This window comes from Pempheris klunzingeri, chromosome 4, assembly GCF_042242105.1.
Source record: "Pempheris klunzingeri isolate RE-2024b chromosome 4, fPemKlu1.hap1, whole genome shotgun sequence".
Classification (NCBI taxonomy): Eukaryota; Metazoa; Chordata; class Actinopteri; order Acropomatiformes; family Pempheridae; genus Pempheris; species Pempheris klunzingeri.
This window is the reverse complement of record NC_092015.1, coordinates 3,289,891-3,414,459: the sequence shown is the minus strand read 5'-3', so window position 1 is coordinate 3,414,459 and position 124,569 is coordinate 3,289,891. Positions and strand designations below refer to the sequence as shown.

The following is a 124,569-nucleotide window of genomic DNA, read 5'->3' as shown; positions in this document are numbered from 1 at the left end:
CAGATCTCCAAATACAAACTGGATACAGTGTCGTTATTCTGCCGTTACAACTTCCACCAGAGCAGGCTTAAAGTGTGTGTGTGTGTGTGTGTGTGTGTGTGTGTGTGTGGTGATAATGGAGGATGCATATTTTACACACACAAACACACACACACACACACATAGAGAAAGAAATAAGAAGAAAAAGGTCACAAACAACATCAAACTGTGTTGAATGATGTTAATGGATGTTTGTTTCTGTGCAGAACGATCTTAACTTGATCTTTTAAACTTTTTGGGCTGTTTTTTTTTTTTAACTCAACACTGTTTGTTTCCTGGGCGAAGGTCAGAGGTCAGAGGTGACTTATTAAGTTTAGGCAGGTGGAAACTGTGGTCACAGCTTTTGGTTAATCACTGTTTCTTCGTCTGGCAGTTTTTAAACAGCACACAGTCCTGATGCTTCTACAGCCACATGAATACCACCTCCTTCCATTTCTCTAGTTTGTAACCCTCTTCTTCACCTTCACTAATCTAATAAAGGCTCAACAGTGAAACATTAAAGTAGATGTGCGTCTTGAAATCAGGCTCAAATGAGTTCAGAAATCAAACAAAATCGGATGTTGAAATGAACTTAAATGTGAGATTTTTATTGTTTTGTACATTGATTTTCTGAACTAAAAACCATCTGGTCACTTCTCTGAAAAGTTCGGTTAATAATTTTTCCTTCTGTGACACACGAACATACAAGCAAAGACACAAGATCTCTGCACACCTGCTTCTTCTTTAGCCTCTCAGTTCAGGAGCAGATCGTTCTTTCTTACACCTCTTGTGTTTTTCTAGTGCCTGAGAAACTCTGGATGCCACATCTGCATACGAAGAAGCCCGAAATGTCCCATCGAGTCCCTTTAAAACAGCTCGTGTGGTCAAGTTCTAATCACATATTAACCTCTCACAGACCTTCCTCTGTCCCTCTAAGTCATATTCTTCACACCTGCTGTCTTTAGCAAATATACGATCTCCTTGGATTTGATTTCGTCTGAACTTTTTTAACTTTAGACCCACTCGGAGCACCGACACTGACTTTGGAGGGTTTTTCATGCTGCCTGAATGTTAATATTCTGACTTTCATGCAGTCAGCAGCACTTTTGCACTCACGCACAACAAATGTGGACACTTGCAATCCTGGACCACCTGCAGATGTGGCCTGAGACACTGGATCAGGGGGCATCGGGGTCTCAGGTAACCATCTGACACCTCAACACAAACACTTGCCTGCAAAATACTCAGATTAAGCTGCACAACCTATTTGGAGAAACTCAAACGAAACGTGTTTAACAGTTTAAATCATTTTCTCAGACATCGTGATGAGGCATTCATTTAGCCTTAAAACCAAGACTGAGCTCATTGGAGATGCATCTCCGAAGACATGCTGTTGCTACGACAACAAAGGCGAGTATATGGGCTGCAACAACACCCTCACAGCGTGAGGAACCCGGAGCTTCGTCTGGCGCTCCAAGGGTATAACCTTGGCTGGAAGTTGCTCTGCTATTTATAGGACGCTCTGTCAGACAGGTAACTCTATAACTGGCAAAAAAAATAAATGCAACAGCTGATAAAAATAGTGCCGGTTTGCAGCATTGTGAGCTTTAAACTGGCATCGAGCCATCACACGTGTGAGACAGCAGTCAGTAGTGTGTCACGGCCCAAAATAAGAAGCACAGAACGTCTCTCTCTGGTTGTTTACATGTGGACAGATTATCGGTGAGGAATGAGGCATCGAGAACTGGCTCTGAATCCAAACCAGCTCCTAATCTATAACTATTCATTATTAAACGTGCAAATTTTTTATTATTCTGCTTATCGATTCCTGGAAACCACATTTGGACCCTCCGTTGCATAGTGTTGTAAACGTGGTCTTCTGGTGGCCAACAAACAAAATGGCCGCCACAAGAGTGCACTCAAAAATGTGTCTTAACATCAGAAAAGCCAGGAGAAGCAGTGAAATGTCGTCACTGCATTAAAATGGATTATTGCAGGACATCTGTGGCCTCGCTCCGTTGGCGGCTTTTTTCCCAAATTGGAATACAAACGGAGCCAATCAGGGCTTCGTAGGGGGATTTAAGATGGCGGCGTCCTCTTCCTGTGCCAGAGTCAGAAAATAGAGAGAGAGAAAGAGCTCAGTAAGCCTGGATGAGACTGAGCTCCCTTTTAACTAAATGCTAACATGCTGATGTTTAGTATTTAGTCCAGATGGGAATAGCATCAGTGTTTTGGGGTATTTGATCATAAACGTATTCTTACATCAATACTTGAATGCCTGAATCAGTATTTCAGATGCTGAGATGGAAGTTACCACGTTTAATTGTTGTAGGCTGAAGAAAAGCAAAGTCAAAGCTAGATCACATGCGATCTGCACATTTTAAATCCAAACTATGTGGATTTAAACACACAAACGCTGCCCTCCCACCAGCGGGGGCATCTGTCGATAACTCTGCCCCATTTCATGGTAGCAGGACGGAGCCAGTGCTGAATCATAGCGCTAACCCCCCCGAGGATGCATCTGAAGGGCGAGGCCTCTCTTTCCTCCTACTAGCTGTTGTTATTTCTTTGATTTTCTTCCATGTTCACCTGCGTTAATGATCTTATTTGCTGCCATTTCCCCCCCACAGTCAAAAAACCAAACAAATAGCAGCATGAATGGTGATATTGAATACTTACTTAATACCAATCTGCACCCAAGTGTCGTGATAGTACTGAACCGGGAGACGAGCGTATCATCCCATAGCCTAAAGTATTCATTGATCCATCCTCTGGTAACCACGAATGTCTGTGCAGAGCAACAAATCAGTGGCAGTTCATCCAGTCTGGACCAAAGACAGACAGACAGACACACAGACACACACACAGACAGACAGACAGACAGACATTTCCTTGCCGTTGGCATGGCTAACAACTCTTAAACTGGCAGAGATGTGAAAACAAACAGCTGTTCCTGCAGCAGAATAACAGACATCAGCTGACGTCAGACTGAACACTGGAGTTCAAAAACAAAATGGAGATTCAGGAGTCTAGGACTGGAGGAAGTCTGACGTGATCAGGCGTTTCATGCTGTTTAATATATGTGAATATACGAATGCAGAGTCATAGTGATAATCTGTCAAAGTCAAAAGTGCAGACAGTCAACTTGTGCACGGGGAGGGAGGATAGTTTGTCTTTTCTTTATTTTACCTTTTAACCAAAAATAATCACAAAATACCTTTTGGCAGGTTTATCGCAGGCGGCCCAGACCTGCTAAAAATACAGGTTGTTTTTTTTTTGCTTGCAGCACATTTTCTTGTCTTTTCTTACTCTTAACAATACGTCAGGAATCTGAACAAAGATTCAATGAGCACCGGAATCGATAAGCAGAATCAAAATCGTAAAGGGAATAGATCCAAATCTCGACGGAAAGTGTACACCTGTTAAATCCTCTGTACCAAAAACACCCAGCGGACGGAGGTCGGATCAAACAAGACAATAACACTCCTCGTGTCACTCATGGCAGCTCAGGATGCACTGTGGATTTATTGTATGTGCAAATTCTTGCAAGAGGCAATTCAGGTGCAACAGGAATGGAGTCCAAGACACAGTATATATGATGCTACACCATAAGGGGATCGTGTGTGTGTGTGTGTGTGTGTGTGTGTGTGTGTGTGTGTGAGAGCTGTTTTACATCCGGAATGTGCAGAATGAGTGTGTGTGTGTGTGTGTGTGTGTGTGTGTTTGTGAGCAATTTATTCATTAAGTTGCTGTTTGTCTGCGCGTGACGTTCAGCAGAATTAGTATCACTCGGACCCTTGAACTCAGCGCCCCGTCCCCCCCCACACACCCCCCCACCACCCCCGGGTCATTCTCTCGGAAAAAAGTCACACTGGACCCGAAATGCTCCCGCCCGCCTCCGTGGGCGGATTAAACCCAGCTCACTGTCAGGGACAAACCAGAGAAACTCTATCACACGAAATAAAAACACACTGACATCTTCAAGTTCCCTAAAACAGCAGACATTCAGTTTTTAACTGTGGTTAATATGTACAATAGAAGGATCTTCATATATTAATATTCTTCATCTCTCCTGTTTTTTCTTCGCTTCCTTGCTGTCATGTAATTACTTCCATACACGTTTGTCCTTTTTGTATTTATAGTATTTTCAGTATTTACATTATAAATTACTACACAGTCTTGTGATAAAATAAATAACTTAAATACAATGGCCGTGGCTTTTGCAGTGTCTTTTGCATCGAGGGGGGAGGGGAGGGGATGGGGACGGGAGGATCGGATGGAGGAGGGGGCTGAAGGACGAATGGAGTCTGAGTCTGGCCTGCCGTTCGCTCCCGGCTGCTTCAGGGTTGCAGACGGACAGGATAAACAATCTCTGTTTGTGTGATGCAGTCCTTCTGCAGAGAGTCACGGAGGGGTGAGGCAGGCAGAGGGCCCGAGCACTGGGAGTAAACTTTACTCCCACACTGGCTCCAGCGGGGAAACTCTTCCTGAGTACAGTGGAGCTCTGACCTGCTGCTGAACACCACGATAACAACAGACCTCTACAATGAGCGTGTGAAAAGAAACAAGGGCTTCCCTCTAAATCTAAAGTCACATCGTGGTCCCCGTGTTTTTGGGCTGGATGTTATCACCTGATGTATAAAAAATATCACAGAGGAAAAGCAGAATCTGTGGAACTAAATTATAGAAAGAAGGAAACTGAAGAGCAGAATGTTTGTGAAAGTAGTCTAAGCAGAGCTGAAGGATAACTAGCCGATATGTTAGCTAGAGTCTTTGCTATATTCAAGCATTCGTGGTTCCCAAGATTGTCAGCATACTTAGTAACTGTGAGTCTATCTGAAGACGTCATGAATTGAGTTTCATGCTCGATGCTGCTCATGATTCAGGAAGCGTTTCCCGCCTAACTGGCCACCGTGAGAGTAAAATCAGGCGGGTGGAGGGTTCGGGTCGTGGCGAGCACAGAGAGTAATACTGAGGGTATAATACTGCAGTGGTGGGTGGGGAACGCTCTCTCTGGTTGTTGGCCCCTAGTTTGACACGCCTGAGGATGGGCGGAGAGGGTGCTGGACAGAGAGAGGACGACGGAGAACGAGGGAGGAGATGGAGGGAGGGATGAGTGCAAAGCTTCTCCTCCAGCTATACCACCGTGCCGCTCGGGGAGTTCCCGTTCTGTGCTGTCAGGTTCTGAGCGGAGAGACAAAAACAGAAGGCAAAGTTAGACACCAGGGACAATCACAGCGATGAAAAAACCCCTATGCTCCACTTTTAAGTGCAGGAAGATAAAAGGCCATTGTTGCAGAGGAGAAGAGGTGAAATCCTCTCGAGCTGTTGCATCAGTTCTTTAGCTTTTGAAGATGTTTAGTCTGAAATATCCAAAAGGTAAAAACATCTACTCAAAGCAAACTGTTGGCTGACCTGCGAGGAAAAACAACCTGTCTGCAGGATATCGCTGATTTTTAATAACTGTTCCATAATAAATGATCTGAGTTAAAGAAAACCACACAGGAGGAAAGTGGAACAACCAAATTCATTATTGAAATTCTTTCCTTCATTTTAAGGAACTAAAAAGGAGACATTCAGATCTAAGAGGAGATCTCTGCAGTGTAAAAATAGTTTACACACCAAACTACTGAACATATAACAGCTGCACTCCTCATCTCTGGTCTTTTCTTCATCATGTTTTAACTTCATCAAATCAGCAGAAATGCTTTCGTCAAAAATGTTTCAAGACATTTAACGAGTCACAGACTTTCCTTGTAAAACTCATTTGGGGCTCTGAGGCATTTTTCAGCTATTTACTGACATTTAATTGCAAATTCTAAATCTATAATATCAACTAATCTTAGAATCAGCATAATTAATCTTTAATCGTATTGATGTATCCTATAATCCAGTGTTTTCCTAATGGCAGACTTGGCTGCCGACATACCGCCTTCCCCGGCCGTGCCCAGGTGCAGATGAGGCCCTCTTGGCAGGCTGTGATGATGCAGTCGTCCATGAACACCAGGACCGTCAACCTCTCGTGTGCGATCTTCTTGCACACCAGCGGCTCCAGCAGCGGCACCTCATGCATGCGTGGGCACAGCGTGGTGCCCAGGACCTTGGCGGCGTCCAGCCGGTTGCTCCTTGGCGCCACGTTGATCTTGTCGTTGCTTTTGCTGATGTTGCCCAGGCTGTGGTACCTCTTGTGCTCCTTCTCCACCCCACTGCTGCAACCGGACTTGTCCGACTTGCGCTCCTGGAGCGACAGCGTGGCGAAGCGGCCGATGCTGAACGGGGTGGTGTTCCCTCCGCTGCTGCTCCCTCCCCCTCCACCGCCGCCCCCGCTGCCCTCCGAGGTGCCCTGGCCCTTGGAGGCGTTTGCCACAGCGGGGTGGGGCAAAGAGTTGGAGCGAGAGAGGGAGCGAGGAAGCGGTAGGGGGAGCGTTGGTGGGTTGGAGGTGCCGGTGTTAGTGTTAGGCGGGTGATGGTGCCCCTCAACCCCTCCTCCACTTCCACCCACACCTGAGGTGCTGTTGATCACGCTGCCAGAGTTGGACAACGAGGGTCCAAAAGTGTTAGTAAAGGCGCGTGACAGTGGCAGGCGTGGGTATAACACGTCGTCTGTCAAGTCCCACAGACAGAACTGGGTGTCCTGCCCCACCGAGCCGAACCGGTACGTGACCGACGCCGAACCGCCGCCTTTAGAGCTGTGCCGGGAAAGACGCGACAACGTGCTGCTCGTTCGGACTCGGCCGAAGTGCATGGAGTTATTTGGTGCCCCCTGGTGGAGGTCCTCCTCGCTGCCGCTGAGCTCCATCGGCTCTTCATCTTCCAGGGAAGTCGTGAAGGGGTCAAAGGCCACCACATTGACCCAGGACTTGTGGCCGTGACCTCTGGCAACCACACGGCTTTCTGCAAATGACCAAACGGTAACTAGGTCATCCTCTCCACCTGTTGCAAGATACTTTCCATCTGGGCTCCACGACACGCACAGCAGCCCGCCAAAGTAGCTCTTCATCACCCCCTGCAGCTCCATCGAGTCAAAGTGGAAGACGCGCAGGCAGCCGTCCTGGCCCACGCACGCCACATGAACGCCATCTGGGGAGAAGGCGAACTCGTTGAGGCCCCCCTCACCCACGGCCCATCGTAACAACGGGTTGCGCGGCGTCTTGGTTTTGCAGGCGTAGACTGCGAAGCCTTCGCCCTGCCGCAGCAGAGAATACTGTGGGGCCGTGGTGCCACACGGGTGGTCCACGTTGTAGAGGTAGAGGTGGCCGCTGGCGTGGGAGGCCAGGAACAGGTTGTCCGACTTGGGAAGCCATTTTAGACACGTCACCTTGGATTTGTCTATCAACCTCTGGGAAACAGCAAGGAGGTGGATGGAGGAAAGATGAGGAAGTGGAAGGAAGGAGGATGGGAGAGATTTTTTGAGATAAAGAGGAGATGGAATGAAAAGAGAGAGTTAAAACAAAGATATTACAAATTTCAACGCTTTTATGGGGTCACTGCTTGCAAAATAGAGTATAAACTATTGAGAGACACACGCAGGAAGGAAGCATGGGAAGGGAGAGAGAGAGAGAGAGATCTGTAGGGATCAGGAAACATGCTGCAGCAGAGACAATGAAGAGACAGACTGAAACCAACCGAGAGAGAAAACAAGGGGGTGGAAGATGAGGACAGAAAAAGATTTAGAGAAGCAAATCCCAGGGAGGCGAACAGGCTCAGGAGACACGCATACACAAAGTCTGCATGCAGCGGAGCACACATACACCCTCCATCTGAGTGTAATCGTGAATCCCATTTAAGAGAAAGAGGCAGTTCAGGAGAGACGCAGTAAAAGAGGGTGAAAACGACAAAGCATGCTAGAAGCTCAGCGTCTGAAGATCGAGTCTGAATTTCTAGACAATATCACAACATCCAAACTACCTCTGGGGTATTGTAGCAGGTTTTAGTCACAACAACACACAGAGCTGCAACTTCTGCAAATATACATACGCAGAAAAATATAGTACCTCCTCATTGAAGAGTTTACTCGTTTCCTTCTTGATGGGGTCGAGATACTGGACCTGTCCGGCGGAGAAGCCTACGATGAGAGCAACACTCTCCGCGGTGGCCGAGTACTGGTTGAAGTCGTGACATGTCGGCTGAGTCCCCTTGTAGATTCTCTTGTCTATGGGCTTACTGAGATCCACAGCCTGCAGACGCACAGATCGGAGAAAGAGGAACATGATGCACAAGCCACAAACGTCACGGAGAAGTTTCACTTTAAGGGCTGTCGCTTGTCCCGCCGGATTCATTTGACACGCTAAAGTGATTTAGTAAAATTACAAACATCTGCTGACGGAGTATCTCACCTCTCTGGGCTCATTTATTATCTGGTGAAATGTTGTTCTTACTTGTTGTCAAGCGTAGATGACAAAAAGTCACACTGAGATATCCTCATGGCAGCTACAGCACAGTTTAATTGAATAACATTCTTCATCTATCCAAGAGATCAATGGTTAACATCAGGTCTCAGTGTCTTTCTGAAGCTGCTGTCTGCGCTGACATTCAACAACCATTCTGTGAGAAATCCATCAAATTAGATTCAGAGACGCTGATGTTTCTTTCCATCAAGAAGGACCAGACAGCAACATGGCTGCAGGGGGATTTCTAGACTGGAAACACTCTCGCTCATGATATTGGTCGACTCACTGACAGCACACGGAAAGGTCTCACTGATCTCTCAGGGTTTACTGAAGTCATTCTGGATTACGCTGCAGTTTTTGCTGGCGAAAATTAAATTGGCAATACACGGCTGGGAGGGATCACGATCGACCATGACACTACAAATGAGAAAAGCTCATCTACTGACAAAAAAAACACTGTCCGGTGTTTCGTTAGTGATTTTCTTTAGGGACAGAAAGAAGAAATGCATTCTGGGGAATGTAGGAAGTCACAGAGTAAACACAGATTAGGAATTTGCTGATCTCTATAAACAGAAGTGCAATTTAGCTTCATATTAGTTTGCTTTATATTTATCTGCAGATTGGCACATATCTTCACCAAAACACTGCCGCTTGCCCCCCCGAAGGGTTCTGAGATTGGTGATTTGCAGATCATCAATGTCTAGATCTCGTCTTTAAAAGCAGACTGCATGAATGAAGTGACAGCTTCATGCTCAGGACCTCTTTCACACTGACACTGTTGCAACAACAGTTCTATGTAATGTGAAAGCATTTTCAAACTAACTCAGCCACATTCAGGAATAATACAGACCTGCATCCTCTGACTAGTTTAAATAAAGTTGTACCATCATGAAGGTAATTTACAATACTTCAAATATAACTAACACTGAAAGGCATTAAGTGTGATCACTTAGCAGATGGGGAACAGATCAGGTGCAGCCAGTCAACATCACACACAGCTTCTTTATCATTTCATCAGTGCAGGCTGAATCTTTAGGGTCACAGAAATCCTCAGGACACGATGCTGCTTTATACATCAACACACACGAGGGCGTCTCATCACTGTTCAGTATCGGCTCATGTAGTTTAGGTATCTGAGTCGTGATGAGGAGAGGAAGAATCGGATCGTTGCATCCATTGATTGTAAATAAATGTGCCAGAGGGTGAATTTTACCTCTGATTTCACAGTTAAACCACTTGCTGCGTTGGCAGCAGTGAAGTCCGAGAGCAAACTTTAAAAACAAACATCTCCTCCTACGGTTCCTCTGACATAAGGAAGATTGTAAACCCCTGAATATTGAGGACGTGGGGTTTATCTTACTACGGGATTCTGCATGAAAGCACACACAGACTGCAAGACACACATCTTCAGCCTGTTGTACATCTTTTGCCGTTTGCATGTGATTCCCTGCAGAAACAATGTGAATCGATGAGTGCTGCATTAGCCAAATTAGCCATCTGCACACATCTGCATCAGGCAAGAAGACACCTTCCGGTGGAGTAATTTCATTATGACCCACAAAAGAGAAAATGATTCATCTAAAAAGGTGCGACTGACAGCGCGTGGTGAAGGAGAAGCCTTGGCATTTTAAAACGCAGGGTTTTTTTTTTCCCCTCATTGATCCATGTCAGGTTAGAGGAGGAGAGGCTTTTTACATCTGTCCTCCAGTTCCTCCTAAATGGGTTATTAGCATTCCTCATTAGGGAGGAAGTGGTGCAGTTTGCTGCGAGCAATTTCACCTCTCTAAAAAAAAAAAAAACCCCTGGGTGAACACTAGCAGGGCTGAGAAGTAGTTCTGTGAGGATCCACGCTCATGTTACTCCTGAGAGATCATTGTTGGAGCTTGAAATCACTGGCAGCAGTCCACTTCAGGGATCTTTACACATGATTCTGACTTTTAATATCGATGCATCATCTCCTCTGTGAGTGTAGGTGCTGCAGGCTGAAGGCTTTCACTGTTAAAACCAACAGTGTTTTGTCTTTGTGAACCATCTGCTGGGAACTGAGTCACCTTGCAACATCCCTCTTCATCACGAGTGCGTCTGCAGCAACTCCACACTCAAACTGTGCGATGTGAGCAGCAGCAGAGGCTCATTTCAGCATGCAGACTGCAGCAGGGACACCGAGCAGCCTCCAGCTCACGGGAGGTGAATGGAGGAGAGCTGTCACGGGCTGTAGTAACACTGTCGCCCCTCCTGTCGCGTCCACCGGCCGCCTGCATGATGCACCATCCACTCCCTGCTCGCTCCATTTTGCATTGCATAACAAACAGAGATGAAGTGTGTGCACGCTCTGTGCAGCCGAACATGACGAAATAGGAGCTAACAGCATCAAATTAGCAGTGCAGTTTAGCATGCTAAGCTAATCCTGACCATCCAGTCTGTCATTCTGGCCGAGAGAGAAATGGGGAGGGAGGAGGAGGAGGAGGAGGAGGAAGAGGGGGGAGCAGGCTCACCTTCTTGATGTTGGTGTACGTGTAGAAATACAGCTCCCTGCCGATGTTGAAGCACACCCGCTCCGACTCCTCGCCCGGGTCTTCGGGCTGCAGCTTGACCATGGAGACCCGGACCGGCGGCAGGAAGCCCGCCGGAGAGGAGTTGGCTGCGGCATTGGAAGAGGAGGAGGCGGCGGCGGCAGCGGCGGCGGCGGCAGCCCCGGGCCCCTGCAGTAGCCCGACCCCTCCGCCTGGTATCGGACCGGGTCCACCCCCTGGGCCCAGCGTGGCTCCGGAGGTCGGACCCCGCGGCAGCCCGCCCCGCTGCTGCGAGTCCGAGAGGGTGAGCAGCTTGTAGAAGCCCTCTCTGGTCCGGAACTGGGATTTAATCTCATTGATATCCTTCAGAGCGCCGCCATCTCCGGCCATTTTTAGTACAAACAAGCCGCACAGGAAACTGAGATTTTGACCTGGAAATAATAAAGCTACAATAAAAAAAAAAGTACTAGAATAGAAATGGGAGAGGCGAAGGCGCGCAGCAGCAGCAGCCGAGCTCAGCTAGGCCGACCAGCACACCCGGGCTGCTGCAGAGCATTTTACACCAGTGCCGGCGACCACACCACTGCTGCCTGGTAAATAAACCCCGAGAGAAAGCCCTTCTGAGCCGGTGTAAGCATCATCCTCAGCCGGGTCCCTGCCTCCGCTCATCCAGCGTGCGTAAAGTACGTGCGATGATGCGTCTGCTGCTGCTGCTGCTGCTGCTGCTGCTGGTCCGTCCTGGCACTGCGCACTCCCACTCATGTGTCTGGGGGTAAAGAGAGGGCATCCGGGCCAGGACAGCCTGCCTGGTTCACCCCCCATTTCACCTCCCAGCAGACAGAGATGGTGGAATAACTCAGGTGTCCTTTTATGGAAATATATTTAGTGCTTCATCTGTCAATTCTTAAATATCAAACAGAATGGAAGAAGCACTAAAATAAAAAAAGTGTAGTGGTTTGAAATCAGCTGCAGATATTTTTAGGTTTCCCCAAACACCTTCATGCACATCACGCCGACTTACATTAATTTCTTTATCAAATGCTTTGTTTTACATTCAGCAGTTCAACGTGAGCGAGACAGATTTCTGCAGATCAAATACAATCTGTGCCGGCACTAATCTCCTTCTGTACTTTTCTGCTGAGGCGAAAGAGGAATGAAGTGAAAACAATTCCCTGCTGTAGAGCTACTTTGAAATATAATACACCATCTTGTGCACACACACACACACACACACACACACACCACCTAACCTTTGCCCTCCAAGATCAAAACAGTTCACCTCAACTTGTGTGTATGAACTTTATTACAGTGTAACAGCAGTGAGAGATGTGTATGTTCAATCCAACTCTTGACACACTAACTGAAAACACACAGCAGGAGCAGCTCCAGTCCTCGATGCTTGCATGCGGCATGTCGGGGAAGCCGCACATTTCAGTCCCTGCAGGCAGAAGAAAGCAGATGCTCCCCTTTAGCGTCAGAGGAGGACCTTCCTTCACTGTTCAGTTAGGGTTTCCCCAGCTGTCTGGACTCTGGAGATCGTTCTGGATCTCACAAACCGAGCTGAAATGAGCATAAATAAGAGCAGACTCCCCCAGACTGAGGGATGAAGCCTTCAACGAGTCAGTCTCCTCTCCTCCCTTTAGAAAATAAGACAAGTGTGGCCGTGACACGTCCAGGCCGGTCAGAGTTAATGATGTGCAGATGAAAGTTTTCAGGGTGGAGGCCTTCACATAGAAGTGGAGCTTCCCGTGACGAGCAGGGTCACGGCAGCATGACGTAGTTCTCGGCGATTTCCAGGACGTAAAGGTTGGACAGCCCCGACTGGTCCTCGATCTGACGCGTCTCCAAGACGACCATCCTGCAGTGAGAAGGTCAGGGCCGTCAGAGGAGGTGAAGAGCAGATAAAGTGGAGTTTAAAGCTGCATGAACCTCCATGAAAGCCCCACTGAGGGAGACATTCATGGGGCCTGGTGGCAGAAAGTTATTTAGGAGTTATTTTTAGTTCCAATTTCACTTTGGATCATCGTGTCCAGAAGGTACCTCAGTCCTGTTTTTTTTAACTTCACGTGATTTCAAACATCACATTATTTCATATCATTTTCTGGCTTAGAGAAAGTTTTATAAACTGCTCACTAAAGTTAGGGATATTCGACTTTCAGGTGAAATATAAGGAAAATGTAAAAAGTGAATGCTACAGTGATATTATATCATGAAAGTAGGGCCTTTAAGTAGAAGCATGCACTGGTGATTTCTTCATCTTAAACAATGTATTTGAAGAAAATCTAACAACAGTGGTGGGTATACCACAACAAAACATGTTCAGTGTCTCAATAAATTGGGACGTGGCCAAAGGACGTCCACTCCTCTCCTTTCTGTGACTCTTCCAGTCTCTGTATCACTGTTCCAACCTCCTGATGACACTCTGTGACCCTCTAAGCTCAGTGAACACCTCCGTCTGAGGACTTCCTGTTTGAAGCCTCCAGTGTTGAGGTGCTGCTGATCAACTGTTAGGTGTCGTCTTGGTCTCATGATGTCAGAATGTGAACAGCAGGATGAGGAGGACTGTTTAAATACCAATTCTAACTGAAGCAGGAAATGTATTGGTGGATTCATGGATCAAACCTGTTGTGAATGTTGCTGTTAAGCTTCTTGTTAGAGAACAGCAGCTGGTGCAGAAAGTACTGAAACACTGAACAGTTGGACATGTGCATTCAAAGGTTTAGAGAAGGTCACATTAAGTTCACCTGGAAAGGTTAGAATGCATTTTAGGTTCATCCTGAAATTTCACCTGAAAACTGAATATCCCTAACTTTTAGTGAGGAGTGTATGCATTTGTTTTTGGAATAATGAATCACTATACAAACTGCTGCAGCCTGCAGACTTTAAGGTTTTAGTCATTACTTTTAAAGCACCACATGGTGCCTGTCTCCCTGCGCGCTCTCCCAGGTCTCACAAGAAAAGAAAATCTTCCTGTAACCTCAGTGATTTCCTTTAAAATCACTTTTAAAGACTTAATTTACTGTTTTTATTGTTTGTGTATTATTTTGTATAATGTTATTATTACAGATGTACAGGGTCGACCAGAAGTGCTTCTCTTCAGTATCAAACAGACACAAAACAGTAAAATGTGATCCTCTGACTTTTCACGTATCCCCGTCATCAGGTGGGATTATACTTTGGTTTGGGCTTCCTGTTAGCAACCCCACATCAGCATCACCGTACCTGTCTGACTGCACCAGTCTGTAGATCTTCCTGGGGTCGGTGGTTTCCTCCAGCACCTCAGTGAAACCCTGTCCTCTCCTCTGCCAGCCGTGACGCCACACTGCCAGCAGCGTGTCATCGAAATACACTGGACAGACAGACAGAGAGACAGAGAGTGAGTCAGTGAGCTCTAATCATCCACAGTATTACCCACCCCTGGTTGGCCGCCGGACGCTCTCACCTATAGACTCAACATCATGAGTGAAGGTCTCGTGTGGCAGCGGCCTGCTGCTCTTCAGCTCCCCTTCCAGACCGACCACGTGAACGGACTCTGTGGACGACGCAGAGGCATCAGACGTCAGCGTGGAAATGAGGAAGTGCACCAAATGTGGACATCCCATCATCACTTTATGGCTCTATTACCCATAACACTCATGTGTGGTGATTATTTCTAACTCTAGCATTTTGGAACACACATTTATATATTGTGAGATATTGTGTTATCTTAATGGCTGGTGTGTATAAGAAGTAGATTGCCTCGTCCTACGAGCTACAGCGGCTGTGATGTGATCAACTTTTCCAGCAGAATACGTCCAGTAAAAGGCTCAAGTTGTCTGACAACGTTATGGAAAGGATCTCTACAGAGACAGACCTGTCACATCGTGTCACAAAACAGCCTGTAGATTGATCAATTTAAAAAATACCAGACTCCACTGACAAAAAGCAGTAATTACAAAAAAAAACACAGTTAAAACTGGTGCAGGTCTTATGCTGCCTCAATCAATCAGTCTGTTTGTACTAATCTGTGACTTTGGTGTTTTAAAGAGGTGTTTTGGATCTGAACTAACATGTTAAAACATAAAGTCACAGCAACTAGACGAGCGACTCCCCAGACGATTACATTACAACCACTGATGAACCTGTGTGGAGTCTGTTTGTGGCTGCAGGCTGAGGTCATTTTCAGGCCGTAGTTGGAGTTGAAGTTGTGCGTTAGAAAGCGTGATAATACACAGATATTTGTGTTGTGTGCATCTCTGCAAAGAACCTGTATTCTGAATGGTTTAATATTAATGAAAGATGTTAAAGAGAACTATTAACCAGTTAATAAAGTGACTTACTTTCTATGAGGACGAGCAGCGAGCTACTATCCAACTGGTTTACTTGAACTACATCTGGGCAAGGTTTCTCTGTAAGAACACACACACACACATACGACAATACAGTGCAGAGAGTTTAGATCATGGTGTTGTGTTTGCAGCTACTTTCTACTCTAAAGTCTTAATAATGGAGGTAAAGTGCAGCATGAGCCCACCCAGGCCAGAGTTGGTGAACCAGGACGTGTTGGAGTTGAGGTTGATGTATTCTACAGTGACGGGCAGGTTGTGGCTGGACCCCCGCGAGACACTGATGCACACCAGCGGGTACTCCTGCTGGGGCACCACCACCATCTCAAACACCCGCACTGGGTTGGGCAGGGGGAAGTCAAAATGCTGCGAGCGAGAGAGAAGAAAGGTGTAAGTCAGGAGTTTAATCTCCTTTTAAAAGTCTTTGGGTATTTAACTGTGGCTTTTCATCGCTCACAGGTCGGCAAACAAAGCACACAGGTTAAGAGTTTTGTTCAAGGACAATTAAACGTGCAACCCTTCAGCTACAGTGCTGAATATAACGGAGATCCTCACAGCCCTAATAGTTTTATGGTCAAAGGTCTAAAGCTAACTCATAACTTTAATAGTGATCATAAAATGTTTTATTTCCCCGCCAGCGGCCATTTTATTAGCTTCTGTTGGTGTTAACAGGCAGACAAAGATACGCTCGTACACACTGTGCTTCATCTCCTCTTGCACATATTTTGGTTGTATTGTCATAATGAATATCTTATTTAACATTCATGGGTTTTCCCTCATCGCATCACACGGCTCATTGTGCTCCCTTTTTTAAAAAAAAAAAAAAAAATACAACCATCAGTGCAAGATGCAGCAAAATATGAGAAGTTCAAAGGAAGAGCTGCAACTTTGATACGCTCACACATAAAAAGCCTTTTACGAGACGGGAGAGTACACAGAACATTTTCATGTCATGGACCTTCAAAAGAAGCCTGATGCTGGGCTGCACAGTGACACTGATGACAAATAAATACATCTCAGAGAAAATCCTGGCCTGGATGCTGTGTTCACTTTAGCAGAAAATCTGAGTTACTTTTGGAGGATGATAAGCCAGGATGTGTGAACCTGCATGGCTGCACCTGTTTTACATGGAAATGGATGATACTAGAAATATTCTTACATGTAGAAGACACAACTTTTGCCGCTAAAGAAGTTTTGATTCGTAGCAACACTTCCTTACTAACCTCCTTCAGACTGAAACAACAGAGAACAGAATGTTTTTTTCAAAATGAATCCAATGTTTTACCTTAATGAGCATGAACTTGTGCATGGGCTCGTACCACTGCAGCAGCACCACACTGGACTCCAGACCACAGCACAGGAACACACAGCCTCGCTGCAGGTTACCTGCTGCAGGAGACAGAAGACAGGTTTTACAGGCTGGTTCTGTCTCAGGAAACAACCAACTCTGTAAAACTGTCTGCTGGACAGGATTCTTTTGTTTTAAACATTTAAAGGGAAGCAGAGATGAAAAGAAATCTCAGCTATCCGACTACGGCTGGACGCTCACACTCACACTAATGCAGTGCTGGGAATTAACGCACTGATCTCTAACATCTAATAAAAGACAGATAAACTATCAAACACAGGATCTCACCAACTGAGCAGGTCTTGCAGCCTTTGGTATCAGGTATTTTACACGTCACTGCATATTTCCTGAAGACAAAATAGAGAATGTAGTTTTTAAGTGGCACGAGAGAACATTTTTAAATCAAACAACAGAGAGACGCAGGAGCTGAAATACACACAGAGTCCAGCGTTACCTTGGTAACAGTCTGTGAGTCGGCAAGGCAACCATCCTCTGGTCTTTCCGAGCCTGTTCGTACAACTCCTTCAGCGAATGGGAGTGAAGCTGCGACGATTTACCTGCAAACACGAAAAAAATCAGACGCGCTTTGAAAGTTAATTTCATCTAACCAGCTCAGCCTGTTGGCAGACGCACACACACACACACACACACACACACACACACACACACACACACACACACACACAGACTCTAACAGGGTTTTAAATGTGCAGAAAACATGCAAACGTGCTCTGAAGCAAACACTGAACCATCACTTGTGTGTCAGTTAGCTCGCTGGCCTGCTGACTGTCAGACACCGTGAATACTACGATGGACAAAGAGACATTAATGTGATAAATAAGTGTTTGTATCCAGATTCTGACCATGACTGAACTGATTTCTGCCACCTAGAAGTGCTTATTTTGCATAGTAAAGCTAACACATTGATGTAAAAAGAGAGAGAGGGAACATTTAAAGGATTAATTAAAGCTTTATCAGTCTCTTAATCTAACTACTGCTACAAATGCAGCAGGGAGAGATTCCGAAATCCTTTGAGCTGTTAATTAAAACATGTCTGCTGCTTCGTTAGCAGATCCTCAATACGTTCTTTAAACTTAATATTCCAGTGAGACTTCCGAGGGTCTTATCAAGGAGCTCCCACAGAACAGAGCCACACACATTCACATTTTTACTTTACACTCTTTAATGTACCTGACACAGACATGAGGACGTTACTAATGGTGTAGACCCACGTGCACTTCCCCGGATACAACTGGAAGAGAAAGAGAAGACATATGAGACACCTCTGGGCTTAGTCTGTCAGTATTTTGCTGTATGATTTGCAGCAACAACCAATAACTAGCCCGGACCACTCATTTCAATCTGTTCAATCAACCCTGGAGTGGTAGAAGACATGGACGTGTGCATCAACTAGATAAAGGTCCTACCAGCTCCATCGTGGCCTCTGAGCCGTTGAGGTTCAGGGTGTAGATGCCTTCCTCCGCCCCCAGGATCAGATGCTGGTCTGAGGAAACACAGGCCGGTCAGATAAACAAACGTTTGATAAGATGAGCGAGAGCAGCAGGATTTATCGATGACACAAACCTTTGGTGGACGTGTTTTCCCAGGTCGTGGAGCTGTTTATTTTAAGAGGGCAGCCATGGAAGATCTTTTTAAAGTAGACCTGGAGACAGAGAGCGGAGGGTTTTCATTTATTCATTTCATTCCCCCCAGTGATTGAAGTAAAAGTAGGAATCCAACAGTGTCAAAATACAAACGTATTAGCATCAAAGTAAGAAAAGTAAAAGCACTCATTACGCTGAATCGTATATATTAAGTTAGAGGATTTGAATCATTGGTGCATTAATGCATTCATCACTTTAATGCTGCAGCTGGTAAAGGTGGAACTTTATATACTGCTGAGGAGCTTAAACTATGATGGTGAACTATAAAGCTATCGACTAAAGATAGTGGAGTAAAAAGTATGTGGATATCTGCATAACTTATCGCACAACACACATATTCTGCAAAGTTTGTCACTGATCTCTGAAGTTTAGTTCATGATTATGAATTTACTATTTATTTCTTTATGCAGAAGTTTTCGGAACATGTTTATATGTATTCCTCATCATTAACTAGAACGTGAACACGTATACAAATACTCAATATATGTGTATTTATAGACACAGTGAATGGATTATTTGTGCATAAACAATGTAGAAACTGTGCATAATTATTATTATTATTAACCAAAGTGTAGTTTAAAAAGTCAGAAAGTGTCATTTGGGTTTTAATATTTCAAAAAATTGAAATTGCATTGATTCATGCTGATCTCATAACTTCAAGATCCAACCTCATAATCCTAAATTGAAGATATTAAAATAAATTGGAGTGTGATGAATTTAAACTGTTTCCTTTGGGTAAGTCACTGCGCACACATGGAGCATCAAACACAGGCACAGATCTGAGAGCTGATATGAAGGGAGGAGAACTTGTGCTCAAGCAGCACAAACTCACAGGAGGTTTCTTCATGACGGGGCTGACACACTCAGCGGGGTCCTGAGAACAAAGAGGAGAACCTCGTGATGAGCGTGTCAGGACGCACTGCAAAGCACAGACGATGTGCGAGATGGAAAAGGAAATGGAACGACGTGCAGCTCATTTCTGTACAGCTGGATGTGAGCCTCTGGGAATCTCATCAATACACCGAACATCATTATTTCAACACCGTGTCTGTGTCCTCTGGGGATGTCTCTTCTACATGGCACTGATGATAGCAGGTTGTGAGCAGCCGCTCCGGGGCACGGGGCTACAAGTACAAGAAAAGCAAAGATAATACTTTTTTCTCACCTTTGTCTGGAGTTGCCGTCTGCGAATGCCCTTCGGGGGCAGCTCAGGAGGAAGGGAGTCTGCTGGGTTGTCATTTAACCGGACAGGGAAGGACGCAGGGTCTGTATCACACACACACACACACAGAAACACACAATAACTGTGATATCATCTGCATCCATATAAAGAACTGAAACGTCTCCTGCAGCAGCTAAAAACCTTTCTGTCTAATGTGGGAGTGGATGAGTGGACGTGTGTGGGTCTTAAATACATGAAGATGCTCTCCTGACTGCATCTGGAGTATTATGTCAGTTCACTCAGACACTTTTGTGAGGGATGGAATAAAGTCTAATAATAATAATAATGATAAATAAAGAATAATGTGTTTGCTGTTTGAACCGTACACAAACACACACAGTGAATCCTAAACCTGCTCACTCCCCTGCAGCTTCTGGATGTTTCCTGCTCCAACACTCCACATTTAAATGAGCAGGTCGTTATCGTATATTTTCCAAAAATATGGAAAAGTGGAGCAGCTGAAGCCGCTCGTGCCATTTTGCTTCTTTGTGTCTTTCATTCCTTCAAACGGCCTCTTGAAAAGGTCGGCGTTGCGATATTTGCTCATATCCAAAAACCTGTTGATATCCAAGTCATTCAAAATGTTTAAAAGTAGTTGTGTTTCTCCTTCAAACCCCAAATGTGGCTTTTCTTTTGGGCTGCATCTCTACCAGACACCTGCCGACTGTTGGCTGGTTAGTTTGTCTACAGCACACAGAGCTGAGCGTGAACTGGTGAGAGGACATGTGTCATAAACTGCAGTAAAAACTAAATACAACATCTTCCAAATGCACCACATGCTCCTAAAACCTGAACAACATCAGCAGAAATGAAGTGAACAAATGCCTCTTCAGTTATATTTAAATGTCTCCTCAGTAATAATGCATCCTGCATAACAAGGACATGCATATAAAGGAGGTTTTAAATAAGAAATAAACAAAATAAAGCTTGCAGGTTCTTGTTGGAATAGCACCAAGATCCACCCTCATGCAGGTAAAAGGGGCTTTTTAATAATCAGTCAAACTGGGCCACAGAGTGCTTGAAATCATCCTCAATCAGGGAAGCAAAAGACAGCAAAGAAGTGTCAAGAGGGCCTAAACAGAAGTCTGAACATCTCTCTGATCAGCTCTCTTATTGTCACAGAACCACGTTCACACTCAGAGGATGTAGAACAGAAATGCTCTGAGCTGCTGCTGCTGCTGCTGCTGCATGAAGGCGAGGCAGCTCACCGGAGTGTCGTGAGGATCGTGGCTTTGGCGTAGGGCGGACGTGGGTCCCGCTGGAGGTCCTGATGAGAGGGGAGGGGGCGTACAGGCTGCAGGGTTTCCTCGCCCGATCGTCCTCCCCGGCCATGCTTTCCTCTGAGCTGGTCCGCACTTTGGGCTGCAGACACAGAAACAGGCCGACATGTTGAGAGTCTCCTGCAGTTACATTTTAAAGAGTACGAACTGCCTGATGCTCTTATCTGAAATCATCCAGAATGACAGAGCTGGGGGAGGGTTCATGTGTTCCTGGGCTCACTGGCTGATGCAGTGACCCACACTGCAGTTTTTACTGAAACTAGAACAATGTAGATGCTAAATGCAGAAATTCTACATTGTCCCTCATTAAAAAAACACTTTACCAATACCGCCTTTACAGGACTTGTGATGATCAAATAGTTTTAATGTAAATAAAGACATTCTGTTATGATCCAGCTCGCTAGGGTAAAGGGTAAAACAATGCATCATGTATAGATGAAGTTATTTGTATAATCAAATAATCACCTTCGGGGGAAGAGGAGGTGGGGTTTCATTGGCTGGTAAGATGACACTGTTGGAAGACAGAGTTTGTTGGTTCAGTTCTGTTACTGGTGCAAATACACATTAACACAGATGAGAGTTTGTGTTTATTCAGCTGACCTGGTGGCTTGGATGGTTGGGCTGAGGACAGAGACAAAGTGAAATTACTGCACATAAAGAGAAAAACGTTCTGCTGCCAATAAAGTCAAAGACTATTATATATATTATAATATTTCTGAGGTGGCTCTGATCCTGAGCTTTAATGCTCCATGCGATCAGCCATCAGTCATTCTCATTTCTCCTTTGGTTAAACATGGCTGAGATGTTTTCTTACATGTCCACATCGTCGTAGTCGTCGTCGTCTGAGTCTGAGTCCTGATCCCTGACAGAGGAGATTCAGCGTGTTAATCACATGTTGGTGTTTAAATGTGACTCCATGTCTGCGACTGATCTGTGATCTGTTACCTCACTGGTCTCTTCTGGATCGACGTCCCGGTCGATCCAGGTGACGGCGTTAACTGTTTAAAAAAAACAGTTAACAGTTAAACCCAGTCAGTACAAACTTATATAAATGATGTGTAAAAAGACAGAACACAACATTCACAAACATCCCATAAAATATTTCTGTTTCCTGTAGGTCTCTCTCTCTCTCTCTCTCTCTCTCTCTCTCTCGTGTACTACATAAACGTGGCATGTGCATGTATTTATATAATGCATGTATAAACTACATGTATGTACACTGTTGCCCATGAAGTTGGAATAATTGTTCAATACCCCCAATTTTGTTAAAGCCTGAATACACAGTTTGCACTGTGATGTGTTTGGAAGAGTTTGATCAATAAAGTTGAGAAGATAAACACTTTATTTATCAAGAATAAATCACATTGTCACAATCATTTCATGAGAAGAGGTGAAAAAACATTTCATTCCAACTTTATGGGCAACAGTGTACATGTACAGGCTGCTACATAGAAAGAATAAGTTTCTATCTATGTAGGTATGAACAGCTTGTACATATGCATGTACTGTGCGTTCATACATGCATACTGTAGTATACATGTATGTATATATATATATATATATATATATACACACAGTTGCAAGAAAAAGTATGTGAACCCTTTGGGATTACTTGGATTTCTGCATAAATTAGATGAAGATCAGAACATATTTTATGACCAATTTATGCAGAAATCCAAGTAATCGCAAAGGGTTCACATACTTTTTCTTGCAACTGTCTATATATATATATATATATATGTAAAAGTCCTACTAACTAACATTAAATGTGTCAGGAGCTTACTGTTGTGTTTGGTGATCCTTTCCTCACAGGCCTGTGGGTGTAGATCTGTTCCACTGAACAAGCACAAGTAAAAAAAAAAAAAACGACAAAACATTTAACATAACGACATTTTTCACATTAATACTTCAGTCAGTGAATCTGTATTCTGTCCACAGCATCATCATCATCATCATCATCATCATCATCATCATCATCATCATCATCATCATCATCATCATCATCATCATCATCATCATCCAGTAAATAGAGAGCAACAGAGGTAAAAACAAATGTGCCAAGAAGCAGGACGAGTGGATGATGAGTTCCCTGATATATTCACACATCTCCAGTCACACGCTCTGTAAATGGATCTAAATCTAAACCCATGTCAGTGCGAGGAGTTCCTGCTGTTCTTCACAGATTGAATTGCTTATATACTGCACATGCTGTGTATGAAGGTAACACATGAAGTATAAACTCCACTTTTCTTCAGCATGTTATAAAGAGTCAGATTTTCTGTTTTGCTGTTATGAAATCTGATGCGTTGAAAAATAAACTGCAGTAAATATTTGTTAAAAATGGATGAAATAAAGATGAAAATGTTGACGTCAAAACATGAATCAACTATTAGCTGTTATAGCCTGGATGTACTTTATACATTTTAAATGAAGATTCAGTCTGATGAGGTTCATCTAAAGGGAGAGAACGTGTGTTTTCTTACAGCTGATGTCAGAGTTTGTCCTCTCTGCCCGGTTGTGTTTGTTGATTGACTGGATCCTCTTCAAAGATCCAGGAACCACCACCTTCAGGCAACAAGAAAACACATGATCCAGTCTACCAGGGTCCATAATCCCACTTGACTCGACCTCCAGTGGATTTAAAGAAAGATTTTAAAGCTTGATTTCATCTAAAGTTGAAGTAAAACCACCAAAACCTTTGAGCAAGAAAACGACATGAGAAAATGAAATAAGAAGAGAGAAAACAGATCAGTGTCTATCAGCAGCTTTGTCACAGTTCATCAAATGAAGCGTTAAGAAGAATCTGGTCTAGACCTCCATCTCCTCGTCCTCTGTCGCCAGGCAGCTCTTCAGTTTCTCGGGGTGCCGATACTTCTCCAGCAGGTCCAGGGTCAGCTCCTGGTTCAGGCACTGCTGGGTCAGAAACATGTGCTGCAGAGAGGAGAGCCAGGGAGCAAAGGGTGGAGGGAGGGAGGGAGGAAGGGAGGAAGGGAGGCAACACACACTCACTTTAGACAGATGGAGCTCAGTTCAGCCTCCTAAAGACAAACTTCCACAGAAAGACAGTCTAGTTTTTTAACACGAGGACGAGAAACAAGTTCATGAGCACAACACTGATGTGTTTAAGATGATGTGTTGAACTTATAGTTGCTATAAGTCCAACATTTATCCAGTTTCAGTCTCTACCGACTCCTGAGGGAAATATCAAGTCTCTTTTATCACCACACGGCTCGGCTGTAACGATACACCGCAACATATAAAGTGCCAAAGAAGAAAAACACTTAACTTTACTTTACAACCTCACACATCATATTATTATTATTATTCATCAGCCGGCTCTTTAAATGCTCCACTGAGCTCCCCAGCTGGTCTCTAACTGTGTCTGCCTGCTGTTTGCTGCTGAGGAGGAGGTGATCAGCTGGTTTTTAGGGCTGAAAATGATGTAAATCTGCCTTCTTTCTAATGTCCAGCAGGGGGCGACTCCACTGGCTCCAAACAGAGGTCTGATTGGATGGAAGTCTATGAGAAAAAGAGCCGACTTCTCACTTTATTTATTACCTCAGTGAAGGTTTTTGGTCTCAATCACTAGTTTAAACTTTTCTTCAACACATCAACATGTTAATTTAGTAGATTGTGATCAAATTTAGAGGAAAATAGACGTTACGGCAGGGTGTGTTTGAGAGCGACGCCACCTTGGGACTAACCAATCAGAGGCCTCCAAAATCAAGACAGCAATGGCCGTAAATCCAAGATGGAAGCTTTGAAAATGCAAAAACCAGCGTCTGACATCGCCGTGGCAACGTCCACCTCTTATTATACAGTCGGTGGAGCGGAAACTACAAACGTCACGTTGTTTTCACGTCATTTCATTCATCGTTACTACAAAAATACTGTAAAGTTTTGGAGCCGTCCTCTCTTGTGACACTACATGAACCTGAACTGGGGCGAACACACAGCGTCATGTGAGCGGTACTAACTGAGAGCATCTTGGAGGCGCTGGGTCTCTTCTTCGGGTTCCTCACCAGCATGGCCTTCACAAAGTTATAAAACATGGAGGACCTGTGGGCAGGAGATATGAGACACATCTGTTCACACAGTAACACACATATCTAACGTGGAGGCTGGATCTCCTCCCAGTTATCTGCTTCACACAGGAGGAATTGCTTCAACTTGCAATGCGACTTGTTTTCATTTGTCGAATTACAGCCGCCTGCACAGACTCTGATACTTTTAGATCCATTTACACATGAACATTTGTTTTTGCTCTCTGTTTATTGTCAAACATGTAAACATACACTAAGACAACATTGAGTGCTGCAGTAGATCCTAACAGCTTGAGTGATACTGGAGGAACCATTTGCTCCCAGGATTAAAGGATTAAATCTAACATGTAATAGCGCTGCAGCTTTTTATTTACCACTTAGACTTGTCCTTCAGCTTGGGAGGCTGGTAGCCGCTCTTGGACATGAGAAACAGGACGCTGCAGGAGAAAACACAGCAGCTGATGAGAATGTATGTTTGTTTGGACCCATTCGTGCATAAATACAGCGTGTTTGAGACGTGGACTTCAGTCAGTGTCAAATCTGACGACTTTATCTTTTTGAACCAGTGACTCATGAGTTCCCCCTTGTTTATTTCCTTTTTCCCCTGATATGAAACGCCAGATTTCCCATTACAGACAGATGGCAGACAGATATGTTGCGCACATGGAGGAAGTTCATTTTATCATTAAGAACATCAACACTGTCAGTTTTTTTTTAATCAGACCTTCTTTTTACTGAAGAAATAGTCCCTATGAGGACTGTTTACAGTGAGGGCTGTGGCTCAGGAGGTTTTAGAAGATACTCAACTCTAAGCTAAAGTGGGTGAATGGATGTGAAAGGTCAAAACAAACGGTCAGCCAGAGGCCCATAATCATTAATCATCAGTGTGTGTGTGTGTGTGTGTGTGTGTGTGCAGAGGGGCACTCAGGTAAGTGTGTGTTTACCGCAGAGGGTGCACATCAAACATGGGCGGCTGCAGCTCTGCCAGCTCTATGGCCGTGATGCCCACAGACCAGATGTCACACAGCTCATTGTAGCCACCTTTGATCTCCACTGCTGCCACCTCTGGCGCCATCCTGAGGACAGGAGGGGAACGGCAGCAAGTGATTTCAACAGCACAGACGGCACAAAGAGCAGATTCACCGTTTACTGTGGTCGCACTACAAGTGTGGCTGGAAACATCAAAGTACAGCCGAGTGAAAGCAGCAAGAGGGGAAAGAAGACTTCAAATGTTCCTGTGTAACATGTGTTGAATATCTTTGCAGAAAGTCATGTTTCATGTTACAAATGCAGACAGTAGAAATAATGCTGTATTATATATTAGTTTGTTCATACCGTTGTTTACTCCATGCACAAAGGAGTGTCTTACCAATACGGCGTCCCGATGAAGGACATCCGGCGGGCCAGAGTGGCTGTGATCTGAGCGGAGATCCCAAAATCAGCTGCATAACAGAGGAAACACAAAATATGAATAATAATCACGATAGAAGGACTGAATTCTCTTATGTTGCTGTGTGCAAATTAACTAAATCAAGGACAGATGAGTTTTTGTTCTAGTATGAAGGCCTTGAATTATTTCACAGCTACAAAACCTTTTACATGGCTGCATGAGGGAATATCCAAATAGATTCTTTCTTCCTATGTGGATTAAAAAATGTCAGCCAAAATGGTGGCTTCATGGGAAAATCATATCAGAGGGAAAATGACTAAAAGTTTTGGATTCAATCAGTTGTCGACCCTGCAGAACCCTTAAACCTCCCACCAAGGAGACAGTGGAGGTGTGTTGATTGAGCAGTCACTCTGACACTCTCGAGTTAACCACACGGTGCAGACAGAGCAGACAGAGCAGACATCCACCTACCCAGCTTGACCTCGCCCAGATCGTTGAGGAGGATGTTGGCACCCTGGAGGCAACAGAGGGCGAGAAAAACATCAACAGAGACACAACCACAGGAACATGCACCCACTCTGCTTTACCCGCTCGGTGATCTTTAACTGATCCCACACAGGATGGAAATCGAAAATCTGTCACCTCTAAAGGTCTCATTAAAAGCTCATGTGATGAGCTTCAGTGAATCATGTACCTCCTGCACTACCTTCACTGAACACCAAACCCTGGCTTTCAATATGAAGATTTTCCAAATTGAATTTACATGATAAAAAGTCTGCAGATTTTCTTAGATACTGAATAATAAGACAAAATTATTGTCTGTCGGCTGTTTCAGTTGAAGATATTCAGATTATTTTACTATTAAATGTCCTCAAACTTTACTTTAATTCTGGAAGTAGACCTATTCTTCTCCAGAAAAGCATAAGAACACAGTGGAGGCTCCTTCTGTTATGTAGCTTGTACTTCCACCATGTTTGTATTATGTCTGTAAAGCACATTTAATTCCCCCTGTGTATGAAATGTGCAGTGTGAATACTCTTCAGGAATCCATACAGGTGTAAAGGTGCAGCTTTTACTGCATTCTTATATACATGCAACTTTCTGCTGCTGCAGCGACCCAGTTTATCCTGAGGTCAGAAAGTTTTATCAGACATGCTCACCTTGATGTCTCTGTGGATTTTCTTCTGTGCATGCAGGTAGTCCAGGCCCTGAACACACACACACACACACACACGAAGAAAAACCACAGAATAAAGTTGATGGTGAGGTGGGTTTTTGTGCCTTGGATTATCAACAGAGGGATGTTTCAGATTATTAACAGTTAATAATTAGTAAATGATCAGTGTGACTCTACCTGCAGCATCTCCCTGCAGATGTAGGCGATCTGGGGCTCAAACAGAGGACCCGTCACTGTGGAACACACTTCACTTGTAATAACTCAGCATAATAACAATTCAGTGGAGAAGCAGCGTTCAGAGCGTGACTGGAAAAAGGCAAATTTAGCGTTCGAAGTTCATGACAACAGTAGCACGCTTGTTCGGTGTGTTCTGGGAGTTTTACAGGAGGCTTTGAATGTTGTTTAGCATATGAGCAGTGAGGAGTGGAGCGTTCATTCTAACTGGTGCTGCGGCCACAAGTTCACACTCCAGACTTGCTGGAAGAAACAGAGGATTGTAGGAAAACTGCAGGTTTTACAACCTGAATTTTGACCTGAAAGTAGTAATGATAACACGAATAAAAACACTGATGCTTTAATATATTATTATATTATGTATTATTATATCTAATATATAATAATCAGTCAGAGGAACCAAACCAGTTATTTCACTTTAATACTTTAAGAACATTTTGCTGCTAGTACTTATGTACTTTTACTTGTGCAGGACTTGTAACGGAGTATTTCTACATTGTAGTATTGGTTCTATTACTTACCCTCTTGTAATAAAACTCTCTTTTTGAGTGAGCAGGGATCTTTTCAAAGCCTAAATCTCAGTTCAGTAATAAAACAATGCTAACACCCCCCTGCGGAAATACTGTGGCCAACTGTGGGGAGTCATTTAGATGTAAAAACTTTATTTAATTCCCCTTTAATCCCTTATTGAGTGTTAATAAAGTGCTGCTTGAGCCTCTCAAGACGGTTGCAGTCTGTGACTTATATCTTCTAGTGTGGTAATGTTTAGTAGATGGATCAGAAAAACATCAACAGGACAGAAGGTCTGAATCAGACGAGCACAAACTATGAGCTCATAAAAGCACTTTCCTCGTGGTGGGTTCTTCAAATATTCGCCGCATACACCCTTTAAACACACACTCCCTCACCATGGTAGACGTCCTGGAGGGAGCCTCCTCCGCAGAACTCCATGCAGATCCACAGTTTATTAGCTCTGCAGGTACAAGAGGGAATCTCTGAGTCAACTACAGTATCTAAGATTAATTAATAACAGAGAGAGAGCAGGAGCTTACCGTATGTAGCTGCCATAATATGCCACTATGTTGGGATGTTTGCAGCTCTTTACTATGACGATTTCCTGCTGGATGATAGAAAAATCATCCTCTGTGGAGCCAGACACAGACAGAGGAAGCATTTCTATTATTATCACTTTGCATATGAACACAGGTATAATCATACTTGTACTTTACTTGAGTATTTTTATTTCATGCAGCTTTATACTTCTGCTCCACGACACCTCAGATATCTTTAATAAACCGAAGAGATGAAGAAGATTCTTAAGGTAAGTAAACGATTTAAAACCTAAAAACTCTTAGATGAGGTGGAAAATGCATCAACGTTTCCTGATCAGACGGCAGCACTATAAACACACGATGGTCTTATGGACCACGATGCATTGCTGTGGATTAAACTACCCATCCGTATATAAAGTAGTTCAAAATGCAACCTGCACATTAACACAGCAGTAATATTAATCCAGATTAGAGGAAAACACTGACAGGGGCAGTATCTTAACTACTTTAAGTAAACTTTGCTGCAGCTACAGTTTTAATAATAGTAAGTAAGGATTTAAATTCTTCAAGTTGTGTTTATAATGAAATGCTCTTGAGCAGTTAGGAGCTGATTTCAGCAGAGGTTATTATAAACAGATTAACTGTGGGAAACATCTGTTGCCATAAACACTGACAGATGTAAATCTCACTCAGCTGATACCTAAATGCATGTAAACATCCCTGGAACGAGGAGCACACGCTGGAAAAGATATGGATGGTCCTGAATATGGTGAACATCCAACGAGTGGATGATGTGAGAGGGCGTAGCAGAAGAAATACTTTATCCCCCAAAACACTTTTATTTCCCCTGAACTCACTTCCTTCTCCACATATCCAACCTGACAGATTTGGTATCTCTGACATCTCAGGAATTAAATAAATAAAATCCTCTTGTTTGGCTTCACAGCAGCAGGTCGAACTGTCTGCTGGAGCAAAGTTTCCATCACTTCTACAACCATGTCTGACGTGGAAATTCAGAAATAGATTCATCTGTGTGGTCTCAGTAAGGCGGCCGCGGTGTTCCACGTCTATGAGAAAGACATTTAGTGCATAGTGCAACTTTAATAGTTAGTGTGTGTGTGTGTAGGCTCTCTTATTTTTGTCTTCAGCGCCTGGTTACACAGACAGTTGTAGGACAATGATCAGTGTAGTCTGATGCTGGAGGTATAACTCTTTGGTTATTGCTGCAGTGGGAGCCATCGTTAATCATGCCGCATTAACACAAGTAAGGGTTTGACCACATGAAGCTGTGCTCAGGCTGGAAACTTAACCTGGTCCAGGAGCACAGGTAGAAAATCTCACCGGCTTCTCTAGTTACAGGCCAGCACTGCCTTTGTCTTTGTCATTTTAGAGTGTTACACTGATGAAATGTCAGAAGAAACTGAATGATAATGTAGGACACAAACATGGAACACAAAACTAAAGTGAAAGCAAAGATCAGGATGAGTTCTGTTACTTCAAATCAGATGAAACATGCAGAAAATACTCTCACCTGGCTCCATCTTGATGACCTTGATGGCTGCCAGCTCTCCATTCTGCTTGTTACGTGCCTGAACACACACACACACACACACAAAAATAACACACACAGGCTTTTATTTTTACACTCTGGCTGTGGTTTTCTGACATATTATCTTAAACTCGGTGTGTTAAAGTCGAGTTTTCTTGCGTTCCAGCAGAGCTTCATTTGCATGTTTGCTGTCCAGATCAGTGGAGTGCAGCAAACAGCCCAGCGCGCACACACACACACACACACACACACACACACACACACACACACACACACATTCACATGGTGACCTTTGTGTCGTCTCACTTCTCTTTGTTTATTCACACTGCTTATAAACAGAAACCATAACTTCCTTCAGACAGAAACATTTTCTAAATGCGTCCCGGCTGATTTTTCTGCTGCAGCAGGTTGACCGGCTATAAGAAGACGACCAGAAGTTAAAGGATGAAGAGAGAACAACAACACACAAAAGGTCATCCTGTCCTCAAAGTCACTGTTTTGTATTCAGCTCTTCTATCCAGTCATCACAACACTGTACATAATAAGGGCAGGAAGAGGAACGCAGCAGTTAAAATAAAGAGGATCCAGTTTTTATTGCTATTTACAGGCTCTGGCATATCGAAACATACTAATATATGGTATGTACATATATTATTATTTAAAAAAACATGAGTATTATTAATTATTACAGATTACAGCATGAGCAAAAGACACAACAACTCTCTGACGAGGGCTGAGAGTCAATAAACATGACAATAATTAACTTGAGCGCGATAAATATGTGTTTTTCATATCGTACTCTCAAATGATCTCATAACCACATGAAGGAGGTTCATCTCTCAGACTGAGGTCTGCTATAGATCTATAGATACTATAGATCCACAGCAGCACTGCGCAGGTTACACTGAAACCCAAATCGCGGGTCATGAAGAGACAGGAATAATTTCAGCCATCTTTGAAATGTGAGTTTTGTTTTTGTCTGCAGGTAGGTGAAGGTTGTGGTTAAAGCCTGGTTAGAAAGCAGCAGCCGCAGCAACACAGGCAGCAGGTGGCCGTTTCCATGGTTTGTTCTTTTTCTGTTTCATCGATGTGAATGCGACAAAATGCTCACATTAAAAAAAAAGTGCATTACTTTAAACCAAAGAGCCCTGTTTCATTTTAAAGTTAAAGTACAAAGAGTGTGATTTAGGAAGAACTTGGCTGGACAAAGACAATCAGCCCCAGCTACAGAAACTGAAAGGAGGAAGACGTGACAGAAGAATAACCTGTTTTCATTGGGCGCAGAGGCTGAGGTGAGAGGACGGCTTCACACACGCACCAGACTGGAGTTCAGACATGACAGAACTGCCCTTTACCCGCCTTCACGTAGAGGAAACACCCATTCACATTCTGTCGCTCCTCACATAGAAAACAGTCATAAGAGGACTCTGTCAGCGGAAACTCCTCTGCCTCACAGAGGGATTTTTAAAAGCATGACATGTGGATATTTGATGGAGAGTTTTGTCCGAAGCACCGAGAGCAGAGTTGCAACCACGACGTCCGTCATCCATCAGCAGCAGCAGAGTTCAGACTCTAATGAAAAGATAAACTGCTGTATATGTCATTAACGGTGTCTGATCTCATCTTATCTGACCATCGACTGTGTAAACACCTTTTAATGCTTCCATCCTGTTTTCATATTTGATGTTGGGCAATCTGGCTGCCACATGTGTTATCTTTATTATTCTATAACTACTATTATTACATCATTATCATGATATGTTTGCATAAAATAATAAAGATAACAGATAATCTTGATGTAACAGAGCTCCCAGCCAAAAAGTGGGCTTACAACTTGTTCTTGTAACAATTTCAATGACTATGAACTTCTTGAATCTTGAACTGTGTGATGAAATAAGCTGCACGCCATCAGCGTCTTCACAGCAGAGGTTAACATTTCTATTTTAAACATTTATCTTAAAAACACATCTACAAAGCAGGCAGGGAACACCTCCGATGTCAAAACGCTACTTTGACTTTGTTGGAAAATTAACTGAGTGTGATGGACGCCGACTCCTCGCAGTTGGAGACGTTGGCGTTGGCGGCGGTGGAAAGTGCGGGTGTTGTGGTCGAGGTGGAGGATGGTCACACACAACTGGCTGACAGCAGGTGCTTTCTACAACACTCTAAAGGGTCAGTTCACCAAATCTGCAAAATGGGCGACTCAAAGCACGCAGATAGTTTTGCTTTTTGAAGTATCTGTCTTCTCTTCCTCCTCTCCTCTTGTATAATAGAGCTGAATATAGTACTTCGACGTGCCTGTTGTTCATGGCAGTGTAGTGATCTCAGTGTGAGCAGGTTTCACTGGAACTACTTTCAACTGAAAGAGTCCTTTTGAAGGAGGGTTTGTCGATTATTCAGCAGAATCAGGACATTGTTCCTGGAAATAGGTGCCGGGCTGCTGAGTTTTCTAAATGTTGCTTCAGCTGGTTTCAGTGGCTGTTAAAAATAATAATTCCGGTTGTCTGAAGCCGTCCCAGGCTAATCTCCTCTCATTAATAACACACTGTGACATATATTCTAGTTAGGGGGCTACACATGTAAAAAGACTGTGATGTGATGTAAATATTGTCACAAACATGAGATTGTCATATTTATTCTGCGCTCATTTCCACTGATGGTGTTCTGAAGCAGGGACATGGGTCACAAACTATAAATCCACTTCAAATCCTGTATAAATCTGTATCATGTTATTGTGATGTGTTTTTTCAGTGTCCCTTGAAAATGAACTAATAAATACGATTAAAAGATAAATGTATTGCTACATATAAAAAGTCAAAAACGAAAAAAATGTCTCCAGTTGTCCCATTTAATGATACAGGAGCAAATATTCATCCTTTACTATCATTTTTGTGTTTGCAAAAGAGGAAATTCCAGGTGTTCATGTGTTGATCATCACGTAACTGGAGCAGCCTCCACCTGACCTGTCTTTATTTTTAATATTATTTGCAGGCAGGTGCATCCTCCGCTTTCCTACATACAGTTTAAGTGTATATCATGCTGGCTGTGTTTTTTTTTTTATTTTTAAACACACTAACCGTGTCCCTCGCTCAGGAATATATCTATAACATTTAGAGATCATTTCCTCCAGTATTTTCTCCTTTTCATGCTCAGATCCACCGTTTCTCCTCCTCTCTCTCTCTCTCTCGTGGTTATTTTACCTTTGATTGCCCTTTTCATCAGCTGGCCAGCCTCCATAACAACATCTCAATGAGCTTTAATCAATAATGGCCATAAAGACGCAAATAAAGACAATAAGCTTTTAGCAAACAGTTAGCTGCTTCTAATATCCGACAGGCACGGAGTCACACGAGCTTCTGGTCAGAAATGACAGTAAATCTAACTTTACTGTAAATCAAACTGTGGTGCCGTCCCAACAACAGCTTTATAACTTAACCAGTCACTTGTAGACCATGATTGTTGTGTACAGAGAAGGTTTTCCATCTGATGTCTTCTGTGAAATGTGTTTCTAAGAAAGTTTAGTCATGTTTATCATATCAGATCTGATTACATGCACCTGTAGAGTACAGTGTTGGAGGTTATTACACAACATCTCTGCCGAACACTGAGGCTTTTCTTGCAGGTAAACATGTTCCGTGTCATCATAGCGTGTCAGTACTTACATGTGGAGAGCGTTCATATTTACAATAATGAAAGCAACAATGACAATGGAAACTCCATTCAATCGAAGGAGTCAGTGTGTGTGTGAGAGGTCAGTGAGAGGAAAGACGCCCTGCAAGTGATCAGTAAACAACCATACGCGCACACACACACACACACACACACACGTGTTGGACGTCACAGTGGAAGCCGCAGACCAGCAATATTTCCATCTTTAAGTCTCTTCAGTGGTTTCTCCTAACACACACACACACACGCAGAGCAGACATGAAACTCTAAGTAATATATAATCAGATAATGAGTAATTTTATATCATGAATTTTGGATTTTGTTGCTAAAGCCGAGCAGGTTTAATCCACCTCTGACGAAAATGAAGATGGGACCTGACTGAAGTCACAGGGACAAAGTATAGATACAGATCCTCCACACAGGTTTACATCAGGGTTGTGTTTGGAGGATATAGGATAAAGCTTTCCTAAGTATAACCCAAAACCTACTGAACCTATTCTAATGCTAAACCTCAATACTGACTGACTGAGGAGCTCTGTTTAAAGCCCACCCTCCAGCTCCTGCAGCCCAGAGCACGCTCCCCCCATCAGCTCTCCAAAGGGGAGCCGCATTAGCTGAGCAACACGCTAACGTCAAGTTAAACACATGCCGAATAAACAGCTGAAAACACAGTGTACACTTACAGCCTCTGAGGCTGAAGTCAGCTCACAGACGTGACCGTCCCTTTGACATCTTCGTATTACTGGAGCCGGTCTGAGGGAACGACAAACCATTAGGTAGCCGAAGGAGTCACATGTTCAACAGACCGGCCTCTAAGGGTGTGTAGGAAGACCAGCAGGATGGTCTTTTCTCACAGTCTGAGGGTCTTTAGACATCCTGTGGACATTTTTGTCATATTTATGTTGAAAAAACTCTAAAAAAGTACATTTTGCAGAATGTGTCTCCCTTAAAGTCGGAGATGGAGAAAGTTAGATATCTGCAGCTCTGTGATACGTACCAACTAAACACTGCTTCTCCATGTTGTTCAGTTTGGACCGAGATGGTTCATGTGGTTGCTGATGTGTTTTGGTCCACTGAGATATTTACTTTAAACCTTCTGACACACTGGAAGCAGACTCAGAAAACACCACCACAGCAGTCTAACCTGCTGGAAATAAAATGGTCTCATGCCTGGACAGGAATCCTCTGACTACCTGCCGATCTTGTGATTGATGGACGACCTGCTCTACCTCGTTTTTTTTCTGTCTGTTGTGAAAAAAAGACCAGATGAGAGGTTTGTCACTCAGTTTCCTCTTTTGCACCAATGACAATTTAGTTTCACCTACATGCAGCTAGAGGAAGACCAATCATGGATTTGTTCATTGTTGTTCACAAAGCTAATAAACACACCAGGGAGGAACTGTGCTATAGATTCAATTGTGGGTTATTTAGCGAAAATCCCAAAACATCAGATTATTCCTTTAACACATTTGCTAAAGCACACCCTCCCTCTCTTAAACACACACGCATGGCTGCAACCTGTTTGATGCTCTCAGCATCATAAATTATCTCTCTTCTGCTTTTTTGAGTTAAGAATAAATTAACCAACCAAATTACAAGCACATTTTTCTGTAAAACACAAACGTGCAAACACACACACACACACACACACACACACACACACACACAGACAGACAGACAAAACCACATTGTTTGAGCAGAAACAGTTAAAAGTCGACTCTGCAGACAGCTCCTGTGCGTAGCCCGCTGCTCATTTATCTCACTTCTTCATTTTGCGCCTGAGGTTGCACACACACCAGGTGCAGTCCGCAGCTCCTGTGAAGCTGCAGGTCTGAAACTAGAGCTGCAGCGTGTCGAACAGCAACTCCAACTGCAGCTTAGTAGCACAAGCCACATCTGATAAGGAGAGTCAGGCTAAGGAAGATCCTTTGCTGAGCTGCTGACAGCTTAGTCAAGTCAATCCCCAAACCCAGAGTAAATCTAACTGTGGCCCAAAGAGCTGTTAGTCACATTTTAACCACGTCGACTCGTTTTACACTCCCTGTTTCATACAGTATGTGAGGGATCCAACTAAGACTTCGGCTCTCATCACGTCATCGCAGACCAATAAAAAAGCTTAAAGCCAAAGAAGATGTGGAGGACAACAGATAAGATCATGAATGCATGCTGTTCGTGTGTAAGTTTACTCCTTTAGCCATCAGAAAGCGCTCAGAAGTCAGTTTTTTTAACGGCTAAAATAAGCAGACAGCCACGCAAATCTGAAACTGTGATGCATTTAGGGTCACCGAGTTACGAAGCGTTCAAAAGGAAACGGCAGTTTATTTATCAGCAAACACAGTTCAGCCTCCTAGGTGGCCTCCTAGAGGAACACAAATAGCTCCTGATGATGTGGGAGGTTTGGCGTTTGTCTTTGTAGAACTCATTTTATAGACACGGCAGCGGCTCTACGGATGTAACGCTGTTCTCTCCGTCCACAGAGAATGAATCCAAACGACTTTGGTGATCTTCTAACTTTTCCTCCAGAGCGACCGCGGAGTCCACAAATGTGACTTTAAGTGAAATGTCTTAACTATTGGATGGATTGCCATGAAATTTGGTTTTAAGATTCCTGCCCCCCCCTCAGAATTAATGTGTAATAACTACTGTGACAATCCTGTTTATACTAATAAAGGCTCCAGACCATTTTTCCCTCCCTCCAGCACAGCACACAGGTGTAGCATGTTATCAGTGCTTTATAAACATCACAGAGTTATCTCTTGTGCATACTGCCCATTCATAAGCTGCATATCCATAACATTATCGATTTATATACATATCTGCATGTGGATTATTGTTTGGCTGGATATGACGACGCTGGTTTGGTCAAATGAAACAAGTGGACAGAAACCAAAGCTTTGATGTGTCGCCGCTGGTTACCAAACATCCATCCTTTGCCGTGTGTTGTCGACCGACACGTAACACCGGCTGCTATTTCCGGCACAATGACAGTGAAAGACAGGAGGCGAGTGTGACGACGACTTAGCGGGTAGAGATGTTGTTGGGGTGCATGCCACCAAGTCTGCTCTGATGGTTCTTGCTCCTCTCAGTCAAATGAGAATAAGTGGAACCAGTCGAATGGTTCTGTGATGTACAATCTCTTTCTGATTCAAGCTGTGTGCGTGAAACGTCTGTAAGAGATGGCTGAAGCTCTCCAGATGTCAAACACAGCTCTATAGTATATTTACTGTATGAATATCTGTTCCGCTCTCCCTGCCAGCGCTCCATCTTTGGACATATTTACGACTCCTCAAACACCACCTGCTCACCACAGCCTACAACCTCCCCGGACTCTGCTGCCGCTCCTGCTTTCTCTCCTTTACCGATTCATCTCACTAAAGTGGAAGAAGTCTCTATCTGTCTGTATGTCTGTCCGTCCGGTCAGCTTCACGCTTGCTGGGTGTTTTGCTGAGGACGTAAAGAAAGCACAGTGTCAAGTGTGAGCTTAATGTGAGCTATAGGACATCAGTAGTCAGCGAGAGAGAGAGAGAGACAGGAGAGACCAGAGATGTTCGATTGTAGAAAACTCAAACATGCACCAGTGATGTAACATTCAGACTGAACGCTGTTGCTCCTGGAAATAGCCTGGTCCCAAATGTCTATAGCTCTAACAATAACCAGTAGTTTATTTGGATGAACAAGCATCAGTACCGGAGGCCAAGCGCCCATTTTGAAAGGTAACATTTACTATTTAATTCAAGAAAGTTTTGTTGATCTGGACGCTTTGCACAGTTGCTCTGTCATGGTGCATTTTTCTGAGTGGTCAACATGAGCAGTGACGTTCTCCAGAGTCACGTCATGTGTCTGGATTTCATACCGTCTATGGTTAGGATGCAGAAAACACATGAAGGCGAAGTACACAGAGGAAAACAAACATGCAGCCAGTTGCACCCCACAAATGTGACTCAGCCACCACATCCGTCTCTCTGCCTGCGTTGGTGTCGGTGTCCACACCTCTTCCTCATCCCTCTACAGGAGATGTTTGGAAATGTGAGTTTATTTGGATTCCTCAGACTCTTTGGTATAAATGTGGTCACCTCTATCATGGTCATCACACACACACACACACACACACACACACAAATAGATACTTTCTCACTGCTGCTGCTGCTGGTGGTGCAAAAGTGTTGCGTTTGCAGGCTGCCCTCCACCACACTGAGCAACACGCAGCCTAAAACATGCGTTGAGTTGGCGTGAGGGTGTGATCCTATCTGTATGTGGGTGTGTGTGTGGGTGTGTGTGTGTGTGTGTCCATACGTGAAGGAAGGAAAACAATGCAAATGTCTCTGTGAAAAACAGCAGCGAGGTCTAATGACCTGTTTAGAGGAAGTGTGCTCAGCCTACAGCTCACCCACTTTGCATCAGGAGCGTTTTACTGCGTGTCGTGGCGCTTTGAGTGGAGATTAGCATGTGTTCCCTAAAGCTGCCACTCCAAGCTGAACCACACACCGAATCCATACATCTATACTATAAATAACATTAACATTAACATTAATATGAATTGTTTAGCCAACACATGTAGTCAGATCACGGAGGGACGGTGGGGAATGACTGGTGGTTGTGTTTCTTCCACTGAAAAGTCTCCTTTGCAGTTTGTGTCTGATACGTTTTTATAAAACATTACAAATCTATAGCAGCATTGAAATCACAGGATTTGGACTTAATATGTCTCAAAGTGTGAGTTCTTTCTGCTACTGCACAAGAACAGTGTTTTTAGAATCCAGAAAAATTCAATTAAAGCTGCTCAGCTGCTGAAATACTGTAAATCCACCCGGAGGTTTCAAACACAGATGCAAGAAGCCTTGTTAGCCTTTGCATTATTAGCATGTTAGCATGCTATTAGTATGGGAGACAGTAGAGCTAAGGCTGATGGGAACTCAAACTGTAGTTTTTAAGGTATTCTGTCATGGACTGACGTGTTGCATTACTTGATACTTTTACTGATCCAGCCCTGGATTTAAAATAACATCAAGCTTGAAATAATAAAAACTCGACATAAAAAGAAAAGAAGCACGTGATGCGTGGCTTTAACTTAAAGTCCAGATGAAGACACTTGAAGAGTGTCCGTATGGTGACGGATTTCATGTCACGACGAGTCAAACAGGACAAACAGGCGGAACGTGGCGCTGGGAGGAATTTGATTTGAAGGTTGAGAAGTGGGTGCAGCCCTGATGGAGCACACAGACGGGAAAGCAGAATCCATCCCGGTTTGAGGAGCCAAACCTTTCTGACTAGTGTTTCTAAGCAGCTAACTAAAGAATCTGAGCTCTGTGTCACTCACGGGTGAAGACTGAGTGATGGGGACATGATGATCGGTTAGTTCAGGGACACATAAACACACATTTTGTTTTACACGAGGAAAACGTGATTGGATTTTGCCATAATAATACAAAGAAATAGTATTTTTGGCACATATTGTTAAATAGGAGCACAATGTGACCACGGATGTGATCTAATGGGGCTAAAGAGGCCTTTTTCATTTCATCTCGACTTTAAGCGTCAGACAAACGCTGCTACAGAACTAAACTGCCAAGGAGGGCACGGTGCTGTGGTGAGTGGTGCTGTGGCCACTCTGCTGCACCACAAGGCTAAAACTGTGTAAAAGCCGCACTGCAAACAATATCATGGAACTTCATTATAGCGTCAGGTAGCTCTTTGTTAGCATCGTTAGCAGCTACTCTCAGCCGCTGTGAAGATGCACAGACCTGTGAAGTGTGCCACAGTACAACACAGTACGCAGTGATGATGAGAGTATTTGTGTTTCTGTTTTGGGAAACACAAACACTCAGTTGAAGAAAGATGAAAAAGTGTCAGAAAGAGTCATCGCTGGTGTGAAGTACGAGATGAGAAGTCCATCACTCAAAAGTCAGCCAGCACAAAGGAGGGAAACACTCCTCCCTGCTGAGTTTAACTCTGTGATCGAACTTACTTAACTTTTCCATGCATGACTGTTTCAGATGTGACTTTGTGGAAAGTACCAGAGAATCCTGAGAATACTGCTCACCCAACGTGTTCAGTTTACTGTACCTGATTAACATAAAGACACAAACTGAAATTCATTTACATCTTCACACTTTAGTGGACACGAGTCAGCCGTGGAGTATGAGCCGTCAGAGTGACCAGAAGTTTCTAAAACTCCTTCTAATAACAGTAAATAGCTTTCAAACATATCATCACACTGACAGAGCGACACGTGAGCTTTTGTCCAACATGTTTTTCAGCTCCGAGCGCTGTCACATGTTTCTAAAACACAACTTTAGCTGTTGCTTTTCCCGCAGCGCAGTGAGGGGAGGCACCGCCGTCCTCATGCCATCTACATACCGAGAGACGAGTGTGACGAGATGAAACAGCGTCTCACGTGCTAATTAATTAGATGATTCATTTCTGAGAGCCCACAAGTCCACTATCTTTACTATTTTTACTATTTACAGTACATGTTTGAGGCTATTAAAGGATTAGTTCACCCAAATTGCAAAAACAAATGTCAAACTTTCCTCCATTCCTCTTGTGGAACCAACACACATGTGCTAATTCAGTTTCATGTGCTAATTTTTGATGTACTGCTGCAGGACAAAATAGTTCAGATGCAAACTGTGGTGTGGGAAGTCAGACCCTCGAGCGGGAAGGAGTTTCAGTGGTGGATTTCTGAAAACCTCAGCAGAATTATCTGGATGATTAGAGGCCACTAAGATGTGATTTCTGGGAACTGACCCTTTAATCTCTCTGGTGTCATCAGCACAGAGCACGACACAGATACAAGAATGGGTTCTGTTCTATTTGTGTTATGTGAAATTGTGGTTCACATGAACTGTTTTGCATTTTAACGCAGATAGTTCCCCTCAAACTGTGCAAATGATGTTTGTGTTCAGCGAAGAGGAACTAACGCTGTGATGGAGATGAAAAGAGTATTCACCTCAGTGTTTTTAATCAAAGAAACAATCACATCGGAGTTTAACGATACATCTTATCTTAAATCATCTCCATCACATTTTGTGCGTCTGTTTATCAAGAGAGAGGCGGCTGTGATAAACATAGAGGAGGAGACACCAACTAGAATAGAAAGAGAATCACATAAAAAGGACAGGGAGGAGATGTGAGAGGGCACCAACCCAGTCAGGGTCGATGTCATTTAAAGCCGGATCATCTTACAGAAAGCCTCTGTCCTTCAAATATTCAACTTGTGTTTAGAGTTTGAGGCTAAAATAGTTTTTTACACAACTGAGAACATCTACAAGACACCTAGAAGTAGTTTCATTACCATCCAGAGTTCAGATTGGCTTCAGTCTCTGCTGGAGTAAAACTCTCAGAAAAAAAAAAAGCTATTGATGAAAATACTTTCACTTCTTGTAAAACCACTTCCTCCATCAGGGCCCGAGCCTGCACTGAAGTTGTGATTGCAATCAACCAATGAAACTAAAATCAATCACACCTATATTTCCTTCCAAACTCTTCCAAATGCCCAGGGGGGACAACGCCTTGTAGCAGACGAGCCCAGAGGAAGTGGGTGCTGTGGGTCCCCCCCACTGTGAGGGGACGCAGGCAGATGAGCGGCTTGTAAAGGAGGCAGAAGTAAGACACGCTTGAGTTGAGATGCCAGCAGCCGAGCATCCCCTTCAAACCGACGAGCTCCCTCACTCACACTTTACAGGAAAAAATAAAACAAGTCCTCTCTCACTTAAAACCATCGCTAGAAGCCATTTTACTTATGAGATTTTAAGATTTGTCTCAAGCTCGAATGGCTCTCTGAGATAAAGTGAAACTCTGCTCGGTGACACTCAGCAGCAGCAGCAGCAGCAGCAGCAGAAGAAGAAGAAGAGCGGTAGAGTTTAGAGGCTGAGGCGCTCTGACCTTGTAAACTTCTCCGTAGGTTCCTCCTCCGACTCTCAGCAGGATCTCAAAATCATCCTGTGGGTTCCTGGTGGAGATATCCAGAGCTGCCCTGTAATCCATTCTGATGGTTTATGGTCCTAATATTCCTCCCCGGGCATGTTACACACACACAGGCGCACACACACACACACACACACACACACACACTCTCTCTGTCTTTCTCTCACTCACACACACACACACACACACACTCAGTGGCATCTACATCCACAGGCGACAAAACTGAACGGCTCTCAAAAGAAGTGAGACGCTGAGTCTGTCTTTGTCTCTTTGGCTTGTCGTGTGTCGTTCAGCTGCTGTCTCTCTCTCTCTCACACACACACACACACACACACACACACACCTTCCTGTTTCTGTTTCTCAGCCTGCTATCGATCCTCCCTACCTCTGTCCCTCCCTCCCTCCCTCCCTCCCTCCCTCACTCACACCTTTCTCTGTACTCTCTCAACCATTTTTTTTTTCTCACCTCATTTGCATTAATCCAATTCTGTTTCCTGTTGGGTGTGTGAGAGACAGAGACAGGCAGAGTTTGTCTTTTCTGTGAGTGTGTGACAGATTTTGTATTTTCACTTGTGTGTGTGTGTGTGTGTGTGTTCTTGTGTTTCTGTACTTGTGAAGGTCAATACACAAAAACAGTTCAGAGATCTGTCAAGATGACACAAGGTGCCAGTTATCACTTTTAAAATCCCTTATGGGAGCTATGGTTATGATTGAAAGGCTAAAAGGTCACAACAGCAATGCAAAGATGTCTGTGTGTGTGTGTGTGTGTGTGTGTGTGTGTGTGTGTGTGTGTGTACATGTGATACATGTGTGTGGCTTGTAGCTGATTAATTGCAGTTGTGCTGTTTGGGGTTTTCAGTGTAAGTTTCAGTCTCAGCTTCACACCTACTGAAATGTGTCTGTTTGTGTGTGTGTGTGTGTGTGTGTGTGTGTGTGTGTGTGTGTTGCAGCTCTGCAAGAAGAGTCACTCGTGTTTGGAGCTCCCTCTCAGCTTCCTGTTCAAAAGCATTTCCCCGCAGATAAAAAAGGGGCACCCGTTACATCCTGTTATCGGGTTAAAATCACTTTATCAGCTGTGAATCTGCTCTGAAAGTTCTTTGCTGATTATTTATTATCTTATTTAAATCTCTTTTATGTGCAGGTGTAAGAAGACCCGTGATGGTCACATGCTATCATGGTTACTGCTGTTTGAATAGCGGACAGACATCCTCTTGGAAGACATTCGGAGTGTCGCACTTGCTCGTTCGTGTGAAATGTGACAGAAAGAGCTTCTAAAAAGAGAATGAGAGGGAGGGTCCCTCTGAAGTGGGCGTGAGTGTACACTTGTATGGTCTGAAGCTTAAACACAAGGCACAGCTGGGGCTGATGGGAATGATACACCCACAATGATGGGAAAACTGAAATCTGATGATGGCACAAGAGGAAAAGTCAGAGGATCAGCAAAGTCAGTGCGGCTCCTCCTCTGGGTGCCACGAATGTCTGTATGAACTCTGGTGCCAATTCATCAAGTAGATGCTGAGTTATTTCACAGGCTAAGAGGAAACTTTGACCAGCTGGTGGCACTAAAGGAGAAGTCTGGAGGATTTCTCCTCTGGATACAAAACACGTTAGTAGTTCACGTAGTTATTAAGATAAGTTGGACAGACAGAAAGAAACAAAGTTCTTGTTCAGTGTCTTATGAGTTATTATTTCATTTATTTTACCTTTATTTAACCAGGAAGTCCCATTGAGATCAGAAATCTCTTTTACAAGGGAGACCTGGCCAAGGTAGCAGCCATACAAGATCAAAAGCCAGATACATTAAAAGAAAATAAACAATAAAGCAGATTGACACCTATTTAAGGATATGAAATGTGTCATGAAATTCTGACACACACACACACACACACACACACACACACACACACACACACACACACACACACACACACACACACACACACACACACACACTTCCTGTATTTTTTTCCCTTTTCTTGGTTGTTACAGTTTTGCAGAAAGTTGCTGATCATTAAAGCCTCATCTCCTCTTGTTTCAGACCTCAGACTGATCTCAGAAGGGTTAAAAGGACAATAAAGCAGCTGAATATTTGTTAGTAATTAAAGGCTTGAATAAAAGAAGTAACATTATATTATAATTATATATATATATTATATTATGGTACCGTCTTCATCCTTTGACATTTATCCCCCTTTGTCTCTCTGCAGCCGTCTGAAAGCTCCCTGCCCACGGTCTCATTTCTGCCATGAGGCTCACACACATCACCCACATGTGACAGATGTGCAACACGGGCAAGTTAACCACAAATAACTGCCTCGACCTCAGACTCAGCCATGGGAGCAGGACCAATGAGGCTATAAATAAAAACCGTCCTCAAAAAAAACAACTCGGCGGCTGAAGTGTGAAGCTGTTTGCTCAGGAAGCAGTGAATGACTTCATTTACACACACACTAATACTCCACTAGTACTATTGCCACGTATTCACTGCTCATTTGTTTTCTTACTACTGTATGACATCCTGTGTAAATCACACATGTATATATATATATACATGTTTTTATATTCCTATGTATTTTCATATTTGTTATTTCCTTTATTTCTGCACTTTTTCTGGCTCCTCTGTTGCTGTAACAGGTTAATTTCCCCGGTGTGGGATAAATAAAGTCTCTCTTGTCTTACACAGCATGCTACATGCTACATGCTGCTGATATTATTCAGATTTTAAGAGCGTTCTTTGGACATGTATGCAGCGCATTCATAGGTTCTCTTCTTGCAGGTCTCAGATAGAGATGCAGCCCAAAAGAAAAGCCAGCATTTGTGATCATGAGGAGAAGAACACCTACTTTTAAACATCCGGAAAGACTTGGACATCACCATCGGTTATGTTCCTCCAAGCGGTGCATTCAACGCCACCAAATTCAGCCTGCTTGTCCATTCTGGGCTACTGTAGAAACATGGCGATGCTCCCTGTGTAGACATGAACGGCTCATTAACACAAACACAACACAACCTGTACTCTGGCTCCTGCCTAATGCATGCTGGGATAGCTCCCATATCATGTTATAAAAACATCTTTATGCTATGTCACACATGTTATGTCATATCATATCATTAGGGATGCAATTATTTTCAATATTATTTCATTATTACCCCTCTCACATATGATTTTCCCATTTTTTCCATTAGTAAACTTTTAAAAACTAATTGTTGAATAGTTGGATATTAAGTTATGCTCCATATTTCCTCTATCTGCAGTAACACGTGCCTGGTTACAATACTTGAGACTTTCACTTGTGGAATAATTCACATCCTCAAAACGCAAAACAACTGCCACTAACTGGAAAACACAGAAGCATTTCTCCCTCAGGAGTTACTGAAGGCCAAAACCAGCTGAAAGAGAGCGAATACTGGATGTTGCTCTGTAATTATGGGATGTATAAATAGGCAGCTGTTTGCTAAAAACAAATTAATTTACTAATTTTATTACAGAAGTTTTATCTACATATTCTAGGCTGTTCCTCCGTCTTTTAATTGCATTTCAAGATTTGTATGTTATGTAACATCTGGCATAAAGTATGAAGTGACTTAAACATTACTGGATTTAAACAATAACTGTTTTAGTAAGTAAGTAGATAAAAAACATGATGTAAAATAAACTTTATAACGTGAAAAGCAGCAGCACGATATTACAAGTGATAATAGTGAGTTTAAAAGTGTGTATTTCACGTTTATCTTATTGTGTCTTATTTATTTAATTAGTGAGTTAGTTAGTTAGTTAGTTAATTAGCTGATGTTTTAATATTAACTCAGTGGTTTAATGCTGAACTCAGTCCTGGTGGTGTTTAAGTTAAAATACTTTTCCTTATTGTTATTTATACAAATATGTCATAATTCAGAGTTTATATATTTGTCCATATTTGCTGGTTTGTCTGCTTGTTGACTTTGTTTTAATTAGCACAGATGTTATAGACAGAAACTGGTTGAAACAACAGAGAGAAATAACTGAAGTGGAGGAGGAGAAGAACACTGAACATCATTAATGCTAAATTAGAGAAAATAGATTATCCGACTCTTTAAAACCAACAAAACGGAACATAGACAGACTCCAGCAGGAGGTGACTGAAGTAAAGCAAACAGACAGAACAGACAAACAAACAGACAAACAGGAGGAGAGCGGTGCTAGCATCACGTTAGTAGCATTAGCATTAGCATTACCGGTCCGTCAGTGGTGCAGGTCCGTGTACTCTCTTCCGGTCCAGCGGTGCGTCGCTCTTTCCGTTCCGACCGTTTTCTCCCTCCGCCCCGGTGCCTTTTCTACTCCGCGGCCCACGTGTGGATTTAAGTTGGTTTTCACCTTAAAGTTTGCCGTAAACGTTTGGACCAAATGTCGTCGTCTTTCGAGCAAATGAGGGCGAACGTGGGTAAACTCCTGCGGGGGATCGATAGGTACGGACGGCTCGCTCAACGGATTGATAAGCCGGCGGACAAGCTAGCTAAACGATAGCTTAGCCTGTTTGCTAATGCTTTTAGCTAACGTTTGCTGCATTAAGTCAGTGGCGGCATCGTTAAACCCATTTAGAGGCTTTATTTCCTCTGGATTTTTCAGTCTAATGCTAGTGTGAACACTGTGCTAATAAAATGATTCAGGAAAAGTCAGCGAACATTAAAACTGGAATAGCTGTCATGTCAGATTTACGTTAGCTAATGCTAGGTGTGCTCCAGTAAACTGCAGATATCTTCTTTAAAACGTCTTTAAAACCTTCTCAGGTCGCTTAAATCTGATTATCTTGCTGCTATGACACTAACAACCGCCCACATTTAAGGCCCATATCTTTTGTCTTCTTATTAAATGAAAATGATCCATTAATTCACATTTAAATGTGTTGGAAGCTGACATTAGCTCCAAAAAGCTAATTCTGGTTATTACAGACAAAAGAAAACGTGTTACTGCTGCTAAGATACTTTTTTTCTCCTCTCATGAAATAGTTTTCATTCAGTGACCAACTCAAATATACTTAGTTTAAGTGTCAGATTCGTTTTCACAGCTGCTTTTCCACAGATGTTGACAGATGTTACCTGGCTCACCTTTCCAATATATTGTATCTACTATCAGTATGTTGCGTGTTTTCATTATCAAGGTTTTACCATTTACACATATTTACAACTAACTATACGTTTTACAAGGTGCTGAGAACTTCCTGTGTAGAATAAGTGTATGAATGACACAGAAACACTGATTCATGGCGGATGATGTCGTCTCTCCTTCCAGGTACAACCCAGAAAACCTTGCAACATTGGAGCGCTACGTAGAGACACAAGCCAAAGAAAACGCCTACGACCTGGAGGCCAACCTGGCGGTGCTGAAGCTGTAAGTTACACCGTCTGACACCAGCCACCGTTCAGATACAGGCAAATAATCAGCCAGCACCTTGGAGTCCGAACTGGAAGAAGAAATGACTTCCCATGACGTGTGAGGTGACGAAGGCTCTGATCATTTAATGTCTGTCTGCAGGTACCAGTTCAACCCGGCTTACTTCCAGACTCAGGTGACGTCCCAGATTCTGCTGAAGGCTCTGACCAACCTGCCACACACCGACTTCACTCTCTGCAAGTGCATGATCGACCAGACTCACGTATCCTTTTGGTGCCGTTTCATCTGACGCCGTCTGAACCTGTCGGAGTTTCCGTGTACTGATGTGCGTGAGCTTTGAGTCTCGCTGACAGTGTGTATCATTCAACGCAGACCGATAAGGTCGGGTTTTAAAGCTGCACGATTCGTCCTGTGAAGTGCTGACAAACGTGTGCGTGCTGTTAACACAACAGGGCGGGTGGTGCCGGGCGGGGTGCAGCTCCTGATACTCTGTGTAATTTTTGAGACCATCTCTCTCATTGTTAGGAGCAAATCAGTGTTTTTAAAAGATATTAGTAGGAACACAGCAAGTAAAAACATGCTGACTTACTGACGTTATTGTGTGGAGACATTTATCCCCACACATGACAGGTTTATGGTGAAATAGTAAATGTTGGACATGTGATGTAACGTGTAGAAGTGCACCACTGTTACCAGCGTCGCTCTGCAGGAGTGTTGGTGTGTGAACAGACTCCAGCTTTGGGTCGGGGGGGCCTTTCCTTGACTACAGTGTCGCAGCAAGAGGAGCGGCCCATCAGACAGATCCTGTACCTCGGGAACCTGCTGGAGACGTGTCACTTCCAGAGCTTCTGGGTACGACACACACACACACACACACACGCACACACGCACACACGCACACACGCACACACGCACACACGCACACACGCACACACGCACACACGCACACACGCACACACGCACACACGCACACGCACGCACACGCACGCACACACACGCACACACACGCACACACACACACACACACACACACACACACACACACACACACACACACACACACACACACACACACACACAGAAAAGCAACAGATCCATCAGTCTACACTGCCCGAGTCCAGAGGAGGGCCAGACGTATTGCAACCGATCCCACCCATCCGGGCAACAAACTGTTTGCACCACTTCCATCAGGAAAGCGGTACAGGTCCATTAAAACCAGCACCTCTACCACACACACATTCACACCTCCTCGAACACACACACACAAACATACATCCTTGCTGACAATCAAACAGGACTTGCACCAAGTTGCACTTTACTATCATCACCCATCACTTTTTTACCCCTGAACATATATTCCTCTGTACATACATGTTGTTTGTCTGTAAATATTTTATTTTTTTATTTATTCTGCCTTATTTATGTGTGTGCCTTGTTGAGAGTCTGCAAAATTTCGTTATGCCTGCATAATGACAATAAAGAAACTTGACTTGACTTGGTCTGCAGACATACAACAGAGGTGAAGAAGCTGGAACGCTTGATCGTGTTGCGATGAGACAGTTGGACGACAGGCACAGCAGCATGTTTATACATTTACATAATCGGCTTTTACTTCTCTGTGTACGTTTCAGCATTTGAAGGGCGTTTACACGACTCTTTCTACACCAAAGCAAACTGGATATAATGCAGATGTCTTAGATGAGAAATGAAAGCACCTTGCTGATGTCATTATTGCGACATCCTTGTCTTTCTTGTTCTCTCTTCCCTCCGCGTCTTTTACAAACTTGTGAAAGTTTATCCATCATCTCATCGTCTTTTCACACGTCACCTTCTTTGTCTCCCTGACAGACGAGTCTCGAGGAGAACAGAGAGCTCATCGATGGCATTACTGGTTTTGAGGACTCGGTTCGTAAGTGTGAGTGTCATCTCCTGACTCCAGGAAACAACCGAGCTGAGAAGAGACACATTAGATGAGTTAGACGAGTCTTTGTTTAAACATTATGGAGACTTTAACATCGTCTGTTGTTTCATCTTCCCCTCCAGTCATCTGCCATGTGGTGGGCATCACTTACCAGACCATCGAGCACCGGCTACTGGCTGAGATGCTGGGAGACCCTCTGGGTAAGGACTCGCTAAATAAGGCGCCGCAAGTTCAGCCCATTATTTAGAGTCAAGTCAAGTGTGAAACACTACAGCTCAACAGGGAGAGAAACTCCATTCCTAGATAACAGGTTCTCCTCACCCCCACCCCACCCACACACACACACACACACACACACACACACACACACACACACACACACACACACACACACACACACACACACACACACACACACACACACACACACACACACACACTCGTACAGTCTATTTTTACATTATTGTCTATTTTTACTCGACTAAAAGATCGGCACAAGAATTCTGATGTCCTTGTACATCTGAGCAAAGCCTTAAAACAAATCACCCGGTTTAACTTTAAAGCTCCACCAATCAGTATTTCTGTTATTTGGATCAGATCAATGAAGGAATGAATGAATGAATCACTTTAGTGACATACCTGACTGAACCGTGTCCCTCTGTTCTGTTTGTCCAGACACGCAGGTCAAGGTGTGGATGAATAAATACGCCTGGACGGAGAACGAGGAGGGACAAATCTTTATCTTCAACCAGGAGGAGAGCGTCAAGCCCAAGAACATCGTGGAGAAGATCGACTTTGAGAGTGAGTGCTGCTTTTTATTTCGGCGTAATTGTAGCTGTAGCATGTTGAACACAGTTCACAGTGAAAACGATCTGACAGTCATGTTTACATCATAGCTGCAGCATTACATACCTCACTATGACACACAGGTGGTCCAGGTGTTATATACATACTTGTACTGGATGTCTTTAGAAGCACTTTTACTAATTTTCTAATGTGAACGAGGCAGTCGGTGTCATCCTGAAGGAGAGGACGTGTCTCTGAGTTCATTATTTGTTAATGAGTGACTGGAAGTGATGTTAAAGCTTCATAATCTTCCTCTCGTTTCCTTCTTTTTCCTTCTTTCTGTCTACACATCTCCCCCTGTTTTTCTTTTCTCAGGTGTTTCCAGCATCATGGCTACATCCCAGTGATTCTCTCACACACACACACACACACACACACACACACACAGATCAGTCGTGACAGATGCAACCAGGTCATTCGTTTTTCATAAACGCTCTTTTCTCAATAAAGGTAATTTATCATTTACAGCCTGTGTTTGGCTCTTCGTGCTGCTCTCTGAGGATTCATGAACTAAACATCATGTCTGTTGCCTCCTTTCAGTAGAATCACTTCTTCCCAGAAATGATTTGGCTTCCTTGTTTAATCTGCTGCTATCAGGGTGTTGGCTGTGTTACACGGTCATTAAGCAAAATAAAAGCTGGAGATGAATCAGACTTAACGCTGCAGCTTAGTCATCATGTCGTGGTTATTCTGTGTTTTCCTGCATGCCGAGTGTGTAACGGTCTCGTGGATGAAGCGCCGGGTGGAAGATCACTGGTTGTCTGCCAGGAACATGTTGATTGAGTGACAGTTTGGACTGAACGGTCCAGTTTCTCCTCAGAGGCTGACAGGAAGCTCCTCATATCTCTGAGAGTGTCAACAAAACTAAACATTAAAGCTTCACAATAATGATTCCAAACTGGCAAAATATCACATTACATGACCTGTTACATTTAGTTTATTTCTGCTGTGTTTGACTGTGGAATCACAAGAATCATGATTAAGCTGCGCCTGCTCTTTCTTTTAGGGAGAAAATACAACTACACACAATAAACAGTGAAAATTAATTGTACTTTCCAGAGCTGTCAGGAATAGTTTGTCATTTTGAGAGCACCGTACGGCAAAACGGAGCAGTTTCTACCCACAGGTGGTCAATGTGATGAACGTCAGTCTCACAGTATCAGAATCAACCTGCAGGCAGGAACCCTGTTTATGATGAGGTCATTTTTCAAGTTTAGAAACATCATGTTTAAATATATTGGTGTCGAATGCCAATCTAAACTTGCCGCGTGTTATTCTCACATTATTACACACTGTGAACGTCCATATCCTGTCATATCCACACACAGTCATCCCGTTTCTATTCCAGCGTCTTTGCACTTGTTTACTTCACATTTTTCTTTCATAGTTGCTTTTTACACCCACTCTGTGAGAGTTAAACTCTCTAAACTTAATATATCTGATTCTTCTTCTTCTTCTGTCTGTTAAATGTGAAGCCACAGCCAACAATCAGTTAGTTTAGCTGAGCGTAAAGACTGGAAACAAGGGGAAACAGCTCGCCTGGCCGTCAGTCCACAAATTAACACTTTTTTAAGCAGCGTAAAAAAAAAAACAACCTTAACTTTCAGGTATCTGAGTCTTGAACAGATTTTTGGTGTCAAGATCTTTTATTTGTCCTTTTACAGCTCAGGTTTGCACACAGAACATACACTACTCACAAAAAGTTTGTGAGTGCTACAGTGATATTATATCATGAAAGTAGGACATTTAAGTAGAAGCATGCACTGGTAGTTTTATTAATCTTAACCAATTTATTTAAAGAAAATCTACCATCAGTGGTAGGTAAACCACAACAAAACATGTTCAGTGTCTCAATAAATTGGGACGTGGCCAAAGGACGTCCACTCCTCTCCTTTCTGTGACTCTTCCAGTCTCTGTATCACTGTTCCAACCTCCTGATGACACTCTGTGACCCTCTAAGCTCAGTGAACACCTCCGTCTGAGGACTTCCTGTTTGAAGCCTCCAGTGTTGAGGTGCTGCTGATCAACTGTTAGGTGTCGTCTTGGTCTCATGATGTCAGAATGTGAACAGCAGGATGAGGAGGACTGTTTAAATACCAATTCTACCTGAAGCAGGAAATGTATTGGTGGATTCATGGATCAAACCTGTTGTGAATGTTGCTGTTAAGCTTCTTGTTAGAGAACAGCAGCTGGTGCAGAAAGTACTGAGACACTGAACAGTTGGACATGTGCATTCAAAGGTTTAGAGAAGGTCACATTAAGTTCACCTGGAAAGGTTAGAATGCATTTTAGGTTCATCCTGAAACTTCACCTGAAAGCTGAACATCCCTAACTTTTAGTGAGGAGTGTATGTACAGGTGACTGAACGCAGCACACAGTAAGAATCAGTAATGAATAATGTGTGTGATTGTAAATGTCTTTATTATCTGAGCCCCTGGTGTCCATGGAGCAGAGCTCGTGAGGTCACGTGAGTTCCTGACAGGCTGCCTCACCTTCCGCCCAGGTGAGCGTGTGCGCCTCTCCCAGGGGGCGTGGCCTGTGGTTCCTAGGCGCTACCTGTCCAGGTGAGAGTCCCACAGATAGACAGACAGTGGGGGTGTCAGCAGGACACACGGCGCGCCTGACATGAAGAAGTCTCTGAGTTTGTCCTCCGAGGGTTCCCTCCCCCCGCTGGAGGACGACGTGGACTCGGTCTGCTCCGACGAGCTGCTCGGCTCTCAGTCCCGCCGCTGGCTGGCGGACCTCCTGACCGGGGACGGGGCTCCGGAGAGCGGGGAGCTGAGCGCGGCCGGCCAGGACGGGCTGTTCGTGGACTACCTCTTCCCCCTGGGGGAGCTGGAGATGCAGTCCGGGATCAAGTGGAAACGACCAAAGGTAGAAAAAAGATGGGAACTGAAACCTTAAACAGCTCCTCTGCTGTTCTGGGTTCAGCAGCACCACAGAGTCAAAGATTATCACCATGTTTTCTGCTTATTATGCAAATAAGCACAAGAACTGAGACACATGTTGGTGCACCAGAGTGTGAACAGTGTTTAGACCAGACTCACTGTGTCACTGCTGCAGTTTGACCCACAGAACTCCAACACTTTCATTTGTATGCTTCTTTGCACTCTTTACTCTTTACACTACCTTTATGGGACAACTGGTGTCTTTACATGTTACAATTGTTCCTATAACCTTTTAAATAAGCTGCATGGTTAGAGATTAAAGTCCCCTGTATGATTATTACAGTCATTAACAGTAGTAATATAATGATACGTGATAATAAACTTTCTCTTTCAGTACTTAAAGTGCATCTTTCCGGTAATAATTTACTAGTTTTTCTTTTCTTGAAGACTCGTAACAGTTTAGAGTATTAGTACACAGTGGGAGTTTAATTGATGCTGATACATGATAATAAAGTTTATCACATGTTTTGCATGTGAATCTTTTATGAGCTGCCGTCTGATAACATAGAAACACACAGAAAGTTACACAAAATGAGCTCACTGAAAATAATTATACTCCCCAGTAGAAAAGAAGATGAAGTAGGACGTGAGAATTAAAGTATGTTAGTGAGATTGAGAACTTTATTCCTGTAACTAACCCTGAGATTTATTTCTGATGTTCATCACCAAGAGGAGAAGCAAAATACCATCAAGTGTACAACATAAAGAAATAGATTAAGTACAAATACTATAAAGCCCTAAAGCAAACCACTTCAGCATGTCAGGTTTTAAAAGTTACAGTAAGGAACAAACTCTGGGGCTGAAAACATCCTCATATGAAGCACTAATGCTCTCATTACTGAGTCACATTTACAGAATAACAGTCATGTAATAACGTTATAATATAAATGTGTAGGATTACTCAGCACTCCGTCTTCATCCATGTAATGTACCGTTAACACTGTGGAGACAGAAATACACACACTTGTAAAGTTAAATACTTTATCTGGTTGTACGTCACGCTGCTGATACTGAAAACTGGCAGGACAGACTCATAAAATCTAATGTACTGTCAGTGAGTCAGGCCGAGCATTTCTAATAATTGTAGTTGTTGTTTTACACCTGTTTTACTTTGGCCCGTTATTCTTGTGAAAGACGAACAGGTGCAGACAGTCGACACAGATGAGGGCCTGCAGGGAGACGAGAGGGAACGTCGGCCCGTCACTGTTTTCCGTGAACATACGGTAGCTGATCCTGTCCTCTCTGCTCGTCTCTAACGAGGCAGGACTCGCTCAGGATGAGATCAGACCTGTTGGTGTGTTTACACAGGACTGCTGAAGAGTAAACATGTGACGTATCAAACCAAGGCACCTCCACACGAGGGGAGGAGACTCCTCCCTGCAGAAGCAAAGTCCTTATACGGGGTTAACTAACTAACCGACCAACTAATTAACCAGCAGGGTTTAAGGTGGTGCAGTGACAGTTCAGCTGAACTTTAAATCCACGGTTGTTTTCAGAGCTGGTGCAGGCAGAAGCAGTCGTGTATGAAGTGAAATGAGAAGGAAACTGTGTTTGCTGTGTAACTTAAAGGTCTGTGGGTGGAAAAAACAACGGGATAGTTACAGTGTGATGCAAACTAACAGTGTGAATCCAGACCTGTTTGTCACAAAGGCTGCATTTAATACAGAGCTGTCAGAACTATGAGAATAAAGATGCACACAAGACAAGACACATTTCAGCACCAATCCCTCCATCCATCCCTTCATCCATCCATCCAACCCTCCATCCCTCCATCCATCCATCCCTCCATCCCTCCTCAGTTTAAGGAGCTGTAGGATCGTACTGAAAACTGTTTTTACTAACTAAGATTCTCATGAATTTAGGAGCTTTAGGAGTCTAAAAACGATAATTGAGATGTGGGTGGTGTAAACGCTCCCGTGTGCTTCTGGGTAAAGCTGCTGTTGGACCGATCAGATATTTTGCCACATTGCTCTGACAGCCAACCTTATAATGTAATAAGCTGCCGCTCCCTTTGGCACAGAGCTGTCTGCTATCGCACGCTAAATCCTGTTGTGTTTGTCATCATCTGACCCTTTCCCTCCCCTGCCCCCATCTCATCTCATCTTCCTCCTCTTCCTCCTCCTCCTTTTGCTCGTACAATCATCACACCCTCCTTCTGTTTCCAGGAGCTCTGTCCGTCACCTCAGTTCATTGTGAATGGAGCGACGCGCCTGGACGTCCGCCAAGGAAAACTCAGTAAGAAAACAGCCACTGTTGTGTTAAACAGTACAAACCACAGGGGACACTTTCACTTTTATATTTATATTTATATATATATACTTATCCCATAACATAAGTGTATATACAACCTGATAACAGACTGAATCTGCTCTTAATCTGCAGCCCACAAAGGTTTTAAGAACCTTCAGACCCAGTTGAACCTGCTCTTCCACAAACCCTGATAACAGGAGCAAACAGTGACATTCATGCTCCCGTTGTTTACATCCTGTAAGAGCCCATGCCAGGCGAAGCATCCACCTGTGATTTATCAGGTGGTGGTTTGCACCTGAGGACAAATACCAGTTGTGTTAATGTTGGGCAAAGTGCGGCTGCGCATGGAGGAGGAGGAGAACAGGGCTCATCATCGGCTGGTGTCACTCTGTGTGAAGATGTAAACCTGACCTGCTTCTCACGCCTGCTTTTCTTTAGACGACTGCTGGTTACTGTCCGCTATCGCGTCTCTCTCGGTGCATCGCTCCCTCCTCAAGAAGGTCGTGCCTCTAGAACAGAGCTTCCAGGACGGATACAACGGCTGCTTCGCCTTCCGGGTAGATACCTGAGCGCTGGTGTCTGTGCATCATGACATCATGACACGCAAATGTCAACGCTGAATGTTCAGTCAGGTGTTTGACTCCAGTTTTAGTGTGAATAGCCCGAGGAATCATTTTCTTTAATTCTAATCCTAAACCAGTGAGAAAAAGAAACTTCCACTTTATCTTCCTGATCTTTTTTTTCCTTTATGCCAATAAATATTTTTTTTTAAATTTATTCTGGAGCATTTATGACACACACAAGTCTTATTATGGCCTTTGCAAAGCTGGTCAGGTGTCGTGACAGAGAGCACCCCTCCGTCTGTCCCTGTGTCTGTAGTTCTGGCAGTACGGTCAGTGGGAGGAGGTGAGGATCGACGACTTGTTGCCGACTGAGGACAACAATCTGATCTACCTGAGCTCCCCGGACAGGCACGAGTTCTGGAGCTCCCTGCTGGAGAAGGCCTACGCCAAGTGAGTCCCAGTCAGTCGGTGTGTGTGTGTGTGTGTGTGTGTGTGTGTGTGTGTGTGTGTGTGTGTGTGTGTGTGTGTGTGTGTGTGTGTGTGTGTGTGTGTGTGTGTGTGTGTGTGTGTGTGTGTGTGTAACAGAAGTCATTATCTCATTTGTATGCTACGCTGAAACAAGATGAACCTTCACTGAGTTGGAATACGAGGGCAATAACCATCCATGAATTATGACATGCGGCCCAAAACATTCACTTCTACACAGGAAGTATCAAAGTGTGATGGGCTGAGTGCCGAGCATTTATTCCCAGAGGGAGATCAATCATTTTGACTGACGAGCCAAAGACGTTTCTCTGCCGACGCCCTCAGATTAAACTTTGGGAGTGTGCTGACCACTGCACAGGTTTAGTCCTTTCACATTCACTAAACTAAACTAACTAAACCACAAATAACAAACAAGGAAACACACGGACACAGTTCACATGTGTTATAATCAGCATCTGCATCAGATTTATACTAAGCAGGGTTTCACGTTGCATTGCTGTATTATATTGAAGCATAAAGACAACTACTAATAGAACGATATATTGATACACAGTCAGATATTGTACTGCATTACTGCTCTATATTACTAGTAGTGGAAAACAGGAGGCAGAGATTTAAAGCCGTCTTTTGCACATCTCGCTGTGGATCTGCCTCTGTGGTTGAAAATGCCTTCGGACGTGGATTTTAATCACTTTTGTCAACCAGTCTCTGTTTCTCTGACTGCAGACGTTAAGGCAGATAACTCGCCTGCCTGTCAGCATTTCTTCTTAATCACTCATCCTTTCATCTCCTCACACTCTTCTTCTCTTATCGGGGACGTTATGTCGCCACCAGACAGAATTCAGACGCACTGGAACAGATTTACTAACGTGTGTCTGTCTTCGTCCGTCCATCTAATGAACTGCTGTGATTTCTCAGGGAAGCGATGGTTTGTCTGCTCACTAAGAGACTGTGACGATGCTTTTGTCTTCCTCGCAGGCTGAAAGGCGGCTACAGAGCGCTGGACATGGGCTTCCCTCACGAGGCCATGGTTGACATGACGGGCGGGGTGGCGGAGGTTTTAAACATCGCCTCTCTGCCCAGAGACCTGCCGGCCTTCCTCACAAACCTGCTGGCTAAAGGAGCACTCGTCAACTGTGCTAACTGCAAGGCATGCTGGGGAGGGGAGGGGGTGGGAAATGGACGAGTCAGGTCCAGTTTCAACCTGCTGGGAAACACCAGATCTTTAGCTGAATGTTTACCGGTGAGTGTGGTGTTTCTTCCTCATGTGGGTGGATGTTTTTGTTCCCTCCAGGGTCTTTTGGAGCAAAGGAACGAGCTGGGGATCATGTTCAGACATGCCTACTCCCTGACAGCCGTGGAGAGGGTAAGTGTCCCTAAACAAGATGCCTCTGAACGTTCTTAACGCTAAAGCAGTCTGAAACACTCTCCTCGTCTGCCAGGTGAAGACGTCACACGGCACCGTGGATTTGGTGCGAATCCTCAACCCCTGGGGCAACACGGAGTGGGAGGGGCCCTGGAGTGACCTGAAAGGGTCGGTACAGGGGCAATAAAGCTGTAGGATTAACCCAGTGTCTCCCTCTGTAACTGGCTGAAATGATTTGGTTTTGGAAGAGTCTCATGTTTCTCTCCTCCTCAGTGCTTCTCAAAGTTTACGTTCAAAGTTGAATCAGAAAGAATAAATGTTTTATGTCTCTGCAATAGATATTTTACACGATTGTTTTGTTTTCTGAATATAAAAGTGTCCCCTCTCTTCACGTCTGTGTCTGTGTCTCTCTGTCTGTCCAGTCCAGAGTGGAACTCGGTCAGCGCTGAGGAGCAGAAAAGGCTGGACAGGATCAGACGGGAGGACGGGGAGTTCTGGTGAGTTCGCCGTGCCTCCAACGAGAGAGGAACCAACAAGGCAAACATGACTTCTTCTCACTGACGGGACGTGATTCAGAGACAGACAGACTGACTGTGTGACAGACGGCAACACAGCTGCTCACCGCTGACTGAAGTTAGAGAGTGATACAGAGAGTGGTGTGATATGTGCACAGAGTAGAAACGTTAAACTATTCCTACACATGGAGCTCAGACTGGTTTGATCATGTGGTGCAGGTAGACGGGGGGACTGAACTGGAGCAGGTCTCACTGGGGGTGTTTAAAGTGACTCCAGCTAACTTCAGTGACTGAAGATGTTTGTTGAAGTTTTCAAAACACAGATTATTAATCTCAGTGAGCTTCACTGCTGGTTAAAGTAAGAAACAGAAGGCACAGTGAAGTTACTGGTTTCTGTCTCCATCAGGATGTCGGTGTCAGACTTCCGGCACAACTTTGAGGTCATGGAGGTGTGTCACCTGACTGAGACGCTCAGCGAACCAGGCTCCGCCGTCCTGCCGTGGTCCTGCAAAATGCATCATGGGAACTGGGTGCCGTGCATCTCAGCGGGAGGCTCTGCCCAGGGGGGTAAGACACACGATGGTCTGTTTGTACCATAAACTGTCATCATATTTGAGTGAGAAGCCTCTTTAATCTGCTCCCGTTTGCAGTGATGATAAACTGTTGCTGCTGTTAATCCACACTGCACGACGTCTGTTTCACATTAAAAGCCTTCCTCCATGTTCAGGAGGATTAATCCCCTTTTACCTGTGAGGCTTTTGCTGTGAAACAGAAAGTTTAAATATCAGCTGCCTAAAGAAATGAACAGCAAAGTGTGTGTTGTTGTCCTGATGGCGTCATCATGTTTGATCTAAGCTCATCAGTGTCCTGTTTAAAAAGGAGAAAGTGAGGTATAATACATGAGCCATTACAGTTCAGATCATCCTGTTGTACCTCATAACTTTTCCTGTATTGTAGCTTTTCTTTGAAACATGTCTGTCTGCCTGTCACTATTCCTTGTGTTTACATTGCAGACGTGTTCAGTGTCCCGGAGGACTTAGCTGCTCTCATCAGGTTGAGACAAGTTTATTTGCACAGTGTTTAGTAACAGTACCACAGTGAGTCTGTGTGTGTAAGTGAGGTCTGATTTATCTCCTTCATTAGTCCCACAGCAGGGACATTTACATTTAAAAATCGTCCCAGACAAAGTCTCTTATTGATCTAGAATTCAAAGTGATAGAGGCGGACGTTGATGCTTTGATGGCCGATGATTCTCCGAATGAACTCCAAGAGCTTTGTTTTTACTGGAAGTCCAATTAAAGTCTGTCATGTTCTGCTCCAACACAGAAAAGAAGTTTTAAAAGTTCAGATTTCTGTCCTGAGCTCTTAAGAGGTCTCTTCACAACACACTAGAATCAGTTCATAGATATCCAGGCAGACAAGACATTGGTGTCGGAGTAAAGGGCTTTGATGGAATCGACAATATGGAGATTTTCTGGTAAAATGAGTGAAAACAGCAACTTTAAATATCAGATGTGATCGCAGCACAAGTGTTAGTGTGACTGAGAATAAGTGGATACCTGCACACAGATGGTGGGGGGGGCTGTTCGGTCTTGGTAAAATAACAGATGATCCCCTGTATGCATGACATTTCTACTGATACACACACTTTAGTTTAGGGGTGAAGGCTGAAGAACTGGTTGTGTGTGTGTGTGTGTGTGTGTGTGTGTGTGTGTTTCCAGGTCAGTTCTGGCAGAACCCTCAGTTCTACTTCGTCCTGTCGGAGGTGGACAGCGACTCAGTGGACGCTAAGACGACCTGCTCCTTCGTTCTGGCTCTGATGCAGAAACACCAGAGACGCAGGGGCATTAACCTGTCCATAGCTCTGCACATATACCAGGTGCACACACACACACACACACACACACACACACACACACACACACACATACTTCTGTCTTTGTGACATAATGCATTCACCTGTCCTTTACTCTGAGCTTATGCATCACTACTGAACACCTAACCTTAGACTGTATATGAGAAGAGGACGCAGCCATCGTGGCGTCACCCACTGGTTTGATGCCTCAAGTTTCACTTTACAGGCGTCGCCATCTTGTTTTTTTGGAGCCAGAAGTCCCAGAGTAGTCCCGCCCTAAAGCATCGCCAGCTTTACCGTCTATTTTCCTCTAAATGTGACCAAACTTTACTAAACGAACATCCTGCGGTGTTGAAGAAGACTTTAAACTAGTGACTGAGACCATAAACTCATTAGAAACATGTCGACTGAGGTAACAAATCAAGTGAGAAGCTCATTTTTCTCATAGACTTCCATCCAATCTGACTTCTTCTTGAAGCCAGTGGAGTCGCCCCCTGCTGGACGTGAGAAAGAATTCAGGTTTAGGACACATTTGCATTGGCGTCACTTTTCAGACCCAGAAGACCCACACTTCTTTTATCCAGTCTGTGTGCCTCACCCTCACCCTCACCCTCACCCTCACCCTCACCCTCACCCTCACCCTCACCCTCACCCTCACCCTAAACTTCATTCTAACCTGAAGCTTAAGTCTTAACCCACAATCACCTCTTTGGTTTCATGGTTTCATTTCCGTTTGGATTCAAATCATTCAGTATTTCACAAAAAAAAACAAACATCAGAGAAAAGTCCAAAAGCTGAAAACAGGTTTGTGTGTCAGAAGTTTATTTTTAATCTTCTTTCCTCTCCCATTAATCATCTCATGACCCCTCAGATCTTTTTAGGGATCTGACCCCTCATTTGGGAAACACTGGAGCAGCTTCAGTCTAATAATGTTATAGTACATATATGAATACTTCCTCCACCACTGGGAGGATGATAGAAGCCTGTCTGTCTGTCTCTCCAGGCCCATCCCATCAATACATACCTGTCACCTGAAGACCCGAGCGCACGCCGCCCGGTCCTCTGCAGCCCCGCCTACGCCTCGCGCCGGGAGGTCGTTCTCCGCGGCTCCCTTCCACCGGGCCGCTACATCATCATCCCTTCCACCGCCAAGCACAACCAGCAGGGAGCGTTCCTCCTCCGGGTGCTGACGGAGCAGGGCAACGCTGCCACGTGAGTCCTGGAGTCACGGTCTCAGCGTCACTTCCTCTGAGATGATAGAAGCGACTCTGTAGATGATTCTAATATGTTCTTTTTGTTTTGTTTTCCAGTCCAGCTCGGAAACCAACGCCACAAGACATCTCCTCAGTGACAGAGGTCAAAGTTCAATCAGTCACTAAATAGATGAGTTACTCGCCCAGTGAAGCAGACGGAGCAGATAACACCTTAACTGGTGGAGCTCAAAGTCAAATACTGCCTATTTAAGTCTGCAGGCACTGATTCTGTTCTGTGTGCAGCGTGTTCACACCAAACGAGTGCCCACTGATTAAAACAGTGCTAGAACAGGAAGCGGTCCAGTGCCGTGGGTCTACACTACTGACCCACAATGCAATGCAAAGGGGACGTGCTGCAGAGACTCACTGCTGCAGGGATATCTCACTTACTTGTAAATAACAGTTTAGATGAGTTCAGGATTCATTGATATCCCAAAGTGCAGTTTGATGTACGTCTTTAGAGCACATTTATTAGAAGTCCTCTGACTTCATGAGGTAAATGCAAACAGTAAAGTGTGATATTTATATTTAGTGTGATTTTAAGACAGAGAACAACACTGAACTACCTAATGAGCTGCTGAGTCACTGTGACTGTCAGACTGTTTGGCTTTTAGGCTTCAGTTCTTACTGTTGTTCCTCCTCCAATTGTCTTAAAACTCTCATCGCCTGAACAGGGACTTGAACCCTGGACCCTCAGATTAAAAGTCTGATGCTCTACCGACTGAGCTATCCAGGCTCTGTTAATATGTTTATATCACATCATTAACCTGAATCATATTGATCCTCCAACACACGATGGTTTCTTTTATCCAGCCTCTGTTCTCACGTGTGGAAAATCTAGAAACAGGAGGAATTATTTCAGACAACAACCTCGTTAATCAACATGTTAAATTAAATTTATAATGGGTTTGTTGTGTCTGTCTGTCTGTGGGTGTGAGTCCTGACAGACTGGTGAGCTGTAATAAAGGAGGACCCACCTCTGGGACAGGCCCCAGCATGCACCAGGCTTAGATAATAGGCGGAAACATGTTGATGATTTAAACCTGCCAGATGCATTCAAATCAAGTGGCAGTAAAAGTACTACACATAAAAACGCTCAAAGGTTGTTCAGGCTTTTTTTTCTGAATTCAGGCTCTTTTTTTTCCCCCCTCCAGCATTCATTTCCTCACCAGGCTGCTCTTCCTAAATCTATCAGGCAGCTGTTCAAGAAGCACTGCAACAAGGTGAGAAGTAGCTGCACGCCGAGCGAGCTAACTAACTAACATGTGCATCCCTCTCTCTGTTAACTCTTCACAACCTTCACGTCCTGAGGTGTGACTGTTGTCCCTGTTTGTGTGTCACCAGAAGGGGGTTTGCAAACCAGTGCACCTCCACAGCCTGCTGACGGAGGCCATCCAGGGAGGAGGTCAGTGGAGACGTGTTCGCTCTGGTTCCTCTCAGCTCCTCTGGTTTTTCATTTGACTGAATCTGCCTCCTGCAGCCAGTGAAGCCCCGTGTTTGTCCTTGTTGTTTTATCTTTATGCAGCACCTCTCTTGTGTTTTATGACACGAGGTTTAAGGTTTAAAGATTAAAAGAGAATGACTGTTTTTACAGCAGCAGGCCACCGCACTAAACAGTCAGTCAGCCGGTTTGACCTCGATAGTTTCTGCTCTGTTTTGTTCTGAGACGTTTGCTAAGAGGGAGGATCTTATTATTACATCCTCCTGATAAACGTGGTGCTGACAGGTAGCTCGTTGCTTCAGAGGAACACAGGAAATGGGCCTGATGCCACGGCAGGAAGGCGGGGTGACTGCTGCAGATCTAACAGGCACACCGGGGGCATTTTTACCACCAAAGAATGTTTGTCTTCACCATTGTTTGTCCCAGAGATCCACACCCACTCTGCTGAAGCAGCGTGTCTGGGCTTCATTAACACAACCCACCTCTGCCTCAGCGTACGATCGACGTACACAACACCTAAATGTAATGACTGCATGTTGAAATGTCCTCTGATGATCTCACTCGTTGTGCTCAGTGTTGGCCGGCAGCGAGAAGAACTTGGCTCTGGAGCACTGCAAGAGCATGGTGGTCCTCATGGATGTATCCTCCACAAGTCACCCTGCTAGTCCTCTGCTGTCTGTGGCCTTTTACAGAGCAATGATTTATTTGGTGAATTGGTAAACGACACAGTATGGTGGTGTCACCAGAGCCTGGATAGCTCAGTCGGTAGAGCATCAGACTTTTAATCTGAGGGTCCAGGGTTCAAGTCCCTGTTCAGGCGACAGTTTTAAACTTCTAAGGTGCAGCTGAAGGTAAGAAGTCTGCCTCAGTCACATCTTCACACTGGAGGCACTGAGTGGAGGGACCTGAAGTACATCAGACCTCAGTGTCATAGTTCCTCTGTCCCTCTTGTTAGTTCCTGCCTTTATATAGTGTAATAGTGGTGGAGGAAGAGGAGGAGACGAAGCTCTTGGAAAACAAAGAAATGTGTCTTTAATCTCATGAAGATTAAGAAAGTTTAGAACAGATTCCTGAAAGAGTCTCACACCCTCTGCTCACACTTCATCATGTCTTCTGCTCTTCAGCTGCTGATGAAGTTTTTCCGTCTGTCCCCACGTCTGCTTCATCTGTCTTAAAACTTCTGTCGCCTGAACAGGGATTTGAACCCTGGACCCTCAGATTAAAAGTCTGATGCTCTACCGACTGAGCTATCCAGGCTCTGATGGATGTGTTTTACTGTATGATTTTCTAATTACCAATATTTCTGAACCATATTGATCTTCCACAGCGTGATCCCACATGTTCACGTCATCTAGAAACACTGATGTGTAAAAAGCTTCACAGCAACTTTAACATTATAAGAAACATAAAAGAAAACCAACACCGGCTCGGTCGCTGCTTGGGCCTCTCTCTTCAGGTTTGTGTCTGGTTCTCTTCCTTGACCTCAGCGTGTCGTGCAGAGCCAGGGCATCGCTCAGCTAAGCTGGCCGGAGTTTCAGAGCATGTGGGACAAGATCAGGAGGTGGACGGTAAGAGTCTCAGCACACCTCAGCAAGAACAAGAGCACACAGGCAGCTGCCAGAGGAGGACGCTGCCTGTGTGCTCGTGTGCTGGCGGGAGCTGTTACTCCCTTCACGCACTGTTTGCTTCTGTCTTTTAGCTTTGCAGAATTATCAACCACGTTTGTGTCAGAGAGATGAAAACAAGTGAGTCAACATGGTTTAAGATTAGGAAGAATCTTTTTCCCTGCGTGTGTTCAGCAGTAGTTCAAATCCCTTGACATTTACTGAACGCCGTGTGATTAGTAGACTAAGAGTAAAATCATTGCTGCTCAGTGTGTGTGCTGAAATCTGTCCTCAGGATATCTTCCTGGTGTTTGACAAGAACAAGACTCAGCGGCTGGAGTATCAGGAGGTGGCCCCCGCTCTGAAGGCAGCAGGTAGGACTGAAGACGCTCGGCAGCCGAACACAGGAATGAGTTTTTGTCTTGAGGTTTTAAACGTCTGGTGTGACCAGCAGGGGGAGCCAAAGTACCTGCAGTGACCTCCTCCTCTCTGCTGGTTCCCCACAAAGGAGGAAGTCCTGTGTTGTGTTACAGATATTTCCACGTATATCATGAAATCATTAGGTTAAGTATCGTTGTTTTCTGTCTCTGTGTTCAGAAACATGTCTGATGTAGACAGAGAAAGTAATAAACGACCATTCAGTCAAGCTTGAGGTGACTCAACCCTCAGCTCAGATTAGGAATAAAGTACGAAACACTTCAGTTGACATTCTTTTCAATAACCTTACAAATGCTGGATAAAAGAGGCCATTGAGGAGGATCGTTCTTCCATTGTTGGCGCACTTCATTTTGAAATGTTTAGACTGGTATAACAGCGCGTGAACTTTGTCCTCTCGGCCTTTTGATATATATAAAAAAAAAAAATCACACCCATCATTTGGTTCACCTCCAAGAAGTCACTCAGCAGGACTTTTACTGTTCAGCTAAACGGCTACTTTTGCTTCTACTTCAGTAAAAATAAATCTGTGAAACAGAACTTCTCACCCTGTCTGACACTGTGGTGCTCTAACAAATGCCCTCATATAAACCTGCACTTGTAATAAAGTAGATTTCTGCGTGTGCGGCTCACCGACCGTGGCTGTGGGTCTTCTGACTTTCCTCTGGCTCGTCTGTCTGCAGGCATCACGGTGGATGACCTGGTGATGCAGCTGGTTGGACTGAGATACACGGAGCCCGACATGACCATCAGCTACCCCGGCTTCCTGTACCTGCTGATGAAACTGGAGAGCATGATCCGTGAGGGGACGCAGGGACTCTTAAATCTTTCTCATAGCTGCAGCAAAAATAAGTCAGTCCAACAACAGGTGCTGCTGGTGATCAGGTTTACAGGGAGTTAGTGTTTACAGCAGGATGTGACGGGAACACAAAGGAAAGACAAAGAGGATGTGAGGAGGTGCAGAGGAGGAGGAGCAGAGGGGAAGAACAGCAGAGACCATGTTCCATCTCGAGGAAAAAGAGAATATCTAATGATTTTATAGTTGTTAGTCGTCTTATACTTCTGTTAGAGACGATTTAGCTGATTTTAATCTTTTACCTTTTTTAGTAAAAAGGCCTTTGTGCTTTGAGGAAGTTCTACCATTCCTTGTTTTCTTGCATTAAGTAAAAACAGCTGTGAACAAGGTTGAATCAACACCGAGCTACAGGTAAAAGAGAACTAAACATCTGAAGCAAAAACTAGGATGAAACACATCTCAGCTGATAGAAACTAAAAGCTGAGATGTGAAACGACGGCGATGCACACTCGACTTCAGGAAATAAACGAATCTGTGTCGCTGTGATAGAACCGTTTTTTATGAGCCCTCCTGGATATTATTGGATTATAAACCTAAAGATAAGAGATTTCATAAAGCAATACAAAGGGGAAAAGTCAGGGACCAAAACTAGACTGAAATAATCCAGTCTGACCATCTGACATTGAAAGTAGCGTACTGCAAGGACTGCAAGGCCTTTAATTCAGGTTCACAGGTGGAATAACACAATGCAATACAACGCTGGGCTCGTGACAGACCTCGGGGGGAGGTTCTGGCCAGAGGAGCCAAGAACTGGGTTTTCCAACAGCTTTTAAAGGGCAGAGTATCACAATATCACACGTAACCATTGTTTGATTGGACGCTAAGGTCCGTACGTCAGTCTCCAGCAGCCGTCAGTGTGTCTAGCAGGAATATGTTTACAGAACAAGAACTTTCTGTTTCTTACAATCAAGATATTACATCTGCTTCTTAAAACACTAGAGGAGACACCAGTCTGTCGGGTCACACTGACCTGGACATCGTCTGAGAAACATATGAAACACTTAATGATTTAAAGTTCTAATTTAACACCAGAAGAACCTTTTGCTGCAATACCAGAGTTTGTAGTTAACAGTACGTTTACCCATAATGCTCTCTGCCCTCTGGGAACTACAGGCAGGACATTTATTTGTTATCACAGTTCAAACGTTCCCCACTTCATTGTTTTTTTTTTGTTTTAATGTCTTTTGCAGACAAATTCCAGGCGTACGACATGGTGGGGATGGGAACTGTAACCGTGAGCTACCGACAGGTGTGAACACTGACTCCTTCCTCTTTACCTGCCTTTAAACTAAAGACAATTACTTCTCGTATCATAAGTTTCCTTAAATGTTACGTTTGAAGATGCAAAACGAGGAATTATCTAATTAAATACGTGCTGATTTGCATAAACGTTCAGAATAAAAAGTCAGGGTCAAAACTCCTTGTTTCATGGTTTTTAATGTTGTAGAATATTTTATAAAGCAGGCGATGACGTGAACAAACCCTTCTATGTGTATTCTATCTTTCTATGTGTATATATGTGTAGAACTGTGTATGTGACAGATAAAGGTCTTGTGTCTTGACTCTTGAAGACCCTCAGAATATAGTTTTTTGAAGTTTGGTGTGTGTAAGAGCTGCTGAGGTGGAGATTTCTGGCTCAAAGTGTGAGAAAAAACTCATTTTGAGACACTCGCCTTTAAGAAATCTGCACAGAGAGACTAAAGAAGTGCAGTAAGACAAACACCTAGGTGTGTGTTGTGGATGTTTCCTTTAAAGTAGTCTGAACGTTGGCTTGTTTTTGAAGCAAAGTAGCTCAAAATCTCAAATCTGTGCATGAAAAAACTAGAGAATTGAGAAAAAATAGCAAACTAAAGGTAGCAGTTCTTCTGTTTGACACTTTTACGGCTTTAATGTCTGCGTCTTATAGAAATACAGCGTCTTCATATTAAACCAGGTGAATGTTTTCTGCCCTCTGATTGGTTCCAGTGGCTCCACATGACCATGTACAACTGAGCCGACCCGACCCGAGCCGACCCGAGCCGACCCGAGCCGACCCGGTCCACTCAGGCGGATTCATCAGGATTTCCCCTTTTTTTACTGCTCTCATGATTTTCATGCATGTTTTTAATGTCCAGTTTTTACTTTTTCAGCTGTGTGAAAGTAGATTTACTGTATAGAAACACATAAAAGTGCTTTTGTGTGGAGACTTCTTTGTGCTTTTCACTTTTCCTCTTGTGTCCTGACGCCGTGTAGTCAAACAGTGACAGCGGGAAACATCAGAGGTCAAAGTAAGGTGGGCTGTTAAGAGGAGAAGTTTATGAGTCACTGTGTTGGTGACACTCGAGCATATTATATATATATATATATATATGCTGAGTGCAAATAACGAAGCACACTTTTGATTTAATGTTCCACATCCTGTAGGTGTTTCTGTGCCTCTTTCTTAGATATATAACACATTGAGCTTCTCTGTAATCATATCTGCTCTATAAATAAAACTTTCCTAAGCTCTGAGTGAGTCACTGTGTTCTCTGTGTGAACGAATGAGAGAAACCAAACAGCGGTTGTGTTTGATGAGATTTATTCATGCAAATACAAAACAATTACATTATGGAGTATTTATTTTTAAATGGTTTAAAAGAACCAGCTACAACATGTCAGGGAGGGGCAGCGAGGAGTTAACCAGGCCTCTGAGTGCTGTAGATGTTCATGTATCACACTAATGTCTACTTTAATATCTGTGAACTGTCAATACTGGAATCCTAAAGAACAATATCAGGGAGTTTTGGGAGTTTTAGCTCCTTTCTGTAACAACAAAATCAGGTTTGCTTCACATTTTTGCTGCATTTTCTACAATTAAAGGTTTTTAAAATGTATTTTTCTCTCGTGTTGCACTTTTATTTTGATACAGTATGAAAATAAGTGAAAAACGTGCTCATGTTGCTCAGCATAAACTGTGTTCATGTCAAACATGCCAAAGTTAGACAGATCTTCGATAATATTACTTAACTAACTAATATTCATGCAATTCGCTCAGTTTTCATTGTCAATTTAAGTTTGAAGTGAAACCAAAGGCTGCCAGAAGCAGCAGGTAGAATAAATCAGTGAAACACAGCAGCATAGTTTGATGATGTGTAAACATGAGGGGTCAGTAAAAGTTTAAGGAAGATATGAACATACACAGAAAAGATGAGAGCTGATTCACCTGTAAGTGTTTAATAATGTGTTTAAAACTGATTGTCACATTTCTCTTGTCTCACTGTCTCAGCAGCTCACGTTCAAATGTGACATGAATATTCATGAGCTGTCTGGGCCTATAGGAGCCCCTGGACACAGGTGTGTCACACAGGCAGAAATACACAGACTCAAACCGGAAAACAGGTGAGCTTCTCTTCAAAATAAAACCTCATAGTTTTGTAATAGTTGCACAAGAAATCCCAAATTTACTTTCTTTTGCAAATTGACTATAAGAGGTGAATGCATTTGGTATTATAATGAAGGAAGATCATCAAACAGTGTTCACTACCTGATCATATGTTTATCTTAGTCTGTGTTTTTTTTTTACAGTTTTTGCTAATGAGTGCATATGCTTGATGATTTTTCTGAATAAAATACAATAAAGAAATCATAGGTATTTTGTACAAGAGACAAAGATCATAACCTCCTTGTGCTGACAAACAGAAGAAGTGGGAGTAAAACTTCAGGTGAGGCACGTGTTTTACTTTGAAGGAGCGCACCGGAAGCGCGGCTCTGCGGCGCGTCCAGCTTGTCTGCGCGGCTGCAGCCTGTAGGAGCGGCCGGTTCCTCCCAGCAGCCTCTCAGCTCCGAGGGAAAGCTTTTCTTCTCACAGCAGCAGCGGGGATTTTCTGAGTGCACACGCCGGATATTCATCCCAGTAAAAAAAACACGCTCTCTGCTGAAGAAGGACCTTCCCTGGCCCGTGAATCCCTCCCCGTCCCACTTCTCTCATTTGGCCCGTCGTTGCCTTTTTTTCTCCCCATTTTTATTTTTTATTTTCAGAGGTTTCCCCCCCTGACAGCTCCTCTGTGGCGCACTCGGGTTCTTCTGCTGACATGGTAGATTATCACGCTGCCAACAACCAGTCCTCGGCCGGAGGGGTGCAGACCTACATGGAGCAGGAGAACGACTGGGACCGGGACCTGCTGCTGGACCCGGCCTGGGAGAAGCAGCAGAGGAAGGTAAGCGGGCCGAAGCGGGCCCAGCCGGGCTGGGAGGAGGAGGAGGAGGCGGCGGGCAGAAAGAAAATGGCTGGGGAGGGATGGGATGGGGAGTGGGGGTCAGGGACCGAGTGCGGGCCTCGGGTTGGTGCTCCAGAAAGCCCGCAGCTGCCCCACTTTTCCGCCCCGCTGTCCGGCTGCTTTCTCCCCCACTCACTGCGCATCGGTGCCCCGTGAGGGGCAGCGGTCCTCCGGAGCGGCTCAGCCGACATTAGCTGCAGCTTTCACGCCTCTAAAGCGGATTTTTTGTCTCATTTCCCGGCGCTTTTTTTCCGCTCCGGAGCGGAAACGGGGCGCGACATTGTGGCTGAAATCCAGGTCGCGGCTGTGCTTTAATTTGGGGCTAAAAGAGGAAGTCAGGTGGTGTTTTTGTGCGTTTTGTGCCCCTCTTGTCCGCCTGGCTGGAGGCCGACAAGACTGAGCGAGTTTGTGGTGCTCACACAGGAGGAGGTGACCGATACAGAGCCGATACAGAGCCGATATCCTCTCTGTTTAACCCCCTCCCTGCTGAGGCTCTTCACTGACTCACTTCAGCTTCTCCACTGTTGTTCTCTGTGAGCTCACGGCCTGCTGGGATGTCCTCACATGGTTGGCAACTTTTTTTTTTTTTTTTTTAAAGAGTATTTGAAGGAGAAAGCCATTTTAAAAGCAGTAATAAGGGCTGAACTGCTTCTGCAGGATGTGTGCAGAAGGTTTGTGAAAGCTGTGGCAGACCGAGCTTGTCTGACAGGTCAGGTGAAGTGAGTGTGGGTGTCATTAGCAATGCTAAGTGAGACCATCCCTCCCCTGCTCCTGCTCTTCCCACAGCCTCCCTCCCTCCCTCCCTCTCAGCTGAACACCCACCTGCTGTGCTGCAGATTTTAGCCTCACTGATATTCTGCATAAACGTCCAAATACTATGGAACCGCTTGGCACCCAGAGCCACATTGGCCTTGACCTAATAAAACACCAACCATCCCTTCATCAGTCTGGTCAATAACATGCACGCAGCACTGTACTTTTTTTTATTTCCACTCCTCTCATCCTCTAATTCTTCCTCCTGCTAACATTTTTTCTTAGTTACGTTTGATGCTAATGTTCCTGGTTGCACTCCGGCACCATGACAGTGAGGCCACCCTGTTTTTTACCCACTGTTATCCCTCCGGGCGTTTACATATCTCAGAATATAAACCCGTTGAAGCCCACATGGAGGTGGGCGGGTGACAAACACACGATGCTCATGCTCCTTCTGCTACATGGACACGTCACAGAGCACCAAACCTCTGTCACTCCGGTTTGTACCTTCTAAATCTCTATCAGGGAGTGTCGGGTGGTACGATGACGGTTTGAGGAATGATTGTTTAACAGTGTGGAATGACTGGGAGGGTGTGTGTGTGTGTGTGTGTGTCTGCTTCACTAGCTCACCAGATGACTGGCATACTTTCCACAGGTGTGACAGCATGCCGAGCATTGAATCGTGCATTTTTATTAGGCTACTCAGCGTTTTGGTCGTCGCCATCAGACATTCCTGCAGCTGATAACCATGAAACCTGGCAGATCCAGTCCTTCGCTGTTAACTCACACTGGTTAGTCGACTGCGAGGACTCTCTCTCTCTCTCTCTCTGTGTGTGTTAGTCTAGAGACCACACGGGTCAAAGTTTCTTCAAAAAAGAACCTCTCACCTACAAATCATTAACAGAGCGAGGCCTGTTGTGCAAACCTGGGCTGGCGTCCTCTCCTCTGAGGTCTCGACTCATCAGTGGAGGCCGATGGGTGTTTGGTTGGTTGGGGACGCGTCCCTCTGTGCCGGCCCCGGTGAGGCGGGGGAACCCAGGGCAAATTCCTGCGGTGTATTCACGCTCGCTGTGCCAGTTATTGCGCAAAAGTGAGCAAACGCCTCCCGCAGGAATATCAGGAAGAGAAGCGGATATAATGAGTGTGGGAATGGGTTTGAGTCTGTGAGGTCAAACACGGGGGCGACTTGTCGGAGGCAGAGTTTTCCGTCGTGCCGACTCTTGCACATTTAACATTTTGAGTCATACGAGAAGGGGAAAAATGCTGCAATCCTGTGGTTTTGTTTCTGGCAGAGTTGCCTTTTATTTGGCAGGATGGGAGTGACAGGTGACAGGAAGTGACAGGAAGTGACAGGAAGGGAGGTGACAACAAGCTGGCATGTGGCTGTAGGTCAGAGTTCACAGCTCGTCTGATGGGAGGGATGACCTGAAGATCATCTGCTTGTGTAAACAGTGCAGTGCAAACACACACACACACACACACAGTGTCTCTCTTTTTAGCTTTTAGCTTTAAGAAAAGCTGCAGGTGGCAGGTTAGAAGTGCTTTAAAAGATGTTTGGCACAAGTTTATTTTCTTTGTTCCCTTTGAGTGAAGCTGAAGTTGTCCCACTCCTGCAGACCGGACATTCACTCTGCACAGGAATGTCTTGTTTTGGAAGTCTCTTGTGATGTGGATGTTTCACAGTTGTACAGTGTGAGTCTGTTTCTCTGGCAGCAGCAGCAGCAGAGGTTTGTGCTCTCACAGTGTTTCCAGTTGTCCGTTCGGTGCGTTGAGTAACACCCAGAGTGGCTGGACGGAGCCCAGCTGAGTCCAGTTCTAACTGCAGCTTGTTGCAGGCGAAGCTCTCCTCCTGACAAACATGTTATTAAGTCTTTCTCACCGCTCTCCCATCCTGCGCACGTTGAAACATGTTGAGGTACGCAGTGACGCCACCAGAGGTTTTATTGTAACTCCCAGCGGGCGGAAAACTCAGGGACAGTTAGGCTGCGCATGTTTCTCATGGCATGAGGCACAGGCGAAAGTACAGGAGGAGGCGGATGAGCCAACAAGGAAAGCAGTAAAACACACAAGCCAAAGTGCCCCGGAGCGGTCGGCATCACCGCTGGGTGACGTGCTCTTGTTTCTCAGGAGGATGTACTAATGAACTGGGATGCACAAGTGTTCACAAGTGTTCAGCTAATTCACTAGAAAGAACAGATTTGAAACATACAGCTAAAGCATGGAGTGAAGGTGAGCATGCAAACCAGAGCAGCTGTGGTGTTTACACCAAATAATGTCCTGCCAAAAGAATTAATATGATAATATGATCTTCCCCTGGATTCATGTTGAGTTCTGAAGTTTTTCATAGCATCAGGAGTGTGTAGCATTAATTATGGATCATTTCCTCTCATAAATCAGCGCTGCTACAGCGGCACAATCAGTTGTGGTCTCTGACACTGATGTTTATCTGCCTTCATTTTCCTACACTGACACACGGCGGCCTGTTTGCACAGAGGTGGTTGGAGCTGGTGGACTCGCTGCTACACACACCGTTACACCGGGATCAGCTGATATAACTGTCCTGCTCTTTAACCTGCCGGGTGGCTCCTTGGAGGGATTTATACCTGAATCATACATCTTTAGCTTTTCCCATCAAACAGGACCTTTTTCATCAGTGCAGATGTGTCCTCGCACGTTAAGTCAGCAACATGAACGTGTTTGCACCCCACACTTACAACACACACACACTGATTTTCTGTGTCTGCCAAGGTGGGCAGCCGGACACAATGTTAGTTTGTTCTTTTCCGCCCACTTTCACATGCTTTCTGTGTGTCCGGCGGGCAGGCGGAGCCGGTTCAGATGGCCTGGGTTTGGCTCAGGACAAATGGATCAAACAATACGTCCTCTAAGATGCGGTTGCGCGATGAGCCGTCTGCTACTTCTGTCTGCCTTCCTGCTCCAAAACAACATTGAAGAGAATGGAGGGAGCTGAACGTGTTGACTAAACAACAATAGACAATGCTGCGTTTGTAGAGAATCTGAGGAGCGGGCGCTTTGATTGGCTGTGTGTGTGTGTGTGTGTGTGATTGGCTGGTTCAGTGCAGCAGGACCAACCTGACTGGGGTGTGGCACACACAGAAGGAATCTGCTGAATTAAAGCGTTTTGTCAGCGAGGGCCTGGAGAGCAGATAGCAGTGATTTGTGACTGTTTACCTGTGGTGTCGTTCACTGTGTTTTCTGTGCCTCAGGTGAACAGTGAGGGACAATAGGACACTTTAATCCCTGTCACACACTGATGTGTTTGCTTTGTGTTGCAGTCTTAAGCTTAATCTGCTCGGACGGGATCATCTTCACACACTGGGCATTAACTCAAGTGATTGGAAGCTTGAACACCTGAAATATAGATGTTTTTGTTTTGAAGGAGAAAATGTGATGCACAGAACTTCTTCTTAATACAACTTAATACAACTTTTGCAATTATGAATGAATCAGTGCAGTTATCAAGAAGTTTTCAGCTTTTCTCTGTTTTACATCATAAATCGAATGTGTCTGGGCCTCAGTCTGGCTTTTCAAACTATATTTTGACATTTTTTAGCTTAAACAATCAAACACTTGTAAAAAAAAAAAAAAATGTAGAATCAGTATTTTTAAAGTGATAATGAAAACATCATTAGCTGCAGCCCCAACTGGTTGTGATCCAGATTTTGGAGGCTGTTGCTGGACAAGAATAAAACCCAGCTGTGACCTTTAACCTCCTCTTCCCGAAGAGGACACTTTATTTGGACCGAGCACGCTCGAAGCAGTCCGGTGTGTTCTGTGCTTTTTGTTGTGTGACGATTCGGCCGTCTGTAAGATCTTTGGGATGTGAGATAATGGAGGTGCAGCCTTCGGTCGTCCCCTCGGTGCCAGCTGATTCCAGGTCAGCTGTGGGAAAAGCCCTCCGCCTCAGCTGACCGCGGCCCAGAATCAGCTCGTGGACCTAAACAACGACCCAGTCAGCCAGCGAGAGGACGGAGCGCAGAGGAATGCAGCCCCTCGCTGCCTCCCCCCTCTGTCTTTCTCTCTGTGCTGCCATTGGCGGTGGTGGGAGAGCATGCAGGGGGAAGCATTCCTTTGGTGGCCCATCATAGCCTGCTAGGCCAGTGGGAGGGGGCTCTTAACTAAAGGGGGGCGGGGTGTCCTGTTTTTTTTTGCCGGACAGGAGAGGAAGAAAAAAAAAAAAGGAGTTGGGGGTTCGCAGGATTGCAGATGTGGTCTGTGTGGTGGAGACGAGAGGGAGAATCCTCCTCGGGGGCAGGGGGTGATCGCGGCGTAGTGTGTGTGTGTGGGTGTGGGGGGGTAGAGATAGTTTCCAGCCCGTTACAATGTGGAGGAAGTTGTGGCGCCAATCGTCGCTCCAAATATTTGTTTGCAGAAATGTTTTCAGGCCCCAGCGCCCTGTGATTGATTTCACGTCGGAACCATTTGCTTTGTTTCTGGTAGAGCAGGAGAGGAGGGTTAAGAGTGCACACACACACACACACACACACACACACACACACACACACACACACACACACACACACACACACATATGGTCCAATCAGGTGAGAGATTGTAGCGTGCCGTGACGCCCAGGGCCGTATTGACGTTGGCTGGCTGGAGGCCTGTGTGTGGAGGTGCTGGACCCTAATGTGTTTCTCTTTCAAAGAGATTTCTTTACGGTCTGTTTCCCTCCCACTCTTTGTGTGCGAGGAAGGCGTCACATTTTGGGGGCAGAGAGGAGGACTCGGGTGCATCTGGACGTCGGAGAAGCCACGAATCCCCGGACTCTGTTTATGGCTGACATAATCTTTGCTCTCTCACTAATTGCGCCAGTGTTCACGAGCTTACTTCTCGGCTATTGTGCATAGTTATGAGGATTAGTAAATGGCATTTCCCACTGATGAATTGAAATTGGCCACAATAGGGACTAAGAATTTCCTTTTGGTTGGCTGCCAGTATGCATGTTGATGGCTTTAGCTTGAGGCCCAGACCCCCCCTTCTTCACATGTCCTCCGAGTCTATCCTCCACAATCGGATTTAAAGGAAAACACCGACTTTTTTATTGTAGTTTTTTTTTATTTTGCTAATTTATCTATTTGCCGTTTGGGAGCAGTTTGTCCTTTTGACCTCAGTACTTTTTATCCAACGCACATCGCCACATTAGCTTCATTTCACAATTACTGGAGACGCAGAGGTGCTGCTTTGGCTGAAACAATTAGCTGATTAGTCCACAGTGATCATCAGTTAATCATTTAATTAATTCATCATCAACACTTGCTGGTTTCAGCCCCTCAGATGTGAAGCGTTATGTGTCACTGTAAACTTAATACCTCAAACAAACTACCTGAAGACGTCCGCTGGGCTCACAGGCCGTCCTGTTCAATGGAGTCTTTTTGTTTCATCCGTTTTTAGATTAAACAAGTAATGGAAATAGCAGCCTGTGATAAAGATCCTCATTAGTTCCAGCTCGTAGTGCCTCCACTGTCCTCGCCGCACACATTATAATTCTGGAAAGATTAATTTAATGATGGGTTGGCATTTTGTGGGGGAGAAGGGGGGGTGTTATTCCTGGTCTCTGCCAGGTGACAGAGTTATTTTCTTACTTACTTTCTTCTGAATCTCAGCAGAAGAATCGTAACTGTGCTGAGAGCTGTTTGTCAGTGTCTGTGCTCTAATGCAGGTGGAGGGGTGGAGAAGGATGTGTGTTTAGGTGTGTGTGTGTGTGTGTGTGTGTGTGTTTAGATCCCCGTGTGAAGGGAGGGGATCTTGGGGAGGGGGTTTGACTGCAGTTTGAATGTGAGGTGCATCGATGTGTGTGTGTTTTCTATAAAGTTATTGTGCATCATCTTCTGTATGGTGGGGGACACTTTGAAAGCAATGTAATATTGGAAAAGACAAAGCTGCAGTTCAGCTTTTGTTTTTATGAAGTTCCTCATCACCAAACGCCTCAGTGGTGTTTAAATGGAAGTGACCTCACCTCACCTCACCTCACGCCCCCACTGTTTGGAGGTGTCTAATTGGGCCGCACTCACCATCCTAAAACATCCAGAACATCCTGCTTTTTCGCCTGCTCAGATGTTCACATTTTAAAACTGTGCGAGACAAATTTTCAGACGTTTGTTTAAGGCAGCGCTGTAGAATCCTCGTGTTGGATCGTTTCAAACACTTTATTCAAACAACAAGGCTAGAAGATGAAGACGGATACAAGAAATGTATGAAATATATGTAAATTGGTGCAGAACCATTACAACCATTCAGAAAGATTACAGCATGAACCTTAGCTGCTGCTGTCCTCAGTCTACATGGCTGCAGGGTGCAGATAGCGTCCACACATGGATCTGAGGCTGCAGCCTCTCTGTTCTGAACCACAGCACTCTGCAGGACGCTATTTTTGGAAGCACCACTTCAGAGCTCCGCTATCGAGCTGCACCTGAGAGCGAGCGAGTTAAGATCCACTAAAAATGTGACCAGCAAAACGATGCTCTGGCTCGTCTCACACACTGGAAGCTACACTGGATGCATGTTGCCTGCACCATCAGCTGTGGGTGGGTCATGTGGTCATTTGGTGAGAAGATATATTCTATTATTGCTGTTATCTTGTTATTGCAGCGCCAAAAATGCTTTTCTTTTGAAAGCTTCCTTGTTTTAGCCCAGATTTTATTTAAAGGACGTCACATTACAGGAACATGGAGAGAGATTTCACAGCACAGAGATAAAAAAAACTATATTTGCTACCCATGAAGCAACTTTAAGAACCTGGTTTAGTGAAACCCTGAAATAAACTATTTGTTTAACCCTCCCCCGTTTGCAAATATTAAAGGGGGATTTCACCAGTTTGACACCTAAAGGTCAGTATACCAGTCACAGGGAGGACCACTGGGCCTTCAATCAACTGTAAAGTGTCTTCTGTGACTCCAGAGGATGTTGAGACTAACAAGAAGATGCGATTAGTTGCATCATGGGAAATGTAAAAGTGATTTTAGAGCTTGAACCATTCCAGAGACTAAAAGTCAGCACACCTCCGCCACATTAATAGAAGTGCACCAGTAAATCTGGAGCACTCTTTTTACTTATCTGCATTCTTAAGGCTCAGCTCACCTCCCCCTGTATCTGTGTGAAGGGTGTGTGCACGTACTGTTCACACCGTCTGAGGCCGTCCTCTGGAGGCCGGCATGGCTGTGCAGCAACATCTGTCAGAGTGGGCCACACCACCCACACCACCACCACTCACCCAGAGATTACATCCCAGCTCAGATGGCCAGATTATGTCCAGAGCTGACACATATCCCAGATGGACAGAAAGGTGGGGAATGATGCACATAAGCACGTGTTTTACAGTAATGCTGCTGCTTTATTATGCAGTTTGGGAGTGAATGAACAGAAAACATGTGCGATGTGAACTGCAGTTTCACTCTGATACAAAGATTGAACCAGGAAAGAACACACACTGATCAAAGCTGGAGATGGCAGAAACAAGCCATGTTCCTCTAATGAGGTTGTGGTTCTGTTGAATAAAGCCTGATGGATATCTGCATGGCCACACCTAGACAGGTTATTCTCCCTGTCGGGAGGGTGTGTGAGCGAGAGATGGAGCACAACGAACAGGCTGCGCTAGTCCGCTAACAAAGGGCGATCTGTGGCAGTAAGGCCTCACGCTACATCTGGGATATGCTTACACACACACACACACAGCAGACATCTGGAGCAGGGATTTAGCACCGTAGCCGCCGTGTGCCACACTCCTACCTGACAGTCTGACAGTCGTACAGCTGCAGCCCAGACCTCTGCCCTCTGAAACAATTAGACAGCATTAAACAGATCCACACAAATGTGCACAACTGTCTGCCTTTGTGGATTTAATCTCTTCCTTATGGCCACTGTAATCACAGCAAACAGAAAGCCTTTGGTTCTGCCTCTGGATGTGCTGGTTAGGCTCTCAGCGTCAGGACTGGATTCTGAACCTCAGTACTTTTGGTAGCCATCGAAGTTTGTTGGAAACACCAAGTATGTGATCAGATTAATAATCTTGTTCACCCAGTCTTTATCAGATCCTAGTTTGGGCCAATTTTAAACTATTTACTCTCCCTGGAACAAACTGCAGTTAAGTGCTAGTCACATCTCGTCTCATTAGCTGCATTAAAACTGATTCGGAGGCCAAAGGTGTGATAACACATCTGTGTCACCATGTACTGGATGTTCAGAAAGCTGCAGCTGCTTCACAATAAAAGCCTCGTAATGAATTTCACAAATTCTTATTTGCCAAACAGTCAAGCGTGTTGACCTTTTTCACTGCAGCACATCTGCTCTTGTTTTGTGGAAACCTGGCTTGTGAATCAGCAGCGTTGAACTCAGCCCTGATGGGGAATCACCTGCTGAGGCTGCTGGGATCTGTAGGCATCGGTTGGTGTTTGTTTTGGTGTCAAGACAAATGCCTGCATCCATCACATCACGGTGGCTTTTTAGAGCTAACACATGTGAAGGTAGGGCAAACCAAGTGTGTGTGTTTGTTTCCTCTGCGGCTGTCTCTGATTTCCTCAGCGAGCTGCTTGTTGTATTATTTAACAGCCTTCAAACTGGGGCACTGGGCAAAGGGGTGAAGAGGAGAGGCCTTCAGGGACACACACACACATGCATGCATCAGATACAATGGATTATTGTGTGCATACAGTTATTTAAACCTACACACACACATGCTAAGACGGTCTTGTCTTTTCAGTCCATTGCTAACAAATCACATTTTCTTCTGTTGTGCCGAACCAACCTGAAACAAATGATGCGTCACTTCCTGAATGCTGCTGGATTTTCCTGCCAGGAACATCTCATGTTTGTGTATTTAAAAGCCTGATAACCATCAAAAAGTGTCTGCAAAATATTGAAATGTACATAAAGTTAGACGCTGGGATCGTCTTTGTCCAGCTGAAGCAGAAAGCGTTGAGCGGGTATCAGTGGAGCCTGTGCTGGTTTCAGAGCACATACAGTAACGGCAGCATTAAATATTTACTGATTGTGCCTGGCCTTCAGGTTCCTCTGCTCTCATCTAGAGCGAGGACGCTCTGCTCACCAGATAATCCCACGCACAACACACTTCCTCTCCTCCTGACTCTCCGCATTTATTTCTCCCCTTGCATTTCTCCATCCGCTTCTCTGTTTTTGCCAGAGTCGTTAAGGCAACAGGCGCAGACAAAAGAGCAGAGCTGGAGTGGCTGTTGTTATATTTAGGACTTGGCCAGTGTGTTTCTGACCATTGGTGCTGCAAAGCCAAAGAGGTTTTCTGCGTCTGTGTGATTTAGCAGTCCAGTTCTGGGGCTTCTATAGGATGTGTTGCTGCTCAGGCATCTCCAGGAGCAGCCTGGGGCCTGTTCATAACTTCAATCTGTTCTTTTGCCTTTCACAGTTCACAGGAGGTCCCTGGGAGACTTACAAGCCCAGAGGTTTTACACAGAGATACGTGGGTCTAGTTTTTCTGTTTTTAGACTTTTACAAGACAAAGAAAGACCTAAAGTTGTGTGTTTTGGCACGTTTGTATATATCGGACCTCATGTTAGTTTTCCTTGAGCTCAGAAACAATATGATCCAGTATCGTTCTGCAGGGAATCAAGACACACGGCAGCAAACATGGTTTTTATGCAGCCTGCAAGTGTAGGACTACATGTAGACTCACATGCAGAGAAACCCAGAGAGCTTGAGACAGATGGAGGATAAACACTTACTGCAGGTTCACTGCCAGTTTATGCAGCTGAAAAGACAAATGATCCAAACATGCTGCTGCTGCTGCTACTGGCCTCGGGGTTTCAAACGAAAATGGAAAGCAGGAGGATTCTTTTCCTCTTTGCTCTGCTTTTTCTGTTGTTTCTTCACTCCAGTCTTTCCGGGGGCCGTGCAGAGAGTTGAATGAAATGATGGCGCGTAGAGATAATATTGATGGAGGAATGATGAGTTAATATAATGTGTGCCATGGACAGGTGCATTGTTGCTTCAGACATGCAGCACTGAGACAAGAAAATCCAGATTTTTAGTAAATGGCTCAGCAATGAAGAATAATTCTCACCTCAGAAGAAGGCTGTTCGTCCCTCTGGGAGTCGTAGTAGTGGAAGAAAGAGGAAGGAAGACTCTGAGGTTTTTGTGGCTTTCTACTCCTTCCCTGTTTCAAATATAAAGTCACCACACACACAAACAGTCAGGCAAAGCCCTCTGAGTCAGCCCAGAAAGACAGGCAGATCACTGTGTGTCTGAGTGTGTGTCACCCCCGCCTCAACGGACCAGATGGCTGGCCAAGAAAGTGGGGAATGCCTGCAGACCAGCCCTACTGTATGCTGAATTAAAGGAAGAGGCAATAGTTTGTCTCTGGTTTGGTGTAAGCTGTCACATTAGTGGCCTTTCACCCAGTTTACTATGTGCACATTTTCAATTATGGCAGAAAGAAAATCCCAAAGATGCATCAGAAATGATAAAACAGTGCAAAAACCTTCACCCATCTTTTTCAGATCCTTAAAAGTGAGAGTTGACCTTTCAGCCAAAGCAGCTGCTGCAGCAGACAGTGGCCCGGCTCTGTGCTCCGCTGCTGCTCTTAATGTGGGTCAGGGAAGTCCTCTGCCCTCTCCGCCATCGGCCACGAGCCTACTATCCTGTCTGATCCAATCAAAGCTAGCCTGCAGGGGATTATTTAGCTACCGTTCTCCCAGTTAACAAAGACTCCTGTGTTGGCCCTCCTCTGACTCACAGCGCTGGAGGGAGTGCTCGGTGGAGTTAACTGACTCTGGTACCCTGCAGTAGCTTCAGAGCAGCACAGTTTTATCTTCATCTGTGTGTCTGTGTGAGCTCGGCGCTCTGGTTTTGACACCACTGCTGTGGAAACATGACGGCTCGGCGCTGCAGTGTTTCCTGCTGAGCTCGCCACCGCAGCATGAAACCGTTTCTCTGCTATCACGCTCTCTTAACACCTTCCTGGGATTGATGGGTTATTTTTGCTGTCACTCTGACATTCGTGCACACAGTGACAACTGTAGCGGTGCTGGTTTCCAGCCGGGCTTTGTTGTAATAAGTCTTTGCTTTAGTTGTAAGAAGTGTTTTACTTTGTCACTTTATAACCAGGCAGGAGGGAGTGATATGTATTTTGGCGAAGGAGAATGGAGGGAGAGACAGAGACGGGTAAGACGGATGGATGAGAGGTTGAAGAATAATGTTTTTATTTTTAACAAAGGGAAGCATGCAGAGGTGTGCAGATTAAACAGAGAGCTGGTCTGGTTCATACTACAGACAGCAGGTGCTGAGGAGCATTTTAAACCTTCTAAAAATAAGATGCTGTAGTCAGGTTGCTTAGCAACAGCCCCGAAGCAGGGCTGTGGTACTAATATGGCTGCTGTGGTAGCCTGCAACCGAACTCGGCACAAGGATTCCCTCAATGAAACGTTGTCGAGCAGCCGTATGTCGTTCTGATGTGTGAAATGCTCAGTTGAACCTTGTTAGTGTGGATTTCACCCACAGCCGTCGCTCCACTCTTGGAGGAGAAATGTCAGCGGAGTGGAGGAAACCAGTTGAAGGCCGTCGAGCTCTGAGACAGCCGAGGTGTGAACGTGCAAAAGGAAGCGCTGCGTTTCTAAATGTGCCTCCTCTGGTAGTACTCGTCGGAGCTCCTCCTGTCCTGATTACGTAACTGTACTTTCTTCCGAGCTGATTTAGAGCTGTGTAGTAGTTCAATATATTGATATTCTGACACAAGGTTCAACATTTTCTGCCATTTCATGGTCAGATTATGCAGAAATACATCTTAAATATTGTCTCCTCCAGGCCTTTAGGGCATTTTTTAGGAGTTAAGTGTCGTTTCATCATCATATTCACAGTTTATTGGCACATGTTTGTTTTAAAATATCACCATATTTCAGTCTTAATATCACCTACTGCTGGTTCCCATCTAGTTGTGTTTAATAGAAGTGGCTTTTATTGGTTGAATTTCCTGAATACATGATGTATCACTATCACTACTACAGTATGAGGCTAGCAGAATATAAAGAGACACACTGTGTAATGTTTGTTTTAATTCTGGTGCAGCAGTTTTCATAACTCCGGTTAGTTCTAGTTAACCAGTCGTCCGTTGTTTGTATGCAGGCGGACAGAAAGTGGACAAGAGGATCAGACTATAACTGATTCACTGTCTACGCAGCATGGACTGCTCCACATGGAGCCCAACAGGGGGGCTGCTGCAATATTAAAGGGATTGTATCAGTCTGAAGCTGTGATCCCCCCACAGACCTGACCTGCACACAGTGGTAGCGGCCATGACTGAGCCGTGCACCCGGAGGGGCTCCGAGGGGTGTCGTGTGTGTGTGTGTGTGTGTGTGTGTGTGTGTGTGTGTGTGTGTGTGTGTGTGTGTGTGTGTGTGTGTGTGTGTGTGTGTGTGTGTGTGTGTGTGTGTGTGTGTGTGTGTGTGTGTGTGTGTGTGTGTGTGTGTGTGTGTGTGTGTGTGTGTGTGTGTGTGTGTGTGTGTGTGTGTGTGTGAGAGAAGTCTATCTAGGGCACGAGGATCACTGCATTAAATCAACTTAAGGTTTTACGTTAGTGTGGGAGGAGTGTTTTATTACAACTGTGTGTTCAGATGGCCAGTGTGTGGATTCATCATCATCATCATCATCACCACCATCACACTTCTTGGTTGTTCAGGTCGAGCGTCTGTGGACGTGACACAGAAAGTAAATCCTCATAGGAACAGAATAAGAGGCCGTTAATGACCTAAATCATCGCACACAGTTTTCAGACTCGCTGCTTGGACACAACAAGCATTCTTGAGATGTCATGTGGTCTGGAAAACTGAGCGTTTGTCACTATTTGACATTTTGTAGACTCAACAATTTGGACACTAAGCGTGCGCGCACACACACACACACACACACCAGTGTTTTTCCCAGTAACAGCACAACTGCTTCAAAAGATCTGCCCGGTAACCCCTGACCACTGCTCCTAACTGTCCTGTCTGTCTGATGGGACGCTCTCAGCCGCCTGATTAATGTCCATTTGCAAACTTTGCATGTGCTCACTTGTGTGTGTGTGTGTGTGTGTGTGTCAGACAGGCGTCGGGTCAGTGAGTCACGAAGCCATAAAAAGCAGGGCGAGCTGTGGAATGTGTGACAGAGCCGGACCGAGGGGGTGGTTTTTGGCTAGACGTGTGTGTGTGTGTGTGTGTGTGTGTGTGTGTTTTGCACGGGTCATCAACAAGCGGAAACCGAGAGGAACAAACAATGTGCCGCTCCTTGTGCTGGGTCTGGGCCCTCTGAGCTCTTTTACAAGCCCCCGCCCCAGCACCACCTCATCTAACGACTTGCAGCACCAGGAAGTCCTGGTCCTTATCTCATACACAGTGTTTTTGGGCTCTGATTTTACTGACACGTATGTCTTTGCATGTCCACGTCTTCCTTTTCGCAGAGATCTTAACAGCGTTTGAACCAGATTAGGACTCGATGTGTCTTCATTTTCCAGATCAGCTTGTTTTTGTGTTTTTTACTCAAAGAATTTTCACTGCCTGTGAAACCTAGCTTTGTTTCTTCAGCCTGAGTTTTAAATTCAGCCCAGTGCAGCACAAAAAGCCAGATATTTGACTTCCTGACAACTGCAGAAATTCACACACACACAAAGTATTAAAATTCACCAAATGGGAGTCAAGGCCATCTAAGGACGCTCACACCCTCCCTTAGACACACATACTTGTTGACACACAGCGTTTGACCCGAGTCTCCTGTACATTGGCAGGAAGTTAGGAGGCGTTACAGAGCAGCAGCTCTCAGTTCAGTCACTTTCATTGTGATTTTCACTCTTGTTTTAGCCTTTTCACTTCACCTGAGCCGCCGTGTCACTTCATGTGTGTCTGGATGTCCATCTTTGTGCTCGTCTGCCCCCTCTGCCTGCCTCTTCTCCCTCCTGTTTGTTTCTGCTGCTTCATAGGAAGCGGAGTGGGAGCAAGGAAGGTGTGCGCGTGTGTGTGTGTGTGTGTGTGTCGTGTTTCACATTCCTGCACTTTAGAGCACACACACACACACACAGACACACACAAAATGGACATGCAGCCGGGTAACTTTAGAGGATCTGCGGTGTCACCTTGAGAGTGCAGCGTGTTTCTGTATGTTCTTTTAATTTAAAATTCTCCATGCAAGTTCATCGTGTGTGTGTGTGTGTGTGTGTGTGTGTGTGTGTGTGTGTGTGTGTGTGTGTGTGTGTGTGTGTGTGTGTGTGTGTGTGTGTGTGTGTGTGTGTGTGTGTGTGTGTGTGTGTGTGTGTGTGTGTGTGTGTGTGTGTGTGTGTGTGTGTGTGTGTGTGTGTGTCAGCAGGGGGTGCACCTTGCTGCCCTCTTACATCACCATTGTTGCTGTGACAGGCAGTTAAATGCGTTGCCTTATAAGGTAAAAGCGCGCGAGGCGGGTGGAAAGGAGGAGGGGCAGGAAGAGCCTGTTACCGTGACAATGCTGTCTGCTGCCGGGCAACTGGGCCGGCCTGAAACTCCAGTTTGGCCACATCGTCACACACACACACACACACACACACAGCCCTCTGTGTTCCTTTTTATTATTTCATATTCTGTGCTTCATCGTAGCGTCTGTAGCGCCACATGATTCATTCATTTAATATCTGTGTTTCTTGTTATAGGACATGTTTCCTTTTGTCTCTCTCTCTCTAAGGTGTGTGTGTGTGTGTGTGTGTGCGTACATGTCGGTTATTGTCATGGCGTTTGCATGAGATCAAAAACTCCTGTTTTAGCTGGAATGCTGAGAATGAAGATTCAAAGCCGTGGACACGTCGTGCTTCTCATACCACACGGGCACACACTCATAAAACAAGCTCACTGACGAAGCATACACTCTCTGAATGTTTCTCCCTCTCCTCCTTTCCTTTTCCTTTCTGTTCTCCTCCCTCTCCTCCCTTTCCTCCTCCCTGCTTGTCCAAAATGTCACCACGGAGGCGTCACGCGGCCGCTCGGCCTGCTGTGACCTTGGCTTTCATAACTTGATTGTCAGCTGTGTGCCTGATTGTGGCTGAGGTAGATGAAGTGATGCTGCCAGCTAAGCACGTTTTGGCTCATGTCTCTGGTGTGTAGAGGTTTTTTTTTTTCTGCCCCCCCTAATGATTAAAATAACCCAGCGCTGAGTAACTCTGTCCTGGTCGCTGTGCTTAGCGCTTACTCATTCTATCTATAGTGGCGTGTAGTCACACAAAAGCACACACATTCACACGCTGGAGCCAGAAAAGTGCCTCCATGTGCCTGTAAAGGCGGGGAAACGGTAATGTGGAGCTAAGTATTTATACTTAGAGAGTATTTACATATCTTATACATTTATTAGGTTATGGTTTGGGGGGAAAAAAAAGGCTTCATTGCCCTGCAGAATACTCTTTTTAGATGAATGCATTGTGCAGCAACTTCTCCTTTCTGACCAACAACTTCCTCTAAAAGGCTTTCAGATGGTTTTTGTCAGTCACAGTTACAAATAGACTCTGTGAGCAATGCGGTGTGAAGAAACCATCCTCTTAAAAAGCTAACCAGCGCTGGTTCCCCAAGCAAGTCTGTAGTTTTGCAAAGCATTTGAATTTTAATTATAATGAAGCAGTTGGCGGTATAGTGATTAGACATTGGAATTATTCTTGTGTGGTAATGATGCTCGTGATAGTATGCATCAAAATAAATGAGGTTGTGATTTTGAAGTGTGCTGTCAACAGCAGTCAAGAAAGAGGGAAGATGCAGTCAGTAATATATGTGGGTGGGTGGATGGATGTACTTTATTGATCCCAGACTGGGAAACTGTATCGTTACAGCAGCATAAATAAAGTAAATACACAGTAAGGAAACAGTAATAATAACACTAGAGGAAGGAACATGCACATCGATGTGAGTCAACAGTGTGTCTGTCAGACCAGAGCTCTGATGATGATGACGATGATGATGATGATGACCTCTGCACGGGTCAGACGGCTCAATGAGCAGTAAATGCTGCTTCACATCGGCGTTGTAATTATCATCATCAGTTTTGTAGCTACATGCACGCAGCATTAAGGGCTGCTCACGTTTCCACAAACACACGATTCTCCAGCAGTAAGAAACCGTAAAATCAGTAAAAACCTGGTGCTCGCTCCAAATGAACTCTTAAAATCACTTGGTTTTCCTGGCTGTTCCCTGCTGCCGTCTCCCGTCCACACTAACTTACCGTTACCGGGTTTGGACCTGTGAAACTTAAGCTACACTGCAGCCTCTGGAAGCACAAAGCGTAGTGATGTGTCTCCTACACTGCACACATGGCAGATGCTCCGTCTTTCCTTTAAAAAGATAGATAAATGTTGTTTATAAGAACAAACGCGGCACATAAACTGTCATTTCCATACTAGAGGTTTCCCAGAGCTGTTTTTCTAGTGTTTTATATAATTTCTACCAGCTGCTATATTCAGTCACCTTCAACATCTCAATCTCATGTGCTGCGTTTGCGTGCAGAAGATAAAAACATTTCTTCTTTGTTCTGAGGACGGGTTTTTGTGGCACCAGTGTGGTTCATTGCCATGTTCTTGACTTACAGATTTATGTTTACGTGTTTGTCTTCCGCTGTAAAACCTTTTTAAATGCTGAACATACCCACCCCAGAGCTGGCACCACAGTCAGTTTGGCACCAAGTCAGCAGCATGCTTTCTAACAAAACCAGGTTTTGGTGGAGCGATTCTGTTTCCTCCTGCCTGCACTGATCAACAACAGAACTGCAGAACTGTCGCGGAGCTCTGGAAAGATTCAGCCAGCGGTTTTAATAAAAGGCCGACACAAACAGCTGACGCTTCGCCCTGCCAACTGCTATCAGGCCTGCCAAACTCCTGATCGGGACTGTTAAAAAACACACACACACACACACATAGAGAGAGAGAAGTGGGTGTGTAATAATAATGACCTCAGCTCATTCAGTGATTGGAGAGCTCTGGTTTTGTAACTGGAGGCTGAGGAAAGAAGGGGAAACAGCACTCCGGCTACCGGGGGATCCGGCTGCCCGGACCAACTCCTGCAGCTGCAAATGTGAGAAATAAATAACTGGAAGGACGCAGTGACGTCACTAAGAGGCAAACGTTAACTCCGGCAAGGTCGAAGGAGACATCTTTGTTAAACAGTCACAGGACCGCCTGCCGTTTTTAGCTCACTCTCTATTGACTTGTGATAATTTAACTTGATTTGTGGCCAAGTTAAGGCTCAAGTGGTGAGCCGGCAAAGTGCAAGCCCTCTGCAGGTCGTCGCAGCGTAAAGTTTCTGCGTGTGACTCCGACACTGAGCTGACGAACAAATTAGACTAACTACGGTGCAGTCGGGGAATAGTCCTCCTAAATGAGCAGTAGTAAGGAGTGCGAGGGTCAGCCAGAGACACGGCAGCGATAAGAAGGGGAGCTGAACCTGTTGCTTAAACTTTTTGTTCCTTATCTGTTGGTCTGTTTCCCCTGTACACACGGTCCTGTTCCATTGTGTGGAGTTGCATGGCAGTTTCCAGGCATTATCCATGACCCTGGCTTGCTCTCCAGGCGTTAGTCTGGGCCGACCAGGCATGTGAATCAGATCCTTAACTGTATAACAAACTGTATGCTGCCTTGTTGTCTCTGTGTGTGTGTGTGTGTGCAAATATTTAAATCAAATTAATCTTTTTTATTCAGTACAGTTGAGTTTTAAGTTTGAAGCATGTTTCAGTAAAAGCAGGTGAGCTTGTGTTATGTCTCTGCATGGTGGTGTGAGTCAAGAGTAGCAGAAACTTTCCAAACGTCCCTGTCGCTTGTGAAACGACGGCCCGGTTGAGTCATTCAGCTCTCGGCTCGTGGGCCACGTTTAAGATCCGCCATTATCAAAATGCAGTCGATCATTGCAACACCCGTCCTTATCTTCATAATTACGGCGCCTTTTTGTGTGTCTGGGGTGTGGCCTCTGGAGCTGAGCAGTCTGGGAAGTCCTGTGGTAACATCCAAGGCTGTTTTCCTTGTTACCTGGAGCAGATTTCTATCTGTGTTGGTAAGAAGTGAGTAAGCCGTCCTGTTATTGGCCGTCTGAGCAGAGACGGTGTGCCTGTAATAGGATCACTGTAAATTATTCACATTTCGATTCAGCCACGGCTCAAGTGATAAAACAACATTTCACGCTGAAGTGTGCTGTTTGAACATCTCCTCCTGTTTAGGCTGCTTCATCTGTGCAGGTCAGAAACCAAATAACAGCACCTCTGTTTGAACTGCTGCTGTTCGTGGAGGCAAAGCTTAGCGATTAAATGAGCTCTTCAGGCTCTGGGACGGTTGTAATGGTTGTTTCTCACAATGATTTGACTACCTGAGTTTAATGGGTTACTAAACTCTGTCTAATAAGCTGCTGGCAGGTTGGGACGTCTGAAAAGTTTTTCCTGTGTGAACATCAGTGCGTGGCGGCCTCTAATGGCGAGGCCTCATCACCTTCGGCGGCGTTTATCTAAATGAACAAGAAGAAGTTTCTGCTGTGCTGCTGACTTTAAAAACCCCCTGAGAGTAAAGTGCTGAAGCGGACGATGGCACTTGAACGCAGCACAGCCACCTCTCACCTCCCGTAGCCTTTCTGCTCTCACTTCTCTCCCACTGACCTCACTCCACTTTCTACGTGACTCACCTCCGTTATTTGATTCGTCACAGCGCAGCAGGCCTTTACAAACTGCCCGCGCTCTTTCCTTCTTAACCCCATTGTCGTCGTGATGTGTCACGGGACAGGAGGCCATAAATCCCCCCCCATTTTTTTTACAACTTTGCCCAGGGCTTGATGTTTTACGTCTCGTACAGATGGATTCAGCCGCACACATTCCTGGAGAATTAACATGGACATCCTCCGCCCCCGCTGTTTCCTGTGCTGTGCCTCTAAAGACAGGAAGTGGAGTACTTGATTGCTGATTGGCTGAGGAGAGAGAGAGAGAAGTGATGGCGTGATATGAGAGAAACAGACACACACACACACACACACACACTCGGAGGGAAATGCTGACCCCGTCCTGGGTGAATCGCTCTCATGTGGGGTTTTCTTCTCCCCTCGCTGCTTCTTTGAGCTGATCTTATGCAGTTAACCTTAAGCTCACAGCGTGTGAGGCGTTTCTGGGTGAGCAGGAAAGAGACAGAAGCAAAGTAAGAGAGGAAAGAGAACGTAAAACAAAACCAATGGCTTGTGTAGCGTCTTAAGAGAGAGACTCATCTTCGCAGCTTTCCAGAGCTCCGGCTGAGCGAGGAGCTCCACATCAGAGTCACGTCAGACCTTTTATACGAGACAATAACTCAGCAGCAGATTGCTCTGGTACTGAGAAGTACTAATTGAGTGCCCACTCACATTTAACAGCACCAGAGAATTTGATAGTTTAAGATTTTCGCTCTTTATGGTTTGTTAATGAGCCTCTGCAGTTGAAATACTCTGTGGAGCTGCAAAGTACTTTTCCTCTTTCATGAATTATTCATAAACAACAGCCAAACTCAGTGTTGAACAGAAAGCACAACGGGCTATTAGATAGTAAGAGGTTAACGGTCTTTGTGGGTGGTGTTGATCCTGGTGTCAGAGGTTTGATTCAAATGTTCCTGAATCCTCCTGGAAAGTTTCCACATGTTTCCAACCAGTGAGAAGAAAACACAAATGCAGACGTCGGTCAAATGATCGTCTCTAACTTTGGCAGAAGGACGTGTCCCTGTGGGACTCCGTCACTTGTAGTAAGAAGCTAATAGTCTTTATTTTGAGAGTCGTCCCTCTAATGATCTGATGTGATCTACTCTGTGGACCCACTTTAGTGTTGCAGCACCAGACCAGAGCCTTTTGTGAGGAAGGACACATCACAGGCTTTATCTGTTTGGACTTACAGAAGCAGTAACGCTGAGGTGGCCCAGACAAGGAAGGAAATGAAGTGGATGAGGGGAGGAGAGCGTAGCTAGAAAGGGAGTCGGAGGGAGGAAGAACATAGCTGGCATTCCTGACATCTCTGTCATGTTCGGCAGCGCTGACACTCGTTCATCCGCCAACTCTGCTCTCCGTCTCTCTCTCCCTCGTTCTGTCTCTCCCCTCCCTCCTCACCCCTCACCTTCCCCTGTCTTCCTGTCCCAGCTACGCAGACCTGGCAAATGGAAGAGAGACGTTTGTGGGTTTTTTTTTTTTTTTTTGTTGGGCGGAGTCTCTTCCACGAGACAACGCAGAGAGAGCGCCAGAGAGTTGAGACAACAAAACCTCCTTATTTGATTCGTCTGTGGCTTCTTATCCAGATGTGGGAAACGAGACACATGTGGAAAGTAGTAATTAATGACATTTGCATGCAAATAAAATCTGCGTTCTGCTTCTCAAAACAAACCAACTTCTGTTTGTGTTTAGTTCATAAAACCTTTTTTTATTTGCCGTTAACATCCACTGTTTGCTTGGACTCTTCCTCTCTCATCTTCCTCCACCCCCGCCCTCATCACAGACCCCGTTCCAGATACTAGATCAAAGAGCACATCTCAGAGTGTCTCCCTCCCTCCCTCTCTCTCTCTTCATGTAATCCCAGGAAGAGTCTCAGAGTCTCATTACATTTTAACCCCCCCAGCTTCCTCCTACACTGAGCTGTCGCCGAAGCATTGAAGCTGGTGACAAAAACTCATTTATCAGAACAAACAGGACGCGATTCTCTCCGCTCGACTCACGCCGGCTCCTCCTCTCACGTGGGGGGAACCTGGGAGAGGGTTTTGGTGGCTGAGCAGCCAAATGATCCTTCACACTTATTTTAACTGTATAAACGTTTTATGGCTCCACACACGACTTTATTAATTATTTTATTGAAGTTCTTTTTCTTTTACTTTTGCTTCCTTGCTGCTGTGACAGTGAATTTCCCCGCTGTGGGGCTAATAAAGGAACATCTTATCTTATCTCATCTAAAGGCAGATGTTGACATTTCTCAGGGTTTAGGTTGGGAGGAACAATAACCTTCCACACACACACACACACACACACACACACACACGCACACACACACACACACACGCACACACACACACGCACGCTAAGCTGGTCATGAAGTTTGATTTGTCCTGAAGGCCTTTTGAGTTTTCCCTTCATTAAACATGGATGCCATCTATTCCTACCGCTCGGGGTGGGAGGGGACCCCGCCCTCGCCGACTCTTCCAGCTTATTGCTTCACAGTAACTTACTGATTACCTTTTAAGGAAGAGCGATTTCTTTCTTTCTTTCTTTCTGTATCACTTCTTAAATGTGGCCTCTTAAGAGCCACACTGATCACACATACTTCAGAGGATTAATGTTTCTAAGCTCCCGGTGAGCTTGTCTGTGTGTGACGTACATGCGGTGGATTGGTGTAATTATCAGCAGGCTGGTGGGTTCGGTCCGACCAACGGCCGAATCATTCAGAACTACCACGTCGTTCAGTGAGACATCAAACCTTTGTGTGTGTGTGTGTGTGCTCAGTCGTGGATAAACGTGCCAGCCGAGCAGGTTAAGAAATGAACTTGGAGCTGTTGTGTCGGCTGGTGTCAACACTCAGTTATGCAACACTGGAACTATGTGATGTGGAGCAACGTGCCCCAAAGTCCCCAGCAGTTTGTACTGACACACAGCCGACGGCACACACTCACAGAGTCCTGTTGAAATACACAAACTGGACGAGATGGAGGCCATAAAAAGGGGTTTGCCAGAGAGTGTGGTGTTTATGATATGTGACAAACCCAGATGGGTGATTTCCACCAGCTTTCTTCTGCCAACCAGATTAGAAAACAATAATACTAATAATGTTACTACGCCTGAAGATTACAGAATCATTCTGCTCTGTTACTCTGATTGTCAGTGGGCAGGTGAATGTGATGAATTCAAATGAAACGACTGTCGAATGAAACATTTAGCAACTTGTAAATTTGCAAAGAGGAAGAAAATCCCTGCTTTTAATTCAAGGAAAAAACAGGAAAAGTACCATTAATGTTATTTAACACACACACACACACACACACACACACACAGTTTATTTTATTATGTTAATATGTCTTTTGCTATTTATTCACTGTATCACAGACTGTTAAAATACTGTACCAGTCTTTTGTAAGAGTTCCTCGCTGATCCTAAAATAGGTCGGAAGGGGCAGGTACACACACACACACACACACACACACACACACACACACACACACACAGGTCTCCGTCAGCGGCTGTGCAATCTGACCCCCGGCCGGACTCTTTGAGCAACAAAGACAGGAAGAGGCATAAATAAATGAACAAATAACCACATCGCTTGACACTTTACCCCTTCCCTCCCTTTCTCCTCCCTCCTCCCTCCCTTATTTCCTCTCCTCTCTCCCCCCTCTCTCTCCACATTTAGGTCTCCTCTCATAAAACGGTTGCAAATCACTAAAAGCCACCAGGCAGCTGCTGACTAGTTCGGCCTGGTAACAGACGTCATTCCAGCCGAGTCATTGTTGAGGAAAAGTCATTTCTGGCCTGTAAAATGTCAAATGACTTTAAAATCTATTTGCTGTGGAAAAATAATGAAGTTCTTTATTTTTAGCAAGAAGTTAGAGAGATCGAAGAAATGTAAAGGAAGCTTGTGTGTGTGTGTGTGAGTCTTTTGGGGATACAGAAATGTGACAGTCATTTGAGCGTCTTCTTCTGTTCTGGTTACCCAGTACACACACACACACACACACAGACACACACTTATCTCAGTGACTCGTCCTGTCTCCTCTTCCTCGCTCCGTCCATCTCCTCTGGCAGCAGTGATCTCGGGGTCAGAGCGTCTCATTAACTAATCTAAAGCGTAAATGGTTCCTCTGTGTTTCCAGGAGAAACTTTTCTGTTTGTTCTGTCTTTCATTTTACATCCATCGTTTAATGGTGTGTTCATTTAGAAACACCCTCCTCCTCCTCCTCCTCCTCCTCTTCCTCCTCCTCAGCTTCCATGTTTCATCGCACCAAGTAGCTTTTATTCTTTTCACCGTCTTATCCCACGTTCACCCATCTGTGATCCCTCGTTTATTCTCCTCCGGAGCTGCTGACTGTTCAAACTTTAGCTTTGTCACATTTCTCGTCTCTCTTCTTCCTCTTTCTTGCCTCATCACTTTTCCACTATTTTCTCCTCTTCCTTCTTTTGATCACCTCCAGACTTCCTCTCCTCCTCCTCTCCTGCCTTGTGTTTCCTCCCCCCTTCCCTCCTGTCCTCTCCTTCATCCTCCCTTTCCTTTGTTTCTGTTAGCTGCTGTATGGAGGCCCCCCCCCCCCCCCAGGGAGGTGTGTGTCTGGCTGGACGCAGTCGATGAAGCTTGCTGAAAACAGTCTGTGTTAAGCAGTTGACTCACATAATGACATATCTGAAGGGCATTAGGTCGGCCGAGGAGTACACGGCAATTACATGTTTGTCAGCTCCCTCTGGGAGGTGTGTGTGTGTGTGTGTGTGTGTGTGTGTGTGTGTGTGTGTGTGTGTGTGTGTGTGTGTTTGGTGAGAGATTGTACCCATATTACAGCTCTGCTTTACTGACTACCTGTCAGCACATGAAGCAAGTGGGAGGCTCCCCACTGTGTGTGTGTTTGTGCACACATGTTAATGATCACCTGTCCAGACTTGAGAGGATAATGAGACTAGAAGAAGCTCTGCAGCAGAGCTCTGCTTCCTTCTCCCCGCTCTCCTCCTCTTCCTAATCCAATTCTTCCTCCTCTTCGCTGTCTTCGCTCAGGATTAGCGGCACTCTGGTGACCGCTAGTATTCTGCTGACGAACATCTTGGCCAGCGTTTTCTTCTCTCTCTAGATCCACCACACTTGGCTTTGGCACTGCGTTCCAGTTCATCTTTATCATTCATCATTTCTCCGAGATGCAGCCAATTCTGTGTGTGTGTGTGTGTGTGTGTGTGTGTGTTTGGATGTCAACAGTTTCCCAAGGCTGCTCAGAAACATTACAGCAGCTGTTGGCTCGTTGGGCTCCAGCCTGGTTCTTCCCTCTCAGCCCCTCGCTTGTCAGACAGACCCATGCACCGATGCACCGGGATCCCTCCCTGGTCCCAGCGTGGCCCCTGTGGGCCGGTGTCGGGTTCCTGCACTGAGACTCTAGACCGGTGCAGCAGCAGCAGCTCTACGGTAGCAGGCAGCATATCCAGTTACAGCGCTGCTGTATGAATGGAGTGCAGTGGAATCTACAGCAGCTATTTCTATTTTGTATTTGGCTCCAGATGTGTTTGAGCTCAGCGTGGATGTAAAAAGCAGTTGTTGTAATGTTTATTTCTGTTTATGTCTTATAGTGAGCTTCAGCGTGCAGCAGAGATCTACTTCTATAGATTCAGTCAAAGTCCGCAGTATTTAATCAGTTACTTTGTGCCTAAAGTTAAAGAGTCAACGTCATGCTTGCCATGCAGATGCTGTACACGTATGAGTCTGTAAGTGTTGACATGGGAAAGTCTGCCTGCTCTGTACGCTCAGGCACAAAGACCAACCTGTCCTCTGGGGCGCTTAAAGCGAAAGAGTGTGCGACAATAGTTAGCAGAGCTGCTGTGTCGCACGCCACAGCCCTTTTTTAATTGCCGTGGCTCTAAGAATAGGAGGCCTTGTGTCAGGCCAGACCAGACTAGTTGCTGAGCTTTATTCACAGGGCCAGGCCAGCATGGTTTTGGCCCAGGTTTGTCTGGTACAGCCAGTCCAGTCTAGTCTGGCTCCCTCCACGTTCCTTGAGGTTGTACCTCCTGCCAGCAGGTCCCCATATAACTCCTTTAACTAGCAGTACAGATCTGCTATTTGGTGCAACAGCTTGCCATCTGCCGCCGTCTGACATTTGCCTCTTTCACTCCCTGACGCTGCGTTGTGCTTCTCATTCCTACAACAGGCCACATTTACACCTTGGAGCTCGTCTTTCCAACAAATCTGACATTGTTTGATGTTGTGCAGCCCCTGTGGAGCAGCAGGTCTGGATGTGAGCAGCTATTGTTCCCGACTCACTTCCTAACCTCCCCAAGTCACCGCCGCTCTTCCTCTGTTGCTCTTCCGCTTTCTCTCTCTTTTTTTTTTCCACATTTGCTGCAGCGTTCCAGGGTTTAGGATTATTGGAGGTGAATTCAAACATTAAGCTTTGCAGTGCGGAGGACGAACGCTGTTGCCTAATTAATTCAAACCGCCCTCTCAAAAGGTGCCAGTCGTTAACATAAGGGGATGAAAGGCGTCGTAGTGTTTCACCGGGATGCTTCATCTCGTCATAGAGTCAGTCAGAACGGTTAATTGCGTCTATATGAAGCGCTGTGAGTGCCTGTGTACGGGCCGTGAGTGTGTGTGTGGCTGGACCTTGACCATGGGAGTGTGAGATGAGCTCAGAACACATGAGTCATATCGATAAACACCTTGAATGAGATGATGAGTGTAGCTTGTAGGTGTGACTGTTTTTAGGAGTCATCTCAGGGTTCGATGTGACGTGGTTACATATTTTAATCACCTCTAACAGTTGTTTGATTTAAAAAAAAGTGAGTCAGAATGAGTGAATGATAGAAATGACGAGCTGCCTCAGAAACAGGAGGCTGTCGGTGTGTGAAGCAGCTTTAAGAGTGAGCTCATCGGTGTGAGCGAGAAAAAGGGTGTGAGATCTAGAAAACACACACACACTCGCACACACACACACACACGCTGCTGACAACATGCGGAGAATGCCAAGGTGGTTGAGCAATAACATTGTGTTCAACCTGGCTCATTCTTCCCAAGTGCAGCAAGACACACCCGTGTGTGTCTGTCTGTGTGTGTGTGTGTGTGTGTGTGTGTGTGTGTGTGTGTCTGTGTGTGTGTGTGTGTGCGTGCGCACTCATGGGTATATTTACAAGTAAGGTGCTGTAATCAGAAAATTGCACATGCATTTAGAAATTGGGTGTGGGGGATAATTGGTGTGTATGTATGGCTGAAACAGCGTTGCAGTAAGCTAGATAAAGATAAGATATGATATGATATGGTGTGTGTGTGTGTGTGTGTGTGTGTGTGTGTGTGTGTGTGTGTGTGTGTGTGTGTGTGTGTGTGTGTGCGTCTTGAGCACATTCCCGTCCAAGGAGTGGTGTGTGTGTGTGTGTGTGTGTGTGTGTGTGTGTGTGTGTGTGTGTTACTGCTCATATGTTTGCATTGTAGAGTGTGAAGCTGCTGCTGAGTGTCTCTCTTTCAAATGAATGATATCTATCTGAACCTTGACCTCTGACCCTTCAGGCACAGTTAGAGATCAGAGTTGAAAGACTGATGGGGTCACACTGACTCTGCTGTGTGTGTGTGTGTGTGTGTGTGTGTGTGTGTGTAGATCAAACAGCTGACCCCAATAGACCCCGTCAGGCTCCTCTTCTTCTCCTCACTCGTGCAGCAGTAAAGCAGCGAGGAGACTGTTGTATATCTGCCACTGAGGAAGAGCTGTTGGACATCTTAACTACTTCCAGACACAAACAACAAAGATTTCTGCACCCTGAGGACCTGAACCTTCATCACACACGCTGCGTCGCCCTTTGGAAAGCAGCACATTAGCGGCAGGATGCCTCCTACCGTCATATAGTTGTTTGATAATGATAATGATAGATGTACCTGCTAGTTCATGTTATCTGTGCCTGAGTAATGGACAACTCATCGCCCTGGTGCGTTTTTATTGTGTGATGAGCTCATTAGAGCTGGAGTCGCCCTGTTTTTCATCCAGGCCTCAGTTATCACGTGAAAATGCACGTCCTCTTGTCCTGCAACAAACTTTTCATCCGTTAAATCAGACAAAACTGCCTCAAAACAGCCTGCAGTTCACTCCCAGGCTGCAGTTTAATCCCATTAAAGGGTTATGTTGTATTAGATAGCAACATTTTTATAAATATTTAGGCCTTTTGAGCTGCACACGTGTAAAATTGCCAAAAGCAGCTTTAAAACACATCAGCGTGATTACATGTTAAGGTTGAACAGTGAGGTCAGCGAGGGGTCCGTGCAGCAGTAATAACAGAGGATGTTCTCCACTGCGGCTGCAACAGTTATGCAATAGAGGCGAGAGGATGAGAGCACGAGCTCTCTGCCTAAAATGTAAACCGTCTTAACACTCAGATCCAGCTTTGCTCTCCGCACAGCCTGCAGCTCGTTATCTGCCCTCAGCTCAGGTCAGAAATCCTCTCATCTGACGTGATCTGTGTAGCCAACACGGAGCGGCCGCATGGACGGGTTTAACAGGCTTCGCCCTGCTGGGTCACTCTCTCCAGGAATTAGGCTCAGTTTGCTTTAAATTCGGCCAATCCAACAAGCAGATTAGCCTCAGAATAAAAACTAGAACTCCTCTGACATGAAAGGCACTTAAATATGAGGATGCTGTAACACAGGCTGGTTTGGTTGAGGCACAGCGAGGTTAATATTTAAAATAATGCTCGGGACAATAGTTTTGTGCGTGTTACAACCTGCCTGAGATGTCACAAGATAGGAAGTCAAAGGTAGTCTGTCACATGCTCAAAGTGCTTTTAAAGCAAGTTTATTATTCAGTTGTATGAAGGAGGAGAAATGCAGCGTGATGAGGAAGTGTGAGAGAGAAAAAGAAGTTGTTGTAGCTGCTTTCTTTGCTCCAGTGTGCGGTCAGCTCTCTGTGCTGTTCCCAGCACACAGCAGCACCACACCTTGTTGTCCCTGAGCGACTTAAAGGAGCCGGAGGAGCGCTGCACTTCCCCACATTAGAGCCGAACTCAACAGAGTTCTCAGTTAGAAGTTTTTGCTTCCTTGAGCCTGATGGACGGCCCTCTCTCAGCAGCTCTGAAGTCAGACTGAAGTGTCCCTGAAGAGGGCGAGGGTCTGAGCTGGGAGGGGGTGAAGGAGTATCAGCTGTACAATCTGTGCTGGTGTTGTGTTGTACGGAAGGAAAAGTCCCCAGGCCCCACGCAGGTCTGAACCTGCTGCTGTTTGGCTTCTCTGTTGCTCTCCTCGTCACCACTCCCAGCGGCAGCACCGGTCCTGCTGGAGCACAGCCCACGTTTCCAGTTCTACTCCAGCCGCTCTCTGATGCAGCTCACATTCCTACATTTACCTTCTTAAATCCAAAGCAGAAGCCCCCGTTGTTCGCTCTGCTCCGCTGGCTGAGATGCCGTCGCCTGGCTGGGAAAACAGGCTTAGTTATTTTACATTTTTTAAAATGTAATCCTTTCCTTTTTAAAAGAGATTTGTTTTTAGAGAGCTTCCTTTTTTTCTTGTAAGAAGACAAACTACAACAGTGGAGCCTCCTTGACTCCAGTCTGACTAACTCGTCTGTTAGTCTTTACTGAATAAAAGTCACATTTACAGAGTTTTCAAAGTTAAAAGACATCTGAAGCCATGGAGCCTGTTGTTTCCCCTGCAGTAGTTCAGGGCGGCTCAACACCATTTTTGTTGTTTTGGTTTGTTTTTGCAAATTACTTTATGTATTATAAGAATAAAGAAATATATTTAGGTACATTTTTGCTATTTAAATGACTAAGATGACTCCAGTCCCCTCTCCTGCTCTCAGCTTGTCAATAGCTCACTATTGTAATGTTGCCGTCAGACGACAGCCCCACAAGCTTATTGTTATAATAAAGAATAAATGTATTGTTGGTGCTTTGTGGTCACAAACTGGACGGACATGTGAAGTTCTGTAATCAGTGATGAATGCAGCTTCACTCGGACTCTCTGCTAAACTAAGCTGGGACTTCCTGTCATTGCAGTGCCCACTTCCTGCTGCATTGTTGTTAACTCTGTGTGTGTGTGTGTGTGTGTGGGACAGGGGGCACTATCTCTCCACCTCCTGCCCCCTAACTTTGTCTGTTTGTTTATGTGAAATGTATCTCCCTTCCCTTCCCTTCCTCCCTGTCCTCACAGTGTGTGTGTGTGTGTGTGTGTGTGTCCTGGTCCAGTCTCATATGTATAGAGAGAGAGAGAGCTCCCCCTCTAATTGTGTGTGTGTGTGTATATGTGTGTCGGGGGAGCCGGGGGTTGGTATCGGGCGGTCTGGGGGAGGGTCAGAGAGCCGGAGCGGGCTGAGGGAGAGTGCAGGGGGCTGAAGGCTGCTATTATCCAGCAGGCTGAATGGGAGCTTTGTGCCGGTGGCCACGGTGGGACGGTGGGACGGTGGGGAGAGGGAGAGGGGAGAGGGGAGAGGGGAGAGGGGCAGGGCAGCGAGCAGCACCCTGTCATAATGTTTGTGAACACACAGCGCAGGAGAGAGAGGAGGAGCTGTGAGGGTTAATTAGGTTGAGTCTCATTGTCTGAAATATTTCTCTGTTTAGTTAAAGGAGAAGTTTTAGTCTGGATGACGTCAGAACTGCAATAAGAATTATTTAGAGCAACAGTTAGTTTCTATTATTAGTATTTAATTATTACTTTTTAGGTTGTTTAGTCCATAAAATGACAGAATATAGTGAGACATCAGTATTTCTCAGCCAAAAAGGTTTAATTTGCAAAAATAGAAGCTGAAACTAATTGTTTCTTGTACATTTTGATAATGATGGCTGAGTACACAGCATCTCGTAACAAGTCAGTTTTGGCTTCTGACATTTTCAAGTGGTGCGTTTCTGCTTGGAAGAAAAGTCCTTCTTTCCTTCTTTCACCTTCTCCCTTTCCTCCTCCTCCCTTCACGTTATGGACATCAGCCCTTACAGCTCACCTTTAATATAGATTGAAACCCTCTGGAGGATCCCTGCACTTGGTCTTAATCAGCTCGAACGCTTTAAGAAGTAACAGAAGAGGCTGTTTTTACACGACAGGCACTGACTTTCTCCCGTAGAGGCTTTGAACATGTATTTTGGTCACTTGGCATTTTTTGGGCACTTCCCTTAAATTATGTAGCCAGTCAGAGAAGAACGGTCCGTTTTCGACACGTGGATTGATGATGTGCCATAATTGGCGTTTTTGGAGAGTGGCGTGACAAAGCTGCCCCCACAGTCCCGTGCCTACCTCAGCGCCACAAACTCCTTCGTAATAAAATGATTCAAAACACATTTCTGAAGAATGTCGGCGAACCAGAGGCACAAAAACATGGATCCCAGCAGGCGATTGATGTGTGCGATTTGTGCTGCTGTGTGTCTTTTCCCAGATGTCTGTGTTTGGGATTTGGTTCACCATTCTGATATTTAATCACAAGTATGAGTTCAGTTTGAATCCCCTCTGGTTTTCACAGACAGGATCAGTTTGTCAGGTTTTCAGCATCGGTCTTTAATGTGTGCGACAAATGTGACAGGACGGTGTGTTTGTGTTTGGTTGTTGGGACGAGGCTGCTGAGGCTGGATTTATTTACCGTTTCTGGCCACAGTTGAAATGATTTCAGTGTGGAACAAGAATGAAAAATGTTAGAAAAATATGAAGAGAGAGCCAAAAGTTTCTCTCGAGAGCTGCTGAGACGAAAAGCAGGAGAAAGTTTAGTTTACCTAAAGTTGTTTTATTCATCATTTCAGTTCTTGTTCCTCAGCTGTATTGTTTTATTGTGTCTAATACACATGTCTGTGTATCGTTGTCCCTTTTCTTCTGCTGCTTCCTGTCGTATCAAAGACCTCCCTTCCCGGCCATTGAATTTCATTTTCTTTTCTTCTCAATTCAAAGTGGTTGACCGTGAATAGAAAGCTGTACAAACATCACGAATAATCACCGCTTGTGCTCTCCCCACAGACGTTCACGGCGTGGTGTAACTCCCACCTGAGGAAGGCCGGCACGCAGATCGAAAACATCGAGGAGGACTTCAGGGATGGGCTCAAACTCATGCTGCTGCTGGAGGTCATCTCAGGTAGGAAGCTCACCTGCACCACGACAGCATCGGGCCTAGTGGAAGAGTTGTAACGATATCTGATCGATCAGTAGCCTGATTTCTGTCTCTGAGCCGTCGGTCTGAGAGATGCACATCATCTCTGTCCGTTCCCGGGTGTGGTCGCCGACGGTTTCCAGCTTCAGTTGGATGGCAGGCACTTAGACTCACAGCGGGAACACCCTGCTGCAGATCTGCTGTCCACGTGTGACAGCGCTCCTCTCAGGGTTTCCTTGTGTTTAATTGCAGGTTGTAGCAGGGAAACTGCTCCCGTTGGTGTAGTAGAAAATCATTTGCTCTGCTGTCGCTCCGTAATGAGTTTCGGACTTTGCACGCGGCCTCCTTTTTCACATTCGCTTCAGTTTTTTGTGCTGCGAGCGACGCTGGCCAACGTCCCCGCTGTAACTTTAACCGTCAGGGCTGAATGTCGTTCTGCTGAGCCTGTGGAAACAAGCTCAGCTCGCATCACCACAGGAGCTAACTCACTCACACACTCTGTTTCCCTGTGCTTATATATATGTGTGTGTGTGTGTTTTATATCTGCAGGCGAACGGTTAGCCAAGCCTGAGCGAGGCAAGATGAGGGTCCACAAGATCAACAACGTTAATAAAGCCCTGGACTTCATCGCCAGCAAGGGAGTCAAACTGGTGTCTATTGGAGCAGAAGGTAAGCATGTGTTGATACACACACACACACACACACACACGTCACTGTCACTATTTAAAGAGGTCTAGTTTACCTCTGATGTAGGAGCACTGAGTGACGTGTGCTTTTATTTGATCGACCTCTGGACATTTAGCTGAGGCTCTTTTCCAGTGTTGCACTTCTGAGCAACAGAGCTTGTACTCAAAGGGGGAAACCGCCATTAAACCCCCTCTGTGTCTGCCTCTGGTCCGTCCTGCTGGTTGAGGACAGAGGTCCTGGGATGGGCAGTCACATCACACACACTGCCCTGTGTGTGTGTGTGTGTGTGTGTCTGTCTCAACAGTGACCTTTCTCCTACTCTGTCCAGACAAACGTGACATTCCTGCAGCATGACATCGCTGATAATAAAGACCATTGAACACAAAACTGTCCAAAATACTGCAGTCCTACACACACACACACACACACACACACACACACACACACACACACACACACTCTTTCTGGCCTTCGATAAAAGCAGCCCACTAAAGGTCATCTACTGGAAACAGACAGAAAGAAAAATGCTGATTTAGAAGATGGAAGAGGACAATGAGTTGTTTTTAGTGACACATCTCCACTGACTTCACCCATAATCCTCTCTGTGAGGAGTTAAAGCACAAAGTCTGTTGGTGGAGAAAGAGCCTTTTGCTAACAGCATCACAATTTATCACACACACACACACACACTCCTTCAGCACAAACAGAAATCACTGAGGCAGCATAGAAACGTGTGCGTCAAAGGAAATTGAATGTGAAGAATGGAAACGATGGAGGACACACTAACAGATGACAGCTGCCAGTGAGAGTGTGATTGATAAAGGGGAAGATGAAGCAGGTGAAGGAATGAAAGGACCGATGGATAAATAGTCTCAGTGTGTGTTTGAACTATGAGTGGAATCTGAGCCACACTACATGCTTTCTCACTAACATGTCATCGCACATGACTTACTGTCCTGCTCTATATATATGTGTGTGTGTGTGTGTGTGTGTGTGTGTGTTCATTAACCTGCCAAATATCTGTGGATCGCCGTGGGAAAACAGAGATAATGATATTTAAGTTTCGGCGTGGCAGGCTGTACGTGTTTTCACTCGTTTCGCTCATCTGTTCGTCTCATTAGACGATCAGATCAGAGGTGTGGAACAAAGATATTGCTAAATATTGTAAATAGTTTGTTTCTGTGATTGAGTCTAATATTGAATTGAACCTTTTTAAAAACAATATTAACTGATGGAGCAGCCACTCCCGTGACCTGCCAGATAAAATGACTGTTTTTGTCAATGGAGTCTGGTGGCCGTGAAGGAAGCGATGTAACGGCGTTCTCTGGTTAAACCAAAAGGATCTTCCAGGTCTCTCTCTGCAGGGATCCTTTCCACAAAGCTCTCAGACACTTAGAATAACAATCTGAGCCTGTCAGCGGCAAAAACAAGCACTTTTGTTTGGATGTACTTTGGTGACTTGAGTTGCTCCAAAGGATTAACATCACAGCCGCTGTTACTGCTGCTGTCTGAGCTCCAAGCTTTTGCTGGAACAAACACCAAAACCCCCCAAAAAATGTAAAAATAGAGGCCAGGTTTTAAAAAGAATAATGAAGTTATCATTTAATGTGCTGACTGGAAAGTAATCTTCTCCTTTTTCAAATGATTAAACGCCCGCATGTGGCCTCTTGTTCCATGTATTAAACAATCGTCTCTAAAGCTCCAACTGGCTGCATTGAATTTATTTTCTGAAAGAAATCATTGTTAGAGGATCACACTTGGAGGACGAGCTGTGGATTCGTCAGCTACGGGACCAAGTGCAGTTGTGAGTGGGTGTGTTGGCATTATTAGATGAAGGAGCAGATGCAAGATTGTAAATTGTAGATTTTACGGTCCAGAGGGAATCGAGATGAAATAAAAAAAAATAAAAAAAAAACAACCAAAAACGTGGTGATTGATCAAAGTGGCTTTTATTTATTCCTGTATTTATTTGTCGTGTAGAAATCGTGGACGGAAACGCCAAGATGACCCTGGGAATGATCTGGACCATCATCCTCCGCTTCGCCATCCAGGACATCTCTGTAGAAGGTACCACACACACACACACACACACACATATATGCTACCAATCTAATTATTACCATGATTTTAACTTTTTCCTGCAACTAATGATTATTTTCATCACTCAACTGATGAAGTGTTCAGTCTGTCAGATGATGGAGTCCTCACTGATGACTTCAAATTAATAAAACTTAGACAGCGACAAACCCTGGTTTATTGTCAGCTAGACGCTGCTGGGTGTCTCCACTGCACTGCTTCCAGTTTCCAGAATGTGTTTTGTTATTTAGCGCTCTAAATGTTGGTCTGTACGACCGACTGTGGTGGCTAATTAAAACTGTCTGTATTGAATTAACTCTGGTGGGTGTGGGACTCTTTGAGGGATACTGAGTCACATCTCCACATTTGAGGGGGGACTGATATTTTCCTGGTGTTTGTTCAGGCGCGCGCAGTAAACAAAAACATCCTGGTACTTTTCAGTCCTCTGTGCTAGTTTATATTAAGCGCTCTCCTAAATGGGCGCTGCAGTATTTTCGTCAGCGTTAATGGAATCAAACAATTCAAGTGTGTGATTGGATGAACGGAGGAGACGTTCCCTCACTGTGGCCACAGACTAATGCAGACTTCGCTCTCTCCTTCTCCTTTTTCCCCCTCCATCTTTTCCGTCTTTGCAGAGACCTCTGCGAAGGAGGGTCTCCTCCTGTGGTGCCAGAGGAAGACCGCTCCCTACAAGAATGTCAACGTGCAGAACTTCCACATTAGGTAACGCACATGCTTGAGGTTACGGCTGGAGTGATCTCCGTCTTTCAAAGCTCTGTATTCTCTCTTGGATGAAAGCTGTTCTCAACACGCTTAAAGACCAAAACTCAGCTTTTAGGGGCTCGTTGTAGATATTCATCAATATTCTGGTTGATCTTGAGGTTGGAAAATCCTCTAAAAGAGCCCTGAGGGACTCTGGGGACTGTCAAACTCTCCAGTGAAGCCCTGATGTAAAAAGTGTTAATGGTATCAGAGCTGGACGGCATTTAAAAACCATACTGATATCATAAAAAGAAATAAAGAAACCAGGCGCTCTCATGGAGCAGTGCGACCACAACTAGTTGTGTGTGAGAAAATGTGTCTGGGAACTTTCATGTGTGTTGATTGATGCACTGTTGAATGCTGAATGAAAGTTCAGGAATGTTTTATGTGGCTGAAAGGAAACAACTGTTATGGTGTAGAAAAGTCGCCCCCTGTTGGAGAAAGTGGAACTTGACATGTTGAACTGGATTTTAAAGAAGCATCAAGTATGTGAAGGGAAGGATTCAGAGGTCACAGCTCGTGTTGTGCATGTGTCTAGAAATATTATCAGTGTTTTGCTCAAGACCAAAAAACGGTCTGATCAATCAGACTGAGCAAATTCCAGTGTGGTCTAGACAAGGTGGACCTTGGTCAACTTTATTCACTCCTTATTTTCTGCTGTAATGATGTTATGACCTGCTGTGGGCGTTTTAAGTTCAGTCAGATTTGCAGTCGCTCGGACTTCAGCTCAAAGTGACATCAGGCTTCGCGAGTGCTAGCTGGAGGCTTGTAGGGCAGCCAGACGTACACATCACAGCTAAAATACACTACTCACTAAAAGTTAGGGATATTTGACTTTCAGGTGAAATATATGCTACAGTGATATTATATCATGAAAGTAGGGCCTTTAAGTAGAAGCATGCACTGGTAGTTTTATTCATCTTAAACAATTTATTGAAGGAAAATCTACCAACAGTGGTAGGTAAACCACAACAAAACATGTTCAGTGCCTCAATAAATTGGGACGTGGCCAAAGGACGTCCACTCCTCTCCTTTCTGTGACTCTTCCAGTCTCTGTATCACTGTTCCAACCTCCTGATGACACTCTGTGACCCTCTAAGCTCAGTGAACACCTCCGTCTGAGGACTTCCTGTTTGAAGCCTCCAGTGTTGAGGTGCTGCTGATCAACTGTTAGGTGTCGTCTTGGTCTCATGATGTCAGAATGTGAACAGCAGGATGAGGAGGACTGTTTAAATACCAATTCTAACTGAAGCAGGAAATGTATTGGTGGATTCATGGATCAAACCTGTTGTGAATGTTGCTGTTAAGCTTCTTGTTAGAGAACAGCAGCTGGTGCAGAAAGTACTGAGACACTGAACAGTTGGACATGTGCATTCAAAGGTTTAGAGAAGGTCACATTAAGTTCACCTGGAAAGGTTAGAATGCATTTTAGGTTCATCCTGAAACTTCACCTGAAAGCTGAATATCTCTAACTTTTAGTGAGGAGTGTATGTATGTAGTGTATAGTGTCATGTTACCGTGACCCCCCCACACACCCCCATCACAGCCTCCCTCTCATCTCGTCTGCTCTCACTGTCCGACAGCTGGAAGGACGGCCTCGCCTTCAACGCTCTGATCCACAGACACAGACCCGATCTCATCGATTACGACAGCCTCCGAAAGGTAGACGGACTTTCACACTGTCTAATCAAACCCCGTCCACATCAGTGCTCTAAAAATCTCTAAACTCAGACCTAGACCTAACTGGTTAATGATTGGTTGTTTAGGATGACCCCGTGACCAATCTGAACAACGCCTTTGAGGTGGCCGAGAAGCACCTGGACATCCCCAAGATGTTGGACGCAGAAGGTAGGCCTGAGCTCCACTGTGGATCCTGTGCTGCTGCTGCTTTATGAAGTTGTCATGATTATTTAGAAGGTGATTACAGCAGCATTAGTCTGATGTAGTAGTTATGGCCCTGTGTTATTCTTATGTATGTCCATTAATCACTCTTACTGCACTTCTAAACCCATGAAACAGCTTAGTGACTGAGAATCACCTTTACTGTGACAGTTTTTAACACAGTGTCAGGAATCAATGGAGAGTCCGGCCCCGCCCTTCATCTCATTGCTCCTCCTCCTCCTCCTCTGTCTCCTCTAATGCTCTGGACTGTGGAGCACATGTGTCTGTCTGTCTGTCTGTCTGTCTGTCTGTCTGTGGAGCAGCTAGACCGATATGAACAGTGAGGGCTGATGCTGCTGCTCTTTAGCGTCTTTATCATCCAGTCAAACGACGGATTTGAGTGAAAAACTATCGACACTGAGATCAGAAAATGTTTTATTGCAAGTAAAATAAATATGAGGTGTAAAATGTGTGAATGCAAATCCAGAAGTTTTATTTTCAAAGCCAGAAGCCAGAAGGGAAACTTTTCTTCTGGTTTTGCAAACAAAACTTCATGTTTTTATACTTTATCCACAAGGCAATAAAGCCTTTTTGACTGCTGTGTCATGTAGTTTGACTGTAGTGTGGAAGATGTTTCTGTTTGACTGCATCATAAAGACAGAAAGGAAGCTCTCAACATTCAGTTTCCAAAGAGCGACAATAGTAAACACTCAGATAATCCAGTTTAATCCACCGTCGCTGTGATCAGAGAGGAAACTCTGACAGCTGACTTATGGGTCTGACCTTGTGTTGTGCACTTCTGTTAATTCTGTGTTTTGATGGCCCCCGCTTGTTAAATGTGTGTCAGTGTTTGCCAGCCTGTTTAATATCTGAGTGTTCGTCCCCACATGTGTTGTGTATCATCACTCGTCCTCTGTGTGTGTGTGTGTGTGTGTGTGTGTCGTCATAACCACGGTCTTCCCCCCCTTGTAGACATTGTGAACACCGCTCGTCCAGATGAGAAAGCCATAATGACTTATGTGTCCAGTTTCTACCATGCCTTCTCTGGAGCACAGAAGGTACCCCGACCCCACCCTCCCCTCCACCTGTAACCCCCCCTCCCCCGTTTACTAACAAGGTGCTGCTTCCTGTCCAGCATGGCCGCTCTCTCTCCACAGCGCCGCTAAGCCCTGGGCCTCGACCAGGACCCGGGATCTGTTGGGACACAAACACACACACACACCAACACAAAGTGTGTGAACGGGCCTGTGCTGGTGAAAGCAGTGAATCTTCTGCCCACTGTGGTGTTCTGGAGTATCTGTACACAGATGAGTCTGTAGGAAGGGTCACATTATTCACACACAGCCAGAGAGGATGGAGACGCCTGAAGTCGGTGAAGCCTCAGCGGCAGAAGATGTGATTTTTATCTCTTGTTTCATCTGAAGAGGCGTCACATTAGTCAGAAACTCACAAGAACTAAAGCAAAGATTAGAGAAGGTCTTCCCTGGAATCAGCTGGAACAGAAAGCTGTTGTCTCTCTTTACTAAACTCTTGTGTTGACTCCTATAACCAGGTGAGAGGATGGTTGTAGGAGCAGTCAGTAAGCAGTCAGTAAATAAAGAGAATTACACAGAAGGATCTTTTCTCAATCTCCACTTGTGACGGTTCAGCTTTCAGTCCCTATCAGAGTCTTCTCCTGTAACTCTCTTGTCTGCTCCTCCTATTTTTCTACCCCCCCATGTCTTGTTTCTCTCTTCGTCTTTCTCCTTCGCCTCCTCCTCTCTGATTTTTCCTCCCCTCCCTCCCTCTCCTCCCCTCTCCTCTCCCCTCGGGACTCTGACAGGAAGCCAGTTGATGCGTCTCTTGTTTTGCTCGTCTTCCTCTAATTAATTTTCTGGCCCATTCAGAACTTGTTTGTGTGCCTCTGCAGTCTCAGGAGAGAGAGGTGTGTGTGTGTGTGTGTGTGTGTGTGTGTGTGTGTGTGTGTGTGTGTGTGTGTGTATCAATTAGACAGATCTGGGCGTGTGTGTGTGTGTGTGTATCAATTAGACAGATCTGGGCGTGTGTGTGTGTGTGTATCAATTAGACAGATCTGGGCGTGTGTGTGTGTGTGTGTGTGTGTGTGTGTGTGTAAACCTGTCCCACGTGCAGCTTCTTCTCCTTCTAGCTCTTGAATAATTAACGTGAAATCCATAACTACAGACAAATGTCGTGTTTGTCTCCAGACTTTCACCAGCACAGTCGTCACACTCGGTCCCGTCCACACAGAGCACTTTTGGAGAGTTTATTCATCGTCTGGCGCGTTTCATTTTTATTCAGTTCAGTTGAGAACTATCACATTTGCATGAGATCTGCACTGAGATCCTAAAACACTGTGTCTAAGTCGTCTTCCAGCTGCAGTGAGTGTTGTTAGGAGTCAGTTCAGGTTTGATCTAAACCTTTAATGATCATATTCATTGTTCATTATTCTCCTGTTTGGGTTCCAGTCAGTCTTCTGCTGAGACGCCCAAAGGCAAATCTTTTAAATGAGCTGTTTTGTCTCTCAAAGATAACGCATCATTTCTCAGAATTATTGATTTTGGTTTGGTGAATTGACTCATCAGCTAATCAGCAGGTCACTTTTTATTTGAACCTTTTGCAGTTTCATAGTAACTTTCTCTCTCCTGACAGACAAACACTCAGTGCAGTTATTTCAGCGCCTGATGTTTCTCACCTGCCAAATGAAAAGAACTAAAGGAACAATCCGCTTCAGACTGTGAATAAACTTCCCTGAATGACACAGACTCTGTGAGCCTTGATTTTAGAGGTTGACGTGTGTGTTTTGTGTCCCAACCTTGAACCTGTGGCTTTCATGTGCCTCAACTCTCATCCTCGTCCCCCCCCCCCCCTCACAACATCCCACCTCCTGGTGGTCAGTGTGGGGGTGTTAACAGGAGGAACCTGCAGCTGTGAACCTAAGGAGGGAGCCACCGTCTCCCCACCCATCTCCTCCTGTAGGGAGCGTGTAGCTTTGGGCAGCTTTGGCTTCACTCTGCCTCTCTCTCTCTCTCTCTGTTTACCTTCCTGTATCCTCCTCTCTGTCCTGCTGGGTGATGCGTAGACATCGTGGGTACGCTGAGGCCGGATGAGAAGGCCATAATGACCTATGTGTCCTGCTTCTATCACGCCTTCTCTGGCGCACAGAAGGTGAGCTCCTCACGCTCCAGACTCACATTAACACTTCACCGCAGCTACAAGACCCACCAGGGTTTCCATCAGCCAGCCACCACATGAGGGGTTAGAGGGTTAAATAGTGGGAGGCATCACTTTTCTGAGGGATCTGGTAAATATCAGCTAGTATCAGGAATCACAGGAACACACTGGAATGTCTCATTAGTTGTTTTTTATTTCTCCATATTGGTTACAGCTGTAGAGGAAATCAGATCGTCCACGTTCCAGCAGCAGTTACACTTTTATGGTCCTGGAGTTTGTTTAACATAGTTTAGAAGAGTGGTGAAGTCTTTACAGGTTAGGACCATGATGGGAACTCTGAAAAACAGCAACAACAAATGCTTCCTGGTGCTTCTGTTTCAGTGCTTCGGACATAAACCGTGTTTCCCCTAAAGGGGACTTAAGTTCCCAAACCCATGTTAGTGCTGTGATGGTCTGTGGGATCACTCCACTCATGTGGTTTTGGGAGACCAGACCTGCTTGGTTTTTATTGCAGTGGGAAACACTGGTTAATGTCTCTTCAGTTTCTCTTCAGCTATTAACACCTCTGAACTCTAAATGTCTGTTTTATTATGTGATACCATTTCTGTGTGTGTTGTATATGGGATGTATTAGTTCAGGCTTAAAGTGAACAGAACAGAAGTATCTTTGCCCTTTTATGCTAAAAGTAATATGAAGTTTGTCGTACTGAGGAAGTCTGTGTGCTGTCTTTGTGATTCCAGTGGTACAGTAGTGTAATGTCCTAGGCAGACCTACTGACGTGGACCACAGCGCTACATGAACCTGTAACTAGATGTATGGACTGACTCCTGAGTTGTGACGGGAGACGCATGGAGCTTTAAAACACACAGACTGATTTGGGCACATTGAACTAACCATCAACAGCTGCAGCATGTTTTTATTGGTCAAATATAGATATTTTTTAATAATGTGTGCCTGTTTAGACTTACTCCTATTCACTGCCTGTGTGTGGAGTGTGTTCGCACAAATTAGCAGAACAAAGATTCTTAATGAGTGTTAATAAAACTCCAGGTTGAGGTACTAATAATAATAATTAAAAAAAAAGTAATAGACACTTATTTTTGCTCAGCATCCTGTTTTTCAATAAGCAGTCACTAAGCTCTGGCCGCAGTGTTTTAGCCGATCACTGTGAGCACCACTCACCACTTTGCTTCCTGATAGGCCGAGACAGCCGCAAACCGTATCTGCAAAGTGCTGGCTGTCAACCAGGAGAACGAGCAAATGATGGAGGACTATGAGAAACTGGCCAGTGAGGTGAGCACAAAGCACGCACCACTTTTAGACTCTAATGATCTTAGAAAGTGTCCCCGGTGTCCCGTGGCTGACTGGTTTCCCTTCGTCTTCCTCTCTGCCTCCAGCTGCTGGAGTGGATCCGTCGCACCATCCCCTGGCTGGAGAACCGAACCCAAGAGAAGACCGTAACTGAAATGCAGGCGAAACAGGAGGACTTCAGAGACTACCGCTGTGTCCACAAACCACCCAAGGTTTGGAGAAACTTCTACAATACTTCTGCTCCCAAAAAAACATGCAGGGGATTATGTGACTACAGTTTTTAAATGTTGCCGGTGTTCTCAAGTTCGGCCCACGTCCCTAAAGTGCATTCGGTGCTTTTATATCCACCGGTTTTTGGTTTTAAGAGGCGGAAGAGATGTTTCCTCTGTTTACGAACGCTGTGAGCCAACTTCCCGTCCTGTCTTCAGGTCCAAGAGAAATGCCAGCTGGAGATCAGCTTCAACACACTGCAGACTAAACTGAGACTCAGCAACAGACCTGCCTTCATGCCATCAGAGGGACGCATGGTGTCTGTGAGTACGCACACATGATTCATCGAAGTCTGTAAATCTGTGTGAGGCCACATCTGAACACTTTCATGTCTCATGTTTTCTTTTAGATCTGTTCCAGACTGCAGACAATCTGCACTTTGTAGAGATATATACTTTTCTGGTTACGACACAGACGGAGAAACAGGTGCCATACTGTCCACCGCAGTGAAGGATTCATATTGTAATTCCTGCTGTTTCCTCTCAGGATATCAACGGAGCGTGGCACACTCTGGAGGGAGCAGAAAAGGGCTACGAGGAGTGGATCCTCAGCGAGATCAGACGTCTGGAGAGACTGGAACATCTGGCCGAGAAGTTCCACCAGAAAGCTGCCATCCATGAATCCTGGACTGATGGTATGTCGGCGTTTTATCTCCTACACGTAGATATATTCACGTCGGATGGACTCTCCTGTCTGGTATCAAGCTGAGTCCTCGTTGTCCTCGTGCTTCAAATTCAAGATGAAAAATCCTCCTCTTATTCCAAGTGCTCTTCTGGTAAAGTGGAGTTAATAAAGCAAATAGAAAATGACATTTATTGAACCAGCCAGTCTTCCTCATGAAGGTGATGCAGATATTTTAAACATCAAAACACATTCACTGGATATATTCCTGTGTTCATCCTCCCTGCACGCTGAATAAATGACTTTCATGTGTATACAGGGAAGGAGGCCATGCTGACCCAGAAAGACTACGAGACCTCCACCCTGTCGGAAGTCAAGGCGTTGCTACGGAAACACGAGGCCTTTGAGAGCGACCTGGCAGCCCATCAGGACCGAGTGGAGCAGATCGCTGCCATCGCACAGGAGCTCAAGTAAATGCAACAAACAAAAAGAGGAAAAACTCTGTGCAGTTTTTGTTACTGAATCGCTCTCCTGTGTCTAAGCTGACTGACAAACCCTCCTGCTGTGTGTGTTCTCCAGTGAGCTGGACTACTACGACTCCGCCAGCGTCAACGCTCGCTGTCAGAAGATCTGTGATCAGTGGGACGTCCTGGGAGCCCTCACCCAGAGCCGCAAGGAGTCTCTTGAGGTTTGTCATCTCAGCGTCACACAGCATCAGTCACGTTATATGTGTTAAATATGAAAGAACACAGATTCAGAGTGAGCAACTTGTCGGTACGTTTTCTGCCGACACTGATTCTTCTCAGCTGCTTAGAGTCTCTGTATCAGGCCAAAATCTCGATTTATCGAAATGATCATGCCCCTCAGATCAGATTCTGTCATTTGTCATTTTTTAAGTTTAAACCATTTAAACATGGTCTACACACTGGTAAATTATGTAGAGCAGCAAATATGAAAATATCTGATGTTTTTGGTGATAAATATAAAAAAGGAATCTTAAGAGTATCAGAAATCAGGTGTATTATTGATACATGTAGAAAATGCCCTAATGCCTCCTAATAATATAGAAATAAAGTATTGATTTAACTTGAATAAACCCTCCTCTCTCGGCTTCCTCGCCAACAGAGGACAGAGAAGCAGCTGGAGTCGATAGACGAGCTTTACCTGGAGTACGCCAAGAGAGCGGCGCCCTTCAACAACTGGATGGAGGGAGCGATGGAGGACCTGCAGGACATGTTCATCGTCCACAATATTGAGGAGATCCAGGTGACCGGAGTTTGGTCCAATGAGACTGATCATGCAAACAAACCCATAAAACATAGAAATAGTAGTAGTAGTTTAACATTTCCCCAAACAAGAGCTTTAAACTATGTCTGACAGAACTCGTGTTTTTCCCCCCATCAGGGTCTGATCACAGCCCACGAGCAGTTCAAGTCCACCCTGGCGGAGGCCAACAAGGAGCGGGAGGCCATCCAGGCCATCCAGGCCGAGGTGCAGAAGATCGCCCAGAGCAACGGCATCAAGCTGAGCGGAGCAAACCCCTACACCACCATCACCCCTGAGAGCATCGACAGCAAGTGGGAGAAGGTAGGCTGCAGCCTGCTTTGTGACGACCACAGCGGTGAAAGTGTCCGTTGTTCCGGCTTATTGCCCCCTCGATGCCTTCGAGGTCATAAATACGGGGCAGCTTTCTCTCAGAGTTTGGAGGACGGTCTGAAACAGCTGCTGTAGGGTGATAAATGTTCAGCTGATTAAGTGCTGAGCAGTAAACTATTAATAGGGACAAGCTGTAGATGGAGGCCTATTTACTTCCTCTGCTTGTGTTTGTGCATCCTGGAATTAGACGCAGGGCCTTTAGTCCAGTATTGATTTAGAGATGGTGTAAACACGTCTGTGGTCACTGATCAGACTGATTTTATGGAGCACAAACAAACATAAGAGCTTGAGTGGTCTTTTTCTAACAGTGTGTGTGTGGGATCAGGGTGCGGTGGGATGGGGGGGTATCGGTGCATCTACAGGTGCTTCCTGTTCCAGCTGTGGGTGTTTCTAATGTCCTCGTGTCTGTGTGTGTGTGTGCAGGCGATGGACATGGTGCCGCAGCGTGACAACGCCCTGCAGGATGAGCTGAACAAGCAGAACTCCAACGACAGTCTGAGAGCCAAGTTCGCCACTCAGGCCAACACGGTCGGCGCCTACATCCAGGCCAAGATGGAGGTAATGGATTAGTCCAACTGCTCACCATTGTGCTGCGGCTCATCTTTGCACAGCTGTGCGTAGTTTGTCACAGTTTTCCAGCCAACATTGTGAAACAGTGAGCTCATAGAGCACAGTGGACGGGGTTTAGGAGCTTTGGTGATGGGGATGAACACACACACACACACACACACACACACACACACACACACACAAGCCTGCCCCACAGTTTTCAGAAAGGGGAACTAGTTGGTGCAGCTTTCTAATTTTGCTCATTCATATTCTTTATTTAGTCTGTATGATTCTCTCACAGTGATTCATGAGAAGAGAGGAAGACCACAGACCTTCTCACACATGCTGACGCTACAAAAGGTTAACAGGATCGTAAACGCTGTGTGTGTGTGTGTGTGTGTGTGTTGGCAGGAAATTGGCAGGATATCCATCGAAATGAACGGCACTCTGGAGGATCAGCTGACCAACCTGAAGGAGTACCAGAAGACCATCATGTCTTACATGCCCGAGATCAACACGCTGGAGGGATACCACCAGCTCATCCAGGAGGCCCTCATCTTCGACAACCAGTACACCTCCTACACGATGGAGGTAACACACACACACACACACACACACACACTCACACACACACTAAAACCTTAATGAATGAATCTATTCAGTCATCACAGTCTTGCTCTTGTTCTTTCAGGGTTTTTTAAGTTACTGGTAAAGTTTGTTTCTGGAATATTGCCTCTGTTCCACAGCACAAAACCAAAGTTTCCTGTCCAGTTTAGAGGACGACACGCAGGACTGAAGCTTTCTTTTCTTTCTTTCATCTGTTAACCTTCCTCCTTGTGTCCTCCCTCTCTCCCCCCTCTCTCCCCCTCCTCCCCTCCTGCAGCACCTCCGTGTGGGTTGGGAGCAGCTGCTGACCACCATCGCCAGAACCATCAACGAGGTTGAGAACCAGATCCTGACGCGTGACGCCAAAGGCATCAGCCAGGAGCAGCTCTACGAGTACCGCGCCTCCTTCAACCACTTTGACAAGGTCAGGGGCCCGAGCTCCGGGGGCCACACCTTATTTAACCCACCTTTTTATACTTCCTGTGTCTTACAGAGGTGTCAGGTATAAAAATGTTGTCCATACTAGGCTGCAGGGTTGTCTGTGTATTTACTGGTTAGCATGAATGTAAAACTATAGTATATATTAACTGCTCTGTGTGGGCATGAATGCATCACAGACTGCACCAGACGGAAACAACCCAACCCAAATACTTGTGTCATGCATATGTAGTTTATTATTACTATTATTATTATATTTCTATGCTTCATGTTAAAACAGTCTGACCTCCTGGAGCCGTCTGAATATTCTGTGTTTTCATGTGAGGATTTAGTCGTTTCCATGCTGACGTTTAACATGACTGAATGAATGTTTAGACCTTACATGGGGGTGAGAGAGGAGCCAGACATGTGAGTACTCATCCTGGTGTTTTACACAGGGGGGGTGAGGGGGTCGTTCTTTCCACACACAAGGTTGTGTTCAGGTGTTATCAGAGCAGAGAGCAGAGGAGGGGAGGGAAGTATCTGTTGGTGATGGAGTTTTATTATGTAGCTGAGAGGGTGACGAGTGAGGAAAAGATGTTCTGGGGGAAGAAACGGCGATGTGTAAGTCGAGGTCACATGACAGAGAAAGAAATCGGTGCATTTACATCTGTTGCAGGTTGTGCTTTATGTTTCGCTCATGCAGACTTACTCTGATGGGAATGTTTTTAACTTCATGTTAACTGGAGTAGGAACGTTACTCCATGTGCGACACTGTCTGCAGAACTGGTGCTTATTTAGCTGTCGTCGTCAGTCCTGGTCATAAGGATGAAGGACATCACCATCGTTCATCATTGAGTGTGTGTGTGTGTGTGTGTGTGTCTGGTTCATGCTACTGTCTGACGTGGTGGTTCATAAACACTCCAGGACTCTGCCACCCATTCCTGTGGTCACCCACCCTCCCTGCTGTGTGTGTGTGTGTGTGTGTGTTTTTCTCACATCGGTGTGTCTTCTTCTTCTGCAGCACAACACCTGAACCTTTGAATGTCAGAGTCACATTTTTTAAAACAACACAAGGATTAATAATTACTGCATTAACCTCCTCTTAGATAGATAGTCGAGATGTTTGGTTGTACACGTGGAGCTGATGTTAACTGACTCATTGATGTATTAACATTATCCTGCTACTATAATGTTTATTAGAAAGCCTTTTAGTCTTTGTAAAATGAGTTTTAATGGACATTTCATGAATAACTCTAGGTGTGTTGTCTCATGCCGACACATACAATAGCACATAGGGCCTTTTTTAGATTAAAAGTAATGTAAAGCAGCCAGAAATATCTGCATTTTCTGCGTATTTATGATTAAATAATCTCAGAGAATATCTTATCTGGGAATGTTACCCCCCTCTACGGGCTCCTTTTTGGGGTTTTTGACAAACAATGATGATGTTTTGGGTCTTCTCGGGTCCATCATGGCCGCCTGTGTGTTGACGTTGTCTGTCCCTCCATCCTCCATGTCCTCATCTCCGTCTTGCATGCTTTGGATCGCATGGTCACCATCCTCCACCACCACCACCACCACCACCCCTGTGTTGTGATTGGTTCATCCTCATGACGTGGCGCTCTGTCATTGGGTGTTTGGCCGATCTCAGGATCACAGCGGGGCCCTGATGGCCGAGGAGTTCAAGGCCTGTTTGATCAGTCTGGGCTACGATGTGGAGAACGACAAGCAGGTAGGAGCTCCAGGACGGGACGCAGGGAAACGGCCTCGGAGCAGGAGAGCAGGGCGGAGATCACTGCCGGCCACACGCAGCTGATTAGAGCCAAAGCTGGTGACCACTTCCATTACTGAGTTTAAACCATCAGTAGTTTCATTGAGAGATCTAGTTTTTGCCATTTGATAGAAAGAGGATTTGTCTGTTGAAGTCACAAAGAAAACAGCAGAAACAAACTCAGATTCTAACCTGTTAAAACTACAACAGAGTGGGAAGTTAATTATGTAGATTTTGTTATCCAGTGTTGATGTGGAGAACACTGTGTCTCTAAATTCACCGTGAACACAAACACAACAAGTTAATGAGGCTGTTAAGATTTCAGAACAAAGACAAAACAACTGCGTAACAGATGAAATGAGTTTATAATTCTGTAATATACTCTGAAACATCACACGGTCGTCCTGCTGTGTTCAGATTATAGATTCCTTCATTGGTCGTTTAGATTTTGTTGTGGAAACTGGTCAGAGATCAGCCAGCGCTCCTGCTCTGAGGCTGTGGATGAGCTCCGGGGTCAGACGGGTTCGGTCCCCCAGCATGGAGGGCAGAGAGGTGTTGCGTCCCTGTTTGTCCATCGGGGGTCTCTGTTGCTTTGTGCTGCTTCGGCTCGACCGGGCTCCCTCTCACTCTCTGAACGGGCCCTCCCCCCCTCCTCACCCTCCGTGCTCGCCTGTCTGTCAGGTTTTACTTTGCTGCCAGACTTTCGCTGTTAACTGTTTGTGCTTTTTATCTTTTTTTTTTCTCTCTCACCTCCCCAAACATGACTCTCTCTCTCCACAACATTATTTATATATCTGTACTTCTGTTCGTCACTCTGCTCCTCTCTTCTCCTCTCTTCTCTTCTCTCTCTTCATCCTCTCATTTCTGCCCCCCTCCTCCCAAACATCCCCCGGCCTTTGCTGTGCTGTGGCGGCCCACAGAAGCGATCAGGACAGATGGTCTCAGATGATTTCCGGGCTCTGCTCATTTCTACAGGATACAGCCTGGTACTGCTGCTGGCATGATGCTCCCACAGGGTGTCCGCAGGTCCAGCAGCGCCCCCGTTTACACAATCATGATCAGGGCTGGGTGTTTAAACACTTTTTCAGTAGCGACCAAAAAGTTTCTTGGACTTGTTTACTTGTTCCTCCATCACATATTCTCTCAAATCACAGTTTCTGTCATTTTAGACTGCATGTGTAGCTCCTCAGGTTCTTAAGGCACCTGCTATGCTATTTACTGCATTTTAGAAGTTTGGCTTTTTGGTGAAAAATGTTTTGAAGCAGTCCTGTTCATGTTTTTGATCATCATTTAATAATCTGAACTAGTTGCTGCAGTCTGAAGCCTGCTGACACCCTGCCGTCTCCCTGATCCTCTCGCCGCTCGTCTTATCGTGTCACATCTGTCTCGCTTTTGTACTCGCTGCACTTCTGCCCTACTGGGTGATGATGACAGGAGGCCATTTTCCATGCAGACCATTCAGATTCTATGTAACTGTTTGTCCTCTGTGCCCTCATCTCTCTGTTTCCCATTGATATTAACCAGTGATCAGGTTATGTGTGCATATGCATGCGTCCAAGTGTGAAATATAAAATATTGGGACCGGCTCAGTCTATTTCACGCTGGTCCTGATGTTTTACACACTGTGAGGACTGTCTGTGTGTGTGTGTGTGTGTGTGGAGCTCACGCTGCCGTCTCTCCCGGGTTAACCTCTTCTTTCTCGGTTGCCAGGGCGACAGTGAGTTTGCTCGCATCATGGGCATAGTGGACCCCAACGGCAGCGGCGCCGTCACCTTCCAGGCCTTCATTGACTTCATGTCCAGGGAAACGACCGACACAGACACCGCAGACCAGGTCATCGCCTCCTTCAAGATCCTGGCCGCTGATAAGGTGAGTGTGTGTGAGTGTGTGTGAGTGTGTGTACAGTGGTGTGTGTGTGTGTGTGTGTGTGTGTGTGTGTTTTATCATGCAGAATGACTTTGTACTGATGTAATAATTCTGTTTAATATCACAGAACCAGAAAAGTTCTAAAACAGATATTTTAAATATAAATTATAATATGATTTATCATAAAAGAAACAGGACCTGGTGTAGAGGGAGTAGAGCAGCACCCGTGGGAGTAGTTCTGTGTGTTACTGAGTCTGTGCAGAGTTTTAAACACTCGTCAGAGGATCTGCATTTAACATTTGTCTCACTTCCTTATTTATCTCCTTTGCTCTGATGCTTTCATGGATTGAGTCTGAACACTGTTTGTGTTTTAGTCTCAGTGATCTAGTAAATGTCTGCTCTTTAGAAATGTCATGTAAAAAATGGCACCAGTCCGTCTTTCTCTGCTTCTTCACCAGATGTCAGTTGAAAAGAAAATAATAAATAATAATATAATATAAAAAATAAGTTTATTCCCTGCACTGAACATCAGTGGATTTATTTTGGATATGAATTTGCTTCATTATGATGTAAAAAGGATCAGAGCAACAGTTGGCTGTAATTTTGAGGACTTTCTTCAAAGTTTGCTGAATTTTAACCGTCACGTCAAAATACTTGAGAGTTTTATCTGAACAATCACGTTTTGAAGCCCCAAACCTCGTCTCGTCTGAAGGCGGCTAGCCGACGGTTTTACCTGCTCGTCAACCACCAGAGAACAGGTGGAGTTTGTGATGTTGCCAGGCGGACGTTTCAATGACAGCAGACACACACAGTAGATAGATAAGTCCTCTGGAAGCTAGCGAGCATTAAATGATGGTGATCAAGACGGCTGATGTGAACAAACACAGTCTGTGCACTTTATTTTTTTTATTTCTTTTATAATAACCGTTAAGTTGTGATGATAAAGGCTGTAAGAGTTTGGAAATGTTTTGGAGCAGAACGAACCCTGTGTATTATTATAAACCCTTAATAATGAAGGATCAGAATCACGTTTGTTCACCTTTGTTCTCTGTTCCCATCAGAACTACATCACGGCCGACGAGCTGAGGAGGGAGCTCCCCCCCGACCAGGCGGAGTACTGCATCGCCCGCATGGCGCCCTACACGGGGCCGGACGCCGCCCCCGGAGCCCTCGACTACATGTCCTTCTCCACCGCCCTGTATGGAGAGAGCGACCTGTAGAGGAGGCAAGAGGAAGAGGAGGGCTGGACAGACGAGGAAGGGAGGGAGGGAGGGTGGGGAGGGAGGGAGAGGGGAGGAAGGTAGAGAGTTTTTTTTGTTTTTTTTTCTTTCTGTGCGCAGAGGAGACGCCAGGAATGGAACGTTTGGAAGAGTTTGAGTGGTAGATGTGAGGTGCCCCTGCGTGTGCCGGTTTAGAAAAGATGAGAAATGTTAAAGACTCGGAGCTTGTTGGGTGAACTGTAGTTAGCTTTGGCCTCCGTTACGTCGTCAGCAGGTGGAAGCTGATCAAGGTCAATTTGTCGTGCAGGTTTATACGAACAGGCATGTCCAGGGGCGGCTGCGGGACACGGGGACAAGGCGCTCTGTAGTGCGGGTCCTTAGCTTCACCCTCTCTGCCTTTTGTGGGGTCAAACGGGGGGGGGAGGGACTGGGGGGTGGGGGCACAAGCTAATCTGATACTTATGCTAATTTTTGTTTATTTTATTATAATTTTTTTTTCTTCTTGCCAGGGGGGGTGAGGGCGGGGGGGCAGGGCGGTGTGGGGTTTGACGTGGCGACTGGCGAGGTTTGTGTATTAGATCCTAGAGAGATATATGCTGCGGGGGCGGGAGGGGGGGTGTTGACCTACCAGAGATAAAATGACATATTTACCCATAATTCCCATGTTGCTGGATAAGGTGACCTGTCTAACCTCAGCTCTTTTCCTCCTCCTGTCTTAATTTCTTTTTTTTTTTCTTGTTTATTTCCTGGAGCAGGTGGGTGGCGGGGTAGGTAGGGGGTCGGGCCGGGTGCTGTTGCGGGTTTGGGGTGGGGGGGGGGATCGGGGCTCAGCGCTGTACATACTTATTTTTTCAGTGCGAAGAATGACACACAGTCCCAGTTGTTGAGAATAATCGATGGCAGGCTTTCCAGTAGGGCAAAGTAGAGCGACATTTATTAAGAAAGTAAAACACAGAGATGTAAAAGCCAATGATGGCGGCACAGAGAGCAGTTTCACCAGTGGATAGGTTTGAGCTTCCAGAAGTCTTTTCAGGTTTTTTTTTTTGTTTTAGAAATGGCAAATACTCATGGAAAACGTTGGTAGCCGTGAAGTTGAGGCTGGTGTACCTAAAGGCCTTCTCCTGTGTAAATCCCATGATGGGCAACACCACAATTATCCACAAATATTTGCTTCTGTGAATCTACTCTCCTCCTGGGGTGGGCATCAGGTGCTTATTTAAGTACAAAAAATATACATTTATATGATAGTAAGACAGTAGTAGTCAAAGTTCGTCCAGTTTTATATGCACACATGCAGAAATATATACGAGTCTTGTCATGGATGCATTTGATTGGCTGAATGAAGGCTCTCGCACTTCCTGGATTTTTGGGGTTACCGTGGTAGCGCACAGTGGAAAAATGGTGGAAGTAATGAAACAGAATAAACGTGCCTATTGGTGGCCGCAGCCCTGTCCCTCTCTCACTTTCTCCCCATCTCACTCTCCCTCTTCCTCCCCCGTTTTCTGTCCCTCCCCCCCCTCCCCCGGCCCTCCGTCCCCCTCTGGAGAAAAGGGAAAGAAAATTTACTGCAAGGAAGGAAGGAAGGAAGGAAGGAAGGAAGGAAGGAGGGGGGAGAAGAAGATGGCGGAGGGGTCTTTATGTAAACATTCCTTTATGTGCAAATAAAAAATATCCAAAAAAAGGAAAATGTTGTGTAAAAAAAAAAAAAAAAAAACGAAAACAAAAAGCTATGCAATCATAATCATCAGGCCCTTTCTGACAAAGTCCCCTGTCTAAATTAAAACGGAGGAAAACCGATTTCTCTGATGTTTGTCGGCCATGAGGGGGAGACGAGGGGGAGACGGGGGGGAGGGACAGACAGGGAAGCAACTGAGAAGAAAAGACTTGGACCAAAAGCTTGTTTCTTCTTTTTTTTTTTTTTTTTTTTTCTTTCTCTTTTTTTCCCTGCGAGGTTGGAGAGAAATGAACTCTGGAATTGTGATTTTCCTTTTTTTGTACTCTTTAATATCAAACCTTATCTGCTGTACTGGAAACTGCAACGCCTTCTGTCTCTAATGATGATAAGTGAGTTTCACAAAGCACACATAAAAAGTTTCCTTACAAAATACCTCATGTCTCTTTCCTTTCCTCCATGTGTGTGTGTGTGTGTGTGCTCATAAACCACCGTTAATTCACTGAATTGTCATTTTTCTCTTTTTAAATTTGATTGAAAACAAATTAATAGAGCTCAGAGGAAACCTCACAGCTTCACACTGAAGAGCGGATGCAGAACTTGCTTTTATATTAAATTAATTCTTCTTTTATTAAGTACATCTTAAAGTAATCGACTACATTGAGTCCAGTCCAGTGAAAAAGACTAAACATGGTCATTGTTTTTTCAGCTAAGTAGCAACAAAAGTACAACTTTGGGGTGTAAAAGGTGAATTAACATCATTTCAGTCCAGCTGGATGAGTCTAAGTAGTAAATTATGTGGAGTTTCTTACAATATTTCCTCACATGTGAGTTTGCATGAGGAAGTCACAACATGTGACGTCACCAGGGCCCAAGCTGGGGGCGCATGTGACGTCACACCGGCCCAAATGTGACGCAGCCAAGCTGAAAAGGTGCAGCTCGTGTTTCAGAGGCAAAAAGGTGTGACGAGGGTCCCGGCAGGCTTCACGCACAGGCACGTGCAGCGGAAGTGGGCAGAGCCTCGCGCCGAGGGTGTGCTGCTGAGCGCGTGCAGCACCGACACTGGAGCAGCACGAGACCAGTGAGGGATGACATGAGCAGGTCGGCGGCTCCCGAGGAGGAGACGCTGCAGTGGTGAGGAGCCCTCTGTCCATCATCATCATCATCATCACCACCATCATCATCATCATCATCATCATCATCATCATCATCATCATCATCATCACCTTCACCTGTGGGCCTCTGCTGCAGGATGACGCTCGCGCTGACCGTGACGTGCCGCGCGCTGCTCGTCCTGCTGCTGTGTGAGGAGGTTCAGACAGACAGGACGGAGGTGAGACCTGAGCGACAGACAGTCCACGGAGGGAGGGAGGGAGGGAGTGTGAGGTTAGACAGGTGGGTTAACTAGTCAGCTTACTAGTTCAGCTTAGTAAAAGTCTAAACCGGTTTAGTTCATTAATTTTCACACCTGGAAAGTTTGTGGCTCCAGTTTCAAACACGGAGAGAAGTTTTCTGTGAAAGTCTTATTGGATCAAATCTTTTTATGCTGGTTTTGAACATTTATTCTCATTTATTTCTCAGATTTTACTCAGATTTATTTGCCTCTGACCAAAGTTTGGGTGAATTCTCTGCTGGATTGTTAGTGAGCTGTTTTTAGAGCTGTGATCCTTCAGCTGCTCGACTCTAAAGCTGAAAACATAGAAGAGAACAATGCAGTTTATGTTCAGTCTAAAGTTAAAGAACAAGCTTCAGTTTCCTCCCCGAGCGAAAACAGATCATCGGGGCCAAAGCTGTTAAACTGAGGGGACACAAAGCAAAGCCTGGTATTATTTGGGTTATTCTGGTAAAGAAAATATTGATTTTCAGGATAAAGAGATTAATCTTGATGTTGGATTTGGAGGTGTGTGTGTGTGTGTGTGTGTGTGTGTGTGTGTGTTTTCCCTGGAGGAATTCAGGGGGTTACACCAGCCAGCAAAACCAAACCATAAACCCCCCCCCCCCCACACACACACACACACACTGCTGCCAGGCAAATATTTGATCTGCTACTCAGGGGAAACAGACAGGTGTGTGTGTGTGTGTGTGTGTGTGAGAACTCCTATGAAAAAGAGCCACAGTAATCCTATAATATATTTTTACCAGTATGCTGTACAAATATCACAGCTACACTGCAAATACATGCAGCAGAAATATGATAAAATGTCAAATATGTTGAGGTCAGTGAAGCCGGAGACGCTGTGAACTCCAGACAGACCGCAGTGAGACGGGTTAATAAAAACACAGGAGTGATTAGAAGAGGTCAGACGTATCGTATTTAAACTTTTAAAAGCCTATAATGTGGGAGAGGCCCGGTGGAAAAACACCAATAAATGTTAAACTCTGTTATTTCAGACTGCAGATATACATTCACTGTAATGTAAAAGCATGTTCCATAAAATACATGAGAGGATTGAGGTGGTGTTGCACACTTACATGGCTTTTAAATTAATGACATCAGTTTCTTCTGGTTTCAAGGAGACAGAAATGTCGAGATGTGAACTAATTTAGCGTCAATAATCCCTCAGATTAACCATCACACCGCTGTAACTCCTAGGTCAAAGTCTGGTTTTGTCTTTTAAGGGAGATGGTGCGTTTAAGTGCCTCTGGGAAGCTCCGACAGCTCCAACTGAGCCTTTATCATGTTTCTGTCCGTAGTTAAAGGGAACCAGTCCTGACGGAGCCTGGTGATGACAAAAAAAAAAGTTTGGTTTCCCCCTGTGGCTTAGGGGTTAAAGGGATAGTACAGATAATTAGTTTGAGGTACCATAATCAGAGTATTGCTTACAGTAA

General features: G+C 45.1%; 5 protein-coding genes and 3 non-coding genes across 12 annotated transcripts; 4 read left to right on the top strand and 4 right to left on the bottom strand.

The window, feature by feature from the left end:
- Positions 1-5,154: 5,154 nt before the first annotated feature.
- On the bottom strand, positions 5,155-11,311 carry LOC139200072 (WD repeat-containing protein 20). Its single transcript, XM_070829302.1, has 4 exons — positions 10,904-11,311; positions 8,013-8,195; positions 5,948-7,357; positions 5,155-5,202 (listed from the first exon to the last, which is right to left on the bottom strand). Exons 1-4 carry the CDS (start codon positions 11,309-11,311, stop codon positions 5,155-5,157), a joined length of 2,049 nt encoding a protein of 682 aa, XP_070685403.1.
- An 895-nt stretch (positions 11,312-12,206) lies between these two features.
- On the bottom strand, positions 12,207-42,063 carry LOC139199857 (mitogen-activated protein kinase kinase kinase kinase 5-like). Of its 3 annotated transcripts, none has more exons than XM_070829040.1 (32): positions 41,759-42,063; positions 30,188-30,245; positions 28,657-28,747; positions 28,513-28,577; positions 27,548-27,603; positions 27,354-27,401; positions 26,665-26,707; positions 26,173-26,245; positions 25,748-25,879; positions 25,178-25,240; positions 24,738-24,819; positions 23,575-23,691; positions 23,244-23,325; positions 22,544-22,596; positions 21,706-21,758; positions 21,575-21,622; positions 21,361-21,381; positions 21,226-21,271; positions 20,689-20,842; positions 19,424-19,524; positions 19,091-19,132; positions 18,179-18,257; positions 18,022-18,098; positions 17,786-17,846; positions 17,049-17,151; positions 16,883-16,941; positions 16,532-16,635; positions 15,435-15,612; positions 15,241-15,309; positions 14,364-14,453; positions 14,144-14,270; positions 12,207-12,779 (listed from the first exon to the last, which is right to left on the bottom strand). In XM_070829040.1, the coding sequence occupies exons 1-32, from the start codon at positions 41,858-41,860 to the stop codon at positions 12,683-12,685; spliced, it is 2,574 nt and encodes an 857-aa protein (XP_070685141.1). In that variant the 5' UTR covers positions 41,861-42,063; the 3' UTR covers positions 12,207-12,682. The 3 variants fall into 3 exon arrangements, with proteins under 3 accessions (XP_070685141.1, XP_070685142.1, XP_070685143.1); XM_070829041.1 differs by having other exon boundaries at positions 16,532-16,632; XM_070829042.1 differs by having other exon boundaries at positions 28,657-28,724; positions 41,759-41,887.
- A 4,011-nt stretch (positions 42,064-46,074) lies between these two features.
- eif3k (eukaryotic translation initiation factor 3, subunit K) lies at positions 46,075-50,403 on the top strand. 2 transcript variants are annotated; one of them, XM_070829028.1, is made up of 8 exons: positions 46,075-46,246; positions 47,070-47,168; positions 47,313-47,433; positions 47,949-48,023; positions 49,020-49,086; positions 49,215-49,292; positions 49,768-49,893; positions 50,254-50,403. In XM_070829028.1, exons 1-8 carry the CDS (start codon positions 46,185-46,187, stop codon positions 50,283-50,285), a joined length of 660 nt encoding a protein of 219 aa, XP_070685129.1. In that variant the 5' UTR covers positions 46,075-46,184; the 3' UTR covers positions 50,286-50,403. The 2 variants fall into 2 exon arrangements, with proteins under 2 accessions (XP_070685129.1, XP_070685128.1); XM_070829027.1 differs by having other exon boundaries at positions 47,946-48,023.
- A 2,132-nt stretch (positions 50,404-52,535) lies between these two features.
- On the top strand, positions 52,536-67,968 carry LOC139200136 (calpain-9). The gene is made up of 20 exons (XM_070829370.1): positions 52,536-52,812; positions 55,052-55,121; positions 55,575-55,693; positions 56,016-56,149; positions 57,164-57,335; positions 57,480-57,551; positions 57,628-57,719; positions 57,974-58,048; positions 58,473-58,633; positions 59,788-59,945; positions 60,925-61,133; positions 61,232-61,277; positions 62,329-62,397; positions 62,519-62,579; positions 63,190-63,254; positions 64,115-64,183; positions 64,515-64,593; positions 65,338-65,454; positions 66,701-66,759; positions 67,476-67,968. Exons 1-20 carry the CDS (start codon positions 52,564-52,566, stop codon positions 67,500-67,502), a joined length of 2,103 nt encoding a protein of 700 aa, XP_070685471.1. The 5' UTR covers positions 52,536-52,563; the 3' UTR covers positions 67,503-67,968.
- Positions 61,838-61,910, bottom strand: trnak-uuu (transfer RNA lysine (anticodon UUU)). Its single transcript has one exon. It is a non-coding gene; the product is annotated as a tRNA-Lys (tRNA).
- On the top strand, positions 63,363-63,435 carry trnak-uuu (transfer RNA lysine (anticodon UUU)). The gene has a single exon. It is a non-coding gene; the product is annotated as a tRNA-Lys (tRNA).
- Positions 63,800-63,872, bottom strand: trnak-uuu (transfer RNA lysine (anticodon UUU)). The gene has a single exon. It is a non-coding gene; the product is annotated as a tRNA-Lys (tRNA).
- Positions 67,969-69,354: 1,386 nt separating the features above from the next.
- Positions 69,355-120,108, top strand: actn4 (actinin, alpha 4). Of its 2 annotated transcripts, none has more exons than XM_070828756.1 (22): positions 69,355-69,688; positions 101,072-101,186; positions 101,751-101,870; positions 103,869-103,955; positions 104,600-104,687; positions 106,310-106,388; positions 106,493-106,574; positions 107,580-107,665; positions 110,979-111,071; positions 111,176-111,301; positions 111,518-111,622; positions 111,846-111,993; positions 112,300-112,450; positions 112,560-112,668; positions 113,106-113,246; positions 113,385-113,567; positions 114,060-114,194; positions 114,597-114,776; positions 115,069-115,215; positions 116,863-116,943; positions 118,693-118,851; positions 119,910-120,108. In XM_070828756.1, the coding sequence occupies exons 1-22, from the start codon at positions 69,563-69,565 to the stop codon at positions 120,066-120,068; spliced, it is 2,700 nt and encodes an 899-aa protein (XP_070684857.1). In that variant the 5' UTR covers positions 69,355-69,562; the 3' UTR covers positions 120,069-120,108. The 2 variants fall into 2 exon arrangements, with proteins under 2 accessions (XP_070684857.1, XP_070684856.1); XM_070828755.1 differs by lacking the exon at positions 107,580-107,665 and adding an exon at positions 109,687-109,772 and having other exon boundaries at positions 69,356-69,688.
- Positions 120,109-124,569: the final 4,461 nt, after the last annotated feature.

Coding starts and splice junctions, on each gene's coding strand:
- LOC139200072 (XM_070829302.1), bottom strand. CDS start 11,311: ATGGCCGGAGATGGCGGCGCTCTGAAGGATATCAATGAGATTAAATCC. Junction 8,196..10,903: donor CGTACACCAACATCAAGAAG/GTGAGCCTGCTC, acceptor GTGCGTCTGCAG/GCTGTGGATCTCAGTAAGCC. Junction 7,358..8,012: donor GTAAACTCTTCAATGAGGAG/GTACTATATTTT, acceptor GCTGTTTCCCAG/AGGTTGATAGACAAATCCAA.
- LOC139199857 (XM_070829040.1), bottom strand. CDS start 41,860: ATGGATTACAGGGCAGCTCTGGATATCTCCACCAGGAACCCACAGGAT. Junction 21,759..22,543: donor AAGGATCACCAAACACAACA/GTAAGCTCCTGA, acceptor TTTTTTAAACAG/TTAACGCCGTCACCTGGATC. Junction 20,843..21,225: donor CACCTCCTCTTCCCCCGAAG/GTGATTATTTGA, acceptor CTGTGTCTGCAG/CCCAAAGTGCGGACCAGCTC.
- eif3k (XM_070829027.1), top strand. CDS start 46,185: ATGTCGTCGTCTTTCGAGCAAATGAGGGCGAACGTGGGTAAACTCCTG. Junction 47,169..47,312: donor AACCTGGCGGTGCTGAAGCT/GTAAGTTACACC, acceptor GTCTGTCTGCAG/GTACCAGTTCAACCCGGCTT. Junction 48,024..49,019: donor GTCACTTCCAGAGCTTCTGG/GTACGACACACA, acceptor TCTCCCTGACAG/ACGAGTCTCGAGGAGAACAG.
- LOC139200136 (XM_070829370.1), top strand. CDS start 52,564: ATGAAGAAGTCTCTGAGTTTGTCCTCCGAGGGTTCCCTCCCCCCGCTG. Junction 57,336..57,479: donor TCAACTGTGCTAACTGCAAG/GCATGCTGGGGA, acceptor TGTTCCCTCCAG/GGTCTTTTGGAGCAAAGGAA. Junction 62,580..63,189: donor GGAGGCCATCCAGGGAGGAG/GTCAGTGGAGAC, acceptor CGTTGTGCTCAG/TGTTGGCCGGCAGCGAGAAG.
- actn4 (XM_070828756.1), top strand. CDS start 69,563: ATGGTAGATTATCACGCTGCCAACAACCAGTCCTCGGCCGGAGGGGTG. Junction 111,302..111,517: donor GTGTCCACAAACCACCCAAG/GTTTGGAGAAAC, acceptor TCCTGTCTTCAG/GTCCAAGAGAAATGCCAGCT. Junction 118,852..119,909: donor AGATCCTGGCCGCTGATAAG/GTGAGTGTGTGT, acceptor TGTTCCCATCAG/AACTACATCACGGCCGACGA.